Here is a 144,179-nt window from a genome sequence, read left to right on the forward strand (position 1 = left end):
ACATTTCCATCATGAATGGAGAAATGAATACTATAGGAAATTATATAAATAGTAAGTATACAATTAATAATTTATGCAATTGTAATTTGATGTGATATGAAATATTTAAAACATAAAACATTTAATTTGTGAAAACATGATTTGGTGATAAATAATGTGATGGAGACGCTGTTTCTACTTAAAACTAGAATGTTTATTCAATTAAGTTCCTTTTTAAAGGAAAATAGGTAACTTGTTTTATATATTATATAAAATAGATTAGCTAGTTGAGTTTTCATTCTTTAGCATCTATAGTCTACTTATGCCAATAACATGTATATTTCTAATTATGCTTAAGATATGTGAAAATATTTTAGACTTATTATATTGTAATATACAGCAATTATTCATTGTGTATAATGTGCATTAATACTAATATTTTTTCTGATTTTCTCAAAATCAGTTAAACTTTAGTGATGTCTAATACAAAAAATAAATTTTGTCTATATATATAAAAATTTAAGTATACATATACATATGGTTATGAATTTTTCCAGGTAAAAGGTAAAAGGTAAAGGCCCTCCCGTTGATCATCGATTTGCTCGAGCGGGCCCAGTAACGTCTCCATTGGAGACTTTGTTGTTACTGTGTCTGGCATATCGAATACTCTCGGTAGCTTGCTGGGCTCTCCGAAAGGGGCGGAGGAATCGAACTCGGGTCGGCCATGTTGGCCTCTTGTAAGGCAAACGCCGTACCCGCTGTGTGCATTTTCCAGGTACAATTTAGAATTATATCAGAAAATTTCAATCAAAACTAAAACAACCTTAATGCAAAAATATTTTTTCACATTATTCATAATCTGGCACACTTCTCAGATATTACACAACACAATTGTTTTTATAAATGAAGAAAATAAACTAATATCTTTTTTTAATATTTCAAAATCATTTTTATTTTATCATTAAGACCCGAGTTCGATTCCTCCGCCCCTCTCGGAGCCCGGCAAGCTACCGAGAGTATCTCGCTCACACGGTAGAGCCTGGCACTACCTGTGATGTATTCGATATGCCAAACACAGTAACAACAAGTCTCATGATGGATACGTTACTGGGCCTGCTTGAGCAAATCAATGAACAACGGGAGGACCGTGACCATGACCGTGACATTAAGTATACATGCCATACAAAGCATCAATATCTTTAATATGTATTATTTTCCACATTTCACATCAGTGAATATGTTAGACTGGAGGCTTCACAATCAAGTGCCAACTAATTCCTTTTAACCCTGAACTCTTTCTTCTTTGATACACTGCCTGAAGAGAGGTATAGTTCAATATATCTTAATTTAATGAAAAAACTAATGAACTGAATGTTTAGTCGTACATTCTTTTTTTTGGGGGGGTCACACCTGGCAATGCAATGCATGGCTTTTCACTCAGGAATTATTCCTGGCGGTGCTCAGGGGACCATATGCGATGCTGGAAATCGAGCCTGGGTCATCCCTGTGCAAGGCAAACGCCCTATCACTCCAACCCCTAGTCATACATTCTTTCTGAACATATTAACAAAATGAATAGAATATTTTAGTATTTCATTTCAATGTATTAATATTTAGATGGTGGTTATTAGTTGTGAAGGCCACTCTAGGCAGTGTTGGTAGTGGGTAGGACCAATCAGTGCTTGCAATTGATGGGTGAAAAGGATTCAACCAGCCCCTTTCATATGTAATGAGCTGCATTTCCAGCCTAAACTTTGGGTTTTGTAACACTAATGTTTACAGTTTATCTGTAGACTATTTGTTAATGTTTTATATTGCATAATTTATGAAGATATTTTTCTTCCAGGCCACAATGGACAGGGCTTGGGGTTTATTTCTGACTCTGTGCTCAGGGATCAGTCCTGGTGGTTCTCAGGGAACCAAATGCAGTGTGTTGACTGAAAAAATTACAATTACAATTCTTTTCAGTCAAGAAAAAGGCAAGCACTATACTACACTATACTATATCATCTGTACTATATCATCAGTCCCTATAGTTAAAATTAATATAAAATTTTATTCTTAAGAGAACTCATATTAAAGAAGATATCTTATCACAGTATTTTAAAAGACAAAATGAAAAAAATAACATGTGAATAAGTGTATCAACAGCGTAATATATATTTGAGAAAAAGACATGAAAATCTTTATTTTTTCGATTATCATGTCTATATTTTTCCTGTATACCAAAATAAATGATTGCCTTTACAAAATCACTTTTTATAAAATAATCCACATATGCTTTGGAGGTGGGGGAACCACTCAGGTGGCTCAGGAGACTATACTGTGTTCAAGATCAAGTTTGGGTTCTACATTTGGACTTTCTACCAGTTCCCAAATATCTATCCTCTTAAAACTGATGAGAAATAAAAGAAAGATATGCAAAAATGTAAAAAAACAAAAAAAATAATGTGGGAATAATTGTGTGCCATTACTAGATTACTTACCTAGTCTGTGAGTTTATAACTGGGCTTTTTTTTTATAGCTTCACATTAAAAGATTAGCTAAAGAAGGGTCATGACCTCAGTTAACAGAAATATTGCTGGTACATTGCTTGTTTCATGCATAATTTATTATCCATCTGAATCAAATGAGCTAGAGAGCAATATGACAATTAACATTCAGCTGTCCCATGGATTTGGTTAAACTACCTTTAGGAATTGTTTTTGTAATGAGCAGAAAGACATGGTAGTTTTAGTACCTAACTGCTGTCACAGATACTAATACTTAGCGTTTAGTACAAGGGGCTTAAACATATATAAATATATATATATATTTGTGTGTATATGTATACATATATGTATTCAGATACACATATATAATTGTTTTGTGCACATATATGTGTGCAAATAATTTTTATATAAATAAATTTATTTAGAATGTTGTAGGGGAGAAAAAAATGGGGAATATGTGTCCTAGAGAGAACACAGGGTTCTCAAGAGCAGAAAAATCAGAGAAAAGATATACATGTTCAAGAGAGAATATGTGTTTGAAAAGCAAGCCAGGATTCAATACAATCAATTTAATAGTTTATCATAACGGCCTAGGATGTAAGCAAAATAAGTCAAGGCTTATGAAAGAAACATTTAATTAAAAACAACAATAAAAAATAATTGGCAACAAGCAGTATAAAAACACAATAAATGTCTGCATACAATCCCCCCAATCACATGAGTCTTATAGATCCTTATGATCCTTCCATTTGTCTCACAACCAATTTGTTTTACAACATTAAGGAAACACTTAACTGAACCTGAGTCAAAACAGGTCATATTACCCTTCTTCTTTGTTTTGTGTCCATAAGCATAAACTAATATTACTTTTAAGCCCACATACTGTGTGCCCCCATAGACAATTTTTAGCTTGAAAGACAAAAAACAATGTGGAAAATTTAGTATTATCTTAGAAATAGCAATTATACTAAAATTTCCACAAAAACACATATATGCAAGTACATTTACAGTTAGTAAATGTGAGCTAGTCACTCATACCCAGCATTATACACATATATATATATATACATATATAAGGTAAAGGTAAAGGTAAAGGCCCTCCCGTTGATCGTCGATTTGCTCGAGCGGGCCCAGTAACGTCTCCATTGGAGACTTTGTTGTTACTGTGTCTGGCATATCGAATACTCTCGGTAGCTTGCCGGGCTCTCCGAGAGGGGCTGAGGAATCGAACTCGGGTCGGCCATGTTGGCCGCTTGTAAGGCGAACGCCCTACCCACTGTGCTATCGCTCCAGCCCTATATTTCTATAAAATTTAACTTACATTTCTCAACAAAATACAGGATAACCACATATCTCAATTAATTATGCAAATTATCAATGAAAGAAAATTCAGACATACTCAGAGCATTTTAATGACTATAACATCTAGTTACCATGATTAGTTCTAACCATCATTATGCACATTAAGCTTGAAGATTTACAAGGAAAGATTCCTAGTCAGAAACTAATTGGCCCAGCAAATTTAAATTTATCTCAATTTAACCAGTAAATTAAGATAACTGGGAATGATCCAAGATTACATAGTCAATTTGTGTCTACCATTCATCGTATTTGCATAAAATACTTATTTTTAGGCAACTATTATTTACAAAAAGCAGAAAATGAGAGAGAAAGATAGATGGAGAGAGAGAGAGAGAGTTTGGAATTTTGGAATGAATGCAAGTAACTCCAAAACAAGTGTTCCATAAAGAGAAAAAGTTGCATAGCAAGAGTGGAGGGGTATGGGTAACTCTAAGATGGAGTATATGCCTTAAATTGTTTCTAAAAGTCTGTATTACTATCACACATAATGTCCAAGGTAAAGACATACACTTGAAAATAAATGTATAGTTTATTAATTTCATGTAAGTACTCTCAAGAAGATGAATACAAATATCTAAAATTATTTTTATGCATTCAATAATACAAATGTATATACTACCCTAACTGCTAAACATAAATAAACTTGATTCTAAATTTATGTTCAGCCATTATCTGTAGAGGTATAAAAAAGCCTAGTTACAACCCTATATATTCAATCAAATGCATTGTTTTTAGTCTTAATTAAAGGTTTCTCCTCATCACTTAGTGAAGTTTACAATTTTATTTAACATCTCTTGTTTTTATTTTTCACATCAAAGAAATATTTCATATTTTCTCTCTGGTTTCAAGGCAGAGTGAGCTTTATATGTGCTTTATACATATATAATGTTATATATGTATATATGTTATATATGTATATATGTTACATATGTGCATATATGTGGTATCTCAACAGAATGTAAATGCATCTTTAAGAATAAATTGTTAGATTTTATTTACATTTCTAAAATATATATTTTTAGCAGTAGAACTTCCTGAAAATAAATAGTTTCATCATTAGCTTTAGAATATAGCTCAGAATACCCATCTCCTTCCTCTGTCTACTTTGCAACTCACTCTTCCCAAAACCACAGCCATTTATCCCAGCGATTCAAATACATTTCTAATTTAAGCTACCCATCCATATATAATTTGTAGTATTTTACTTTTTCCATACGAAATCATAATTTGATGATATATTAGTGTGCAGTATGCATACTCTATATTTTCTGTCATACACATTTATCTCATTTGAACCTTGCAAGCATTTTGTAAGTCAGAAAAATTATTTCTTTCTTTCTTTATTTTTTATTAGTGAATCACCGTGAGATACAGTTACATGCTTATAAACTTTCGTGCTTGCATTTCAGTCATACAATGAACGAGTACCCAACCCTCCACCAGTGCCCATTTTCCACCACCAATGGTCCAAGAATACCTCCCACCACCCTCACCCAGTCCCCTCCACCATACCCCGCTTCTGTGGCAGGGCATTCCCTTTTGCTCTCTCTCTCTTTTTGGGTATTGTCGTTTGCAATAGAGGTATTAAGTGGCCATCATGTTTGGACTATAATCTACTTTCAGCTCACATCGCCCTTCCCAAGCTTTCCTCCTAGCTCCCTTTACTTGGTGGTCCCTTTTCTGTCTGAGCATGTGAAGTCTACTTATAAGTTGTAGAGTGATCCTTCTGGTACCTCCCTTTACTTGGTGCTCCCTTTTCCCCAGCATGTGAAGTCTACTTATGAGCTGTAGAGTGATCCTTCTGGTACTAATCTCTACTATTCTTGAGTGTTAGTCTCCCATTCTGTTACTTTAGATTCCACAAATGAGAGCTATCTTTCTACGTCTGTCCCTCTCTTTCAAGTCAGAAAAATTTTAGAATGAAATTTATTCAAGGAAAACTTAGCCTTAAAATTATCATTCTTTTAAAGATCCTAGACTTTGCTAAGGAGCTTATAAATGTAGTTACTTTCTCAGAAAAAAAATGGCTGTACAATTGCATACAAATGTAAAATTTAAAGGATTAATGTAAAACCTGAATTTTTACAGTTAGTAAATCTGAGCTAGTCACTCATACCCAGCATTTAACTAACCTTAAGATCACTGCAAATTACATTTAATAATGAAATAAACGAAAAACAGAGATGCTAAACAGAAAGAAATATATAATTGAGGATATACTATTTATTATTCTATTGATTTATTTTTCTAATATTGATTTAGAAAGCAACCAAATTTACAATCAAATGTCTAAATCTGTTTTGGCCACATACTTTGGTTAGTAAATTAATGTGAGATCCAAGGTGTTCTCTTTGAATGCCTTAATAATCTTCACAATAATACTATAAATACAAAAAATATTGATTCAAATTTAATGATTTTTAAAATTAAGAGTTTAATATTAAGTAATGAGATTTAAAAATATTTAATTTGGGGAAATAATCTTAAGTATAAGATATATATATATATATAATATAGTTATTTTAGTAGCATTGTCCTCCCATTGTTCATTGATTTGCTCACACAGACACCAGTAATATCTCCATTGTGAGACTTGTTGTTACTGGTTTTGGCATATCAAATATGCCATGGGGAGCTTGCCAGGCTCTGCCATGCAGGTAGGATACTCTCGGGAGCTTGCCGGGCTCTCCTAGAGGGCCAGAGGAATTGAACCTGGGTCAGTCGTATACAAGGCAAATGCCCTACCCGCTGTGCTATCACTCCATGGAAATTCTCATCAATTGTGAAAGTTGAAACCGTACAAGAGGAGGAAACTTGCTGAAAGAAAGATGATCAGTATGTTGAACTCTCTCTCTCCCTTCAGTATGGAAATAAATATTTTCAAAAGGAATATAACTTCAAGACAATGTTCAGCTTAATATTCAAAGTGACTAATAGCTAGCTTCTAATTAGAAAACAAAATGAAAAAAAAGAAAACGAAATGAGAAATTGTAGTCAGTTAAAAAAGACAGGAAAACAGGAATTGTTTTCAGTAGATTTAAGCATAAATTTAATTTCAGTTGTTTCTAAGAGAAATTACATTTGATTGTGGCATGGAATAATTGGCTTAAATATTGGACATTCAGTACATTTTGATAAAATTTTCAAAAATATAAAAACTTGGGAGTAGGAATCAGTCAAATCAGTGCAGAGAAAAACAGCACTATCCACTGTGTTTGCAACTTTCAGCCTTACTTAAAGTTTGCAATGTTCAGTTCTATAAATGCACTGACTCAACCTGGTGTTGTTAAAAACTACAGTTCCTTTTATTATCATTTCACAGGAAAGGAACTGATATTGAGAACATTGGGATAACTTCTCCACAGATACAAAACTAGGAACTGGGAAACTGTACTAAACTCTGACCTCTTATTCTTAATGCATTTAATATTTTTATATTTATATTTTTTATTTTTATTTTTTTCTATTTTTTATACCTCTCTCATAGTTCATTACCACTGCTAAAGAAACTACAGTTATCCTACTCTGTTCATCAACTGGACATGAGCCTTGCTCTTTGTTCTAAAAAAAGTAAGGAGGCTGCCACTGAGTGACTATAAAGCTGAGTTGTATACTGGTTATATGTGACATACAACATTGTCTCCACATAAACGTCAAGCAATGCTGAATTGTTCAGACACCATGTCAGTCTAAATGCAAGATCTGTCATAGCTGTAGATGTTAGGATACTGTCAGAAATTGTGGGACTGCCAAAGGGAAATAAGGGCAAACTCTTAAAAGGAAAAGGCACTCTATGTCTGAGTAACAAACTATATGTCTGCTAGAAGAATATAAATGTTCTCTACTCTGCTTTCCCAATGTGATTAAGATAGTATAATTCAAACTCATTCAACTTCTGCAAGGTACTGCAAAATTACTGTTTCAGTCAGATGTAACAGTATTCCAAAGAGATGCAATTAGATTGCACAACATTTAATGTCTAGGGTTCATTATATATTATATTTTTTCAGCTGGCACACATATCAAATTCTTCCTGAAAGAACTGCATAAAACAAGGCATCCTGTATGAGCTCCACTGATCATTTAAGAATGCCGTCTGACAAGCTGCCAATTGTGTTCTCAAAGAATAGACATATCAACCACTGACTCAAACAGCTGTGATGCTCCCTCCTGCACCAGTGGGTAATCAAGAATCAGCTGGAAAATATACCTTCAAAAAGACAAAGTATCTTGGAAGGATGCTTTGTTTTGCTACATAACTTTTCCTTTTTGAGGCATGTCTAGGCAGACTATGACTTGAACAAAGCATCCTCAAAACTGCACCTTTCTGGAACAGAGGACCTTAAGTATACAATTTTCACTTGAATATAGCTAAACAGTTTTACCAATGCCATTTATTGAAAAGAAGTTCCTTTCTCCACTGTATGCTCTTGGTTAATTTGTCATAAGTAAACTCCTTATATATGTAAAGATTTATGTATGGGCTTATAATTTTATTCTATTTATCCATGACTGTGCTTTTGTTTCAATACTACACTATTTTTGTTACATTAGTATAATGTAACATTAATATAACTGGGGATCAATAATAGCAGAACAGGGAGGGTGTTTGTCTTGCACATGGCCCACCCAGGTTTGATTCCTCTGTCCCTCTTGGAGAGCCTGGCAAGATACCGAGAGTATCCCGCCCGCACAGCAGAGCCTGGCAAGCTCCTCATGGTGTATTTGATATGCCGAAAGCAGTGACAAGTCTCATAATGGAGACATTACTGGTGCCCACTTGAGCAAATCGATGAACAACGGGAAGACAATGCTACAGTGCTACAGTGCTAGTATAATTGTATAATATTACACCATTGTTGATTTCCCTAGAAACATAGATGTTCAATAAGTGGAGGCTTTATTTTCTTTTTGGTCACACCCAGCATTGCTCAAGGGTTACTCCTGGCTCTGTACTCAGGAATAACTCCTGGCAGTGCCTAGGAGACCATATGGTATCCCAGATATCAAATCCAGTCCTGCTCTGCGCAAGGCATATGCCCTATCCACTGTAGTGTCTCTCCAATCCCTTAATATTTTTTTTAAATATAAACTTAGAATTTAAGTAGCATTTATTTTATGTCCTTAAAAATGCCACTGGAAATTTGAAAGGGATTGTTATGACTCTATACAACATATTTATTTTTTTATTAGTGAATCACCGTGAGGTACAGTTATATATTACAAACTTTTTGTGTTTGCATTTCAGTCACACAATGATTGGGTACCCATCCTTGTATCAGTGCCCATTCTCCACCAACAATGATCCCAGTATCCCTCCCACCCCACCCCCAACCCCACCCCACCTCTGTGGCAGGGCATTCCCATTTGTTTTCTCTCTCCTTTTGGGTGTTGTGGCTTGCAATAGAGGTACTGAGTAGTCATCACTTTGGTCTATAGTCTATTTTCGGCAGCTCCTAACCCAAGTGGGTCCTCCCAGCACCTTACTTGGTGTTCCCTTCTCTGTATGAGCTGTCTTTTCCCCCCGGCATGTGAGGACAGCTTTCAAGCCACAAGGAAAACCTCTGGGTGCTTATCTCTACTATTCATCGGTGTTAATCTCCTATTCTGTTACTTTATGAACACACACTGAACACTGTCCTACCGCTATTCATCGATTTGCTCCAGAAGGCCCAGTAATGTCTCCATTTTGAGACTTGTTGTTACTGTGTTTGGCATATTGAATACGTCACAGGGAGCTAGCTAGGCTTTGCCATGCAGGCAAGATACTCTCCGTAGCATGATAGGCTCTCCGAGAGGGGCGGAAGTATCGAACCCGGCTCAGCTGGGCTGGTTGTGTGCAAGGCAAATGCCCTACCACTGTGCTATCGCTCCAGTTCCGTGTTACTTTATAATATACAACATTTTAACAATGTTGATTTTTATATGCACAAGAAATATTTTGCTATAGTTTTGTTTATTTTTAAATTATTTATTTATTTAGTTTGATTTTTGGGTCACCCCCAGTGATGCATAGGGTTTACTTCTGACTTTTCACTCAGGAATTACTCCTGGCGGTGCTCAGGGGACCATATGGGATGCTGGGAATTGAACCCGGGTATACCGCATGCAAGGTAAATGCCCTGCATGCCATACTAATGCTCCAGTCCCCATATTTTCTTTTAATAGGGATCTGTAGCTTTAGCTTTTGATATCAAATACTTCACCTGCTTTACACTTGAAGGCACTTTATTCTTGAAATTGTCAATCTAAAAAGTTTTCTTTCTCACCTAATTCAATGTTTATATAGAGATACAAGAGCTGTTTTCATATTGATTCTGTAGCCTGGATATTTACTGCATTGGTTCGTAGGCTATAATAAGTTCTGATGTTTCATTAATTCTCCTACTTGAATGTAGTGATGGCTTAACTTATTTTTAAATTTGAATTAATTTTTTTGTTTCTTTTCTGGAAAAGCCTTCAGTTTTTCCACTAACTATGATTTTTAGATGCAGATTTGTTTGTATATGTTAAGTTCACTCCACATCATTTGTTTTTAAAATTATAACCATATTATAAGTCTTATAAAGACTTTATCTTCAGAAATATGATTATTATAGATGTGATTATCTAAGCTAATTTTGATCTTAGGTCTAAAGCTGGTATCTATTTGTTTTCCATTATAAACTTGTTGTTTTATCTGAAATTATGAACTATTTAAGGATAGGGACTATAAGACTATGTAAACATCCTATTTCCATGTAAATCTTTACACACACATTTTAAGGTCTATAATAGGATAATTTTTAATATAATGTTGCAATAAAAATTACCTCTTTTTCTTATTTATTCTATTGTTATTACTGAGTGGCATTTCCAACTTTTTTACTATTTATTTAATTATTTATCTGTAGAGGTCTGGAAATATAGTTCTGAAATACAGCTAAATAATGTGATTATTTTACTTTTCTGGTTGTTCCAAAATTAATCATTAGTTATTCTTTAACCTTGCGCTGTTTTGGTACAAATGTATCAAGATTGATTTGCTTTCTGAAATGTAAATATTCTCCAGCTAATCTTTCATATTTTCTGATTTGAACATCTTGAATGTATTGCAATATGAATAAAAACAAATCAATTTATAAAGTAGCTTGATATTTTAATTTGTGGAGGACAATATTTACAAACTGAGATTTGTATGCTAGTGAATCCTACTGTGACTAGAGTGTCACCTCATCTAAAACCTGATACTCTACAGAGCTAATATATATTTGCATTCATAACAATGTGTAATACACATATAATTTTAATAACTTATTGATTGGTATGTGAATTTTAAAATATATTTGATTTCTAGTTCTTCCTCATTTCAGCATTATAGCTAGTTTTTCCTATTTCCAAACTCTACACACACTAGCTTTGTAACCTCCACAAATTTACTTATTTTATGTCTTTGTTCAAATTAGAATTTATCTACTGCCAGATGATATGACACATGATAGTCTAAATCAAAGTGCTTCAAAAATACTTAATATTATGTTTTTCAGTCTATGTTATTAAAACAAAAGTATTTTATAAAGTTATAACATTAATATTTAATAATGGGTCAAGATTTATAATAATTTTCTAATGATGACTTGAAATTATAATAAACTGCATTATGAAGCATTTATTTTTAGATATACTACCTACAGTTTAATTTTCTAGAAAGAGTTTATTTTTTTTATTTAATCACTGTGAGATACAGTTACAAGTCTTTCATGTTTGAGTTTTAGTCATACAATGATAGAACGCCCATCCCTTCACCAGTGTGCATTTTCCACCACCAATGTCCCCACTATCTCACCCTCCCATTCTTTACCCCCCTTTTATGGCAGACAATTTACCATATACTAGAGAGAGTATTTTTAATACAGATAGAAGACCATCATTTACTCTGCAATAACTTACTGTTTACTATTTACAAAGGTAAGGAAGATTTTTGTTGCTACCTTAACCTTCAGACACTTCAAAGTCAGACTCTTGTGGTTATTTAGTTTAAGCTCCTGAGAGCCAATTTATGTGTAGAACAATCCATTCCTGTAGCCTTTTTTAAATCCTCTGAATCCCCCAAGAAGTAAACAATTGATCTTGAATGCATGGAAGATCCACATATGTACAAATCTACATCACTTATTGGTTTCTACTTTGATTTTTTTTAACATGGTTCAAAAATTGATTGGGAACATATAATGCACCAAGTACCTTTTTACGGCATTGAAGTACAGGGATAAAAATGAAGCTTCAAGTCAGTGAATCAGAGTCTTTTATTTAATTTTTATTCTCTTCTGAAAGAAATCATCAGTCACTTCAGAAAAGACACCAGTTCCTTTCTGTCAGCACTCTAAACTCCAGCGCAACATATATCTGACTCTGTGGGTAGCAAATCTATTTCTGCCAGCACTATAAACTTCAACATAATGTGTATCTGATTTTCAGATAGCAAACATCAGATGAGGTTAACTATTGTCATGAGGAGGATGTTATCTTTCAAAGGAGCGAAGAGAGGGGTGCTAGAAAAGTTTAGTCCTGACTCATCTTCATAAATGCTCATGCCAGCCAAAGTTTTATGTCAGTCTAGTGGATAATATGCATCATAAAAGAGGTTGTTATTTTAGAGGATCTAATAAAGTTTCAAAAATTCAGTAAAATTAAAATTACATGCATATATACAATACAGTTTTCATATGAGAAAAAATAGGAAAAGTTATCAAATACATAAATGTGTTCTTTTCTTATTTCCTACATCTCATATTCAGTTTTTTTTTCTATGATTTGAGAAAGATCTTGAACTTTGCCACTTTTGAATAATATTCTCTAAGAAAATGTTTTACTTGTTAAGTTTTATATACCCTGTTTCTAAAGTCTTACATTTATAGTATAAACTGACTAAATATAATGGTCTTCTCCAAGGAACATACTTTCAAATGATTCCATTTTTATTATTTTATTATTGGAGAAACATCCAGCAATACAATAAAGGATTATTTTTGGCGGGGCTCTTGAGAATTTTGGCTTACTGAGGATAGAACTGGAGGCCACTATATGCAAGACAAATGCCCGACTAACTGTACCATCTCTTCAGTCCTCTAAGATCCTCTTTAAAAATAATGTGAGATATAATTGTGTTTCTACACCATTTTTTTCTACAATGAGCAATATATTTATGAACTAATAATTATGGTGTTAGACGGCAACATACAAAAGGAACTAAATACTATTCATGATATAGATACAAAGTGTAAAATATATATTAGAAGATCAAAGACAATTAAAAATGATACAAATAAAAATAATAAGGAAAACATTTGAGCACTACGCAAGAACTACTTAGACATTGATAGAATATAATCAAAGGGTGGCAGCAAATGTATTCCGAATGAGAATTATAGTACATAAAATCATATAGAGCAAAAATATATATGTTCAAACAGATTTCACATAGCAGGAACATGTAATGTAAGGGGAATAATTTACTATAAAAGGTAACATTTAAGAGGTCAGCAGAAATGAGAGCATAAAGGTCCTTCAAGCTATGCTAAAGTACTTGGAACCATACCCCCCAAATCGGGAAATAGCCAAGAATTTTAAGTATTCCATAATATTCCTATATTTTCTTTTACAAGCTTGAAAATTTACAAAGTTTAGCAAAAAGCAGTGTGGAAAATAATTTCAAAGAGGGAGAGCAAGGGAACAAAGGAATATGAAAGCTTATATAAAGTACTGGACTGAGTTAGTGGCTATGAAGGGAAAGTGAAGTGCAATGACTATATAAAAGATTAAGTATTTTTAAATATCTTACAGTTTATAAAGATTGAAAGAATTAAACTCTGGGGATGGAGAAATCCTTAATCATCAAAGAACGAAATGCAAGTGGAATTTTCCGACAAATAATGGCATAAATAAAATGGAATTGGGGCAGGGGCGGGGGAGCTACAGTTGAAAAGGCAAATTCAAAATATACTGTAACATAAGTAGTTAATGGTTCAAGAATAGATATCCTTACTGTGCAGTGTGCTGAGTAAGAATAGCAGAGTATGAAAAATGCAACCCTGGAACTGAATATATTTGAAAGCATGTATAGAAACAATATTTCATGATGGAAAAAATAAACTAGAAAATGGGTTTAGAAACACAGGAAGATCACCAGGGAAAATACTACTTTAAGTGCTACTTTATCCAATGATAAAGGAAAAAAATGATGACTCCTTAGTACCTGTATTGCATACCATAATTCCCAAAAGGAGAGAGAGAAAAAAACATAATATTCTGCCACAGTGGCAGGCTGGTAGGAGGAAGGAGGGGAGGGAGGAAAACTGGGAACATTGTTGGTGAGAAATGTATACTAGTGGAAGGATGAGTGTTGGAACATTTGATGACTGGAATCCAACCATAAAAAGCTTTATATCTGTGTATGTCATGGTGATTCAATTAAAAAAATGCCCAGTGTATGACACAGTAATAAGGAGAGTGAACATACATGGTTATTAGATTTAGTATGAATGAACTCTTGGGAGTCATAGGGATAATATAGCTAGTAAGATATCTTCCTTGAATATGACTAACATGGAACAATATGTCTCCTGAGCACAACCAGGTGTGACCCAGAGGCAGAAAAAAAAGGAAAAAAAGGAGAACTCAACCTACATAATTAAAAAATACCATAAACAGATCTAAAGGACTGTAGGATAGAATACATGAATGATGTGAATGGCAGTGAAAGAGCGTAGGGATTGAGGGTGATGGATATAAAGAAATGGAGTGTGAGAGGTGATGAGAAAAAGAGTAAGAGGATGTGTGAGTTTGAATGACTAAGAACCATAAAACAAAGTAATTGTAGCTGACTGAAAGCATAGTGCCCAGAAAGGCAGATTTGATAGACTAATCACTCAAAACCTTACATAAATGCTAACAGAAATGTCTGTAAGAAATATTTGAAAAGGATATGAAGAGAGAAAATTATATAACAATTCATGTAGAATATATACACACATACACACATGCACATATATATATATATATATTATAGAAATGGAATGTAATTCAGATAGAGAAGGGAGCACCAAATAAAGGGTGTTGAGAGGATCCTCCCAGGAGGGAGAAATATGCTGAAAGTAGACTATAGACCAAACATGATTGCCACTCAATGCCTCTCTTGCAAATCACAGAACCCAAAAGGGGAGAGAGAGAGAGAGAGAGAGAGAGAGAGAGAGAGAGAGAGAGAGAGAGAGAGAGAGAGAGATTGAGAGAGAGAGAGAGAACAAAAGGGAATGACCTCCCACAGAGGCAGGGTAGGATGGGGGGGAAGGGGGGGTGGGAGGGATGCTGGGACTCGTGGTGGTGGAGGATGGGTGCTGGTGGAGGGATGGGTACTTGATCATTGTATAACTGAAACCCAAGCACAAAATTTTGTAAGTCTATAAATGTACCTCGTGGTGTTTCACTAATAAGAAAAGAAAAGAAAAAAAAAAGAAATGGAATATATTACTTACATGTAAAAAAATAAAAGATGTAAGAAAATTAACCTCAGATCAAGCAATCACTTTCATTTTCTATTTTATCAGAGGACAATAACTTAATATGAATAAGGTAGTTTCATTTGTAATAGCAATTTAATTTAAATTTTAAAATTTGGAATCATGGGTTTAAAATATTAAAAGCATTAATACAGAAAAAAATTGTATTGCTCCGGGTTAAAATTTTCACATGGTGAAAGAAAGTGAAAATTATTTGAATGTATTATCAAGAATGATGAAATGCTTAAGATACTTAAAATATGAATTAAATAAAAAGTAAATCTATTAATTTGGGATGAGACCAATTGTAATTACTGGGTCTCATCCCAAATTAATAGAGAAGGATGAGAAAGGGAAGGCCGATAAAATCTCAAGTCCGAACTAGGCTGTCACAACGAAGGAAGACAAAAATGATCGTCTGTACGTTCTACAAAGAAGTAATCACTGATGTCAAGAGAGGGGTTCGGCAGGGTGATAAAATTTCACCAAAACTCTTCAGTGCCATGCTCAAGAACATCATGCGAAGACTGGAATGGGAAGGAATGGGAGTGAAGATAGATGGTCGGCAACTACACCAACTCCGCTTTGCTGATGACATTGTTTTAATAACACCAAACATCAGCCAAGCGGCACAAATGCTGGCCAACTTCGACCGTGAGTGTGGAAAAGTTGGGCTACAGCTGAATCTTACGAAGACAATGTTTATGAGAAACAGCCTGGTTCCTGACGCCCCATTCACTCTCAACGGAACAACCATCTCCGAATGCAACAGCTATGTGTACCTAGGTCGAGAAGTCAACATGACAAAAAAACCTGGCACCCGAGCTGTGCAGGAGGAAGAGAGTGGCTTGGAACGCCTTCAAGAGTGTTGAAGAAATAGCTAAGAGGATGAAGAACCTCCAGCTTCGGGCACATCTCTTTGATTCCACTGTTCTTCCTGCATTAACATATGCCTCAGAGACCTGGGCCCTACAAAAACAGGATGAAAACGCTATTCAGGTCTTCCAAAGAGGAATCAAAAGAGCTATGCATGGAGTATCACGTTTCACTCAAATGAGAGAAAGAATCCGGAGTTCTGATCTCCGTTGACCATCAAGAATCAGGAACACTGTTTTGTTTGCCAAGGCATCAAAAATCAGATGGGCTGGACATGTAATAAGATTTAGAGGCGACTGCTGGACTGTAGCCGTTACTGACTGGATTCCATGGGATGTCAAAAGACCGCGTGGCTGCCCACCTACAGGATGGTCAGACTTCTTGATCAAGATCATGCATGATCGGTTTGAGGCTCTTTGTGTTCCTAGAACAGACGCCACTGGGCTACACTAGCACGCAACAGGGACAAATGGAGATGTTACTGGTGCCTGCTCGAGCAAATCGACCATTAACAGGAAGTCAAGTGATCAAGTGATCAATACTAGAGACACATTAGTTTAAGCTTATAATTTTAAGCTATGTTTCAAAAGCAGCATAATCAGCAGTATGACACCGGAATGAAAACAGGAACAAACATTAATGGAATAATATAGAAACCCTTGAAATAAACCCACTATAGAGGGTTGGAGCGATAGCACAGTGGGTAGGGAATTTGCCTTCCATGCAGCTGACCTGGGTTCGATTCCCAGCATCCCATATGGTCCCCTGAGCACTGTCAGGAGTGATTCCTGAGTGCAAAGTCAGGAAGAGTAACCCCTGCACATTGTGAGGTGTGACCAAAAAAGCAAAAAAGAAAAAAGAAAAAAGAAAGAAACCCACTATATCAAGAAATTTATTCTATGACAAAAGATCCAGAACCAAACAATAGAGGGAACAAGGGCGGGAGGGATGGATGGACCAAGGGAAGGAACTAGGGATGGAGCAATGGAGAGAGGGAGGAAGGCAGGGAAGGAGAGAAGGAAGAAGGAATGAAGAAAGTTAGGAAGGAAGAGAGGGAAGGACTACTATATAGCTAATATATAATTTTTTCAAAGTGGATTAAAAACTGTATAATGCATGAAGCCTAAACTACTTGAAATAAATTAAAAGTTATACATTCAATATCATTAATGTATTTGAATAAAAAACTCCATCACAAGGCAAACAAATCTGGAAATAACAACTGTAACTATATAAACTAATAAAAGTCTTTACAGAGCAAACTATCACAACACAAAGTAAACCTAACAAATGAGAGAATATATTTTCATATCATAGTGTGACAAACTGATATCCAAAATATTTAGGTCATTCACATTACTTAGCAATAAAAAGTCAGTAGCCCAATCCAAATAAATAAATAAAATAAGGCAAAGAATCTGAGAACTCATTTTTCTAAAGAAAATATGCAAATCACCCATAGGAACACAAATATTATACAACATATATTATTAGGTAAATACAAATAAAAGCTACAATGAGATATCACAGAAACCTAAAATGCCAAATATAAAAGATTATAAGCAGTAGATGTGAATGAAGATATGAAGATAAAGAAATATGAATATTTTCATTTGAGAGAAATTGAAATTGGTGTATTTCCTGTATAAAATTGTTTGCAGAAAGTTTTAAAATTTAAAATAAATATATTACATCATCTAATGATAATATTCATAGACATTTATCTGAAGAAAATGAAAACACTAATTCAAAGATATATTTGTGCCCCTGTATTTAAGGTAGCACTATTCATAAAAGTTAAAATATTGAATCATGCCAAATACTCATCAAAAGATATCTAAATAAACAAGCTATTATAGATATATAAGTATAGATACAGTTATATGATACAGTTATATTTTATAGATATATGTGTATACTTATACATATATCTATACCTTTTTTATATACTTGCACATATATACCTGTATATATACCTGTGTGTGAGTGTGTATATATATATATATATATATATACACCTGTATATATTCTTATATATAGGCTGGAGCGATAGCAAAGCGGTAGGGCGTTTGCCTTGCATGTAGCCAACCTGGCTGACTCGAGTTCAATTCCTCTGCCCCTCTAGAAGAGCCCGGCAAGCTACCGAGAGTATCTTGCCTGCACGGCAGAGCCTGGCAAGCTACCCGTGATGTACTCGATATGCCAAACACAGTAACAATAAGTCTCATGATGGAGACATTACTGGGCCCGCTCGAGCAAATTGATGAACAATGGGAGGACAGTGACTGTGATATATTCCTACAGTAGAATACTAATCTATTAAAAAAGGATGAAATTGTACCTTTTGATGGACTTAAATCTTGAGTTGATTCTGTTAGTAAAATATGTAAGAAAATAAAAGACAATCACTAGGTAGTTACATTTATATGTAAAATTTAAGTAAACAAAACAATGGATTGACAAAACAACAAAATGAGCCCATATGGGCAGAGGGGACTTTAATGCAGTAAAAATTTGAATTTTGGAACGTTCATGGTAATTGAAGTAAAATACCCATATAAAAGTATAAAGTTATATTCCTGAAATTCAATAGTATTGTAATTGCATTTATGAGATAATTCAATAAAAATGACAAATGTTTTTCTATCACATATCAATATTCAAATTATGAAAAATGTTTTACTATTGCAGCTGAGGCACACTTCATATTTTCTTGTAAATATTTATTACAAAGTCTGGTCAATTCATTTATCATAATTGTTAAATTAGGACAAAAGGCACAAATTAAGCCTTATGTGTAACAATCAGTATATTGAAAATTAAGTGTGTACAAAAGGAATTTAATTCCATTGAGTTTGACTATGAAGTTAGAAGAAAATCACATATAATTTTTTTAAGGTTAAAATTCATGTTTGTACCACTGACATGGGCTGGAGCGATAGCACCGCGGGGAGGGCATTTGCCTTGCAAGCGGCCGATCCAGGTTCGATTTGTACCCACCTCTCCGAGAGCTGGGCAAGCTATGAGAGTATCTCGCTGCATGGCAAAACCTGGCAAGCTACCTTTGACTTATTCGATACACCAAACACAGTAACAAGTCTCACAATGTTACTGGGCCGGCTCAAGCAATCAATGAACAATGGGAGGACAGTGACAGTGACAGTGACTACTGACAATATTTTGTGTACATTGAAACTGGGTATTGTTGTAGGAAGTTTAAAACCTAAAAGAAAGAGATGTTTATATGGAGCAGAGCAATAGTATAGTGGGTAAGATGTTTGACTTGCACATGGCCAACCCAGGTATGATCCTTGGTATTCCATATGGTCCCCCAGCACTAGCAAGGAGTAACCCCTAAGCATCACAGGGTGTGAATCAAAAAAAGAGAAAAAAGTGAATAAAAAGAAACAAAAAATAAAAAGAGAATCTATTATAATAATTAAAATATCTTATTATTCTATAAAACAATAGAACAATTAAGATTTTCCTACTTTCCTTTCCTGTGTTCTTAAACTATTTTACAAATTTTTTTTTTAATGGTCAGAAGAAATATAAACTTTTTGCTCCTATTTTTAGCTGTTACCTCTTGCCTTCCAGCTCTGATACTACAAATCCAACAGCATATCCACATTGTCAGATGAGAAACTTGAAAGGGATTTCATATGGTGAAATCAGTCAGATACCTCTTGAGGACAAATGGCAGTGTAAAAATATCCTCTAGCAGCTTTAACAGTATACAACAAATCTAGGTCATTCTATTCAACAGGAAAAGTTATCAGAAGAATTCTTCTCTTATTTCTGCTACAAAAGCAACCCCATAAAATTGAATGACCTGTAAATTCTTTTCTGGAGAGAAAAATCTGATGCTGTAAATACTCTATTAAAGTGTATGTACACTGTTGCAAACATTAAAACATTCTGATATTTCAAAACATGTTGCAATGTAATATAACTAAGAGGTCTCAAAATAAGTTAATAAATTACAAAATGGCAATTTAAAAATACATATGAATAAATCTATTTTCAATATAGTCTTTTGAGATTAACAAAATAGATTTCACATGTTATGCTTTGGATTCATTAGCATATAGAATGCTAGAGAAGGTATATGTGTATATTAAGAAATATAATAATATTTAGAGGACTAAGATTACATGTGTAAAAAAGTTTAAGTTGGTACATTTTAATCAGCCAAAAACCTGATTTCTTGACAAACCCTGACTTTTTGACTTACCACGACACCCTCTCTTCCAGTAACTTTTCATTGAGCTGTGAATGTCAGAGGAAGTGTCATTTTGGAAACTCAACCTGAAGTAATAATTCTTTGTTAACTACTTCTAAGGCTATCATGTGCAAGATTTCTGAACAATAATTTGTGGACTCTGGATACATACCCATCAGTCATGTGTCTCTAACATTCTCAAACATGTTCTTCCAATGGAACTTTGATATAATTCAAATTTATAGATATTTTGAATATACATTCCTTCAATGTTAAATGCTGATAAAAATTGTTTGCATATTTTACAAGTTGTATTAGAATTTAGGTGGTATGATCACAAAAGGGTTCACAATCATAGTATGAATGAACAAATTGATTGATGCCAGTCAACACCATGAAAGTGTCCATGGTGCTCCACCACTATCACCTCTAATCTGATCTTCATTCCTTAAAACCCCCCTCCCAACTGTTTAACAAATTTTATAACTCAAGGTCAAAGGTTTGTCATTATTCGGTACAGTATATTCCTTTGTTTTGTTTCGATATTCCACGGATGAGTACGATCAACTCTGTTTTTTGTTCTTCTCCCTTAGACAGATTTTGCTTAACATGATATCCTCTTGTTCCATATGTTGCAATGAACTTAATGTTTTCATTTTTCTTTTAAAGGCCTCAAACCACCTGGAGTAATTTGCAAAAACGTGAGCTTTCTGGAGAAATAAAAATACTATTTCTACAAAACATGAACTTGTAAAATCTTCCTTTAAAAATTATTATAAACTATGATTCAAATCCATTATTATTTTTTATTTAGTAACAAAATCTTCTGCCCATAAAGGCACTATTAGCAATCAAGAAGGGCAGACTTAATGTAAACAATCACATCTCAGTAGGATTTTTCATTATAATATATATCAAGTGAACTTGTGATAATTTTAGATATTTTACTGTACTGATTATTTTCAGTACAATAAGTTAGCAATATTATGCAAAATTTAAAAAAAACAAAAAAATATGGCAGTTTTTATTTAAATACAAAAGCATCTAAAATATTATTTCTCAGAAGAGGATCTAAATTGTTTAAACCAACATTTTTATTAATGTACTGTGAGAGAAACCATAAATAAGTATAGAATATGAAATACAGTTTAGGATCAATTTTTTGATTAAATACCCCTCTTACAGCCAAACACCTGTTTCATGGTTGTTGCATGTATAATTAATGCAGCCTAATGAACATGCTTCATCAAAATTCCTCTGTGGTCTCAAAATAAATTAGAGTGGTAGTTCTTACAAATGATAACATTTAAGGAATATGAACTAATATGTTAAAAGTAATTTCTATGGTATTTTAGTGTAAAAGATAGCATGTGTTGACTCATATAATCTTCCAAGGAACCACATAATACTTTCTACGATTCACCAGCGCATATCACATCATAACAAGGTTACTCCATCAAAACTTGTGTAACCTACCTAGATTCTCTTGCAGGCATGCATATTGCATGGTACTTGGCATGAATGACAAATCAGTTGTCCCAAGGAGCACTTCTCTCTCCTAGCTCAGCATCTCTCCCACTCTTCCCACTTCAGTTTTTTATTTTTCTCAGTCATGCTTTGAAATCATGATAAAGGTTTCCATCTTTCTGGCAACAAGCAAGATTTGTCATTTTGGAACCGGGAAAACTTATAAAATGTTCTCATGCCAGAAAATGGTATTTCAGTTACTATTACTTTTTTCTTGAAATTTAGGAACGTTCTCTGAAACAAACACATATATATGCTATCTACCCATCTATCTACAGTATAGGTATCTAGAATTTTATACAATATAAAAATAAAGAATCCCTAATACCATACCATAATACATGAATTAAGGGACACAAAATATTTAAAACTGTTTATCCTTAATGAAGACAGTAATTAATTTTGTCAACTTTTTTTGAAAAGTAAGTTTCTATGAAGTGATGTGTTAATTTTGACAGTACACACATCACTAGAAATATAATTCAAACATTTATTGAAGCAGCACTTATTTTCCTACCAAGAAGCATTTTTCTGTGCTTTGGTAACCGGTAACCTCACATTATAAATGTGAGAGTTCAATTCACAGCCAACTTTTGAAAATAATTTTCAGTTAAATTACAGTATAATATAATATACCTTTATGTAAAACTATTTTTAAATTTATTCCTATAAAAGTTTAAATTACAAATTAATCAATATAAATTAAAGTAGAAAGACATAATGGTGATGACAGTTATAATATGCAAATTGAGTGAAATATGTTCTTGTAAAGGAAAGAATATGATCAGTTAGACTAGTAGAACTTGTACCCTGTCTCTCTCTGTAGAAAATGTTTCTATTTCAAGGATAGTGTTCTCTACTTTAGTTCAAAGGATATTTTCAGGAAGAAGAGGTATTAGTTTTGACATTTCTTTAATTTCAACAGAACAAAGGCAGTGTATAATTTCAAAATTTTATTTAACTTTCCTTAATTCTAGCTATCAGAGTTGTCAAACCATATAAAATACTGACAATTTTACTATCTTCTAATATTTTCTTCACAAATTTCAGACAAATTCCTGTGATAATAAAGTTAAAACTGGGCCAAGGAAATATTATATCTTGTATTACACTTTCCTTACTTTCTGTGACAAGGATTTGTTCTCCTGCACCACACCTGATCCCCTAACCACTGTCAGAAGTGATTCCTGAATACAGAGCAAGGAGAAAGTCCGGAGCACTGTCTGGTGTGGCCCCAAATATTAAAATGGTTATAAGTTAACCCTGAATCACCATGGAAATAAAATATATTTACTCTTTGTTAATTTTAGCATTTCACCTTACTTATAACACTTATTTTATACTGATCCAGTTAATTAATGAACACTCAGTACAAATTATGTGATATCAACTAATCATTAAAGGTAGAATTTTAGGTCATAACCTGCAAATCTATAATTGATTTGTAGCTTAGTAATGACTTGTTCTAGTTAGGTATTAGTTCTTGCTTCAGAAAGTCTGTTTATTATCTTATGACAGATTCCTGAGGAAGCAAAATCCATTCCAACAGATCAAAACAAATATAATAACAAAAATATGTTCATCTTCTTCCAGAGAGATAGTAAAGCAAGTAATACACTACCTTTAAAACATCCTACCTTGGGATTCAATCTCTCTCACTGCATATGGTTTCCATACCCTTCCAGAAATTATCCCTGAGCACAGAGCCAGAAGTAAACAGTGAGCACTGCCAGTATGGCAAGAAAAAAGTACATAAAAGTTTCTCATCTTATATCACAGATCTGGGAACTTCAGTTTACAAAAGTTAGGGGAATTTTTCCACAAAAGATTCCCAAATGCATTATTTTTCATTGACAAATTACTATAACAGAGAGTTTGATTACCATGGTGTCATAACCTGATTCCCTTTGCTGTGGCTTTTATAATTTCTGTTCCCCTCACGTCACAAAATATGGTAGTACACAGTCTGCACAGGGTATATTGCCTTAAGTCTATCTTCTCATATAAAAGCCATTACCTTCAAAGCACCATTTAAGTATCAACTAATTCAAATATAATATGGTTAAAAATTCAATTTGTAAGCTCTTCTGTTGCTTTCCAAGTTCCTGTTAGACACTTAGGATCATTGGCTGCTGTACTCTACAGAATAGATTAGAACATTGCTAAAAGACACAAAACAGTCATTTAGAAACCAATGTTATGAGGTGCAAATACCTGGGGACAAAATAAAAAGACACTGTTTACAGATAATTATTGATGAAGATATTCAAGACTCAAATAGTCTACTTCATTTTATAAAATTCTTTATCAGCAATTAAAAGAAAATAATAATTAAAGAGAAGTAAGGGAATAATTTCTGATAACAGCATAAGTACATGCTTTGAAGATATCTGACTGCTTCATATTGATGAAGGTTGACAAATGGATACACTTGGATGCACTTAATTAGAAATACTAATGTTTCATTACTAATGTTTCAATGCTAATGTTTCATAATAAATATTATATAAGAACTGGAAATCTTCTGAGCAAGAAGAGATTTCAATCTAAATCTACTAAGGAGGTTCACCATTTCCTTAACTGATGTAGGACCTTTGAAGAGGAATGAATTTTTAAGGGTACCATCAAAACATGACTTTTACTTTATTGTACGTGTGCTTTAGGGACTAAATCAAGAGTCTCCCACATCAAAGGAAAAGCCTGTTACTACTGGGCAGCATCTCTGAGAAGAACTCTCTTCATTGGCTTTGACAATAAAAATATCGGAACTTTAGTATCTTTTTTTTTCATTTGTTCTAGGTTACTGTTCAATACCTATCTTTGAAAAGTACTGATCCTTATTCTTTAGTTCACTCTTTCATTATGTTCTCTACCACAATTAAACAAACAAAAAACTCTCTAAATTTGGTGATGGAGCCTGAATCATACCTGGCAGTGCTGAGACTATTCTTGAAATTATGCTGAAGGGTTCATTCCTGATGGTACTCCGGAAATCATAAGAAGTTCTAGGCTCAAATAGTAGGGATCAAATCAGGGATCCAGTCAAGCCACAAGCAAGGAAGTGCCTTATGTCCTGTACTCTCTGGCCCCCATATCTACAAAATTTAAAGCCGATTCTGACAAAGGGAACTGAATATTACTTCTGGTTACCTATTTTTTTTCTCTTTGGGTCACACCCGGTGATGCTCAGGGGTTACTCCTGGTTCTGCACTCAGGAATTACAGCTGGCAGTGCTCAGGGGACATATGCGATGCTGTGAATTGAACCCTGGTCGGCCACGTGCAAGACAAACACCCTACCTGCTGTACTATCGCTCCAGCCCCAAGTTACCTATTTTTTTATGATCAACAATAAATATTTATTTATGTGAAAATGTCAAAAGCTTCCATTATATAGCATAAATATTGATTATCCAAGTACTGCCTTAGACAATGTGGAGTACATTATATGCATAATTAATATTTAATAGTTTATCTATAATATAGTTTACATAAATTTATAAAACAAATCTTGCTTGTTTGTGTTAATAAAATCTTCAGTGATAATCATATTGATTATAATCATAAGTCCTTGAAGTATTTAAGCTGAAAACATTTTTAAATCAATATTAAGGCAAAATAACATATAAGGTGCATATGCTTTAAGATCAATCAAATTTAATAGCACATAATATTTATTAACTATATAGAATTTAGAATGCTATCTCTCATTAAATTACATAAACATATATGTATACATTTATATATATATATCTTTGTGTGTTTACTGTCTCTGTCACTGTCTTCCCATTGTTCATCAATTTGCTCGAGCGGGCCCAGTAACGTCTCCACTGTGACACTTGTTATTGTGTTTGGCATATCAAATATGTCAGGGGTAGCTTGCCAGGTTTTGCCGTGTGGGTGAGATACTCTTGGTAGCTTGCCAGGCTCTCCGAAAGGGGCGGAAGAATCGAACCTGGGTTGGCTGGGTAGGCCACACGCAAGGCAAATGCCCTACCTGCTATTCTATCGCTCCAGTCCACAAATGTTTACATACATATATAATATTATACTATAAGTAAAGTAAAGTAAAGGCCCTCCCGTTGGTCATCGATTTGCTCGAGGAGGCCCAGTAACGTCTCCATTGGAGACTTTGTTGTTACTGTGTTTGGCATATCGAATACGTCACAGGGAGCTTGCCAGGCTCTGCCGTGCGGGCAAGATACTCTTGGTAGCTTGCCAGGCTCTCTGAGAGGGGCAGAGGAATCGAACTCGGGTCGGCCATGTTGGCTGCGTGCAAGGCAAACGCGCTACCGCTGTGCTATCGCTTCACATATATAAATATATGAGTATAAATATATCTTTTAAGGGTACAGTGTTACCATAACATGCCAGAATTGAAATTACAATACTTTTTCCTATCTCAGCTCCTTAATTTTTATAGTCTTAATTCTCAGCTCTTTCTTATCTAGCTCCTTATTTTCATAGCCTTAGTTCTATAATCAAAGGATTGTTTTCACAATGAATATTTTCTAGTCACTGCTTTATTTCTTTGTATGCCACATATTAGTTTCCCTTTATGATATATCCTGAAATTATTATCCTATCTGATTTATTTTACTAAGCACCAAAAAAAAATCCTCCATTTCCATTCATGCCTGAATGAAAGACACAACTTCCTCTTTTCTTGATGCTGATTAGTATTCCATTGTGTACATATGCCATAATTTCTTTGTTTACTCATCTAATGTTAGGTATCTCAGTTGTTCCCAGATCTTGGCTATCGCAAATACTTCTAAGGTGAACTAAGTGTTCATATACCTTTCAAATTTTCTTCAGACAGGTATGTAAAAGATTTGTTGAATCACATGAATATTTTTTGTTTAATTTTTTGACAAATCTCCATACTTCATTCCAGAGAGAATGAACCAGTTTGTAATTCTACCACCATGAATACAGGCCTCATTGTTTCCACATACCCTCTGACACTTCTTATTGCTGCTTTAATCTTATTATTGAGATATTTTTATTTTCAGGGGTTCAGTGGGGCACATCCAGATATAGAAAATTTTGTTTTTTTAAAATAATATTCCATTGTTCTTTAGACAATTTTCTGTTCAGCTCATCTCCAATTTTTGTTGTTATTGTTTTGTGACTGATTTTGTGAGAGCTTGCTTTGTATTTTTAATGTTAGTCTTTTGTTGGACCTATCAACATAGGTGACCATTTTATCCCACTAAGTAGAGTGTCTTTTTGTTTCAGGAATAATATCTATGCTATTGCCAAAGCCTTTTAGTTTAATGAAATGCAGTTAATTTTTTGGTTTCTGTTTTTTCCTTTTCAGTGGAGATGAACCACAGAAGACATCAATGAAGCCAATATTTTTTTTTCCTTTTTGTGTCACACCCAGCAATGCTCAGGGGTAACTCCTGGCTCTACACTCAGGAATTACTCCTGGCAGTGCTCAGGGGACCATATGGGATGCCGGGGATCAAACCCAGGTCGGCCATGTGCAAGGCAAATGCCCTACCTGCTGTGCTTCGGCCCCCAAAGCCAATATATTTGGATTCTGTATTTTCTTTGATTTATTTTAGAGGTTTGTGTCAAACAATTAAAGTCTTTAATCCTCATTGAGTTAAATTTTTAGCGTTGTGTGAGAGAAGTCCAGTTTCATTCTTTTGCTCTTGGTAAATACTTTTCCCAGTACCAGTTGTTGAGGGAGGCATTCCTTCCTTCATTTTATACACTTTGCTCGTTTTAAAATTGTCCTTATATGTTAAGGTTTATACTTAAATTCTCAAGTATAATTCTATTTCTCAGAATATCTTTTTAATTTTAATTCAACAATGTTTTGATCATCATGATTCTTGTTGAGTTCAATTTTGAGCCACATCCAGTGGTATTTGGGACTTAGTTCTGGCTCTGGACTCAGGGATTACTCGTGGAGGGGCTTAGGGACCATATACAGTGTCAGGGATGGAACTTGACTGGACACCATGCAAGGTAAGCAGCCTACCCACTATACTATTGCTCCTTACATAGATTGCCATAGTTTTCTCACACTTTATAGTATGAAGTCAGCAATGCCATGCTTCCCCTTGTCTTTTATCTTAAGGATTCTTTTGATTTCCCTAGGGCTTTTGTATTTATCTACAAGTTGTATTCATATTTGTATATGTCATTTAACAATGTCTTGGGATTTTGATAGTGATTGCTCTCAATCTGTATAATATTTGGGGTATAATGGCCATTTTCACCCTTTTAATTCTTCCAACCCAAAAAGGGGAGCATTTCTTTATACCCTATGTCTTCTATTACTTCTAGGTATAATAGAAGATAATTCTTCAATGTGTAAATTTTTGCTGTTTTTGGTAATCTCAGTAATAAATATGTGAATTTTTGATGCAGACATCAATGAAATGGTTATCTTGATTTTTTCTATGCAAGATTATCTGCAGCATATAGAAATGCAAGACACTTTGTATATTGACTTTGTAGCTTTGGAGCTGAAGAAGTTCTATAAAGAAGACCACATATTCTACAAGATCATTGTTGGTGATTTTAATGCCAAGATAGGTCCGAGAAGATAGGATGAAGAACTCCACATCAGTCCCCATGACCTAGAATGGAAAGGACAGGGTGAGAGACTGAGTTCATCATGTTGACCAAGACCATCCATGGTAACTCACAGTTCCAAAAGGCTGAATCTAAAGGATGGACATTTGAGTCTCCTGTGGACAGTTCCACAATGAAATTGACAACATCATATTCAAATACCGGTATTGCCTGACTGATATCTCTGTTGTCCCAAAATTCAAAACTGGATAGGACCACCAATTTCTTTGTGTAAAATTCTACTTCACGGAGCAGGGAGAAAGGGCTGCAAAGTTTAAGAAGAGAACTCCTAGAAAGACCACAAACTGGGAGCTCTTTGGCACTATTGTGGCAACATGGGAAGATGCCTTTGCTGACATTATTGACAAAGAATACAATCAACTGGTTTAGCACCTCCATGATTGTGCGAAAAATACCAAGAGAGAGAAAGCCACAAAAAGACACCTGTCTTTGAAAACTCTTGAGCTCATTAGCCAACGTGACTTGGCGCAAACCTCAGGCAACCACAAGTGAATGTCCAAGTTCGCAAAGCAGTGCAGAGTAGTGATAAAGGAAGACCCCAAAGAGAGAAGAACAGCAGTGCTGGCTGATGCAGCAGAAGCCGGGAAAAGCATTTGCAATGCCCGTCTCTCCTTTGCCAACTCCAAGACCAAGAAGATTGCCCTCCAACGTCCTGATGAATCTATCACATCTTCCTGAAGGGCAATGGAAAAGATTATCCATGGCTTCTACTCAGATCTCTTCGATAGCCACATCCACCTGCCCACATATCAAATTCCGAAGGATGGATATGTCATTCCCAATGTTATCCCTTCCAAAATTTGACACACCACTTCGTCAGTAAAGAAATGAAGAGCACGTGGCCCCGACGAGGTCAGACCCAAATACCTGAAGAATCTGCCGCCAGTACCCGTGAATACACTGGCTCGGCTCTTCACACGCTATCTGTATGAATGCAAGGTTCCATCCCAATGGAAAACCAGCAGGACTGTTCTACTGTACAAGAAGGGAGACATCCACGACATTGGCAACTATCACCTGATCTGCCTGTTGTCTGTCGTTTACAAGCTGTTCACTGAGTCATCCTGAATAGAATTGGCAGAACACTAGATTAAGGGCAACCATGTGAGCAAGCCGGGTTCCAAAAAGGATTCAGCCTGATTGACCATATCCACATGGTAACCAAGCTCATTGAGGTTTCTCGAGAGTTCAAGATGTCGCTTTGTCTAACATTCATTGATTTAAAGAAGGGTTTTGATTCTGTTGAGACTGAAGTCGTCATCAAAGCCCTAGACATACAGGGCATTCAAACTCAATACTTCAGGATCCTCTCTGAGCTGTATAATGATTCACTACCAGGATCTCACCATTCTACAAGGAAGTGATTATCCATGTCAAGAGAGGGGTTCAGCAGGGTGATAACATTTCACCGAAACTCTTTAGTGCCACCCTCAAGAACCTCATGTGATAACTGGAATGGGAAGGAATGGCAGTGCAGATAGACGGTCGGCAATTATACCACCTCCACTACACTCATGATATTGTTCTAATAATACCAAACATTAGCCAATTGGCACAAATGCTGGCTGACTTCTACCGTGAGTGTGGAAAGATTGGACTGCAGCTGAAACTCACGAAGACAATGTTTATGAGAAACAGATTTCTTCCTAAATTTCTATTTGCTCTCAATGAAACAAACATCTCCGAATGCAAAAGTTATGTATATCTAGGTCGAGAAGTCAACATAACGAATGACCTGGCACCTGAGTTGAGCAGGAGAAAGAGAGAGGCTTAGAATGTTTTCAAGAGCGTCAAAGAAATAGCTAAGAAGACGAAGAACCTCTGGCTCTGGGTACATCTCCTCACCTCCACAACTCTTTCTTCATTAACATATGCCTCAGAGACCTGGGCCCTAAGAAAACAGGATGAGAACACTATTCAGGTCTCCCAAAGACAAATCAAAAGAGTTATGCTTGGAGTATCATGCTTCACTCAAGTGAGAGAAAGAATCTGGATTTCTGACCTCCGTGACAATCCAGAATCAGGGACGCTGTCTCATTTACAAGGTATCAATAATCAAATGTGCTGCACACATAATGTGATTTGCAGACGGCTTTTGTTCTAGAGCTGTTACCAACTGGATTCCATGGGATGTCAAAAGATTGCGTGGCCGCCCACCTCTGAGATGGTCAAACTTCTTCATCAAGAACCTGAATGAACGGTTTGAGTTTCTTTGTGTTCCTGGTGCAAGCAGACGCCATTGGACTACACTAGCACATGACAGGGACGAATGGAGACGTTACTGGCACCCACTTGAGGAAATTGAGTAATGGGATGTCAAGTGATCAAGATGTTCAATAGCCTTTATATCTGTGGAATGACTCTTTTTGGTCTTAACGCACAATCATCTTAAAATATTATGAAACTCATTTTGCTAATGGTTTGGTGAGGATTTTTGCTTTTAATTCTATTAAGGATAGTGCTCTTTTTATTTGTATGTATGTGTGCAATTGTGATGTCTCTTTTGCTAACTTGGTAATAATTTCCTCATAATAAGTGTTTAGAAGAATACCTGCTTCCTCAATTTTGGGAAAGCTTTTGAGAAGACTAAAGTCAATTCTGATTATTTAATAGAAATCATTAAATTAGCTGGATTGGGCTTTATTTTGGGAGGGGTAGGTTACTGTTTCTGGTTACCTTTACTGGTAACTGACATGGTTAAATTTTTATCCTACTCCTAATTCAATCTTTAAGTACCTACTTCCATTCCACTTTCCAGTGGCATTCCATTCTAAATTAATTAATTATTATGCTTTTTTTAGATGTATGATGGTCACAAACTATTGTCGCTTTTTTAAAAATTATGTTTTCTTACATAACACCAATTCATAGGGAATTTTTACATTCATATTTTTAATTTCTGTTAATTAACAGATGTATCAAGAGCATATAATACTTCTTGCTTTAAATATAGACTTCCAGTTATGTACTTCTTTATCCTCACCTAGACTTCTCTTGCCTGTCATATGGAGTATACTGTTTTTTTCTTTGTATCATGTATTTCTCTGCATAATTACTGGTAACCATCAAGAGATTTTGGAGTATATTTGTCTATCTGAAAAACAGCAAGAGAAACGGCATGTCCTAGAAGACATTGAATTGTTTATTCTAAGTTTATGTCTATTCATATTACAGACTAGAATAAATTTTTCCAATTGTATTAATACTACTATTTATTACTGTGAAGGCAGCAAAATATATGTTAATTCAATAAAGCTGCAATTCAGTTGTATATTTACATTAAGCCTTTCAAAAGCAAGAACTAAGAGAAATAAGAGAAGGCCTGAGAAACTGGATAAAAGATGGTAGTCATAACAATAATTACTTGACTATAGATCCTTAATTTTTTGCTGAACTACGATTGTGATGAAGACCTAGATTAGAGGTTCCTATATGTATTTTCTTGGAATACCTCCTCTATTTTCTGAAACAAAGTCTTACTCCTGAAAATTGACCTTTGTTAATTGAGCAAACAGAATACCTCCCCCAGTTGGAAGCCTTTCCTTGTGTCATTTTTGCTCCCTGAGGCGGGTAGTATCATCACAGAAAATACTGACATAGATCATGAAATTATTCCTGTAACATATGATTAAGCCATTCTGTTCTTTGAGGTATTTTTTTTTCTTTTATGTGCCTGGCAATTCTGTCACTGAACGTCTAAAACCAAAAAATCAACATCCTCTTCTACTGGGCTACTGTAATGTAAATAAGGTAAATCTCACTACTGTGAAATTTCTTACAGTTACCTGTATTGTATTATAGGTCACATCCTAAATATTTAATAGTAATTGGCAAATATTAAAGGAATAATTATAAAACCACCCATGAAACCCAAATTCATTGATTCAAATTTTTTCTGCAGAAAACTTTAAGCACAGCTCCTTTCGACCACTCTCCACAATAATATCGCCTAGAGGGCAAGTTCCAATAGGACATACATCTGGTGCAAATGTGTGTAGTGAGAATTATTCTTAATCTCCCTACAATATTCTTATTATGGATGATTTTTTCCCATTCTCTTTATGAGACCATAGGAAGAGGTCATTAGGAATACTGACTCTACAGCCACATTTCCTAGTTTGAAGTCTATTATACCAATTTCCTGTTATGCACATGTACATAAGTTATTTAAAAATCTATGACACTTTTCATATCAATTAATCTACACTAGAGCTGTCAACTAAGATTAACTGAGTTCAAACATCAAGTATTTCAACCAGTACCTTACATAATATGTGCTATATTGTTAGATACTATTATTAATGCAGTTAGTGAAAGAACTTTCTGCAATGTAACATCTGTTGCCATCACAAGGATGTTAGCAGTCTGCATAAAAGGAAAGAAATGTTGGGAATGTGTCAAAAAGGCATAGAATTCAAATTAAAAGAATTTCCCAGCCTGATTCAGAAAGCTTGATTATTTTATACATATATGCAAATATGTATAAAATGACATTATAAACTGTGATAAATTGAATTAAAAAGATTTAAATTAACATAATATTAATAAAGAGAGAAGTGAACCTATTCCTCAGAGTAGAGAATCAACTATATTTGAGTAGAATAGAGATAGAAACCCACTTCAGTATTACCAGGATATCCAGAGCAGTAATACAATGGGCAAGGCAAATGACTTGGATGCAAATGATCTGGGTTTGAATCCCAGCTCCCCATATGATCCCTTGAGCCAGTCAGAAGTGATCCCTGAACACAGATCCAGGAGTAAACTTTGAGCACAGCCAGGTGTGGCACAAAAGAGATGTTCGTGTGTGTATGTTTGATATGTGTGTCTATGCGTGTGTGTATAAAATGAAAATAACCAATAAGTGCTAATAAATCAATGATTGAAATCTTGATAGAAAAAATACATATTCATATAACATTGAAAACACACAATAGATTAAACCATCTATTATATAGGACATATGCTCATAAAAATTACAATGGTACACAAAACTGCATAATAGTCACAGTGCTTATTGGAAAACATTAAATTATTATTAGAATCATGTAAAAATAATAGAAAATAATAAAAGTTGACATCACATCCAGTGATTAATAGATAACTTGGTAATAAGTGATACATACTAAAAGACTAGAATATTTTTCTAATATGGGTGTTAAGAAATCAGTTTGTAAGATGTGAAGTGACAAAAAATTTATTACAGAGATATGGGTAGGAAATTGTAATGCTAAATGTGAATAGGTTTGTCATTATAATATTTTTTATAACATATACAGGACCCATAAAGACAGATTTTTGGAGTATGTACATTGTGTGACCTTCTACATGGCCTGGTCAAAAGGGAAAGTTTTCTGTGTTTAGAGAAAAATTATACATAAACCTTATTATGTTGGATTAAATTTCTCATATATCATTGGCTATGGAACAAATTTGCCTTTTCAAAGTAGTTATAGAAAGATTATCCATATTACTTAATTATAAAATATAAAATGGGATTCTATAGAGGAGAAATAGATGTCTTCTGAAACAGTGACCAGATATAGCATTCTTAACAAGTGGACAAATTGCATTATGCAGAATTTAATTTGTTTACTAGTTGATTCAAATCCTAAACCCTCTCTCTACCATTGCCACATTTATAATGTTTTCACAATTTTGAAGATCTTTATTGAAAATCACTAACCTAATACAAGAATTCCTTTTATGAAGATCAATGGATATTTTACTAATAAGCTTCTACTAGAATATTATCTCCTAATATATTTGATTCCTTCAGCAAGAATTATGCAATATGTAATATAGTCTTGGAACAAAATGCAATCACCTAGGCACATTAATTTACTTGCTTCAAGAGATTAATAATGGAAAAATAGTTCCAAATAAATCCTTAAATATAGATTTTTATAAAAATTCCCATTAATTCATAAATCATTCATTTACTAAGCAGTATATTGAGAAATAGTATAGTGAGCAGCATATTGAGAAATATATATGAAAAAATATTTATATAGTGTATCATTACTTGCAGGTGAGAATATCCTCTAGGAACAAAATCCATAGTCATGCTGTAGATATGTAGAGTATACATTACTGTCTCTCACTGCTGATTGAATTCAACTGTAATGGGCAGCAGTCTATTTTTACACATAGGGTATTTTCATCTTTATAGTTTTTTTTAATATAGAACCTACCCTCAAAAGTGCACAAAGCATTTGGACCACTTCCATCTGAACTCAGTTGGTGGTGTTCAGAGGTCACAAAATTATTTTAACTGGTGCTATAAATTTTTTTCAAATTTTGTGATTCATAATCAAGGCAAATGTTTTATGATAAATATACTATCACATAACAAAAGCAAATATTTCAATATGTTCTTCAGAGGTAGCTGTTTAAAGTCCATAACCTAAGGTATGTGGTTACAATGGATCTTAGTCATGTAGAGAAGTATTTCACAAGTGGACACTTACAATCTTAACACAACAGAAAAAAGTTCGGTTTAATTGATCCTCCCCATGTAGAGAGGCTCTTTTCATGCTCTTCATATCTCCCAGGTAATGCTACCATCATTTTCAAAAAAGCAACAAGATGGCAGCTTATTTTTCATTCGCTATTAATCATCTGAATTTCTTTTTCAATTTAGAGAAGCAACATTTCACTTAATTAGTCCTCTCATTATAAATATTTTTCCACAGCGATTCAGTTGACACAAGTTTTCTGACACTGTGCAGATGGCAGAAAACCGGTATCTGGTCTCAAAGGATCTATTTGACCACTGCAGTAAAAGAGCAATAAACAAAATAACAACATTGCAGCCCACTTCAGTTTATGTAGGCAGTCAGCCTTTTATTGCTATAAAACCTTGAAATGGATGTATGAGCTTTGGTGCAATAAACAAAGAGTTGTTTACAGCTTGGGGTTGGCAGGTACCAACACTGGACTGGATCCTCAGCAGCCTGAATGTCAGGAACTGACTAATGTGAAGAAACATATTGTGGCTTGTTTTATGGAGAATATGTTTTATAAACCCCAAGGGACCATTTATCACAAATTCATCCACTCTGCAGCAGATTGCTGCTTTAATGTTGAATGCAGGATTTCAGTCAGGCCCTCAAGTGAAAAGAAAAAAAGAAAGAAAGAAAGAAAGAAAGAAAGAAAGAAAGAAAGGAAAAGAAAATTTAAACACATTTTTGTTTCTGTTTGCTTTATCTTGATGATTCTCAAGTTTCACCATAGGAAATCCATTTTAACCACTTATTTTCTCTTTTAAACAATCTAAATATTTTATGACTTGGGGCTACTTCATTAGAAAATTTACATCTACTTACTATTGTGAGCTATTTCAAGGCCATTTATTTGCGAGACGGTGAGCTTACTGTATGCCAACTTCTTTAAAAAAGAAAAAGCACCTAACAGGACTATGCTTTGCTAATGGGCATAGAAAAATGGATCTTGTTTCCCATAAAATAAAATGATCAAATCACCTCAGCAAGAATTTTTATAGCCTTGTTTAAACACACACACACACACACACACACACACACACACACACACACAAACCAATAACTAAAAACACGGGGGGATTTTACAGGGATGTCATGGGTGGTAGCTATTAAATAAAAATAATAGACTTGAGTTTCTTCATTACAGATAAAACTCAGTGTAAAAGAAAACAGCAGCTCTTGCTGGCCTTAAGGAACTCTTTGCTATAAGTTGAAAACTGGTATCTGGCATAATATCAGCACGCATCCCCATTTCAGATGAATCCAAGCACACGATGTAATCTGTCCCAAGATACTCTTTTACCATTTTATGATCTATATTGTCACACAATGGAAAATCAGACAGAAGTTTCACACAGGTGTATTTGTCTTAACTCTTCAAAAATCAAATATCAGGGTATCTGGGCACAATAATACATTGAAGATATAACAAATTTTTTCAGACTGTGGTTAGAAATTTTTCTAAAACAGAATCCCTGTGAGTGACAGGGTTGTGCCTTACCTTAATTTATACAAGCAGGAATTTCCAGGAGTGCATGAAATATACTATATATGCTTAGTAACCCTTCCTATAACAGAAAAAACTATGAAATCAAAGAAACATGGAAATACATTAAATACAGGCTCAACGTCATTATTTTCATAGATGAACAGCATTTAAAACACTGGAATATCAAGATAAATTATTATAAAAATTGTAGAAACTTTTTTTTATATTGGCTCAAGTAGCATTTATATACAAGCTATATAAGTACACTTGGACAGACTCAATCAATGTGCTTTGTGGTCACATCTTTTTGGAACTGTCCAAACACTGATGTAAAGAATACAATTCTGCCAGAGGGTAAACAGTTTTTTCCTGCTTCAAGCAGAATATACTGCTTTAAATATGGGTACAAGGTAAACAAAAGAGAACAGAAAGTCTAAGTGGAAACTCACCTACCTAATTACATGCAGGGTAATATATCAATTTCTCTATTCACATCTCAGGTATGAATACTGCCATTTAAACTAATCCTACTTAACTATTTAAGCAATTTTTAAAATATAATTTGTAAGAGAAAACATCGCATATGCAGCTATTTTATTTTCACCTTAACTAGCAACTGAGAATAAAGCAGCAAAGTACTTAAAATGACTGCTTTGAAGTTTCTTGTACTCTTGTACTGTCTTAAACACTCTTAATTGTGTTGGATATTTCTCTCCCAATCCTGGGATAGCCTCTTGTAAGATGGACAGTAGTAACTTGTTTGAGCAGATACAAATAATTCCAAGGAGTAAAAGAAGACTATTGTAACCCAATCATGAAACATTTAAATCTGTTCCATAATTACTGTTAGGCATGTTATAAGAGTTAGGCATGAATACTGTTAGGCATGAATTAATGTTTTTACACAAAATACACACTTTGAAAGTGTATGTGGTTAAAGACAATTTATTCTAGAGCTGACATATATCTCTAATAGAATTTACATGCTTTGTTAATGTCAGTGCAATTTTGCAATTCTCTTGAAGATCTTAATACCAAATTCTGGTTTTGTTTGTTGTTGCTGCTGTTGTTATTTTATTCTTGAACTTGTTTTTGAGGCTGCCGATTTATACTGCTGTATCTATTTTTAATATTTTATTGAATATTCAAACAATAATTGGCTGAATGCAGTCAACATGGCCGACTCGAGTTCGATTCCTCTGCCCCTCTCGGAGAGCTCGGCAAGCTACCGAGAGTATCTCGCCCGCACGGCAGAGCCTGGCAAGCTCCCTGTGATGTATTCGATATGCCAAGCACGGTAACAACAGGTCTCCTGATGGAGATGTTACTGGGCCCGCTTGAGCAAATCGATGAACAACAGGAGGACCGTGATACCACCGTGAAATTGGCTGAAAAATAGATGGCTATATAAAATTGAACATTAAGCAAAAATTAAATTGTCAAAAATGAAACCCAATGATTTTTTTTAGGTCTACTACAACTATTTTCCATTTGCTTTATATTGGGCTATCAATCATTTGCCTTTTACTTCTCTCATTCATTTTGTACTTCACCTTCCTATATCATTTCCCTCTGAACATTTAGCTAGTATGTCTCTTTTTTTTATATCAGTGAACACTGTGTGAGTTTATCATTACATCTCAATATCTCAATATTATATGATAAACTTCTAGTCATTTCTCAGAATTTTTTTAAAATTATGCCTTCATAGCATTTCAAACTCCTCAAAATTCCTCTATGCATGTAATTTGATATGAAGCTTTGGGGTTTCCAGAATTGGTCACTAGACCAGCATAGTATTATTTTCTAAAAATATTGAAGATTAAAGGTCTAGACCCCATGTACAGAATCAAAATTCTAAATGTGAGATCCAATAAGTTGTCTTAAGATCAGCCCAAACTAAAACTTCATGTGGAATATTTGACTTTTAGCTCTGAATTCAGACAAACTTGAATTTAATCCCTTCACCATAACTATATTATTTTAAACAAATTACTTAACATCCAGTTGGTCCAATTTCTTTTTTCTTTGTGTGTTTGTTTGTGTGTGTATGTATGTGTGTGTGACACTTGGCAATGTTCAGGGCCTACTCCTGACTCTGCACTTAGGAATTCAGGAATTACTCCTAGTGGTGCTTAGGAGAACTTATGGGATACCGAGGATCGAACCCAGGTTGGTCATGTAAAAAGGCAAATACTCTCCCTGCTGAACTATAGCTCCGGCCCCAGTTGGTCCAATGTCTGAATCCTCATCTTTTATCCACCACTCTTTTGAGATCATATAACATAGCAATTTAATTCCCCTGTCTTTGATCATCACATGACTATGACTGTGGAATAAGAGTGGGAAAGCCCCTACCTTAATCATAAGAAAATGAATTTTGATAATTTTATTAATAAGAGATGTTGGACAACTAGCATTTTCTACTCAAGTAATGTCAGATTTTATGTCTCTTCCTATCTAAGTCTTCTATAACCATCCATTTTTATCCCAGATTTGTATCAAAATCAATTACTTTAAAGAAGATTGATTTGCCTAATCCACACTTCTTTAACTACAAATATCAAACCACATTAAAAATCTTTCTCTATAGCTTTTTTGTTATTATTCCCTGGCCAAATCTCTTCTTGAAAAGATTAAAATTTTTCTTTCCTCTGTTTGGCAATTGAATGTTAAGCAATGCCGTTAAATTATGCCATAGCTCTGTCCCTGTAGCACCTTCCTCCAGCTGTTCATCTCTTTGCTCGAGCGGGCACCAATAACCTCTCCACTGTGAGAGTTGTTACTGTTTCTGGCATATTGAATATGCATCATCCTACCCACTGTACTATCGCTCTGGTCCCTATACTTGATCATTTTGAATGTTAAAAATCAGACTATTATTTTAATTTAGGGAGATATAAATTTAAAACTAACAATCAATAGTGATAACAACTGAGGATTTTAAATAATATTATGGTAACACATAATATGATTCATATTGAAGAAGCAAGTCTCACAAATCATCTCAAGGATCCACACTTGTACAGTCATTCCCAAGACATCACCAGCCCATTCCTACATACCATTTTCAGGGTTTCCTACATCAAAAACATAATTCTCTTCTACAGCCATTCTTTTTCTCCATAGAACTGAAAACTTCCTTCCACCCTATCCTTATCTTGCATCTATCTCTAAAGCTGCAATCATTTCAAGGGAAAACAATAAAACAGTTACTGTTTATTATTGTAATAAAGAATTAGCTCCATTAGTCATAGTTTACAACAGATAACTTTCGGATACCTTTTCCCTATGCCTTCTTCATAGACAAGGTAAAGGTAAAGGTAAAGGCCTTCCCGTTGATCGTCGATTTGCTTGAGCGGGCCCAGTAACGTCTCCATTGGAGACTTTTGTTGTTACTGTGTCTGGCATATCGAATAGTCTCGGTAGCTTGCTGGGCTCTCCAAGAGGGGCGGAGGAATCGAACTCTGGTCGGCCATGTTGGCCGCTTGTAAGGCGAACGCCCTACCCGCTGTGCTAGCGCTCCAGCCCAGGGAATGTGAAAATGTGGATAGACATTTCCTCCTTCTAGTTTAGCTTAAGTTTAGAACTCTAGTAAATCCTTGTTCTGGATGCCCAATGCCTTTTAGCTCAATAAAAAATGACCTTATTTAATTCTCAATTGTTTTTGATATGGAAATAGTAATATTACTCGAGAGAATAAAAGAGAGAAGGGGTACTATTAATCATCTCCACAGTGAATATTTTTTGTCTGAGGGTAACCCCTTTCTCTGTGCCTTTCTGGAAGGTGAGAGGACACAGAATGAAAGGACTGACATCAAATATGTGCAAATCTTTCCCTTCTACAGACTCCTTTGTCTCTGAACTTGCCATGAAATAAGAGACGGTGACAGAATCTTGTTATAATGTAAAAATAAAATAAAAGTCACCCCAGAAAACTCAGATTTGAGAGTATTCCAAATATCCTTGTTAAGCTGATATATTTTTCTTTGCCAAAAAATAAATGTAAGGCTCTCACTCTTAGGGTTGAAGCTGAGATTTGGCTTTGTTTACAAGTAATATGAAGTGGTGTGTAGACTCAAACTAGAACTTAATGGATGTTTTTCTTATCACAAAACCTCGATGCAGTTTGGCACTATTTAAAATGACTGGCAGGCTCCACTTAGAAGTGCCAAGGTAGAAAATACCAGGGGTGTTGCAGGTCAGCGCACTGGCAAGCATGTATGGGAAAGCTTGCCTGGCTCTAACTCCAGCAATCACTCGCTCATGTTCATGAGCAATCAAATTGAACCAAGTATAAAAAAGAAACCATTAAACATTAATGTGCAGTGCATATTGACCCAAGGATAGAAGAGACTATTTTCCATGCTCTTCCTTTACTTGCATGAATTATGTCATGATATATAACTTAATCATATTTTATTCTCAAAGTAATACCCTAGATAATGCCAGAAAATGTACTTAATTTTCTGAATGCTGAGATAAGAAGAAAACTATTATTCTATGTTTGTACATTGGTTAAAGATATCAGAGAAGAATAAATCAAGCAGAAGTGAAAAAAGGCAGTGCCAGCAATCTACACAAAAAAATCTTTTCCAATTGATAGACTGTAAATATTTTCAATATTGTATGGTCATAAGATTTCGCCTTATCTATGACCTCCTTCAATCCAAAAAGTGTTACAGTTAATAAATTCTGAAAGCAAATTATTAAAGCAGCTTCATTTTCAGTAAGTACCTGTAATCTGTTAAAGTATTAAAATCAAGGATTTATTTATTCATTATTTCTGATTCTCATATCTTATGTATTTCGATATATAAATAATGTATTATTAAACCAATAGTTTAAAACATACTGCTAAATGTTAAGTTGATTTTTTAAATAATACTTCATTAAATAATTTTTATCTTTGGTAAGGGAGTTGGTCCACACTCAAGATGGCTCAGGGCTTACTCCTGGTACTCTGCCCAGAAAATCACTCCCAGTTTCGTGGAGGGGGTCATTTGTGGTGCTAAAGATCAAACTGGTATTAACAGCACTCAAGGCAAAGACCTTAACTCTGTACTGTCACTTCAACCTTTATTTTTATCATCTGACTAAAATTTTGTGGGACTATTTTACTAGATTAAAGAGGGTAATGATAATATATATATAATACTTAAATGATGATATTATTATATAATACTTAATATAGGTTCCATAAAATGTATTAGTAGCCCATGACATAATGATTGTATCCTCTCAAAATAGAGAAAATTAAAGCAATTAAATAATAAAATAAGATTTATTGTAAGAAAGAGGATTTATCAAAAAGTTGACAACTAATTTTAATTTATATTTTCCTGTTGTGAATTTCCATTAATTGTAATAATTATTTGACATAATTTTTGTGCTGTTACCTAGTTTTTCTAATTAGATCCAACCATTTTTCAATATATCAAATTGAGATATTAATGCACATGGTCAGTTACTTCTTAAACAGAAAAACTTCTTAAAGTTTTACACTGCTGCAATTTATACTTTTTAAAAAATATTAAAGATATTTCTCATATAATAAATTTGAACAAAACCTACTTGTAGTTATAATGACAAATTTTACTTAATAAACACAGCTGCTTTGTACTAAGAATAGCTTCCTCCTGCCAATCCCTGGTAATTCTGCATCAGCTCATACTGTATTATAAAACAGCATGAATTTTTTATTAGCTCCCTGAAAGGATTTGAAATATGGTTTTCTACTTACTATCCAGCCATTGCTTGGCCTTAATTGCTATGCAAGGATTCAAAGAAAAGTAACAACATAAATCTAAAATATTTTAGTTAATGTCAGAGTACACTATATTAAAAATATTGTCATTCTCAACCAGGTCCTCATATTTTATATACTCCCAAAATGCAATTTTGTTGAATTTTAGAAATGTGATTCAAATCAAATGATTTTTTACTACTCAACTACCTAAAAACAACATTTTTATCCAGAATGAGTTAATTGCTGATTTTACTGTGTAACTGTTCCTTTTTATTTTGTAGAGTCAGTAACAGGTTTTAACTACCAGCTTTTATATTAATAATGTGCATATGTAAGCAGAAATATGTTACAGATATTCACTTTATGTTTTAATTTGTAAATAATACTAAGAAAAGGATAAGGTTAAAATAAGTCTAACTCTTTTTTCGTGTGAACGGCTTGCCCCTGTAGTGCTTAGAAAGCTCAGGTGCCCCAGCAGATATTCTGTTAAGTGACATTTAAATTCAAGGACCCAGGGATTTTGTGGAAAAAGCCTAGTGTGTGTGTGGGGTGGGGGTGGGGGGATCGGTAGTATTCCCATAGTATTCCTGGGAAACTGCATGTACCCTTACTGCTTGTACTCTCTCTCTCCATTCAATTTTGTCTAACTTGATATTGACACAAAAGTTACTAAAGTAACTTTATATAGGATTGCACTTGGAAGACAACCCTCAGGATAATAATCAAATAACTGAAAACTTACTCAATGAATAAAAATACTTCTTAGAGTTAAAAATGTGTTGTCATGGATTTTGTTTGTGAGAAAAGACAAGAATCATGGTTTCCTGAGCTCCAGAAATTGGAGTTAAAGAAATGTTTCTATTACCACAGATCCGGTCTTCAATTATCAGCATCTTTGAAAAGCAAGTTTAGGTATTACATACTATTCTAAGAAATTGCACTTAAGGACAAGGTTGCCTAGTTTCTTAGAAGAAGGACAGTGAATCTAGTGAGTTCCAGGTTTTAGCAAATAAGTTGCCAGGAGATGGGGAAGTCTGACTCTGGGGCCAAGAGCCACTAATGCATTGCTGCCAAATAACCTTGCACTGTAGGCATAAATGATGGTTGTATAAAACCACAATAAAACTTCTCAATAGCAGTACACAGAATTCTTTGAAGCATAGTCCATAGTTTTGTTCAGGCTATAACATGTGATATAAGTAACTTATATTAGAAAAAAATAATCGGAAGATGGTCTGATTGTATTGGGGCGAAGAAGTGTCAAAAAGAGAAATTCTATCTGTGAATAACTGAACATTAATTCAATCACAGGTTTCAACTTTTACATACTTCAGTCATATAACATAAAATGCAATCAAAATAATCAGTTGTTTATAACAAGAAATGTCCCCCATTCCCGTATGCGATAAGTTTTTTTTTTTCTAAAGGAATTTGCCTCTAATGAAGAGAAGTATCATTTATCACTTGCCAAAAAGCAACACCAATTTAATGTGTCTAGTACTACAATCAATTTTCACCTTTGAATGCTCATCAGGTCAGAAAATAATTCTAAATGATTCATTCATATCAGATGTGCAATTTGACAAAATGGTTTTTTTGAAAAGCCCATTTCCTCCTGACTAGCCAAAACATAATTTTGGGCTGACTTTTGGACTTATAAGTAAAATATCCCAGCTTTCTCTGTTTCAACCACAAAATATCGTCAATTCTGGAGGCTGGAGTGATAGCACAGTGGGTAGGGCATTTGCCTTGCATGCAGATGGCCTGGGTTCAATTCCCAGCATCCCATCTGGTCCTCCAAGCACTGGCAAGAATAATTCCTGAGTGCAGAGTCAGGAGTAACCCCTGTGAATTGCTGAGTGTAACCAAAAAAGCAAATATATATATATATTTGTATATATTATATATATTTTCAATATATATATTCAAGATACATATCTTTAATTCTGTATATTACACTATATTTTTAAATACTCTTCAAATACATTAACATATTTAAGATTTTGCACACTTTTCAGTACTTATCTAAGGGGAGAAAAAGATGTGGGATACAAAATCAAATTTGTCTGTTAAAGAAAATCGATGCATTTCTCTTTTTCTTTACCCTTTACCTTTCATAGAGTTTAAACAAGTAAAAGAGGGGAAAAAATTCAAGAAACAAAATAGTCCTGGAGGCATAGTTTTCATTATGCTAGAACAAGATGACACTGATACATGCTTCAAATTGTGATAATTAAACCTAAATCTAAGTAAGAGCCACCAGTGGTTCATGCTGGAATCAATATATTAAATACTGTAGACTTCTAAGATAACTATGCAGCATAAACTACTGTACCAAATGTATTCTATACTCTGCTTCTTTATACAGAGCTCGTATGTAATATCTGAACAAGGTATTGCTCAAAAATTCTACTCTAAATAGTCCTGATTAAGGGATAAAAGGCAAAATGCATAATGTACTGTCCTATATTACACAATTCTCAAGGACAGGGGCCATCTCTTTTAGATACATTAAGAAAGGTTTGAATAAAAGGTATTTACATTGTATACATCACCTTAATAAAACAAGGCTTAAGGGCAATTAGATAAGCTACTCTAGTGTGAGCCTCATGAAATAAATGCATATCATAATACTCAGTTTATTTGTTATGGGTACAAATGGCCATCTTTCCAAAAGTATGGATTTTAAGTGGGTAATTATACAAAAATCTTGTTAAAAACACAGAGATCAGGAGTATAAGAGCAATTTGTAGTATACATAGATCATAAAGTATAGAGTCAAACATAAAAAACAGTTTTGTAGTCATCTGTTCCTGTTTGCTCTAAACACCATGCTGCACTAAGTTCTATTTCATTGTATGACTCCTGCATTTCTTCTGTTTAATTTATGTAATAAATGATTTTTTCTATATTTGTAACACAGTGATATGGAATGAGACCCACTGTATTTCCCTGACCAATAATTCTGTTGTCCCAAAATTCCAAATGGGATCAGACCACCGTCTCCTTCGTGCAAAATTCTGCTTCATGGATCGGGGAGAAAAGGCTGCGAATTTTAAGAAGAGAAATTCCAAGTGACCACCAACTGGAAGCTCTTTGGCACTATTACGGGAACATGGAAGACGCCGTCGTTGACAAACATTGACAAAGAATACGATTGACTGGTTCAGCACCTCTGTGTGCAAGGAACGCCAAGAGAGAGATAATCACAAAAAGATGCCTGTCTTCGAAAACTCTTGAGCTCATTCGCCAACGTGTCTTGGCACAAATCTCCGGCAACCACAAGCAAACGTCCGGGTTCGCAAAGCAGTGCAGAGAAGCAATAAAACAAGACCTCAAACAGAGAAGAGCAGCAGTGCTGACAGACGCGACAGAAGCTGGGAAAAGCATTTGCAATGCCTGCCTGTCCTTCACCAACGACAAGACCAAGATGCCTGCCTTCCGACATCCTGATGGATCTATCACATCTTCCAGAAGGGCAATGGAGAAGATTACCCATGACTTCTACTTGGATCTCTTTGATAGCCATGTCCACCTGCCCACATACCAAATTCCGCAGGATGGATATGTCATTCCAATGTTCTCCCTTCTGAAATTCAACACATCATTTCAATGGTATCTTTACCAACAACAGCAAATAGCACCTGGCCCAGACAAGGTCAAACCCAAATACCTGATGAATCTGCTGCCAGTACTCGTCAATACACTGGCTCAGTTCTTCATTCACCATACGTCTGAATGCAAGATTCTGTCCCAATGGAAAACCAGCAGGACTGTTCTACTGCACAAGAAGGGAGACATCCATGACATTGGCAAATATCGCCCGATCTACCTGTTGTCTGTCTTCTACAAGCTGTTCACTCGAGTCATCCTGAATAGGATTGGCAGAACATTAGATGAAGGACAACCATGTGAGCAAGCCAGGTTCCGAAAAAGGATTCAGCACGATCGACCATATCCACATGATAACCAAGCTCATTGAGGTTTCTCAGGAGTTCAAGATGCCGCTCTGTCTAACATTCGTTGATTTAAAGAAGAAGGCCTTTGATTCTGTTGAGACTGAAGCAGTCAGCAAAGCCCTAGTCAAACAGGGTGTTCAAACTCAATATGTGAGGATCCTCCATGAGCTGTATTATGGATTCATTACCAGGATCTCACCATTCTACAAGGAAGTGATCGTCATGTCAAGAGAGGGATTCGGCAGGGTGATACCATTACACCAAAACTCTTCATTGCCACCCGCTAGAACATCATATGATGACTGGAATGTTAAGGAATGGGAGTGAAGATAGATGGTTGTTAATTACACCACCTCTGCTTCATTGATGACATCATTCTAATGACACCAAACATTAGCCAAGCGGCACAAATGGTGGCCGACTTCTACCATGAGTGTGGAAAGGTCAGACTACACCTGAATCTCATGAAGACAATGTTTAGGAGAAACGGTCTTATTCCTGACGTTCCATCCACTTTCAATGAAACAAACATCTCCAATGCAACAGTTATGTATACCTAGGTCAAGAGCTCAACATGATGAATGACCTGGCACCTGAGTTGAGAAGGAGGAAGAGAGTGGCTTGGAACAGCTTCAAGAGTGTCGAAGAAATAGCTAAGAGGACGAGGAACCTCCGTCTCTGGGCACATCTCTTCGATTCCACTGTTCCTGCATTAACATATGCCTCAGCGATCTGGGGCCTACGCCAATAGGATGAGAACCTATTCAGGTATCCCAAAGAGGAATCAAAAGATCTGTACTTGGAGTATCATGCTTCACTCAAGGAGAGAAAGAATCTGGAGTTCGACCTCCATTGATGATTGAGAATCAGGGATGCTGTCTCATTCGCCAAGGCATCAAAAATCAGATCAGCTGGACATGTAATGCGATTTGGAGACGACTGCTGGACTAGAGCCATTACTGACTGGATTCTACGGACGTCAAAAGATTACATGTCCGCCCACCTATGAGATGGTTTGATTTCTTCGTCAAGACCCTGGATGATTGGTTTGAGGCCCTTTGTGTTCCTGAAGCGAGCAGATGCCATTGGTCTACACTAGAATGTGACAGGGATGAATGAAGACGTTACTGGCGCCCGCTCGAGCAAATCCATGAGTAATGGGATGTAAAGCGATCAAGTGATGATATGGAATACAAGATATAACAGAAAACCTTTGAAACAAAATTTCTTTCTTGAATAAATTACTTTAGAAAATTGTACTAGAATCTCTTTCTAAAAATACGGTTAGCATACATGTTTAGAATAACACGTCTAATAATTTATGCAAAGCAATTTAATATTTTTATCTGGGCTGATTTTTATCAACTCTGATTTAGCAATGCAACAATACAAAAATTTGCTTTATGTTGGTAATCATTACACATTATCTTTGGTACCAGCTATTTCCATATCTGTAAGGGAATGAATAAACAAATAGTTATATTAGCTAATTATATACCAATATATTTACTTTTTAAATTTTTTTTCCGTAAGAGATATTGTTATTTTGGACTAGTAACTAATACATATTAAAGTCCTTATAGTCTGGGGTCAGAGTGATATTACAATGGGTAAGGTGTTTGCTCTGCATGTGGCTATCACAGGTTTAATCCCCGCCATTGCATACAGTCCCTTGAGCAACAAAGGAGTGATTCCTTAGGTCAGAGCCAATAGTAATCCTTTCGAGCTCACAAGATGTAGCACTAAAAACAAAACCAAAACCAAAACCAAAATAAATACATAAATATTTTAAAATTCAGTATTTATAGAAAAATAATATTCTGATTTTTCCCCTTCTGCTTGCATTATATAAATAGTACCTCCAATCATACTACCAGTTTCCATTCAAAATGCAGAACAAAATTATAACTAAGAAACAGAACTTTCACTGGATGGAGAAATAGTACAGTGGGTATGTTGCTTGCTGACCAAGTTGTATCCCTAGTACCTATGAGCCTGCCAGAAATTATCTCTGAGCACAGAGATGAATGTAAGTCCTAAAAACTGCTAGACCTACCCCCCAAACTAAAGCAGACAAAAAAGAAAAGAAAAGAAAAGAAAAGAACAGAACAGAAAAGAAAAGAAAAAAAGAAAACTTTCTTAGAAAATGATGCTTATTTGGGGCCAGAAAGATAGTATAGCAGGTAAATTGCTTGCCTTGCATATGGTAGACAGAGATTCAATTCCAGCATCCCACATGTTACCCTGAGCACCTCTAAGAGTGATTGCTAAGGGCAAGCCAGTTATAAGCCTTAGTGAGGCATCACCAGGTGCCTCAAAACCCAAAAGAAAAAAGAAAAGACAGCTCATTCCACATTGTTATTCATTGGTCAAATAGAGTCACACGGACAACTTCAATGCAATGAAATCTGGAAAAGTATATTTATCAAGACAAAATAGTACATTATCAGATGGTGTCTGGAGCTGGAGAAACTCTATAGGGATTAAGGTACTTGCTTTGCCCGTGACCGATCCTGGTTTAATTGTGCGCACTACGTATGATCCTCCTAGCACTACCAGGGTTGATTCAAGAACACAAAGCTGAAGATAATCCCTGAGAACCTCTGAGTAGCCCCAAACAAACAAGAAAAGCAAAACTACACAAACAATTATCTGGTGTAATTCCCTGAATCAAGAGTTCGAAACTATATGCCTTTCTGATTCATTTTTATCAAACATGACTTCCTGTAAAAAAATGTTAATGAACATAATCATAGTTAGAAAATATAAACAACTAATTTGAATAATGTGTTCTGGCAATGACTTTAAATTGATAAGACACATTTGTGGATAGCTTGATATTTTGTACAGTATTGACAGCGGTAGGGCATTCGCCTTACAAGCAGCCAACATGGCTGACCCGAGTTCGATTCCTCCACCCCTCTCGGAGAGCCCGGCAAGCTACCGAGAGTATTTGATATGCCAGACACAGTAACAACAAAGTCTCCAATGGAGACGTTACTGGGCCCGCTCGAGCAAATCGACGATCAACGGGAGGGCCTTTACCTTTACCTTTATATTGAAGCTTCAGGTGGACAAATGGCAAATATAGAATGGTCCATAGTATGATTTACTCTCTATTGGTACTAAAAACATCATCTGTAGGCATAGAAATGGGCTAGGGTCAAGTGAATCCCATAATATTCAATTAAGATTCTGAATTATCCGAGACTCAGGCCAAGCTGTCTTTGAAGGTTGATCATGTACATATTTTTCATTGAGCTTCACAATGTCCTACAAGTCATAAGATTTTTCTCTATAAATAGCCTAACAAATGACCTTTTTAATTTCAGACTTACCCATCAGAATCTACATAATTCTTAGGGCAGAAGGCAATAGGGAATTATTTTGGTTCTAGCTTCTATACAATGCCTCATGTTTCAAAAACTGATATTAAGCCTTACTGGCTTGTAGTGTGTGATTGTATGCATATGCGTCTTCTTAATTTTTCTAGTTTGTTGATAATGAGTTACTGTATGTATGACACTTGTGTTGTTAAGGTATACAAATTCATATGATGCATTTATTTATTGTAATATAATTATCACCATAGCACATCTACTGCCTTCAAACTATCTCACAATTACTGTTTTTTTGTGTATATGGTAGGGCTGGAGTGATAGCACAGTGGTAGGGCATTTGCCTTGCACACAGCCAACCCGGCCAAGCCGGGTTTGATTCCTCCACCCCTCTCAGAGAGACTGGCAAGCTACAGAGAGTGTCTTGCTCACACAGCAAAGCCTGACAAACTACTTGTGAGGTATTCAACATGCCAAACACAGTAACAACAATTCTCAAAATAGAGACGTTACTGGGCCCGCTTGAGCAAATTGATGAACAACGGGAGGACAGTGACAGTGACAGTATGTATATCGTGAGAACATTTAATATTTACTCCAAGAAATGGAATAAGATACTTTTTAAACATTATAAAGTATTACTGATTATAATCAAAGTTTTGCATAAGATCACCACACATATTCACCAATTACTGGACATTTTATTTTTTGACCAAAATTTCTCCATTTCTATCACTCTCCAACCCCAGTAACTATTCTACACTCTATTTGATTGCAGCTTTTGTAATAAAAAATAAGTGACATCATAGAGTACTGGTCTTTCTAACTCATTTCACTTAAAGTATATGTAAGGTCTCTAGCCTGTAATTTTGATTAGCACTTATTACAAATGATTTTTCTTAATCACCTCGATGTGGTACACTTAGGTCTCATGAGAGCACTGTGAGAATTAAGAACTGGATTCTGGGCCAGAGTAGATTAAAGACTCCACCTATTTTCTGAAGACTGTTACATAAAATATGAAACAAACCAAAATAAGTCCAAAATTTTGGCAAATTCTCAGATGCAATTATATCATCAAATGACAAGTTTTCCTTTGAACAACTTTGATGAGCTAAAAGTCTCATGCCTTTTGCTTTACAAATTTATCACAAATAATAATTCCACATATACTCAGTGTACATATCTTTAGTATACTTTTTATTAACAATAATTTTGTAAACTTTTACAAAAATTGTTTTTAAATACAGAATATGGCAAAAATATAAAACAATGGAGAACAACTGCTTGCCTTATTTTACATAGAGATTAATATTGGCAATTCATTATATACCCATCAATAGTATATAAGTAAGATTATGATGTTCTCAAGTGATAGTGCTTTACTTTTGATATATAAATAGGTGTAAGCCAATTATAGTAACATAATTCTCCCTGATTATATAATCATGCATGAACAAAAGATACATATGCTACCATTATAATTCAGATAAGCCTGGAGGGATATTAAATGAAAAATACAGCAGTTGCTATGAATGGTGAAACATTTTACAAGTTTTTGCTGAACTTTCATCCAATGGTTTTCAACATTTTTAAAGACTTTAAGATTGTATAAACAAAATTAGAGCATTCACTTCTCCCTGGACCCCCTTCCCTGATAACCACAATTTTACTATCCTCCACTAACTTCCTAAAAGATTCCAAAGCATAAGTACTATCATAAAGAACTTGTCTTTGTCTGACTTATTTCACTTTGTGTAATGCATTCAAGGTTTATTCACATTGTTGCAAAGATAAGTCTATCCTCTGTATTCAAAGCTGAATAATGTTTTATTATGCGATCCTTTTTAAGGTAGAAAAGTTCTGAGCTGCAAATAAGTCATAGAAATCTAATAAAAAGTATATTAATATAAATAATAATATATTGTATTATTATAAGGTCAGAAACATCACCACAAAGGAAATCATAATAGAATATATGGATGTATCAAAGTAATATCTTGTATAGCTTGAATTCACACAATGTTATATAATAAACTTATGCAATATAAAAGAAAAAGTAAAGCAATACCTGCATGCATTTATTGTTGGCTACAAGCAGGAGAGTATAAATTCATTATTAGTTGACTGAAACACTATGCAAATATACAAATGTACATATACAAATGAAGTCTCCTTTTATATTTGAAGACTCTCTTATTCTCGACATAGAAGTTGCTGCTTTTTTTTTCCCTTCTAAGAATGAGACCTTATACTTGGTTATCAATCATATACAGAAGTAGATACTCTCTGCCACACAGCTATTAAATGGAGAAATGTACATTTTCTACTTCATCTATCAGCCCTACTGATGTATTTTCATCTACAACATCAATCACTATAGGAGTTTAAGTACTTGAAAATGGGAACTCATGGGGCTCAGCACCACCAATGAGGGCTCAGCTGCTTCATGAAAGCCTTGAACTGTGAAACATCTGAAAGACCTAAAAATACAGCTTAGAATCTCATCATAAGCCACTGACCATGTGGTATCCTTGGCATCAGACTTCACACAGAGGATTTGAATTGCTTGTGCAAATTCTGAAGTCAAAACTAAAAGTGGTAGCACAGAGATTCTCACTAGTGATTTCCAGAATGTGAACAAATCCAGGCATCCTGTGCCACTAGATTAACTTTGAGCAACATCTGTAGGATGCTGGGAGATATGAGCACTCCAGGAGAACTGCCAAGTCACAGACAATAGGTTTCTGCATAATTACAGAGTCGCCAAGGGGGTAAAGAAGTATAATATCTCACAGGAGAAATGCAAATGATCTTTAGGACACCATTAATGTGCATCAAATTTGGGTCGCAACCAACTGTGAACACATAACCAATAAATCACATAGAAACTAAAAGAAAAAAATGCCTGTGTCTGCTTATAAATATTTTTTCACAAAAAAATCTTCTTGTATGGCATAGTTCTGGTAAATTTCATAATTTCAGTGTTTCTTTAATTCATTAAAAAAACTAAGTTGTTAAAGATGCCAATGTACAGCCATATATGGTTTAATTAATAAACACTCTTTAGGCACTCAGCATTAGAGAATAAGTGCCTGATTCTTAACCATGTACAGAAAATTACTATATTTTAAGTAACTGGATATCTGGAATGTTTTGGGTAAATCCAGGGTATTTTCAAGAGTGGGGAAAATAATGCCTACTTTCTGGTTAAGCTCTAATTTCAGGAACTGCTTTTGAGCTGAAAAAATATGAGTGAGAAGATAGTTGTGATATTTGAGGAATGTGGTAATCTCTTGCTTAGTACAAATTAATAACCAGTTTCTCCATTACCTTGTTTTCCCTTTCTCCTGAACTACAGCAAAAATACGACAAGACTGATTCTAGGAGAGATTAGTATACGTTGGTGTGTGAAGCCAGTTGTCAAAGTCTGTCTAAGAATTAGAGAAAGAGACAGTCTGTTTCTTAAGTAAGGTTGAAGCTCTGATGGCCATGTCCAATCACTTCAATGAATCACTATAATAGAAGACTCTCTCTCTGCCTTACATATAATTTAAATATTTGATCTTGTTAGAACTATACCTTTATGTTTTCTGTAATCGCCCTTCAAAATAATATTTGATAACTTTTTGGAATATCCATTACACTTGGGAAGAAAAGATCAGTGTCCTGGAGTCTGCTTCTGTTATTTAAATTACTATAGTTAAAGTAATATGTTTACAATGGTGTTGAAATTTCAGATCTTAATTTACATAGTAACCTCATCTCATCACCATGAAAGTGGCAGTTATTCCACAACAAGGTGTTTTCTTTTGTTTGTTTGTTTTGTATTTTCAATTTTAATAACAAAGGACAAAAAAGAGATTTGGCTCATGAAAAAGCTTCCTGCCCCCATCCCTATTCCTCTTTTTATTATGCAAAAATCTTGTGCTTCTTGTTCTTGTGTGCAGTAATCCAACCATAAATGTTTCCAAAGATTTTAACCTTCTGAAGGGAGTAATGAAAATGGACAAGTGTGATTCCATAGGTGACATTAACACAACAATGAAATCTAAATGTGGCATACAGGAAAGAAAAGAAAACTGGCCCAAGAGATGATCTAATTATAAATGCAAATGTGAAGCTGCTCCTCACTCTAACCCACTGCTAACAATTTGTTTAGAACATTCATTATCGGTTTCTATTCCAAGCACTCTTCATTATCCACAAATTCCCATTGCTAAACTGTTTATGGAGAAAATAGAGTACTGTCTTAATTTGAATCTCTTTAAAGCAGAACCTGATATAAGGATTTGAATCTAGTGAGATCATTCAGGAGTTAATTCCAGAGAGCAGAAATAAGGGAATAAGAATGATGAAAGCCAATAAAGTGTACCTGATTGCTCTGTTTGCTGATCTGAGCAAGTAGAAATTAACCGGAAACCCCAGAGGAGTCTTAAAAAAAACATTTCAGAGTTATCACATTGAAAAAGAGGGAAACTGGTGACTTTATCCATAAACCTTTACCCTCATTAGTTGAAGATTGTCCTTCGGAACATTAACCTCTAACCAGACCCCAGAAGTAGAGACATTTCTGACTGAGAGACTTGGGTCACTTGATTAAAACCCAAGAGTAAAAAGCAAAAACACCTCACACTGTGTGCTTCAGGTTAAGTACCACCAATATCCATAGACATCTCAGTTTCTGTGAAATCAGTTGCACAAAGTGGAAATGTATCTTCCACGAGTATTCAAGTTTCTACTGGATCATTATCTTTCACTCTAATATTATTTATTGCACAATACAGTATATTTTGTCTACCATTTTTCTCTTACTTTGATTTTAACTTTCTTTTTCCAATTGCTTTAGAAACAGTTCTAAGTCCCTCTGTCATAAACTAAAAACTAGGTCTTCTGTGATAGCATTGAGAATTTGATGTACCTCTGTAATTAAACTGTATCTCTGTAATTAAATTGTACAATTCCATTGACTCATTTGGATTGATACTTAGTTTTTCATCCAGACTATTTTACCTAGGGTGTGACATAAGTCAACTTAACAACATAACCCCAGAAGAAAACTAGTCAAAACTTAATTATTTACTATATAGAGACTGACTCTCTAATACTTGGAAAGTGCTGCCTACATTTTACCATCTTTGATTATCACATTAATCTCTCTCTTCACATATATGCTCAACCCTAATTTTCTACTTTGCATACATGTTTTATTTGAGCTTTTACATTAGGTCCTTTGGAGTCTTCAAGCAAACACCATTTCTCTTGTATTTCTTCATAGGACTGATCCTATATCATCTTTCTTAAGCTTTTCAAAGAATAATCTTAGAGTAATCTTTTCTTTCTGTGTATCTTTCCAGTCTTGACTGGACTGAGGAGAGAACTCAATGGGGTGAAGCAAACACTACACTTTTCATGCAGGTAAACCAGGTCCAATCCCTGGCACTTCCAAATCTCTGAAAGCTACCTGCAGCAACCCCCAATTGCCTAGAGTAAACTGTGCCAATGAATAGCCATTTAGTTGGGTATGGTGCCAAAACCAAAAACAATCTTAAAGCATTATCAAAAGTTTAACCCTGTGTTCACTTTAGTGGTGTGATCATTTTTATAACATTGAAAAAGTGCATGGACATTAATCCATTTTTATACTTCCAGCCACTGTGCTTTTCAAAAGAAACCTACTTCACCTCTAGGTCACTCCTTTATACAGTCCAGGAAAAATAAATTGAGCTTTTCTTTCTCATTAAGAAGAGCTCAGGAGGGTTAATATCCATGTAAAATAAAGGTTCTATATTCCAAAAATATAAATAACTTTCCATATCACTTTGAACCTGTTTTAGTTTCTACAATATCAACTTTATCATCAAGAACTTTTAAAAAACTATTATTGTATTGATTTTATTAACATATAATTTCATTCTATTACATTTTTTCAACCTGATCATGTTTAAGAACCTCTTAATCTCTCTGTTAATTTTTTTCATTTTTTTCCTTTCTCTCATTCCCTCCCCATAATTATGAACTCTAAATCAATTAATCCTATTCTGTCAGCTTCTACCCTCTGGCAAATATAACACATCTGGTTGGAAGAGATCTGTGGAAGATTTATGGTAGGATTTTTAAACATTTTATTTCAGACTTTAGTGAAAATAGAGGTAAAGAAACATTTTATTTTTCTAGAGAACATGAAAAGACCTCATATTAAAGAGGCAATAAAGTGTTCACACAGCAAGATTATAATGATGGAGTTCAGGTCAGTCACAGGTGACGCATTCCTACTTTCACTATATGGAGAAGAGGAAACGTAGGCATGCCCCAGACTGAGTATGGATACAATCATATGAGTGCAATTGTGTTTCTGTGACTATTTGCCCAAATAGGTATCAAGTGCCCTGAGCATCAAGTCTTAGAAGCCTCATGCATTTCTTGGGGAGCCCAGGGTAATGCCCAGGATCAAAGGGCCCAATTGTCATTGAATCTTTGAGTTCTCGCATTGAGCCAGACTCTGCCTACTTGGACAAGAATAACCATGGGGTTCCTGGGTCCCTGAAAACATTGTCTGGGATACCCAAAAATAAAATTATATTAAGAATTATAATGATCTAATATTAATTAAATACTAATTTTATTAATTAAATATTAATTAAATACTAATATTTAGTATTTAACTGAACCTAATCTATATGCCTTCAAAAATCTATTGTACATAACCCTGAAATGTCACTGTATCTCTTAATTTAAGATAGTACTCCTTTTCCACACAGTATTTTTTCTCCAATGAATAATAGTTTTTGCTAAAGTTAATAATCATATGAATCCTTCATTTCATCATCTGGAAAAATGAAGAGAAACAATTTCCTGGATAATTTTCAGTTACAAAGTATTTAGTTTCATACTTTTTCATATTTGTTTGACTGTAAATGTGTTTTGTACTAAAATTCTACACTTTCCTTGTTGATTTTAGCAATCCAGTTCAATTGTTCTTATCTTTGAAGGCTATATGGAATTCTGTTTCCTTTGTATTCATAGAAACATTAACTTTTTCCAGGATTCTAATTTCCCTGTAAAATATATTTTTGACACATCATTAACAGATTTATACTTTTCCAAAGAACATGACATACATTTATGAAATTTATGTATTAAAGTAGTCTAAAATGTTGCCTGGGCTAATTTTATTTTTCTAAATTATAAACTTGATACAACTAGTTTGGCTGATTGAAAAACAGACTTTAGAAATGATCAGTCAAAATTACCTTTAAGCTATAGCAACAACTAAAATCCTTTCTGCTATGCAACTTAATGACTAAAGTCTCCCTCTTCTAAGATATAATACTATATCTGCTTTTATATTAGTAAAGTTATGTCTAACCCATTTTTTCAAAAGAAGAGCGTGTAATGTCTCAAGAAATAAATAAAAAAGTATTTGTCAGTGATATGGACAGGAAACAAAATTAGCAAACCATTTATCATTTAACTAGAAATGGTTTATCCTTTGAATTGTATCAATAGTTAGAAAAATGCAACCTATTATGTAATAATAGCTAGCCACTGCATGTGTTTGAAACCTGATTGGGGGTATTCCCTTGCTATTCTGGGCCTAAAGCCAAGCTATTAGGAGGACTTTGGGTTTTGCAACCTTAGCATCCCTTTCACCACCTCCAAAAATACTTTCAATCAAACAGGATTAGAGTAACCCAGCCTCTAGTGAAAGGCAATATCCATAAATATAATTGCACTTAAAAAATAAACACTATTTCTTCAGTGAAGGAATATGCTTAGTTTAACAACAAGTTCTAAAATTTAAAACATTAAGACAAATTAAGATATTTAAAATAAAATATTTATAGACCAATATTAGAACAGAAACAAACTCAGCACATACATATCTAATTAAAAGAAATTAAGAGACATAGATGATGATATGTTCATTGATAGGGCCTTTTGAAGAAGATAAAATATTTAAAATTAGTAAATTGTTGTTGTAGAATTAATACAGTAGTCAGAGAACCTCCCTTGCAAGTAGCTGATCAGGGTTCAAATCTCAGCACCAAGACCCACTAGGAGCAAATTCAAAGCCCTGAGCATATCCAGGTGTGGTCCCCCAAACAAAGAAAAAAAACTAATAAAGCACTAAAAATTAGTGAAATCATAAAATACGAAAAGGGCATTAGCAGGGAGGAAAAAATATAAAAGATATAAAAATGATGTATGCCAGTAAATCTCAATGAAACAATAGTATTGGTGGAAATACTTAGTAAATATAAACCTTTGGGATACAACATTTGATAACCCCAAAGGTAAAATTAAGATATAAACAACTTTGCAACTATTTTTTATACTTCTGAAACACTTCCTGAAAGAATAATAAAAAAGCTGAATCAATATTTATAACCAAAGACATTTAACCAAAATTATTTTGGATAGTGGTATCAGGACTACTCTCTCTAAATATAAAAAAAACTAAGAACATCATTAAGTAAATTAATGACAATATAAAAACAATCTAAACAAAATGTTAGACCAAAATTCAATAAAATTAAAAATTATATTTGCAATGCTATTTTAATAATGCAAAATTCAAAAATCCAAACAAAAGAAACCTGACCTTTGTAGGATATATGCCGCGCAGTTTTGTATTTCTGCTATTTTACTTATTAACCCTGGAAATATTTCTACTAAAAGTCAGATAATTAAGAGATTGGTTTCTGTGCTCTAGAGTCGTGGCCGTGCTGGAGAGCCGCTCGTGGGGGGCAACTGGTGACCTCGGTAGGGCATGAAGGATGGGCCGGAACGCCCCCCTTCCCATGAGGTTTTCGTCGCCCCCAAACCCCCGGCTCATACCTGCTGTCCACAAGGCTCCCATGCGGCCGCCATCTTTCTTTCCAGAGAGGAGAGGGCGTAAGATAGTTTCTTAATAGTAAAAATGGATTAATTCTAAGCAACTAACTGAATAAGGATTTATCTGTTAATAAACATTAATTTATAAAGAATTTGAAAAATAGTATACAATAAATGAAAAAACATAACTCATACTTTTTAATTCTATTAATAGGATATTCTATGGCGTTAAAAATATGCCAACAGGCAAATTCTTCATGGTCATAAATTACAAATAAATTCTGTCTCAAGTACAGTTCTTGTGCCATGCCACTCAACTAGGTTTTGAGCACCATTTTCCCCAATTAATTTATGAAGACTGCAATACATTCACAATTTGCAGAATATAAAGCATCATGGCAAAAACTGAATTCAAAATAATTCAATTACTAAACACTTAATTGGAGTCCCATTATAATTTTCATTTTTAAAAATCATTTGATTGAAAGAAATCACATTAAAGCCAAATTAGCAGGAGTAAAGGATATTTCTATTTAGAAAATGAGACACCTAGACCTGAAAGTTCATGGAAATGGGAATCAACATCTATTCCTTTTCTATCTCCCTCTTTAGCTCTCCTTTCCCTCTCCTTATAGAATAAAATGTCATCCTTTAAAATTATTTTTTAAAAAATGGGTCGGGTCAATAACAAAAAACAAAAAATAAATTAAAAAACAAATAGAAATAAATAAATAAATAAATAGTTGTTTGTCTTCCAAGTGCCCATCCCTGGTTCGATGCCAGGAACCATACACATGGTTCCCTAAGCCCACCAGAAATAATCCAGATGCCCCTGAACACAGAGCTAGAAGTATGCCACAAGTACCGGGGTATTGTCTCAAACCAAGCAAAAAAACAAATTTAAAACAATATGAAGTAATTATACTGTTATATCCAGAGAGATAGTACAGGAAGCAATGCCTTCAATACAGGGGACTCCTGTTCAAACTCTGGTATCACACTGGTTTTTTGTTTGTTTGTTTGGTTGTTTTTTTTGCTTTTTGGGTCATACCTGGCGATGCACAGAGGTTACTCCTGGCTCATGCCAGGAATTATTCCTGGCAGTGCGTGGGGACCATATGGGATGCTGGGAATTGAACCTGGGTTGGTCGCATGCAAGGCAAATGATCTACATGCTGTGCGATCACTTCAGTCCCATACTTGGTTTTTTGAGCACAGTCAGTGATCACTTCTGAACACAGGGCCAGAAACAGTCCCTGAACATTGACAGGTGTGGCCCAACCTCATCATCACCAAATAAAAGGGCAACATACATTCTCTTTCAAAACTAAGGAATATGATTAACACCCCACACCCTAATGTGCAACATATTATCATTTTTCCATGTTTCAACTCCTTTCTTTCTCTCTTACTCCCCATGCCTCCTTCCTCCCTATCTATCCCTGTCTTTATCTCTCCCTCTCTAGTTCCCTCTGACGTTTGCTCTGTTCTACAATAGCTGGTGTAAATGTCTTAGATCCAGATTTTCTATAAAAGATTTGTTTTTGCTTTTTGTGTCACACTCAGCGATGCACAGGGGTTAATTGTGGCTCATGCACTCAGGAATTACTCTGACAGTGCTCGGGGGACCACATGGGATGCTGGGAATCGAACCTGGGTCAGCCGTGTGAAAGGCAAATGCCCTACCCAATGTGCTATCACTCCAGTACCTTCTATAAAACTTTTATCCAGATAACTTTAATTGCTATTGTTCTGTCATTGATATTACATCTCCAGTGTTTTAGAATGTCCAAGCTCTTTTAGTGTTCCTATGTTTCTGGTTCAAATCTTCAAGAAAAAAATATGACTGGTTTAGTTTGGATTATATCTGTACTCTTAGGCCAATTATATCTGTGGACCTATGCAAATGTAGGCATCTGGATTAGCAACTTCAAGAAGGGATACAGAGATTATTTCCAAAGAAAGAGCATAAACTCTAAGAAATGAATTATTCAAACTTCTCTTGAGATTGACAGACAGATGGATAGATAGATTTGTATCACACTATGATAACATAATTTTAGGGCATTATTATCAGCACTGGCTTCAAAAGCTTATGACTATGCCATTCTACAAGATCCTGTCCAGAGAAGTGCTCTCTGTTAATACACTTGTGTGACCATGTAGAATTTTTAATACTTTTGAAATAGATCTTGCATTTCTATTTCACGCTGGGACCTGAAAACCCTAGGGTTAGATCTGACTACATTCACTGAACCTAAAATACTCACAATCCTCTACCGAATAAAGTTAATATGGTTAAAGAGTCTCCTTTTTGTCTCTTTCAGGATCAGTTCACTAAAGAAAGGGAAAAAAAGTAGTTACTGGATTTCTAAAACAGTAATCTAAGACTCTGCTAATATGCTTAATATAATGAAGTATCACCATTTACCTTACATTAAATTAAAATCCAATCATCTCTGATATAGATCAATTTAGATAGGATATTAATTACAAGTAGGTAATGAAGAAGAAATAATAAAACTTTCAGAATTCAGGTAAAAGTAATTTAACTTTAAGCCTTAATATTGTTCCTGAATCCCTAGAGGATAGCAAATCCACCAAGGAGATGTAATAGAAATGTCCTTTTATACACCTTTCATCATCTTTCAAACTCCCTCAACCTTTATTTCCAGCCAGAGTAACGTGGGTGCAACTACTTGTACTTGCTTCGGGAAAGTTACTTAACATTGTTCAATGTTTTTATGATCTATAAGATGTACAATATAGTAGTTACTGGCCATAAAAAAAGGCAGTAGTGATTCTAGCAGAAAATCCATTCAGCACAGTACCTAGAATTAAGTATTTAATAACTCTTTACTTTTACTATGTTGTTTGCCATAATGTTTATAATTACTGTTACTGATTTTATCTTTCTGCCAGAAAGTATGTTAGATTATTTCTAATATCTAGTCTTGCTTATATTTTTGTATTATTTTAGCTAAATATAGTAACTGGTATATAGAAGAACCTTTATTTCCTATAAATAAAATATGGAGGCTAGAGAGATATTACAGGGGTTAAAATCTTGCCTTGCACATATATGAGTCTAGCTAGAACTATCCCCAGCACCAAATAAGGTCTCTGTGCACCACCAGGAGTGGTCTCTGAGCACAGAGCTAAGGACCACTGGATATTCTCACCTAAAACCCTCAAAAAATTAAAAAAAATCACGGTCTGATAATTTGGAAAGACATGATAAGCAGTTGATAAATCGCATCCCTAAATTCATTAAAATCTAAAGTAAAACACTTGCTTTAATTACTTGCCATAGAACAGTGCTGTAGATTTAGAACTTTATAAAAACATTTTTTTGTAAGGCACACCCATCTGTGCTCATGGCCTACTACTGACTCTGTGCTCAGGGATTATTCCTGGTAGTGCTCAGAGGTTTATATATGGTGCCAGACATCAAACATATGTTGGCCACATGCAAGGCAACACCTTCCCTAATAATATCGCTCATTCCTATACCTCAAACAAGTGAAAATTCTCTTGCTTGCAATAGTTTAAAAGGTAAAGTACATGAAACGAGTGTCCTGTCATATTTTACCAGAGTTACTGTAAATTCCATTTCCCATTTCATCTTATTCTGGAGATATTTCAATATCAGAGATAAGGAGACAAAATTTAATAATAACTGAGCAAAAAAAGTGAGAGGAGCTAAAACACATGTTAAAAGTTATAAAACTTTAAGATTTTATGTGCTGTTTCTTGTAGAAATCTTTCTCAATACATCCAGGAATCCCCAATAATCTTATAAGCATGTTTTGAAAATTTTGCATATACACATTATAGTACTCAAGTAGTTTTTCCACTGTTCCTCTAGTAGACATTCTAGAATATTCAAGTCCAAAGAAACCTATAATATTCAGTGACCACAATGCTAGCTACTAAAAAAATGTGACTATTTCAATTTAAATAAAATTTAAGATACAATTCCTCAGTGTAACCAGTCTTGTTCCAAGTGCTGGAAACCCATAATGCTAGTTAAATTTAAATCACATTTGATTTAAATCAATTAAAATTTAACATCAGTTCATCTGTTATATTAACTTGATTTCAATTGCTTAAAAGCCACATGAAGCCAGTAACACCATCCTGGACAGTGCATACACAGAATGGATTCACCATTCACCAAAAATAATATTAATCAGGACTGTTAAAGACCACAGGTCCTAAAAAAATTTAAAAAAATACTCTTGTATTAGAAGAACCATGTATATGATGCTTACGGTAAATATGGGTATGGCAAGACTCATCTTAGATAATTTGTTTTCTTAAAAACACTGAAGGTAACTTTTTAAAATGCCTCCTAATAACTATTCTATGTATATGTAAACTAAATATTTCAAAATAAACATGAAAACCAGTAGAAACTGATATTTTTGGTGTGTTCAGATTTTTGATCTATTGGGATTCCAGGTTCTCCGTTGTAATCCGGTGACCATATCTGACAATTTAATATATATTTTTTCATCTGTAAAGTGGGGATAGTAGTCCCTATTGATCAGAGCTATTTTATGAATTAGGAACAAAAGTATCTTATTTAATTTATCTAATTTACTATATCAAATGTAATAACGTCTTTGACAAGAGGAACCTTAGATACTATATATTTGATTGATTTTCATTATAAGCATAGGGGAATTTAATCTGTGTTATTTCTTCACTCTACCTGGTTCACATTGAACATAATTATTCACATCTATCATCTTTATATTTGTATTTAATGGAAAACTGCATAGCACACAGAAGTCATTCAATAAATATTTGTTGAAATGAGTAAGTGCTCAAGGCTACAGATCAAGTTAAGCTCAGAACAAAGAAAATATCTCAGGACTCCAGAGCAATGAACATCGAGAAATGAAAATAAAATACGGTCCAACTTTTTGTTCTGTGACCTTGAACAATCATCTAACCTTCCTGTCTTTATTTTTCTCCTCTGTGAAATAAAGAACTGAAATAACATGATCCATAAACTCTTCTGCAGAGGATTCTTTGGATCACAGTTTTAAAGTGTCCTCCATATATTACAGCAGATCTCATAAGACACAAAACAATAAAGGCCTCCAACATATAAAAAACATTTTTTAGGTATCTCAGAGGTCAAGTGATGACAATGACACAGAATGTCTCAACTTTACTAGTTCACTTTGAAGAAGAAATAGGAAAAATTATGTTACATGGAAAGTATCTTTTAACAAATGAATTCAAAAAACTTTGAAAAATGAAACATCCCTTTTATATATAGGTTAATTTTACAATAAAATAATAAATACAGAAGTTACTATATACTCCAATTTCCATCCCATTAGCTGTCAATTATCATCAACAGAAAGCAGCAGAATGGTAGCTTTTTTAGTCTTTTTTTTTTTTAACCAAGAGCAAGCTGATTTTGACACACAAATCATTTATAATTCCTAGTTTATTAGAGTACATGCTCTTAGTGCTGTACATTCTATTGATTTGGATGAATACATATAAATTGCTTGGGCCATTTTATTACGTATATTTGCACATATATGACATACATCTATATAATACAATGCATGTATTTTTACTATTCTAAGTACTTGCAGACAAAATTTACCCATCTTTCCCTGACCCCAACCCCTGAAAACAGTGCAAATTTTTATTGTCTACATAGTTGGGTAGTTACCAGAAAATTGCATTGTAGACACTTCTCTGGTGGGATTTTTAAATTTAGCACTATGCAACTGTTTCCATGTTTTTTCCCATGGCTTGAAAGCTTATTAATTTTTAACTCTAAAAATTTCCATTTTTGGATGCACCACATTTATTAATTCAATCACTCAAAGAACTACTTGCTTCAAATTTTTGACAACTAGAAATAAAAGTATTATAATATCTGTTTAGATTTTTTACATAGATATGGTTTACTCCTGTGGACAATTGACAATGAGCAAGATTCTTTGTTTTGTTACAACAATAATTTTACGCCTGAAAATTGCTATTTCTTGCCAATAATAAAGCCACATTGTTCTCTACCCTCATCTGGATTTAGTGTTTTGAGTGTTCTGAATTTTCATCAATCTAACAGATATGGAGTAGTAGCTCAGATTTTTCTTAGTCTATATTTCTGATTATGCATGATGCAGACCAGCGGCTCCCAAATCTATGTGACCTACCAACCTCTTTCAGAAAAAAAAGAAAAAAATAATAAAATAAAATCTCCTCACTCCATGCCTCCTGTGAAATCTAATGAAGAGAAAGTGCCCCTGTTCAACTGCACCCAAGATTCTAAGAACATCTTCTGATCTTCCCAGCACCCCTTGGAGAGGAGTGTTTCCCAATTTAGGAAACTGAGTAGTATATCTTCATATGTTTGGTATCTCTAATTCTAATTCTTTGATAACAAAACTCGTGGCCCATTTTTAATTAGTTTTTTTTTTCACTTGGGACTTCTTTACTATTGTATCTCGTAATGAATTCCTGTGAAATTCACTCTGCCATTCAGATCCAGGACCTCTGGTTGGGTCTTTAAAGAGTAGTTACTCTGCATGGGTTCTTTTCCTGTATATTACAAAACTGCTGCCCAGAATGCAAATCCAAACATCTTTTAGAGAGATTTTGTTTTCCTTAAATTAAAATTAGTCTGAGAAAATTTATAATGCGATACTGTTCATAAACTGAGAGAAATGGAGTAATTTGGTTTAGAAGGAAAAATTGCACAGCTGCGCAATACAAACTTAGTTTTGGGGAGGTAACAGAAGAACTGTGCTACATGCCTTTCATGTACAAGGCCCCAGGTTCTATCAGTACCACATGGCACTTGAACATCACAGGATGTGGTCTTGGAGATCCCCAACACAATAGGGCTTAAGCAGCATTTCATTCATGAAGGAACAAATTATATGGCCTGCTGTGCTGAGAATTCTTGGGTACTGTAATTTATTCCTAGGAGTGCCATCATCCTCCCAACCTACAAGAAAAAGAAAAACTGACTCAACTGAAGTGTTCGGCATTATAGTGATATTTTGATTTTTTTAATATTAGTTTTTAAGATGACCAGAATATATTTCTCAAATATACTTGGTCTTATTTCACAGGTCCTGACTCAGTTTCCCAAATCCATGGGAATTCTTAAAGTTGAGAATGCTAAAGGAGTCTTTTGTTTTGTGAAGGAGGTGACCGGTGGCACGTAAAGTCATAGGTTGGCTACAAGGAGAAACAACTAGGAGGTTTGAAGGTTGAAGTTTTTAGCCCAACAGTTTTTAGCCCAACCTGCTTTGCTTCTACTTTTATCACGGGACTGAGAAGGGTGAGGGAATTAGTACAGCAGTAATGGCACATGGATTAATCATCATTCCCATGAAATAAAGTCTCCAGTAAAACAAAACAAACAAACAAAACACAAAAGTGCAAAAAAAAAATGGGCAGGCATTTTAGAGTTTCTAGGTTGGTGAATAAATACCAATGCTGAAAGGAGTCACAGAAGCCCCAGACCTTTCCCTGTACCTCTTTTCTTTGAATTACCTCCTTGTATATAAATATATAGTCATTTCAGAAGTAAATAGAAGGATTTGTTACTTTAGGTACTAGCAAACTTAAGGAAGGAGTTGTAGAAAACTGTTATATCTAGACATTCCCAAACGTAGTTGATCTAGTTGATCTACTGCCTTTCAGTTAAAAAAAAAGAAGAAAAAAAATCACACTGACCCCTTCAGAAATCTAATTTCTTTAAGCCAATAAAATTAAAAGCTCCCAAAAACTGCACTTGAAGTTACTATTTTCCCCTGCATCTTGTTAGTATCCACTAGAAACTGTATCATCCACTTTGGGAAAACATTAAATAATAAACAGTCTTTCAAAAATATGGCTGATAACCTGGTCTTTAAACTGCCACCAGAAATTGAGGGTTGTTCCTGCCTAGTATTTTAAGCTGTGGAATTTGAAGTTTTTCTTAAGTACAAAATATCAAAATGGAGCTAAATACATAATCTTCTTTTGCCCTTTAAAATATTGGTGGGATACAGAAGCATTCATGCACATGGCCTTGACGTTGGGTGGATAATCCATTTAATTACTCGGTTTCCTTTATACTGAAAAGCAATGAACATATTTACAAGTTAATTTCTCTTTAACAATGTTAAAGACAAATTTATTTGAAGAGAAATTAATTTGTTTCACAATTAGAAATAGCAACATGTCTTTAGGGGGATAGAGTTTTGTGGTTTTGTTTGTTTATTAAGAGAAGGCAAAAACATCAAAATTAAATTCAAAAGTCATTGAAGTATTTTCATTTACAAATATAATTGAGATAAAAAGGAACAGAGCTTAAATAATTTAATATAGACATTCTGAAATTTCAAATAATTCTTTTAATATATTGGCATTATACAAAATAACTAGTATATGATTTATACTTCAGAAATTTTTAAGAACTAGAAATGGATTTTTGTTTAAATATCTTTGAAAGTAAATTTTATTGTTATATTCCTAAGTAGTATCACACTACCACAAATTTTCTAACCTGTAAAGAGTAGTGCAAAGGGCACTTAGCAATGAGTTAGAAATTCTGTGCCATACTTTCAATGGCAATCACCTTAAGACCTTGTAACTCAGAAATTTAATATATTTACAGTGAGCACTGCTTACAGGACCTGATTTATGCCATAAAATAATCTTTAAAAGAACGCTGTATAAATTCAAAGCAGTGATTGTTATTGACCATAATTACTGTGTCTAACTAAAGTGATGTTCGTAACTCTAAAGTATCGTTAATATGAGAAAACATAGCAGGAGGGTCTTATTAGTGAGTGAAGCTCCTAGTGAGACTAGCCATAATTAGAAGTACTGGCTATCTTTCAGAACTTCTCTCTCCACCACATGTGTTCTAGAGTTTCCTCTTGTAATAGTTAAGGAATTTATTATGCTTGACAAAATGGCATCATTCTTGACTCTCAAATCACATTTTCTTTTCTGGCTAAATACATGAATCACACTCAAACAGAACTCTTTTTTTTATTTATTTTAATTTTTTAATTTTGACTTTCTGGGTCACACCTGCAATGCACAGGTGTTACTGCTGGCTCAATTGAGTTCCTAAACTCCAGTTGGGATAAAGAAATAATTTCTTCTTGGTATTAACGTTACAAAGAAACAATCTGATTTATAATGCAGTAAAAATAGGTCATAGAATTAGCCAAGTAAAAAGAAGACAACAGAAGAAAAGTTATAAAAGCAACAACTGGGAAATAAATACACTACATATACATACAGGTGCAAACATTTGCTGCTTCAGTACTAAAGCTAATATATTTTTTTATGATTTGATTAGAAAGAACAGTATTTAATTCTTTATATGTAAGGTATTTCTTATTGAGTTTCTGACTTTCATCATAATGATTCTCACTAACATGAGTTGCATTTACATTTAATATCTACTTACTTTAATATGCAAATTAACTTAAAATTATGCTCAACCATTCTGATAATTGTCATTGAAAACCTGTTGCCTCTATTTCCTTTTGCACAGTTCTCCTTTTTATTATTAACCTCATGATCATGATCATGACCATCCTGTTGTTCGTCGATTGCCTCAAGCAGGCCCCAGGAACGTCTCCTTTGTCCTAGCCCTGATTTTTAAAAAGTGCCATATTCAAGGCTCTTTCAGAGTTAGGAGAATGAGACCCATCATTGTTACTGGTATTTGGCACATTGGGTACGCCAGGGGGAGTTTGCCAGACCCTGCCTTGTGGGCAGGTTACATTCGGTAACCTGCCAGTTTATCCAAAGTAAGAATGAGATAATAAGATGTCAGCTTCCGGGAGCTGGGTTTTATAGTCTCTGGGTCTTGGCCACTGATGGGATTACACGGCGCCAGGGGGCCAGTTGGTGGGTGTGACCCCTGCCTACTGGAAGAAGGAGGATCTGGGTGGAGGATGCTCAGCCCAGATCCCAGCAGGCTTGGAGATCTCAGCCCGGGGACCCGCATGCATTTGTTCCTCTGCTGGTTATTATTAACCTGGTTTACAATACTGTTAATATTTCTGTTTCATGCATACAATATCACTGCACTATTTCCAGCATCAAACTCTTTCATTTTTTATTCTTCACTTGGTAGACATTGTGTAGACTTTTCCTTTATGCTTTCAAAATATTTTATGAAACATAAAAAAATTCTTTTGAACAATTTTTTCCATTAAGCAAAATATTTTTTGAAATGAATGCAATTTTAGACTAATAATAGCAATTATAAATTACACTGGTCTTATTGTATTTATGAGAGATGGAGCACTAAAAAGATATCTCTGTAATACTATCTTTAACAGAGAATATATATATATATGCAGATCTTTATTTGGAAATATCATCTATGCAGCTGCTCTTTGTTCCAAGATCTATACACTGTGTGTGAGTGTAGCGCTGTAGCACTGTCCTCATATTGTTCATTGATTTGCTCGAGCGAGCACCAGTAATGTCTTCATTGTAAGACTTGTTGTTACTGTTTTTGGCATATTCAATATGTCACGGGGAGCTTGTCAGGTTTGCTGTGTGGGCGGGATACTCTCGGTAGTTTGCCGGGCTCCTCCAAGATGGAGAAATTGAAACAGGGCCAGACTCATGCCAGGCATTGTGAGACTTGTTACTGTGTTTGGAATATTGAATACATCATGAGTAGTTTGCCAGGCTTCGCCATGCTAACAAGATACTCTTGGTAGCTTGCCAGGCTCTCCGAGAGGGGTGGAAGAATTGGACCCGGGTCTGCTGGGTCGATGGCATGCAAGGCAAATGCCTTACCCGCTATGCTAACAGGTATAAATATATTGGCATGGTGCTTATAGCTCTATCTGTTTATCATAATCTGTGATTGTTTTGATCTCTACCTATTACTTGGTCTCTAAAGGCATCTCCTTGTAATATAAAGGTACAGAATAGAATATAGAGCAAAAAAATCACAAATCTATAGCACTAAGTTTTTTTGTGCTTTTTCTACTGACCAAAAAATCAAATTATTTGCATTATAGTTAAAATATTTTATATTCAAGATTTCACTTATAACTATGCATGTATATAGTTCCAAATTTTAGCCATCAAAATATAAATCAATGAAGTAGGTTTTAATTTAAACAATCGCTATGCTCTTTGTACCATCAGAATATTTTCTCTGGTATCCATAGAGGAAGAGTCGATTTTAACTATACCTACCAACACTCTTAGTTAACATAACTGCATCTTCTCCCATTCCATACCCTGGTTTTTCTAAGCTTTTGTCCTTATTATCTTAGCCTATTTGCATATGTGCCTTTTGATCTAATTTAGTAAAAAGTCATCTCATATTTTTCCATTTATAGCTGCATATGTAAAAAGTCATCGCTTCCTCCAAATAGATGCATTATAAATAAATTTCAAATCTTTGTAGCACCTGGGTTGATAAATAATTATGATCAATTTCATAGCTATGTAATTAATTTTATAACATTTATTCTGAACCCACTTTTTCTCTATTTTCTAAAACTGTTCAGGTCCAATCACAAACTTATTTCTTTCTCTGATGAGAAAAACTATTGAAATTATGCTATTTTATAATGCAACACCTATTTTGCAGTTGAGTTATATTTTTTATTTTCATTTCATTTCATTTCATCATCCTGTTATTCGTCGATTGCCTCGAGCAGGCCCCAGTAACGTCTCTTTCATCCTAGCCCTGAGATTATATTCAAGGCTATTTAGGAGAATGAGACCCATCATTGTTACTGGTATTTGGCATATTTGGTACGCCACGGGGAGTTTGCCAGACTCTGCCCTGTGGGCAGGCTACATTCGATAGCCTGCAAGCTTGTCCAAAGTAGGAATGAGATAATAAGATGTCATAAAAAGATGTCCTGATAAGATGCATATTTTTTATGTTTTATATAAAAGGATTTGTGTGTCATCCTTGCGCAGGGAGTCTCTGCCCCCGCGCCTCGGTGTTCCTTCCCGGAGTCTCTTGGAGGGGAGCGGGTTGAGCTTTCCTCCCCGCCCCGACCAGGACTACGGCAGCCAAAGACCTCCAGGACCAGCCACCACCATGCTGAGACCACTCTCCGCACACATGAAGGTACTGGCAGAGGGACAAAGCCACGCGGGTTCCGGGGCCGAGACCTCCAAGCCTACTCGAATTGGAGTCGAGCATCTTCCACCCAGATCCTCCAAATTCCAGTAGGCGGGGGTCACACCCACCACCTGGCCCCCTGGCGCCGTGTAATCCCATCAGCGGCCAAGACTCTGAGACATCTTATTATCTCATTCGTACTTTGGACAAACTTGCAGGCTATCGAATGTAGCCTGCCCACAGGGCAGAGTCTGGCAAACTCCCCGTGGCCTACCAAATATGCCAAATACCAGTAACAATGATGGGTCTCATTCTCCTAAAGAGCCGTGAATATAATCTCAGGGCTAGGATGAAAGAGACGTTACTGGGGCCTGCTCGAGGCAATCGACGATTAACAGGATGATGAAATGAAATGAAATGAACTCAGATTGGAGTCGATCATCCTCCACCCAGATCCTCCAAATTCCAGTAGGCGGGGGTCACACCCACCAACTAGCCCCCTGGCGCTGTGTAATCCCATCAGCGGCCAAGACTCTGAGACTATAAAAACCAGCTCCCAGAACCGCGCGGCTGCATTTGCGGCCGAGCGACATCTTATTATGACATCTCATTCCTACTTTGACAAACAGGTAGGCTACCGAATGTAGCCTGCCCACACGGCAGAGTCTGGCAAACTCCCCGTGGCGTACCCGATATGCCAAATACCAGTAACAATGATGGGTCTCATTCTCCTAAAGAGCCTTGAATATAACCTCAGGGCCAGGATGAAGGAGACGTTACTGGGGCCTGCTCGAGGCAATCGACGAATAAAAGGATTTAAAATTAAATATACATAAGTAATAATTTCAGGCATGCTTGTTGAACAATATTTCAAATGTAGTATACTATTAATTGTGCTAGGATTCATTTGATGCTGTTTTCTTGCTTTGAATAATTGTTTTCTATGTTCTGTTCCTTTCTTAGCATTCAGTACATTGTAGTAGAATTGCCTGTCTACTTCTCTACATTTTCAACATCAGCTAGGACTTATCTTGATCATAAACATTTGAAAGCAAAGATAATATATTATTCACTATGTATCAATGGTGCTTAGACATAATGGACATTGAAAACTATTACTGAATGCATGATACAAAATAATTGAATGAAGAAATAATTTTTTCCTAAGGATTTCCATAGTGCTTATGATGCTTACTGTATTCATCCTTAGATGGCAAATATGTGGGCATATAGCTTATTTTTTTTCTTTTTTTGAGGGGGAGGTTAGTGGGAAGGGGGCTGGCTAGCTAGTGCCTCACCTGGTAGTGCTCAGGCTTACTCCTGCCTCCATACTCAAGGATCAGGGATCTTTCTGGCAGGCTCAGCGGCCAACATGGCCGACCCGAGTTCGATTCCTCCGCCCCTCTCGGAGAGCCCGGCAAGCTACCGAGAGTATTCGATATGCCAGACACAGTAACAACAAAGTCTCCAATGGAGATGTTACTGGGCCCGCTCGAGCAAATCGACGATCAACGGGAGGGCCTTTACCTTACCTTACCAAGAAAATATATGGAATAGAAGAAATCGATCCTGAGTCAACTTGGCAAGTGACCTACCAGCTGTAGCATTGCTCCAGTCTCCTACTTTTTCTCTAAGTGGGGTGCTAGGTTCCTAATTCTTGAATCTTTTTGTAATCTATGGCACTGGGTTCTGTAAAGAATAAGTACTTTGAAGACAGAAAAATATTACAGTCTGTAAAGTGATTATCTTGGGTTAAATCTCCAGCAAACCGTTTTATCCCTAGACTCTTACCTAGCAGCAACATCTGAGCACAGAATAATATGGGGGGGGGGGCGAGGGGGTCAAGAGGAGGGGGGGGAGAGAGAGAGAATTTAATGAATGAAGTTAATGAATTTAATGAATGAATTTAATATCTTCTTTTAAAGAAAATTAAAAAATGCTCTTTCAGGAAATATAACTGTGTCTTCTCATGGTAGCTCAAAGAGATGTATGTGTGTGTATGAGAGAGAATGAATTTAATATCATCTTTTAAAGAAATGCTTAAAAATGTTGTTTAAGGAAATATAACCATCTTCTCATGGTTGCTCAAAGAGATGCATGTGTGTATTTGTGTCTGTGCAACTCCATATAAAACAACAGCAGGCTGAACATTTAGATCTTGCCATATGTAACTGCTGATATTTAAACCAGTTTGAATGCCTACTCTGTAAGCCAGATTCTTCAATAATAGGGGAAGACATTAATGATGAAGAAATAATCTCTGTTCTTAAGAAGTTAGAATTGAGGAAGAAGGAAGATAGGGGTATAAATAATATAATGATAAAATAGAAAAGAGAAAAGTTCAAGGGCTTGTCCAAGAGAGTTGGGAGAGTTTCCTGAGAAAAAGTAAGGGTTTCATTTGTTTGGATCATATGAAGAATGAACATGAGATACAAAAACAGGAAGGTGAGGGAAGCCCTTTAATGGAAAAGAAATTTAATAAAATTAAAAATGACTTTTATTTATATTATAGATGTTGTATTTACAATATTAGAGTAATATATCTACAAATAAGTCAATATTAATCAAATTATCAGAATATATTAAGAAACAATTCTTATTTACACTTTAATATGTTGTAAACTATAAGGAGGTCAGATAAAATATTAACACACTTTCTGGATCTTCAAAAAATTACATTGATTGCATGATCCTCTCAAGCATCCATTTCTCTTAGACATGAACCACTGGAGTTTTCCACTTATTCTGCATTTGTTAATCACAACCCTGTCTTGATTATGTCCACAAATATCCAATTATAATTTAATATTCAAGACTGCTTGTTTCTAGGTCAAGCACATGCCTAATAAGAGTGATGTCCTGAGTTGGATCTCAAGCACTACACATCTACACATGGTGCTGGGATGAGTGTGAGAGAATGCTTTGAGAATACTCTGTACGAGTCAGAGTAAACAGAATCAAAATCATATTTTGGAAGACCATACTTTAAGAAAATAACTTCTCAAAAAGGCCAGAATGGCCATACTAGTATCGGACCACATTGACTCCATCTGGAAAAACGCTTTTCTTTTTTTTTTTCTTTTTGGGTCACACCTAGCAATGCACAGGGGTTACTCCTGGCTCTTAACTCAGGAATTACTCCTGGCGGTGCTCGGAGGACCATATGGGATGCTGGGAATCAAACCTGGGTCGGCCGCATGCATGGGCCTACCTGCTGTGCTATAGCTCCAGCCCCTGGAAAAACTCTTAAGAGAAAATGAAAGTCATTTCTTATGATCAGTGGATATGTACATCAGAAAAAACTCACGCTCCAAAACGTATGTATATGCACCTACTGAGGAACCAGCAAAACACTAAAGCAACTGCTAATAGACTTAAGAAAGATACTGAGACTTAAGAAAGACACACAATAGTAGTTGGAGATTTTAATACTGCTTTATTTCTTCTTGATAGATCAACTAGACTAACACTCAGCAAGGAAATACTTTCTTTGGGTGAAGAAGTGGAAGAAAAAGGGTTAGTATGGATGTGTGGATGTGTGTGTGTGTGTGTGTGTGTGTGTGTGTGTGTGGCCTTTCATCCTCAAAAGATTGAAAACATTTATCTTCAATGCACATGGAACTTTCTCAAATCCTCAAGGATAGACCACATGATGGAGTGTATAGCAACAGCAAAGGGACCCCTATGACAATGATAGGTGGAAAGATCACTCTGGACAAAATTGAGTCCTAAAAGAAGGTAAAGTGATATGTATGATGCCCTTTGAGTAGCATAGTAACTAAAAGGAAAATAAGTGCCTGCATTAGAGATAGACTTAAGTGATGGGTCAGGTGGGAGGGGGAGGGGAGGAGGAAAACATTGGTGGCAGAAAATGTGCACTAGTGAAAGGGTGGGTGTTGGACTATTGTATAACTAAAAATCATTATCAACTCTGCAACTGTATATCTCATGATAATTCAATTAAGATATTAAAAGTTTTTTAAAAAAGATAATAGAATAACTTTGCAACTAAACAACAGAATATATATATATATTCAAAAGAAATATATGGATGAAATCAGTATTTATAGTAAATGTGATACAATATGTTTAGAACTCTTAAAATGAATAAGTGAGGAAATCACATACACATAGCATAAGATGGTATTTTATTTTTTTTTACAATTTGAGCCACACCTGGAGATGCTCAGGACTTACACCTGGCTTTGCACTCATGGATAACTCCTGACAGGGCTTAAAAGACCATAGGGGTGCTGGGGATTGAACCTGTGTCCATCACCTGCAGGCAAGATCCCTACCCACTTTATTTAGTCTTGCTGACTCCAGAAAAAAAATTTCAAAATAGACAAACCTAGCAGTGCTCAGATGGTCCAGGATCACTTAGTAATGCACTGCCTAGTAGTATGCTCATAATATACTGAGTACTGAGGTACTCAGAGGTTCATGGGGTATTCAGCATTAAAGCCAGAGTTTTACATACATTAAGCACATATTCTTCACTTGAAGCACATCCCTAGTTCAGGTACTTTTTTAAAATTATCTTACAAGAACTATTTAGTAGTGTTCTAATCTGGACTAAATGCCAGCTCATCTTCCTCTTGAGGCCGCAGAGGCTTTAAAAATTCTCAAAGTAAATTGCTAAATCTCTAGTCCCCACAAGGTTGTGTTTTACTGGAGTTAGCCAACTTTTGTCTTACAGCTCACAGGGTGGAGGGATACTACAGTGAACAGTGGACTGGCTTGCAAGCAGCAAGCTGGGCTGTATCTTTGGCACTTCATATGATCCTCAAGTACCACCAGGAGTGATTCCTGAACATAGAGCCAGGAGCACATCCTGAGCATCTCTGGGTGTGACTCCACACAAACAAAACACAACATGACAAGAAAAAGAAAAGAACAGAATGATTCTGGAACCAGGTTTCTATCTGAAACACACACAGGTGTGCAGCAGAATATTGGGTAAAAAAATCAAGTGCCAATTTGTCTATTTTTCTTCTGCCTTGTTAATTTATGACTATTTAAAATCTGTATAGAACATTTTTATTATTTTAATGGAAAACTGGACAATTATAAATAGAATGAAAATAATATAGGAAACATTTACTGGTTCCCAAATGTGATTTTTTTTATGAATTCACTAACAAATCATTTTTGGTGATCAGTAGATGTAAAAAAATTACTTAGAAAGGTATATATCACAGAGACTGCCAGAGATCTTTAAAAATACTGGTGTCATGATACTCTGACATTTGCATTATACCTAAGCTCAGAATACTCATATTTTAAGACACCTGTGTAGTTCAAGACAATTTGAGAGAACACTGCCTTTATCTTTTTTATTATTAATAGATATGTTATTTATTCAATTACAAAGACTTCCATGACATAGTAGAAAAATAAACTCTTATAATGAGACAATAAAAAGGTAGAGGCCCTCCCATTGTTCATCGATTTGCTCGAGCGGGCCCAGTAACGTCTCCATTGGAGACTTTGTAGTTACTGTGTTTGGCCTCAATGAGACAAGAATTACACGAATTAAATTCGATTTTGTCACTTATGAGAGTGACAAAATATTGTCACTTATGAGAGTGACGTTGCAAAATCCATACTTTCTGTGATCTTCAGGTTACTCATCTATTGGGTGGACACAATCAGTATTCTGGAAAGTTAGTGAAAACTAAATATGTTAAAGTCTGTTAATATAAACTTTTTTTAATGACTGCTCATACTCTGCTCATTCAGGAGCCTCTGCACGGTGACAGAAAACGCTGGCCTTTATTTCCCTAGCACCATGCTCAGAATTTTTAGAAACAAACCACGTATTATTTGCATGTATGACCTAAGGGTTTACGCTATAGAGAGAAGCACAGCATTTTGAGAGAATCTTTAACTCTTACAAACTCAGGCATTTTTTTAATTGAATCATTGTGAGATAGACCCTTACAAAGCTGTTCATGGTTAGATTTCAGTCATACAGTATTTGAACACCCATCCTTCCACCAAAGTACATTTCCTAGTACTAGTGTCCCCAGGTTCCCTCCCATCCTCAACCTCACCCCCCCACATGTCCTGCCTGCCTCTATGGATGGAGCTTTTCTTCCGCCTCTCTCTCTCTCTCTCTCTCTCTCTCTCTCTCTCTCTCTCTCTCTCTCTCTATCTCTCTATCTCTCTCCCCCTCTCCCTCCCTCTTCCTTTCTCTCCCTCTCTTTCCTTCTTCCTCTCCCTCTCCCTTTCTGTCCTTTTGGGCATTGTGGTTTGCAATATTGATACTGAAAGGTTGTCAAGAATATCCCTTTACCTACTTTTAACACTCAGATAGAGAAAAGACCAGTATAACAATAATAGCAGGGAATGATCAGGTTGGACAAGATCCCAGGCACTGGGTGAGGACTAAAGCAAAATGAGTCTTTTGAAGGCCACGAAACAGTTAAAATGAACATAAGGCCAATATGTCCAAGTCATTCACTACAGTGGATCCACAAGGGCTGGTGATTTATGGCTTCTTCTCTAATAGTATTGCTCCTGAAGGAGAAGGAGAGTTCTTTAAAACACAAAGCACAGTGTAGTGATATAAGTCACTGACAATTGTTTTCTGGGAAAATCGTCTCAATACCACACTCTGAAGAAAGTGATTTAACCAACAGTTGGATTGGAAAGGAGGAGCTATTCATACCAACTTAAAAAAAATATTGTGGTCATGGAGCAATAGAACACATGCATAGCATATGAAGCCCTGTGTTATTCCCAGGCACTCCCTGCCGTCCCCCTGCCCCATCACTGATAAGAGTAGTAAAATGATTCCATGCCCAATAGGTATTGATAGAAATCAATACCCAGTACAAACAAAACAAAACAAACACTGTCCTCCCGTTGTTCATTGATTTTGCCCGAGCGGACCCAGTAACGTCTCCAATTTGAGACTTCTTGTTACTGTGTTTGGCTTATCGAATATGTCATGGGGAGCTTGCCAGGCTTTTCCATGTGAGTGAGATACTCTCGGTAGCTTGCAGGGCTCTCTGAGAGGGGCGGAGGAATCAAACCTGGCATGGCAGGGCTGTCTTCGCACAAGGCAAACGCCCTACGGCTGTGCTATCACTCCAGCCCAATACCCAGTACACTGAATGTTATTTAAATATGGAGCTCGAGAGATAGTAAAATGGGTACGAAGCTAGCCTTAGGGTAGCTAATCCATCACGTGGATTTAATCCCCAACACCACATATGCCCGTTACCTGAGCACCACTGGAAGTGATCTCTGAGCATGGAGGCAGGTGTAAGTCCAAGTACCTTATATTTATTCAGTTCTTTAACAGTGTGACAGAAAAACTGCAAATTATGAATTGATATTTGTTTTATTTACTGGAGGAGGTGGGAAGGCCACTTCAGTCGTTCTAGGCACCTCTCTGAAAAATACTTAGCCTGGCAGTGCAGACCTGATAGTTTGTTGCATAGGGACACTAGGGCCATGCCCAGCAGCACTTAAGGGACACAAGGCTTACACCTGAAGTGTAGAGCAGTGTGGAGAACAGTAACTAAAGTGGGCATCTAAAGTGGGGAGTAGTTCATGTGAGGCTATATTCCAGGCTTATTCTGTTGTAAAAATTTGCTTTTGGGGAGATTAGAGAAAGAGTTTAGAGACTTACAGTACCTGCGCTGCAAATTGAAGGTCTCTAGTTTAATTGCCAGTTCTATATGTGCAGAACACAAATGTTAGAACACCACAGCTCAAAATATATGAGTACCATATAAAGCAGTGTAGTGAGCCCTGATCATAACTACAAATATTGTAGCAAAGGAAGAAATATCTTTTTAAAAGATGGTTTCTGTATTATATTAAATTGAGATTGTTTTAAATATATTACATTGGATAATGTATATAACATACTTTTAAATGATCCATTGCCTAAGCTATTTTATCTCAATTGATTCTTTTCAAGGGGGCTTTTGGAGTCACTTCCAGCAATGTTCAGGGGTTGATCCTGGTTCTGCACTCAGGAATTATTCCTGGGCATGCTTGGGGGGTCCATATGGGATGTTGGGGATCAAACCCAGGTTGTTCATGTTGCAAGTGAAATGTGCTCCCCTGCTGGACTATCACTTCTGCTCCTCTCAATTAGTCCCCCCTCCAAAACAAATTAAAATCGGGCCGGAGCAATAAAAGAGGAGATAATGTGCCTGCAACGCATGAAGCCAACTGGACTCTATCTCCTGCATTCCATATGGTGTTCCAAGCTTGGCAGGAGCGATACCTGAGCAAAGAGGAAGAAACCCTGAGAACTTTGAAATGTGGCTCAAACCCCAATAAATAAAACTTTTATATATGGAAAAAATGTAATGATAAGATGTTAAGTAATATGGCCAATCCTACTCGGATTGGAGTTGAGCATCCTCCACCCAGATCCTCCAAATTCCAGTAGGCAGGGGTCACACCCACCACCTGGCCCCCTGGCGCCGTGTAATCCCATCAGCGGCCAAGACTCAGAGACTATTAAATCCAGCTCCCGGAACCGCGCGGCCACATTTGCGACCGCGTGACATCTTATTATGACATCTTATTATCTCATTCCTACTTTGGACAAACTGGTAGGCTATCGAATGTAGCCTGCCCACAGGGCAGAGTCTGGCAAACTCCCCGTGGCATACCAAATATGCCAAATACCAGTAACAATGATGGGTCTCATTCTCCTAAAGAGCCTTGAATATAATCTCAGGGCTAGGATGAAAGAGACGTTACTGGGGCCTGCTCGAGGCAATCGACAAATAACAGGATGATGAATGAATGAATGAATATGGTCAATATCCTTTAATTACTGAAATCAATAACCAGATATATACATTTAGAAATATAAAATAGCTTTTTTAAATCATACTATTAGCTACCATGGGCATCAACAGATATGCCTAAGTAATTTCAATATAAGTAATCATTACAATTATACATTAAAAACTGAGAAAAATTCTAATAGCTATAATTAAAAGTAATTTTAAATGGCTATAAAGTAAGTATAAAAGTATTAATATTCTAATAAGAATACAAGCCAAAATAGCACTAAACCATTTTTGTAAAAATCAACAGGGTAAAAAAAGTGCCTTATCAAGTAACTGAATTTTATGAGGGCAGTAAATATTTTTTTCTTTTTTTGTCATGGTCTAAAGAAGAAGGCATTTGTAAAACACCAGTTCCTTTGTTTATGATCTAGAAATTAACTGTGTGCTTCCCCTTATAATTAAGCAAAGGACATTGTCATTTACATCACTTTTGCAAAGCATGACTTTTAGATGCAGGATGAATAAAACACATTGATATTAATCCATGCCTGCTATATTTGTCTGCCAGGGAGAAAAAAACTGGTCTTTTATAGTGATTACAAACTAAAAGTGTAGTCTAAACGACAAGTGGCAGTTTGATGAGTTTCCTTTTCTTCTTTCACTTGTTTTTCCCTCTGTCCAGTCTCCCCATCTTTTTCTCTCCTTGTTCTTTCTCTCCCTAGGGCTCATGTGTCATTGCTTACATTGCTTAGGAGATGAATCCATTTTCTTCCTGCTAACTCCTCTTCCTGGGAAGATGGAGAATCTTCACATTGATTTTGACTAGGGAATTATTTTTTTTCAAAGTAGAACAGACTTCTGACCTTTCAAATGATCAGATTAGAATGGTTATTTTCACATTATTAAGTAATCAAGGAACAAATGCATTAGGAAAGGGTTTGGTTCACAGGCAGGCCTGTCAGCTTCTAAGAAAAAAAATTTTTTTTTTTTTTGCGCTGACAGCTAACCCAGATTCCATTTCTTCTTTTGCCTCTGAACCACATGGGAAACTGAAATGCATTTTAACATTGCATTTTGCCTAAAGGCTATCAGTAAAACTTAATTTTCTTACTGCATTGATTTTTCCATTATAAGTTGTAACAGTCTAATGATATCTCGTAAGAATTTTTAGTTTGAAGAAAAGGATGTGAATGATTTACCAATGATAACTGCTTGAAAACATACTGCGATCTGAAAACAAATCACCACCAGGTCTTCTTTGAATGGGAAGTTGTATATAAGTAAAGTACATTTTATATGGTACTGCAACGACTCTCAACTAGGGGCCATTTGACTCCCTGTGGAGCTCCAGGATATTTCAAGGGGATCACAGGAGAAAATACAGTAATTAGGGGGTCCCTGACATAAGACAAGGTAGCACCAATAGGAGGTGGGCAGGGGAAACAAAGGAAGAAAACAACACCAGAAAGGAGCCATGGTCAGTGAAGATCAAGAAACTCTAATGCAGATGCTTTTTTCATTCACAGACTAATATGTAACTCTCCCCTAAAATATGTCTAATTAGGGGTCAGATATAATCCTCCCCTAAAATAAGGAATATAGTATTTAAAGGGCTGGAGTGATAGCACAGCAGGTAGGATGTTTGCCTTGCATGCGGCTGACGCGGGTTCGATTCCTCCATCCCTCTAGGAGAGCCAGGCAAGTTACTGAGAGTATCCTGTCCTCACAGCAGAGCCAGTCAAGCTCCCTGAGGCATATTCGATATGCCAAAAACAGTTAACAACAAGTCTCACAATGGAGACATTACAGGTACCTGCTTGAGCAAATCATTGAACAATGGGAGGACAGTGTTACAGTGCTACATAGTATTTAAAATAAAAAATATTTTAAGTGGAGGGGGTTTAGTGCCTAGATATAAGTTGACTGTTATTTAAAATTAATGTTTAAAATAAGCTGACTAAATGATTTTAGAGTACAAGGTTTTATTTTCATGTTTTCATTGCTTTCCATAACAGCTGATCTCTTATTCTAGTGACTTGAGATACATCATAATCCTTCTTTCTTATGCTTGTTCTAACCTTATTTAAAGTTTTGACAAGAGATGGAGCAATAGTACAGCAGGTAGGGTGCTTGTTTTACACACAACCTGTGTGTGCTCAATCCCTAGCATCCCATGTGGGCTCCTATATACTGCCAGGAATTATCCTGAGTTCAGTCAGAGCCAGGAATAACCCCTGAGCATTGTCAGGTGTGAAATGGGGAAAAAAAACCAAAAAACAAAACAAAAAAACACCTTAAAATTTAAAATAAAGTTTAGACAAAACAGTCACCAAAGGTATTATATATCCCACTCGCCTACCCAAAATAAAAGTCTTTTTCTTATAACTGGTGTTTCATCGCTGAAGCTTCAGCAAAACTTAAAATAACCATGTTGAGAAAACATATAAAAAAATAGAACCAGTGTCACAGTGAAATCAACAGAGGATTCAGTATGCCATATGTTCAATAGCTCCAAGAGAATATTTTAATTATTTTTTCACATTGTCATAAACACTACAGGTGGTTATAAATATAAGATTGTATATTTGTGAACAAAAAAAAATGAACCAACTGAAATACATCATTGTTAACAAGTGTAGATGCCACCAAATGGAAAACATCTTAATTGTTATCACTCACTCTTCTCTTAATATGTTAATTGCAGGCATGTCTCTGATACTTATTTTTATGTAATTTTATTTCCACTTTTTTCTAACATTTAAAGGGCTTAAAATAGAAGTGTAGAACATCTGTTTGAAAGCAATAAATTGTTCTTTAAAATATCATCAAATAATTTAGAAAGTCAATTCATTGCTTATCTTAAAATTCTAAAATTAATGTTTAAATCATAGAGCAAAATAGGCTAACTTGAATTGAACAGATAAAATACATTATATCCTCACTTCATAATATGGATGTCCATTTATGAATAGCTTTATGGACACTCCCATATTAAATGATCCTTCCAAATGTTTTTGCTTAGTTTTAGGCAATAACATGTCCTGTGTTTATTAATTTTTGATTTGGGAGCCATACCTACTGGTATTAAGAAGCTAGCCTTACTCTGTACTCAGGGATCACTTCTGGAAAGACTTAGGACAACATTTGGGGTGACAGGGATAGAACCCAGGTTAGCTACATGTCAGGCAACTCCTTACCTGCTTTTCTCTCAGCTTTTGTTTAGTCAATATAATTGACAAAATGTACAATTCCTAATTATAATCCCTTTACTGTTTTCTGTCATCACTGTTTAGCTAATAATCATCCACAGAAAGTAGCACTGTAGCACTGTCCTCCCATTGTTCATCAATTTGCTCAAGCGGGTTCAGTAACATCCCCATTGTGAGACTTGCTGTCACTGTGCTTAGCATATCAAATACATTATGGGGAGCTTGTTAGGCTTTGCCATGCAGGCGAGATAGTCTTAGTAGCTTGCCAGGCTCTCTGAGAGGGGCAGAGGAATCAAACTCGGGTTGCCCAGTTAGCCGGATCGGCCGCATACAAGGCAAACGCCCTACCTGCTGTGCTATCGCTCCAGGCCCTATAGAAAGTATTAAAGAAAATTAAAGATTGCGGGAAAATTTTTGACTCAGTGGTGTTAATGGCAAGATTTGAGGAATAAAGTCTAACTAATCTATACTGGTCATGTCCCATTTCTATGTTACATTTATAAAATTTCTTAACATTTTCACTTAAAGTATGTAAGAAAGGCTATAGATAATTTGAAGAGGACAAGTTTCATTGGTGATTTGAAGTTAAAAACAGATACTAATTTGTTTTGAATAGGGAAAGTTGTATGCCAACTAAGTCTTAATTCTTTTAATCAGCCACTCGCTATGCAATTTATTTTGTTACTGTTTGTTTGGGAACCACACTTTGCTATGCTCGGGGCTAACTTCTGCCTCTGCATTCAGGAATTAGTCCTGGTGTGACCTTGATGTCAGGGATCACACCTGGATCACCTGTATGAAAGGCAAGCACTCTCTCCACTCTATGATCATTATTGCCCCTCAAGTGTAATTTTCCCCCCTCTTCTTAGGTTTATATTTGTCCTTCTGAATGGTAACAAAAATATAAAACTGTTATTTACAGACTCTGCTAAAGGGCTGCCTCATACTCTATGTGTCTTCCAATATTCATAAATGAAATTGCTAAGTTTTTGGAAGGGGATGTCATGCCGAGTAGTGCTTGGGTTTTCTAGTGGCTCTGTGCTCCGGGAATCATTGCTGCCAATGCTCAGTGGGTCATATATGATGCCACAAATGAATCCAGGTTTGGTCACATGCAAACCAAGCACCTTGCCTCCTGTACTAACTCTCTAGTCAAGGAATTGTTAATCTTAGAATGATAAATGCCTTATTACTTTTCCTTTAGATGACTGACCTCTTGCCTGTCTCTTACATTACTATGCAAAGTTTACACTAAAAAATAAACCTCACTAATTTCCAGAGGATTTTATATACCTTTAACTATGAAATATTTCAAGATAGTTTCCTAAAATAATCATCCTTATTTTAAGTACTTTTCATTAATAGTGAAAAAAAAAATCCCTATTAAACTAAATAAGAAAAGTGAAAGAAAATAACTTCAGGATAAAGTATTGTCCAGTTGCTCACTGGAAACTACGTAACAAGTCACTCTCTACCCTACATTCAGAGCAGGTGCCAGTTCCCATGGTATAAAACATATGGGTTTTGTATACATACCTAAATTTTAACCTAACAGGATGTCACTGAATGCCAAATATAAAGACATTTAAACAGCAGGATTTCAAAATTTGGTTAAATCACCCTACAAAACTCAAGAGCAGTATATACTCAGGCAGATTATATAACATGGACTAGAAAAACTATGAATAACTAAGGCTACTCTTTGCATTAATAGCTAAATGTGTTGTTTTCCCTATTCATCTGCCTACATCTGCTTCAAAAACTTTCTGCAGGCAGCGAGGCATCTATTACTTTCTCATCAGTATACATTTCACCCAAGAGACCTTGTATCCTTGTTTCCTTATCACATTTCTAGTTTTCTAGTGATAGAAAAGAATGATGAACATCCTTAATCCTGAGTATATTTTATGAATGGCAAACTCATTTCCTCAGCTTAGTGCTGATAACCAGCTTTGTAGTTTGGCATTGATGGCGGTGACTATAATAATGCATTCACACTACATGCACATGAGTCTTCATATCTGCATGTGTGAACTTCAGAAATATTTAAATAAGGTCACTGTCACCGTCCTTCCACTGTTCATTGATTTGCTCGAGCAGGTCCAGTAACGTCTCCATTTTTGAGACTTGTTGTTACTGTGTTTGGCATATTGAATACCTCATGGGTAGCTTGCCAGGTTTTGCCATGTGGGCGAGATACTTTCAGTAGCTTGCCAGGCTCTCTGAGAGGGGCGGAGAAATCAAAGCCGGCTCAGCCAGGCTGGCTGCCCGCAAGGCAATCACTCTACTGCTGTGGGAAACAGAGAAATTAAGAGTGTACCATCTTGGATAGACATTTAGTTTTCAAGAACCAAAGTGGGTTTAAGCAGCTACAAATCACATGTCCATGCCCTGATTCTGGAATTATACAACATAGCAAAATGTGACCTATGGATTAAATTACACTATGAATCTAGAGATGGGGAGTTTTTCAGGATCTAACCAAAATGTCCATTAGGATCATCAGAGCCAGAAAAGGAAAATGATGAAAGATTGAAGTGGGTGTCTTAAGTCTAGGAAAGCAGGTAACCTCTAGAAATTGAAAAAGGCCAAGCAGCTTTTCTCAAAATATTTTCTCAAAATATCTTCTCAAAATATCAGAATAAAGCTTTAGGGAGCTATTGATAGTTTATTCAGTGAGTTCGAATTAAGTGTATGACCTCTTGGAATGTAATGGTAATGAATTTTAGTTGATTTATATTACTGTTTATAGTAATTTGTTACTGTAGCAATTAGAAACTAATATAAAAATTAAATATGACTTCCCAGACTAGATGGTTTGAACACAAAATTAGCAGTATTTTGTTGATAAAGTCAAGTTCTATATGATACCTATATCCTCACAAAAAAATTTTGAAGATCTTTCAAAATAAAAATAATCTTATTACTCTATGTTTCAGTTTTGGACCAGGAATGAGTTCAACTAAATATTCTATCTCAGTTTCAAGGAAATTCAATGAGTGTCTTTTTTTCAATATCTTTTCAGTTCTTATCTGAAGAGAATTATGTAACCAGATGAAAATAATTTGGTTTTCATAATGTAGGATAATGTATATTATTTTTTCACAAAGACAAATGCAGAGTCATATAAAATTTTAATGCTATGGAAAATTAACAATAATTCTGAATTTATTTGTAGAAATTCTTACATTTTTCTTTTTTAAAACGAAAACAAAGATTCCCATAGATAGAAATGATATTCATGAATATATTGATTTAAAATCAGAAGTCCAATAGGAATCTTATCAATTGAATGAATACTTTATTCTGTTATTGTATAAGTCATCTGCCTCTTATATGGTTAAACAATCTTTCAAAGAGATATTCTCAGTGCCAGTATAAATATTTTTACACAACTGTTACTGTAAAAGGTAAAGGTAAAGGCCCTCCCATTGATCGTCGATTTGCTCGAGCGGGCCCAGTAACGTCTCCATTGGAAACTTTGTTGTTACTGTGTCTGGCATATCGAATACTCTCGGTAGCTTGCCGGGCTCTCTGAGAGGGGCGGAGGAATCGAACTCAGGTCGGCCATGTTGGCCGCTTGTAAGGCGAACGCCCTACCCACTGTGCTATCTTAATGCCATTTTAAAACAAACATAACATTATTGGCCTTGGAAATGTGTTTTTATTTCAATCATTTGTATGAAAAATGTCTGCATATTCAACTGTTAGAATAAAATGCAAGTTATATGCCCATATACTATGTATAAAATGTTGGATTAAATGATTGTAAATAATTTCCTTAAATTTCATTGCTTTGCTTTCCTTGTTCATTTTCTCTTTTTGGTGTGTTTTTGGTTTTGGTTTGGGGCCACCACACCCAACGATTGTTAGAATTTACTCCAAGCTATGCACATGGGGGACCATGTGATAACAGAGATTTAACTGATGTAGTTAAGGTGAATGCCTTAAGTTTAATACAATCTCTTCAGTCACATTTTTTCTTATTTTCTCTTACTTTTATAAGAAAACCTTTTTCTGATATATATACACATATATGAGATATATATCATATACATAGTATTTTATGATCAGGTACAGGATTAAGTTAAAACTCAGTTAGAATTTCTATCCTGTAAGGTGAAGAATCATGACTATTAGAAAAGGTTATCATAGAAATACTCCTTCTAATATCTGCCATTTACTAAAAATTTGAATTTATCATCCCTGAAAATAATGATGTGTAACTTATATTCCAGAGATGATGACCTTGGGGAGAGAAAAAATTGATGCTCTACTTAACCAGTAGTGTATATGGTCAACAAAAATTAACATTTTCAACTTATCCTGTTATCTTCAAATTTGAATTATTATTAGACACACATATATTTTAATATAGTATATACTCATATCTACGGGAACAAAATATTTAAGTGATTTTCTTGAAATTTGCAAAATATCTCTCAGTGAGTTATTGCTGTCTTATGGCTTTAAAATATTCTATAAGGCGGGACAGAACCTGGAGACATTGCCACTGAGAAATGTACACTGGTGAAGGTTAGGTGCTGGAACACTGTATGACTGAAACCCAATCATGAGTAACTTTGTAACTGTGTATCTCCTGGTGATTCAAGTTAAAAATCTACATACAACAAAATAAATAAAATGTTCTAAAAGAATACCATAAACTTAAGTTGTTTGAAAAAGTTAACCTAAACAACGAACATATTTTTCACAGTCTGGATGAATTGTTGCCTGATATTAGTGCCCAAGCATGGAGAACTTTTTGAAGAAAGTTCTTCTCTGATATATATATATATATATATATATATATATATATATATATATATTTGCTCAAGCGGGCCCAGTAACGTCTCCATTGGAGACTTTGTTGTTACTGTGTCTGGCATATCGAATACGTCACGGGGAGCTTGCCAGGCTCTGCCGTGCGGGCGAGATACTCTTGGTAGCTTGCCGGGCTCTCCGAGAGGGGTGGAGGAATCGAACTCGGGTCGGCCATGTTGGCTGCATACAAGGCAAACGCCCTACCCGCTGTGCTATCGCTCCATTGTATACTCCCATAGTGGATAGAAATAGCTCCTTCTCTTCATCTTTCAGAATATACTAACCCCCTATTGGGGGATCTGACATTATATCTAAATTACCTCACTAAGTATCCACTTCCAAATTATTTTCATTAGAACTTCAATGTATAAATTTGGAAAGTAGCAAGCCTTCAGTGTGTAGCAAGAGTTCTTATAATGAAAGTCAGTAAAACACAGGTGCATTGAATACAAACTTAGGTGCCAGGCTGCATGACACGATTTTTCCTGATCAATCCTGACCTGTTTTTTCCACTTATATGGTGTGTTAATTTATGCAAGTTAGCAGCCATATATTTTGATTTTCTCTTAAATGAATATAGAAACTGAATCTCATGATAAAATACAATATAAACATTGTTGATAATTTTAAAATTATTTAAAGAAGCATTGGAGCAGATAAAACTGTTGAAGTATTTGTTCCATAATTTAGAAAGAAGATTTATAATGATAAACTTTTAATTAAATTAAACCTGTTGAGGGGGCTGGAGTGATAGCACAGTGGGTAGGGTGTTTGCTTTGCACGCAGCCAACCCGGGTTCGATTCCCCGCATCCCATATGGTCCCCTGAGCACCGCCAGGAGTAACTCCTGAGTGTAAAGCCAGGAGTAACCCTTGTGCATCGCCGGCTGTGACCCAAAAAGGAAAAAAAATTAAACCTGTTGATTTTAATTGGGATTAAAATATGGAAAACATATATAAATATATATTAATAAAATATAAAAAGATTTTTTCTGCAAAGATATTAATAAGCTTACAGGAGTGAATATTTTTATTCATAAACTTAACCAACAATTTTAATCTCAGACTTAATATTATGATAAATGCCATGCAGAACAGTTCAAAAAGTAAAGACTTATCAAAAGTCTTTGAGATAATTCATAAAAATATCAAACACAGGTACTCTTAATTCAGCTAATTTAGAATATGAAGATATCCGTGGTGATAGTAATGAATAACCAATTAATGACAGTGTTTGGAACAGGGTGTGAGTGTTTGTGGAGACTAACATGCCACACACAGTAATAATGCAACTCTCTTGCTGTGTAAATTGGGTAAACCACCTGTTTCAGTATCTTTCAATTTAGTCTCAGCAGTTTAACTCATTTCTGAGAAATATAAAAATTTAATTAGAAAGGAAATTATTTTTTAAAAATATACACTTAAGTTTACAAATAGGCATATGCTTTAAATTACAGCTTCTTATTGTTGTTATGATAATAACCACCAAACTATACCACTGATAAGAAATCTGAATCCCTGAGATTATGCTTGCAGACCTGATCCTTCAAAACAGGTTTAGGGGCTGGTGGAGATATTAGAAGAAATTTAGGAACAGCAGTGGAAGTATATTAGTACTCTGATAGGAGGCGTGGTATAGTAATACAATATGCCTGATACATAAATATTTATTCTATGATAAATGATAATGCCTCTGTATTATTTTTTAAAATGGAATCCATTATAATCACAATGAATACAAATGCTAACCATAAAACAGGGATTTAATGCTTCTGTCACTCAAGGGTAACTACATTTTAGAGTTGGAAATGTTTGGGCCAGTATTGCAGCATTTTGGCAGTAGTGAAAAATCAAACATATATTTTCCTAGAGATATGAGCAAATGCTTCATGCAAATTGCGCGCTTCCCCCCAATTTTTCACAGAAATAAGGCTATGCAACTTAGGGTCTAATTATATCATAAAGTCATTATGTAGCTTAGATTAATCATGAATTAATAGATTTTTTTTTGAAAACTGAGAGCCAACAAATAGAACCAAGGATCATTATATATTTTCAATGATGAAAGTTAAGATCTATTAGGGGTTTGAATTTTTTACATTTTCCTTGAATTTTCCCTTTCTTTTTAATTCTGGCTTATGCTGTTGCAATTCTCTACCACTTCAAACCCTAAAGATTACATAAAATAAAAAAATATATATGTTAATAGCTACTAAATTACTCTAAAATTCTTCTCAAATTCACAGTATCCGAATGTTATTTTATTAGTTTATTTTCTACCTTAACCTTATTGTGATTGCTCTTTGATTCTTTAATTCCATCCTTGTGTTACTGTTATAGTTGTAAGAATACACACAACAGTGCTTAGGGCATACTCCTGGTTGTGTTCTCAGGGATCATTCCTGGCAAGCTTGAGGGCACATATGGAGTGAGAGGGGATCAGACCCAGAGTTGCATGTGCAGAGAATGTAGAGTTTATCTCTTGAAAGGATCTGGAGAATAAAGTAATATTTATTGAATCTGTGATTTATTTTAGTAAGAGTGCTTTATAGAAAATAAAATCTGGGAGTGGGTGGTAAAAAAGCACAAGTAATAATCTAAACAGATAAACAAACTTTATTTTCCTTTGAATATGTCACAAATTAATCACCCTTAAATAAATAAACTTATTACCAATCTCATTCTAATGATTATTTGGTACTCATTATCCTTTTCTAACTTGTCACTACTTAAGCAATTTTCCAATTGATTGAAGACGAGTAACTCATTCTCTGTAACTTTTACACATACTTGTAATTCAAACCAATCTGTCTCAATAAAATTACAATTTATCAGGTTAAATAAATTGTCTTTAGAAGTCAAAACTTAAGTATAGTATTTAATTCAGAAAAATATTAAAATATTATTTACATTTTATTAGAGAGCATTCAGAAAATAAATACTTCAAACTCCATAGAATTTAAGAACAGGAAATTTGGTAAAAAAAAAATCTCAAACTATGCTAACTTCTGCAGTAAGAGAGGTTCCGAAACAAAAATAAATTTGTGTTTTTATGATTATTCTTTTCTTTAAAGAATAATCCCCATAGAGATACTACGGGGATTAAGTTGCTTGCCTTGCATGTGGCTAACCTTATTTTGATCCCATGACGCTGCATAAGGGGACTGAGTATACCATAAGCACCAGCAGGAGTATGCTCAGGGTTGGAGTAATAGCACAGCGGGTAGGGCATTTGCCTTGCACATGGCCGACCCGGGATCGATTCCCAGGATACTATATGATCCCCTGAGCACCGCCAGGGGTAATTCCTGAGTACAGAGCCAGGAGTAACTCCGTGCATTACCGGGTGTGACCCAAAAAGCCAAAAAAAGAAAAGGCAGGAGTATGCTCTGAGCACTGTTCAGGGTGGCACCCCCAAGTAAAAAGAATTAGAGGAAAATTAACTGTCTCATAATAATGTCTCAAAATAAATATAAAACTAACAGACAAAATGTTCAGGCACAACTGAACAAATATTGCATGTTAGGACATATAGAGGGGCATTTGAGAAGGATCCCTTATTAAAATATTAAAGAGTCTTTGGAAAAAAAGCTGATTTCTATTTTTTATAATTGCTTAAATAACCTATTTCACAAACAAAAAAAAAAGAGCATGTAAAAGTCATATGCAAATGAACTCTTATCAATGATATAAAAGGGCTAGCAAGAATAAAAATAAAAACTTAGTTAAGTGTAAAGCAATATAGTATGAGCACAAAATTATAAATAAAATGTATGAGAAAACTCATATTTTAAATGTTTATTTAATGCTTATGAATATTTCTCAAAATATAATCCAGTTACATGCAAATGAATTATATTTAAGTACCCAAAAGATTTTCCAAGATGAATGCTTTTGATAATCCAGTAAATGTCTCTCTGAAATTGTTAATGATGCAAATATTATATAGACTGAATAAAATGCATGATTATCTTTTTCTAGGATAAAATGAATGAAGTATTAGCATATGATGGGGAAAAGTGAACCTTTCATCTTTGTAGTCTTCACAAAAAATGGTGAGAGGAGTTTTATAAGAAAGAATGCTAAATATAGGCTGGTATCATACCAACCACAAATTTCTATATTCAGTTCAATAAAAAGCGACAGAGAAAAGTACATTCAAAACATGAAAATATTCAGAAAAAATGTCAAAAAACTCTGTTTTAAAAAGAAGCATAAAATTACATGGCAATTCTACCTGAAATAAATTGTGAGTATAAATCTTCAGTTAGTCATAAGGAAACAAATCTCAATGCTAGTAAGAATCTAAAAAGAATGAATTACATTCTTATAAGTTTTATCAGGTTTTCTTGGGGCATAAATTTTCTTGAAAACTAAAATTCAGCATTGACTAAAGTACAGAGAATGCCTCTTTTCTCTCATTTCATACCTAGAAAAAACTAAGTTCTCCTTCAGAAACGTACAGGCAGTTAGTGAGACACAGACACACAGAATTTTTATAGCCAATGCCACTTAGTCATCAACACAATTAAAGTCTTAAATCATCAATCTACAATGTATTTCCAAATATGTTTCATTGTTACTCTGACCCTACATATGAAATATGAAGTCAACACTCATTCATTGTACATGAGCTTATCTTGACTTATGTGCATGATCTCAAGAGTAGATATGAAAGACTATTTCACATCAAGATCCTAGAACGGTTACTGTCTAGTATGTATGATCAATGTTAAAATTTCATGGTCATAATTACCATGAACAAAAAATCACTTGAGTTGTTATTAAATCAATAAATGAAGTAGTGAAGGCAGAAGCACTAAGAAACACATCGTGACAGATAATGTATAAACAAGTCAGAGCAACTGACAGAGAAAGTTCTATTCCAGTTAAAGGGACACTGCAAAGTGTCTGTGCTGACTGAAGAGCTATAGCCCACTCTCTCTTAGGATGGTTTTGCCCTTGGTGGGATATGATTAAATGTACTCCACCTATTTAAATACAAAAAATTTTCTTACAGTATTTATAAAAGTACATATATAGCATGTGTCCTAAAGCTACTTAAATAGCTACATAATAGAGGTTCAAAAAACATTGCTTCTTAACCCAACAAGTATTGGTGGTGTATGTAGCACTTTACAAACAAAAATACATTACCTAAGCTTGAGAATATTTGGTAATGATAGCAGTGATAACTATTATTTGACATTAATAATAATTATCATTCTTATCATAGAGAACTGAGAGCAGGGAGAAATTAAGAGAAAATGCTAACACATGCAGATGTAACAAGCACAAGATCTTGTTTAAAATATCTGAGGGCTGGAGCGATGGACTCAAGTACAGTACACATGCTGCAGGTGTGACACGGCCTCAGAGACTGGTCAGGCCTATGCACTGAACTGTCAGGTACATACTTACTGGGTTGTACATCACAGAGAGAGGTCCCCCTCCTCTCAGGACTACTCATGGAAAAGCTCCTTATCCATTTTTATAGTTGCCTTGCACAACAACCCTATTTATAGCATTGTCTTGGTAACAAGCATTTGATACTTGACTGGAGTGATGGCACATCAGGTAGAGCACTTGCCTTGCAGGTGAAAGATATGGTTTGATTCCAGGAATCCCATTTGTTTCCCTGAGCCCTTCCAGATATGGTCCCTTCGCACAGAACCAGGAGTAAGCTCTGAGCACCACTATTTGATATTTGAATAAACTGAATGTCCAAGAGGATAGCTTGCCATGCTAGCTTACTCTCCACTTGAGGACTCTGTTCTTTCCTATGTGGTTGTCACAGAGGTAGACATAATGCAAAACTGATGATCTGACCTCTGCCTTTCACATTTGCTCAAGGAAAGCAGAAAATAGGGGATATGCCAAAAAAAAGTGATAACAGATCTTGTTGACATTAAAAGTTATGTTCTTAGTTTACTAGGTGGTAATATCTATTGTAAATAAGAGTTTTTTCCCAAGAAAACAAAAAGTAATATCAATTAGACTGAGAATAGAGCACAAAAGATAATGCTTTGTAAGCTATAAACTACCATGTCACTGTTTCATAAAGGGAATGAACTCATTTATGAGGCAAACACATCATAGTTTCATACTAGTGACTTTTTTTTCAGACGTCAATTAATCCACAATATATTACACAGTATTGAACTCAAAGCAATGTACAGTGGTCCCTATATTAAAGTTGCATTAACTCAAGTTTAGAAGTTTTTGAGCACCTGGTTCACAATTAAAATTTAGGAGCAACATTCAAATAAAATTAATATTTGTCTCTAAATTCTGTTATGTTTTAAAGAAATATTCTGTCAAAATTGTTGTTAAAGAAACAAAAAACCTAGAAGGTGGGTGTTGTGACTTGGTGATCTTGGAAATTTTGTTATGTAACTATGCTCACAGCCTTTATATATTAATACGTCATTGTGGCTTTGTAGATGTATAAAGACATATTGCTGTCCAAACAGTCCCCAAATAGAATTTAATATAAATTACCTGAATAAATGTCTTACTCATATGCTATAATTCATAAGGTGTGTACATATATACATGCATATAATTTTATTTTTCTACATTTGAAGTGTTGTGATTCACTGAAGTAATGTGATTTATAATTTTGAAAATAGTGTTGATATTATTTTCATGCACACATGATTCCAACATCATACCCACCATCATCAGCATGCCAACTTTTCACTGATGTCCCTGCAAGCCCCTACCATTCAAATCTTCCATCCTGCATTTTACCCCAGTAACTCCAAAACTCCAAGAAGTGGAACAACTCTCCAGTTCTGTTGCTTCTGGCTAACTGTTAACCCCTTACTGTGTATTTTTCTTTATATATCAAAAATAAGCAAAATCATTCTATATGTCCCTTTCCTTCAGGCTAACTTCACGCGGGATGATGCCCTCTGGCTCCCCTAATGTAGTGCCAAATTGCATAATTCTATCCTTTCTTATAAAGAATCGTATTCCACTCTGTATGCATCTCAATTTCTTTACCCACTCATCCAAGTTCAACATCGGTTGTTTCCATGCCTTGGCTATTATACAAAATACTGGAATTAACATAGGTGTGCATATATCCTCTCGAATAAATGTTTATATATCTTGGGAGTAGATGTTAATAAGTGATATTATATGTTCATATGGGAGTACTACTGTTACTTTTCTTTTTTTCTTTTTCTTTTTGGGTCACACCTGGAGATGTTTAAGAGTTACTCCTGGCTCATGCACTCAGGAATTACTCCTGGCCTTGCTTGGGGGGACCATATGGGATGCTGGGAATCCAAACTGGGCCGGCCGCATGTAAAGTAAATGCCCTAGTGTCTGTGCTATGCCTGCAGCCCCCTAGTGTTACTTTTAAAGAAATCATCATATTGCTTCCCATAGAGCAATTGTCATTGAACCAGATGGAATTCACAGCAATAGTTAAGGTGTGCCTTTTTTTTAAACCACATCCTTCCAACACTGTTTAGATATATGCCATTCTCTCTGGTGTGAGTTGATATCTCAGTGATGTTTTTGTTTGCATTTTCCTAATAATAAGTGATGAGAACTTTCTCATCTGGCTGTTAACAATCCATATGAATGTTTTGACATGTGTGAAGTCATGCATCTTCTTCTAGGAAGGGCCAGTTCATCTTCTTTCCTCATTTTTGTATGGATTGTTGGACTATTTTGTTGTGAAGAATTATAACTGCACTACAAATCTTAAATATGATTCCTTTTTCTTTTGGGCTGTGGGAGCACATTTTTCTCATTTATTAGGTGTGATGCCTTTTAGTCAACAAGGGAACTAAAAGACATACACTCCAAACTATAAATCACTGCTGAAAAAAATAGATGAATATACCAAGAAATGGAAAAATATTCCTATCCGTGGATCTGAAGAATCAGCGTTGTCAAAATTACCTTCCTGGGGCCAGAATTATAGTACAGTGAGTATATTATTTTCTTGCACTTGGCTAACCTAGTATTTGATCCCTAGTATCACATATAGTTCTCCAAGCTCAGTCACAGGAGTGATCACTGAGCACACAGACAGACAGGAATAAGCTCTAAACATGACTGGATATGGACACAAAACAAAAAATAAAGAAATAAAATAATCTAACTTCCTGAAGAAAAATGCAGATTCAATGAAATCCCTGCTGAAATTCCAATAATATTATTCAGAGTCTTGGAACAAACTATGCTAAAAGTTGCATGGATTCATAGAAAGCCAAAATATTTGTTTAAAAAAGATTAAAGGTCCTATATTTCCTGAGTACAAATTGTACTGCAGAGATATAATAATCAAATGTACAAGGTAGTAAAATAAAGATAAACCTGTAGAGCAATGGGACAGAAATTAGAATACCAAGCAAACTCTCTTATAGGCAATTACTCTATGACAAAGGAGATAAGTATATGAAGTGGAACAAAGAAAATCTCAACAAATGTGTTTGGAAAACTGGATAGTCACAAGTACAAACACAAAGCAGAACCATATATCACACTGTTTACAAATGTTTATTCAAAGCGGATTAAAGACCACAAGATTAGACCAAAATTCATAAATTACATTGAAGAAAACATAGGTCCAACTCTCCAGCAAATGAACCTAAGAGTTGAGTTCACTGAGACAAGGGCAAAGACAACAGAATAAAAATAGATAAATGTAGCTGCATCAAATTAGAAAACTCTTTAGAAATAGATTTAACTTCAAAAAAACTTCAAAAGTAAAAGTGCAGATAGTTGGTAAAGAAACACAATTCATAATTAACATTTACTAAGCAATAATTTACAAATATATTTCTATGAGAAAAAGTGATGCTTCTCAAACAAGGATATGAAAGGAATTTAAGCTGCATGTCTCTTTGAAACTCTTAATGTCAATGTTTTCTATTCAGGAAAGGCCTTTCTAGCCCCCTATTTAAAAAATAACACAAGTGGAAACATGACTTAACTACTTTGGATCACTGGAAACAATCTTTTCAGACTAAAATCATAGATAAATCAAAAAACTTAATATTTTTGCTATCAATATTATTCCCTATGTAACCATTGAATAATGAAGCAAATAGTAAAATAACACACATTAATACATTAAAAATAATAATCTAAATTGAATTATCCAAATTTGGCATCCATTTCTGGAGAAAAAGCAGTAATTTATAATATAATTTCTTAATTAAATTCTTGATATATTATTTTTACCAATATAAAGTGATAGCAGGATTCAAATATAGTGCTTTGAGAAATTTATGAGTCAGGTTAAAGTAGTAAGATCATGTTTTTATTTTCAATATTAACTATTGATGAGTAACATGCACGATGAAATGTATCCATTTCAATAGTTTACTTTTTAAATATAAAAACTTGTGTAATTACTATTACCACATAACATTTGTATAATCTTAGAATTAGAAAATGCCCCAATGTAATCTATATTTCATACCTTTCCTCTCTCAGGCAATAACTCAAAGACAGGAGAGCAGCAGTGCTGGTAGATGTGGCAGAAGCTGGGAAAAGCATTCGTAATGCCCGCCTGTCCTTCACCAACTACAAGACCAAGATGACTGCCCTTTGACATCCTGGCGGATCTATCACATCTTCAAGAAGGGCAATGGAGAAGATTATTCATGACTTCTACTCAGATCTCTTTAATAGCCACGTCCACTTGCCCACATACCAAATTCCGCAGGATGGATATGTTGTTCCCAATATTCTCCCTTCCGAAATCCAACATGCCATCTTGTTGGTAAAGAAACAAAGAGCACCTGGCCCAGACAAGGTCAGACCTGAACACCTGAAGAACTTACCGTCAGTACTCATTAATACACTGGCTCGGCTCTTCACACACTACCTGTCTAAATGCAAGGTTCCATCCCAATGGAAAACCAGCAAGACTATACTACTATACAAGAAGGGAGACATCCATGACATTGGCAACTATTGACAATCTGCTTATTGTCTGTCATCTACAAACTGTTCACTCAAGTCATCCTAAATAGGATTGGCAGAACACTAGATGAAGGACAACCATGCGAACAAGCCAGGTTCCAAAAGGGATTCAGCACCATCGACCATATCCACACAATAACAAAGCTCATTGAGGTTTCTCAGGAGTTCAAGATGTCTCTCTGTCTAACGTTCATTGATTTAAAGAAGGCCTTTGATTCTGTTGAGGCGGAAACGGTCATAGAAGCCCTTGCCAATCAGGGTGTTCAAACTCAATACATCAGGATCCTCCATGAGCTGTATTATGGATTCACTACCAGGATCTCACCATTCTACAAAGAAGTAATTCATCCATGTCAAGAGAGGGGTTCAACAGGGTGATACCATTTCACCAAAACTCTTCAGTGCCACCCTCGAGAACATCATGCGATGACTGGAATGGGAAGGAATGGGAGTGAAGATAGATGGTCGGCAACTACACCACCTCTGCTTTGCTGAGACAAATATACCTAGGTCGAGAAATCAACATGATGAATGTCCTGGCACCTGAGTTACGCAGGAGGAAGAGAGTGGCTTGGAATGCCTTCAAGAGCGTTGAAGAAATAACTCAGAGGACAAAGAACCTCCAGCTCCGAGCACATCTCTTCGATTCTACTGTTCTTCCTGCATTAACATATGCCTCAGAGACCTGGGCCCTTCGAAAACAGGATGAAAACACTATTTAGTTCTCTCAAAGAGGAATTGAAAGAGCTATGCTTGGAGTATCATGCTTCATTCAAATGAGAGGAAGAATCCAGAGTTCCGATCTCCGTCAACGCTCAAGAATCAGGGAAGCTGTCTCATTTGCCAAGGCATCAAAAATCAGATTGGCTGGACACATAATGAGATTTGGAGACAACTGCGGGACTAGAGCCATTACTGAATGGTTTCCAAGGGAAGTCAAAAGATCACAATGACACCCACCTACAAGATGGTCAGACTTCTTCGTCAAGACCCTGAATGATCGGTTTGATGCTCTGTATGTTCCTAGAACAAGCAGATGCCATTGGGCTACGCTAGCACGCAACAGGGATGAATGGAGACGTTACTGGCACCCACCTGAGTAAATCAATGAGTAACGGGGTATCAAGTGATCAAGTGATCAAGGCAATAACTGTTCTGATTAGTAAGCAATAAGCATTGTTTTAAAACCTCAAGTAAAAAAATCTTGGACAAAATTTTTGTCTTCACCTTCTTTCAATAAAGGCACCCTTATATTTTTGAGATGTATTATATCATTGAGTAGATTTTTAATATCTCCTATTATGGTGCAATATAGAACTCCACTACATTAATATACTATACTGCACATATTCATTCTTTATCAAATTTCCTTTTTCCTTCACAACATTACGCTGAAATCAAACTATTATTTGTAGTGTAGAACTTCACTCTCAAATATCTGCTCAGATGAAGATATTTAATAATGAAATCAGAATACCTGACTGTCAGGCGAATGACTTTATCTTTATGCAGTAAGCAAATAAGCAGGAGCTAGGTTGGGGAGGGGAGATAGGGATTTAAAGGCAGGGACATGAATCTGTAAAAAAAAAATTAGTTTATTTTGTATAATATGAAAGACACTGTTCATCATATTATGTGCTTTGTTGAATGGATTTTCTTGAGCTTTACATTTTATCTTGTTCTGATTTGAGAGTTTCTAGGAGATAAGTGAAGATGAGAAGGCTTCAGAAATGGCTCCAGGACGGTTGCCATCTAACACAGAAGATAATTTAAAACAGTGCAAAGGATAACATCTGTTAATATGCATGTTGTCATAGTTATTGCATAAAATAGTGATACAGCCTTCTTGAGAGAAGAGAACAAAGTCATATTTTGAGGGAAATACCATTTATCAATCTTCCGGAAGAAAAGGCTGTGTGAGGCAGTTTCCAAGAATGTCTCCCAAAACCTAGCCTTACGTTTTCCATATTCTGTAATTCTCATCTCTTCAGTGACGGGTGCACCAATGAATCAATGCTAATGAATGCAATTAGGCAGAAGCTTACTCCAGAACTCTAAGATTAGGTTTTAAAAAGCAGCAAGGTATCCCATTCTTTTGCTATCCTTTTCATACTCTTGTGCCGTGTCAGGAATAGCCATCGTAAGGTCACAAAGATCTAAAGCTGCCTGCTCATAGCTAGCCAGGCCTAAAGTCAGCATTACAGCTTCATCCCCATCTCTAAAATTCTCACAGTCATATGAGAAATGGAACTAGAACTAACCTACTAAGTTGCTCCCAAATTTCTTGCCCCAAGAATCTCACATATGATGCTTTAGTATTTGAAACTTTTAAGTTTTAGGGCATTTTGTTCTGTAACAATAGATAAAACAGAAATGAAGCTAGATGAAAACATGAGGATTTTAGTGCTGAACAGTAGACTGAAGTGAGTTAGAAATTTCTTTATCCATCTAAACTTTCTAGGAATTGTATGAACTCCTCAAGAACATAGCCAAGCTTTGTAGAAAGAAGCTGTGAGCAAAGTAAGGAAGAGGTTGCGGATTAAAGCAAACAAAATGGAACAATCAACTCTAATTTTCTCTTTAATATATTACCTGCCATTATCCTCAAACATTATAAATAGGTGCTTATTTTATTTATTGGGTTGGAGCCGACCCCTGGCAGTTCTTAGGGCTTATTCCAGTGTTTAGGGACTATTCCTGGAAGAACTCAGAGGACAGTAAACAGGAGAAACTAAACCTGGATCAGCCATGTGCAAGGCAAGTGCCATACCCACAGTATCATACCTCCAGCCTTTAAAATGGGCATTCAAAATTATAATAGGGTTATTTTCTTCTTATATAAAATTAAGAAGGATGAGGGAGGGGGGACGGTAATTGCTTCGTGGTCGGGAGAATGAGTTAAAGAACAAACATTTTACAAAAATCTTATAAAGTGCGTATTGTAATCCCAGTAAGATAAAAAACACATCAGTTACGTGGTCAACTCAGAGTGTTCTTGAGAACAGCATAAAGTGACAGGGCACTTTGACACATGCACTAAATCAGATAGCACTGTAGCACTGTCCTCCCGTTGTTCATCGATTTGCTCGAGCAGGCCCAGTAATGTCTCCATTGTGAGACTTGTTACTGTGTTGGGCATACTGAATACGTCATGTGGGCGAGATACCCTTGGTAGCTTGCTGGGCTCTCTGAGAGGAGCAGAGGAATCAAATCCGGATGGGTCGGGTCAGCCGCATACCAGGCAAACGCCCTCCCTGCTGGTCTATTGCTCCAAGCCCATAGAAAGGAAACACTATTTTCTGTTCTGCTTTAGCACTGTAGCACTGTCCTCCTGTTGTTCATCGATTTGCTCGAGCGAGCCCAGTAAAGTCTCCATCGTGAGACTTGTTACTGTGTTTGGCATATTGAATACACCATGGGTAGCTTGTCGGGCTCTTCAAGAGGGGCGGAGGAATCGAACCCAGCTTGGCCAGGCCCGTGTGCAGCAACGCCAACGCCCTACCACTGTTCTATAGCTCCAGCCCCATGGAAAGGAAACACTATGTTCTGTTCTGCTTTATTTTATTTTAGTTTAGTTTGGTATTTATGTTTGGGGAGGCCATGTCCAGAGCTGCACAGAGGCTACTTCTGGCTCTGCACTCGGGGATCACTCCTGGCAGAGTCCCTGGGACCATAGGAGATTCCGGGGATCAACCTGGGTCAGTCGCATCCAGGCAAGCACCTTTGCCCTCTGAATGGTTTATGTTTGGGAAAACAAGTCCTTGGCAATCAAGTTTCAGAGGGAAGATAAAGATGAGGGTGGAAAGCTAGGAGCCCACGACGGCCCACGCAGAGCTGTTCTGCCTTTTGGGCCATCTCCCTGGTGCAGGTCTGAGTTCCCTCATCATGTCAAACAAGCATTTTACTTCTAACTCACATACCTGAGCGGAAAGGCTATTGTCTTGCATGCCTTCCTGCGATTTGAAAAAGAAAACATTCTTTCCTTCTATTTAGCAAGGCAAAATAGTTTTTATTACAGGAATTTACTTAGAAAGATGTAACAGAGAGCAATATTCTAAAGCAGAACTTCTCGAACCTCAACATAAACATGAGTTTCTTATTAATAAATATCATAATTAAAAGAACTAAGATGGGTGGAACTTCAATTGTGTATTTTCAAATATGTTCCAAGTAAGTTATATATTTGTCCATGCAAACTATAATTTGAATAATAATAATAATCTAGAGCAGTTATCAAGACACTTGGCCATGAAGATAAAAGAAATCAAACATTATATAAGACCCCAAATTCCTGCCATTAAAATAAAGGATTTCAAAGCTATCTCTATCTATATATTATTGTAAATATGAACATTCTATACAATGAAAAATCAGAAAAATTTAGAGATCACAAAGTGTCTGCAGAACTGTTTCTTAACTCCAAATATATCTATAACCCTCTAAGGGTGTATCATGAATAATCCTGTTTCACTATACATGACACATTTCATATTAATACAGAGATTGGGAATTCTCTAAGAATCTTGGCAGACAGACAGTATTTTAGAACTTGAGCCAAATTTATTTTAACAAACTATTTTAAAATGACAGAAGAACTTGAAGATATGCATTGATATGGAAAAACACAGCCTATTTGTAACCTTTAATTTTTTTCTTATTGGTGAGACAGTACAACATCTACAATTTGAAAATTTTGTATAATGCAGAAAACTGTACTATTAATCTTTTATTTCTTGACTTATTTTGGGGGGGGATTGCATCCAATGGTGCTAAGCATTTCTTCCTAGCTCTGTGCTCAGGAATCACTGTTAGAGCCTATATGGGGTAGCACTGCACTGCACTGTAGCATTGCCCTCCCACTGTTCATCGATTTGCTCGAGTGGGCACCAGTAACAACAAGTTGTGAGACTTGTTATTACTGTTTTGGGCATATTGAATACATCACGGGTAGCTTGCCAGGCTTTGCCATGCAGGCAAGATATTCTCAGTAGCTTTCTAGGCTATCCGAGAGGGGTAGAGGAATCGAACCTGGGTCGGAGGCATGCAAGGCAAACACTCTACCCACTATGCTATCATTCCAGCCCCCATACGGTATGGTGATCAAACTGGGTCTTTTTCATGCAGGACAAAGACATTACCTTCTCTATTGTCTCTGCAACCCCAAAGAGTGTTTTGTAAATTCATAGCGGGTAGGGCGTTCGCCTTACAAGCGGCCAACATGGCACCCGAGTTTGATTCCTCCGCCCCTCTCGGAGAGCCCGGCAAGCTACCGAGAGTATTCGATATGCCAGACACAGTAACAACAAAGTCTCCAATGGAGACGTTACTGGGCCCGCTCGAGCAAATCGACGATCAACGGGAGGGCCTTTACCTTTACCTTTATCTCTGTCATAAGCATTACCATCTCCTACATATCCTATTCTGGTTTTTAAAAATCTGTATATGGGGGCTGGAGCGAAAGTGCAGTGGATGATTTACCTTGCATGCAATAGACCCAGGTTCGATTAGTAGCATCCCATATGGTCCCCTGAGCACTGCCAGGAGTAATTCCTGAGTTTATGAGCCAGGAAGTAACCCCTTTGCATTGCTGGTTGTGACCCAAAAAGTAAAAAAAAAATCTGTATATGAAAAATAGAGCAAAATGACATTATCATTAAAAGAAGAAGTGTTTCCCTCTCTTCCTAAAATATGGATCTCCATTTCAGTTGTGCTTCTTTACTACTTATTTTATTTTAAATGACTTATATTGCTTGTGTAGAATAAGCCTAGACATGCTGATTATAAAATTTTCTTTCCTGGTAACTGCAAAGGACAGTTGAGAAAGCATCTATTCTCTGGATTAAAAATAAAGGAGAAGTTGAATTGTTCATTCTGAGTGCAATTCATCTGCATACTGTTTTTGCTCTCTGTAGTAGTGACACCAGAAATGCATTAAAAATATTTCAATATTCATTTAACTAAATCCAAAGTGTTAAATCACTTACAAAATTACAATCACTGATTAATTTCAAGTCAGTCTAAACACAGCAAGCTACTATAGTTAAAATAAAGGGATTTAGTTTATACCTGAATTTTCATGTTAATATGTTCTTTGAACTGGTGATTACCTTAAGAGAAGCGGATTTTAAAATGTCTTAAATAAATCACTACATTTCTCAAATAAACTAGTATGCTGGAGTTTTGTGGCTGGCAGCCTAATGAGAATGAATGGCTTACAATCTTCCGGGACTGACCCACTTAGTAGTTCACACCATCCATCGAATGGGAGACTGCTGCAGAGGTACAAGGTAACACCTTTGCCACTGTTATTCTGTCTAATGAGGTATTACAAGATGTCTAGTGGTTCAAAGGTGTGTGGTAAGGGCAGCTCAGGATAAAATATCCTTACACTGAAGTAGATAGATCCACATTTCTGAATATCTTTGTCAGAGGGTCAAATTTATTTTTTTAATGGCCAATTATTTATGTGGCTCTTTGCACTATAAAAAGGTAAAAGCGATATACATTTTACTTTCACATGATGGAAAAAATCAAACTACTAAGTGTAAATCACTTATGCCTCCCCGTCCCCCCCAAAAAAAGCTAAATGGCAGACTCACTTAATTATTCAAATGGTAACTTTTTATAGTAGATAATTAGACCATATGTTAACCCCAGAATTTAAAATAGCCAATTTGCTTATATTGTGTGGTACTTGTCTAACTGTGTATGTACTATTTCAGAGTGAAAAAAAATGAGGCTTAGGTCAAATCAAAGCATTCATTAACATATTATTGTCTCTCCAGAAATCCATAGGACAGTATTAATTATCTAGACCATTGATCTAAAGAAGTTTTTTTAATGTTAATTGCTAATTAAAGAAAATTAATGGTGAAAGTAAATTAAAAATAAAAACAGAGATGAACTATAAAAGATAATGAGGCCATTTACAACCAACTGGATAGTTTTACACAAATTTTCCCTCAAATAACCAATAATTACTTCCAAATAAGTTGGAACAATCGGTGAAAATTCCGTAAGCTATCTTGGCTTCACAGTTCTACAAAGTTAAGCAAACTTAACCAAAGCTTCTTAGAAAGACACTGTGGATCTTTCAGTTGGACCGCCATGAAGTAGATCTTCCATAGACTATTAGGTTTGATGTTTCTGGCTCATTGTGCCATATAGCTTTGCACTTACATCTGTGCCTTAAATATAATTTTCACACATCAATAATAGTTCTGGAGACTATTTTACTTGAGTCATAGATTTTATGTATTTTTATAAGAAATTAAAATTAGAAGCCTCTGCATGTCAGTGAACAGCACCATTTTTCCAAAGCCCATTCTTAGGTTTATTTAAAAATACTATTTTCCCTTAATGAAAATTAAAAGTCAATAGTAAATGAGTACTGTAAAGCACAAAGTAAAGACTTAAATATTTTAAAGAGCAATTCCTGAGTGCATGAGCCAGGAGTAACTCCTGAGCATCGCCGGGTGTGACCCAAAAAGAAAAAAAAAAAGTGCAAGTGTCTCTAAGGACTAAGTAATGCTTGAAGGGCAAATGGTGATAGGTGAAATGGTGGAGGGAAATGGACACTGGACACTGGTGAGGGGATTGCTGTTGAAATATTGGGTGTCTGAAACCCAATCATGAACAACTTTGCGATCACATGGTAACCTAAAAAATTAAACTAAAAAATACGATTTCCCAAATCTATAGACAATTTACTGAAAATAAAATGCTAATAGCAATAGCAAGAGTACTTCATAACAAAAAATGTATAAATTTACAATTGCATACATTTAAACATTTATACAATTAAAATGGGCTAGAGCGATAGTACAGTGGTCGGGCATTTACCTTGCAAGCCGCCAGTCCAGCCGAGCCGGATTTGATTCCTCTGCCCCTCTCGGAGAGCCCGGCAAGCTATCGAGAGTATCTTGCCCACACGGCAAAGCCTGGCAAGCTACCCGTGACTTATTCAATATGCCAGACACAGTAACAACACGTCTCATGATGGAGACATTACAATGGGAGGACAGTGCTACAGTGTTACAATTAAAATGAAATACTATGTTAATTTCATATTATATGTATTACTTAAGAGCTTTCTAAAAAAGAAAGGACCAGATATTGCCATTATCTTTACCCCTTTAAGCAATTAACATATAGTACAGTTTTTAAAAAAGTGACTAAAGGTACCTTCTTTCAAGCCATTTCTAATTTCAGAATTACAACCACATAGGCACAGATGCACACTTATACATCTCTTCATTTGTTTCTAACTAGAGTTATACACTAATATTAATGCAGATAATAAGATGAGAAAATTGTCATTAGTAATGAAAAAGAATTACCATCATTAGCAATGAAAAGAATCTGTTCATTATTGTGGTCAAATTAATCCTGATTTGACGATTTTGAAAAATCAGTTATCTCAAAAATATATGATTTTATTATTAGATAGTATATTTTAAAATAGTGAGCTCTGAGAGAGAGAAAGGGGAGGGAGAGAGTAGAGAGACAGAGATGGAGAAAGACAGAGATGACAGACACAGGTAACAGAGAGAGAGAGAGACAGAGAGAGAGACAGAGAAAGAGAGGGGCACTTGATGTAGAGGCTGGCTGGGGGTGGAGGTGATGAGAGGAAAACTGGGGACACTATTGCTGGGAAATATACACTGTACACTGCTGGGAGAGATGGGTGTTGGAACACTCTATGACTGAAACCTAATCATGAAAAACAGCTTTTGTATGGTATGTCTCACAGTGATTCAGTTAAAAAATAAAAAATATTTTTTTAAATAAAATAGTATACTAGAAAGTTAGTACAGTAATTAAGGTACTTCTCTGGTATGTGCTCAACCTTGACTTGATTCCTGGCGACACATATAGTCTCTCTAACACTGCTAGGAATTATCCCTGAGCACAAAGACAGGAGCAAGCCCTGAAGACTTCCAGGCATGGTTTCCAAACCAAAAATTATAACATTAAAAATAAACTAAAAAAAAAAGCAAACTACTTAGTTTATAATCAAGTTTATCATGCTTTATTTTTGTTATAAAATATATACCAAGCACAGAAAATTATAAGTTAAATTTTTCAAAAAGCACTTAATTATTGTTATATAAAATATCTATGTAAGATATATGTTGATTTACAATTTACTTGGGCATAATTACTGAGTCGTTACAAAAGAAACTAGAGCAATTAGCAATTTCCTTAGAGAAATTACTTAGGGAAACAATATCTAAGGGGATTATTTTAAATTATGGTTTAACTGAGTTAAAATTTGAATATAGAGCTATGTTTTAAAAGTACAATTTGATCTCTCTTTAAATATGTTTTACAGACCAATGCCAAACCAATAATGAATGAACTTCCCTCCACCACAGCCCATTGTACCCACTTTCTCTTCATCTCTCTCTCCTACTCACTCTTTTGTAACCTCAGTTTTAATGTTAAGAGAAAAAGGATCTGTTTCTCTTTAGATTTTCCTGATCTCTTTCTTTTCTTCTTTATAAAACAAGAATGTTGATTATAAATAATATCAATTTTACAAAGGCTATAAATGGAAACAAAAATTAATCATTAAATATCTGTAGGCCTTTATCAGTTTCAATAATGCACATTAATATTTTTAATTAATAGCACTATGCTACACAACTGTTTTGGGGGAAGTTTCATTGCTCTTCAAAAGATACACAAAGCATTACAGCCACTAAAGTACCAACATCTCTTTATGACATTCCCATACTTATTTTTATAAAGGAAGGCATTTGTTAGCCTTTTCTATGATTAATTGACATAAGTAAATTGAAGACTGAATTGAAATCAGTTGGAAGTCAAGAATAGCGGTTTAGGGGTTGGTGGGATAGTGCAGTGGCTAGGGCATTTTCCTTGCATGCAAAGGACCAGGGTTTGATCCCTAGCATCCCAAATGGTCCTCTGAGCACTGCCAGAAGTAATTATTGAGAGTGGAGTCAGGAGTTACCCCTGAGCATCACCAGTAGTTAACCAAAAAGAAAAAAGAAAGAAAGAAAGAAAGAAAGAAAGAAAGAAAGAAAGAAAGAAAGAAAGAAGGGGAGGAGGAGGAGGAGGAGGAGGAGGGAAGGAAGGAAGGAAGGAAGGAAGGAAGGAAGGAAGGAAGGAAGGAAGGAAGGAAGGAAGGAAGGAAGGAAGGAAGGAAGGAAGGTTAAACAAAATTATTTTGTTGAATAAACCATGTTAAACGTTACACCAAGTTACACCAGTTACCAGTTAAAACAAGTCTTAGGCAGTATGAAAACGTTTTGCCAAATCAAACCAAACATGAAAATCTTTTGGTGTATTTTGCTTTTTGGTTTTGTTTTGTTTATTTTTTATTATTGAATCACCGTGAGATAGTTACAAGTTTTCATGTTTGAGTTTCAATCACGCAATGATCAAACACCCATCCCTCCACCAGTGCACATTCTCCACCACCAATGTCCCCAGTATAACCCCATTTTTCAATTCTCCCTTTGCCTACATGGTAAATAATTTCCCTCATACTCTCTCTCCACTTTGGGGCATTATGGTTTGCAATACAGGTACTGAGAGGTTATCATGGTTGGTCCTTTACTTTCAGCACACTTCTCCCATCCTGAACAAATACTCCAACCATTACTGACTTAGTGATCCCTTATTTATTCCAGCTGCCTTCTCCCCCAGCTCATGAGGCAGGCTTCCAACTATGGGTCAGTATTCCTGGCCCTTGTGTCAAGTGTCATTGGGTGTCTGTCTCATATGTTATTTTGTATTCCACAAATGAGTACAGCCTTCTGTGTCTGTCTCTCTCTTTTTGACTCATTTCACTTAGCATGATACTCTCCTTGTCCATCTAATTATAAGCAAATTTCATGACTTCATCTCCCCTAACAGCTGCATAGCATTCCATTGTGTAGATGTACCAAAGTTTCTGGTGAATTTTTAAAAGAAAGCTTCTCTATAATCATTGAAAAAAATGTATAATTACATTTGTTTAACGGTTTTAGGGTGATCTTTCCAGAGTAAACAGTCTTTAATTTTTTTTTATTATACATATCAAATGAGATGTAATGGATTGCTTGGGGAAAAATGTTTGGTTACCAAAAGTAAACATATTACATTAGAAACTTAAGATTTCCAGTGATTTTTGCCTAACTATTTATATTTGGAACTAAGATTGCTCATTAAAATTATTTTTTCATGTAAAAATAAAATGTTTGAGACTAAAAAAATAGTACAGCATGTAAGGACCTTGCCCTTTGTGTAGCCTGCCTAGGATCAACCTCCTGCACTGCATGTGGTTCTTTGAGTAATAATAGGAATGAACCCTGACCACAGATCCAGTGGTAGGCCCTAAAGACCACCCAGTGTGACCAAAACTCCAAACTACATAAATGTATAATTATATGTAATTTCTTTATATCTTATAATAAATTTATTTTGTCTGTTGAAAGCAAACATATAACAGATTACAATTTGTGAAATATACTTTGAGCTCATTCACGGTTGTATTATTCAAATGAATGATTCACCATTAATCTCCTTTAAAAATTGTTATTAACATTGAGATAACCAAAAATATGCTACTGGATTGATGTAATATCTATTTCAAAATAATGCATGACTTGAAACTTTTAAGAAGTTAAAATAGTTCATTTTAGGTCGGGAAATACTTTAATTAAAGCATCCTGCACTTCAGCGGCAAGTTCCATAATGTATCTGCAATGGTAAGCAAAGATTTCATTAACTTCCGCCAGAAGTCTAAGATTTAGGAATATCAGCTGTAATTAGAAAAATTAAAGCTACACTTCAGAATTAATTGAAATTATTAAAGTGTTTACTCTTACATTATTTACGGCTAGAATGTCAGCAAGAAGTATTTTATACTTTCTCCTAACTAATTCCTCAGTATATTAAGAACCTAACATGACTTACATTGAATATTGGGTTTTTCCAAGTGAGCCTGCCATAAGATTTTATTTTATTCCAGTTGTCTGCCAACTTTATAATTCTTCTCTAGAAAAGTATGGGGGCTAATGCATTTATCATGGATGGGTATGATCTAAAATATGTGTATTTGCTTCTCTCATCAAATCTAGCAGCAGAATTCACCAGAAATTAAGACAATCTTAGTTAACTGTATTGAGGAAGGAGTGACTAACCAGACACACAGCTCAGTTTTCTACCCTCAGAAAGTTTAGAAAATTTGAATGAACACTATTCAAATGCACACTATAGCTATGACTATAAAATATTATTCATGCTTGTATTACTATATAAATATTATATTTTAGGGGGCAGACCAATAGTATAGCAGGTAGAGTGTTTGCCTTGCACAGAGCCAACCAACGTTCAATCTCTGACATCTCATATGGTCTCCCAAGCACTGCCAGGAATAATTCCCGAGTGCAGAGCCAGGAGTAACGCCTGAGCATCACTGAGTGGGACTCAAAAAGAATATATATGTATATATATATATGTATATATATACATATATATATCACTGCTGCATTTTTACCATAAGAATTAGTCAGTTTGAATTTTATAGTTCAATATAGATGTAGCACTGCACTGTAGCACTAAAAGGTAAAGGTAAAGGCCCTCCCGTTGATCGTCGATTTGCTCGAGCGGGCCCAGTAACGTCTCCATTGGAGACTTTGTTGTTACTGTGTCTGGCATATCGAATACTCTCGGTAGCTTGCCGGGCTCTCCGAGAGGGGCGGAGGAATCGAACTCGGGTCGGCCATGTTGGCCGCTTGTAAGGCGAACGCCCTACCCGCTGTGCTATCGCTCCAGCACTGTCCTCCCATTATTCATCAATTTGCTCGAGCAGGCACCAAGTAAAGTTTCCATTGTGAGACTTCTTGTTACTATTTTTGGCATACCGAATATGCCACGGGGAGCTTGCCAGGCTTTCCTGTGTGGGCAGGATACTGTCGGTAGCTTGCCGGGCTCTCTGAGAGGGGCAGAGGAATCAAACCCGTATCTTTAGAAAAAGATATAGAAACCGCCATAATTAAATAAAATTATTTCCATGTTTTCTGGGCTGGAGTGATAGAACAGCAGGTAGGGCTTTTGCCTTACAAGAGGTCAACATAGCCGAACAGAGTTCGAGTCCTACACCACCTCTCTTGGAGAGCCTGGCAAGCTACCGAGAGTATCTCGCCTGCACGGTAAAGCCTGGCAAGCTCACCGTGGTGCATTTGATATGCCAAACACAATACCAATTGTCACAGCGGAGACGTTACTGGGCCCGCTCAAGCAAATAGATGAACAACAGGACAGTGACAGTGACATGTTTTCTGCTTGGAACTCAGAATCAATAGGCATACTAGCACTGATGGAGAATGAAGGTGATGAAACAACAGCAACATTTTAGTAAGCTGGTGTAACTGTTAAGAAAAGTCTTATAAATACCTCCAGGCATGATTTTTATTTAAAGAAGTTTGAACTGTAGGTTGTTTCCTGAGTTCTAGGCTTACTTTTACATCTTATAAGCTTAGAGCATTAATCACAAAAATTGACATCAAGCGTCATGCTGCCTCTGCTTTATTGTTAGCGAAATTAAATGTTTTCAATTAGATTACTTTCTTGCTAATCAGTCGAATGTTAAAATGACAAAGTAGACCATGTATTTTAAATGGAGAGAGTAAAGAGAATAGGACAGGGGGAAAATGAAGACAATATAGACTCTCATTAACTTTTAGTAAAGTAAGGGATAAATAGCCATCATGGAGAATATTAAGATCTGTGTTTTCTTTTTCTTATTCCAGATTTTGATAAAAGCAACTCAAATACTTCTGATAGGTTTATCATTATCCAGCTATGCAACTTAGCTTTTAGCATCTCATGCAGCTAGGTTTGACTATGTGAGTAGATTCAATGGGATTCGAATAATTCTCCCAAAGTAAAACTGTTTCCTTTATTATCCTGTATATTTATAATCTAAAACTGACATGCATATGAGCACCATTCTCAATGAAATGGCTGAGCAACAAAATGGAAGAAACCTAGAATAAATGTCCTTTTGAAACTATCATGCTATCAGGTTGGACCGCTCACTTTAGGACAACTTGGTGAGAAAAACATTCCTATTTCTTTTTCTATACTTTGTTTTGGAATTTATGACTACAACAGCTTAGACTGTGATGTATCATGTACAATTCCAGTTACTAGCTAATTAGAATGATTTGGGCTTGGGAGATGACTCAGAAGGCTGAAATGCATGCTCTAAGGGAAATCCCTGGGTTTGATCCCTGGAACTACACGGATCCATTAGCACCCAGTTGGAACAACCCCTGAGTACTACCAGGTATGGTCGCAAAACCAAAAACTCAATAACTAAATAATTGTAATTATTTGCTTTGGTGGTGATTTATTATTTTCTGTGTAATAAGTGTTAATATGCATTTTAAAGTTACTTGATTTCATAACAATTATGAATATAATCTAAAATATAGGAAATAGGCTCTAGAAGTCTCACATTGCTTATTCTATGGTAAAAGGCAAATAATGTTCCATTAGAATAAAAACTAAAATTTTTCTCAAGGTTTACCCTAAGTAACTACTTGTGCGTTATTTCAATAATTCATGACTGTTAATCACAAAATTCAACTATAAGATTTTAGTGAAATAACTCAGCAATACTTTTTTATAAAAAATAAGTATTTTTCTTTAATTCTGTGAAGTTTTATTCCATAATATAATATCTTGATTCTTTCCTCTTATGTTCAAAGTTCTAACTTTCTAGACTTTTTATCTCCCCAAGAATCAATGATTACAAGCTTTAGTTTCTGAAATAAAGCACATCTCCAAATATTATATGTAATTAAGAGAGAATTATTATAAGTTAATACCATCAAAATTTTATAGTCATCACAATATTTAGGATTTGTGACATAAATAAATAGTTCATATAATATTTTCAAAATTCACTAAAAATTCAGAGATGGAAGCTATGACTACAAGACTTAATTTATCACACATTACTATAAAATCTATGGTGATTTTCCTAAGACAATCAAATTTAATAAACCTAAAATCAATGATTTTTTTTGCAAAAGTCATCAAAATAAATTTTTCTTAAAATAATACCTTGGTCAGGCCGAGGAGATAGTACAGTGGGTAGGTCCTTGCCTTGCATGTGGAGAACATGGATTAAATCCCCTGTACTTCATATGGTCCCAGAGCCCCTCTAAAAGTCATCACTGGACACAGGGCAAGAAGAATGCCCTGAGTACCATTGGTGTGCCCCCAAATGCAAATAATAATAATAATAATAATATAGCTCAGACTTTCCAAGGAGAACTGGCCATAATCAACTGACGTTTTTGGAAATTCCATATATACTAAACTGCATTGTAAAAATATAGACTGCTCTTTTTCCCTTTTGAGCAAACTCATTCTCTTCAAAACAGATTTCACATTATACAATGTGCACAAGCCAGAAAATGCACCAGGATTCTTAAGATTGATGAGATTAACAACATAGAGCCATACTAAGCAGATGTTACAGTAGCATCTCCAGCAATAAAGACTTGGAGCTCAGCCAACCTGTGAACGGAAAAGCCTTGTGCCTATGGGACTGGGATACAGTAAGAAATCCACAGTTTATGGATGGTGTGCCAAAGGAGGTTGACCACTTGAAAGATTTGCACAGGAGTCACAGTTTAAGATTTGCAAGAGATTATTACTTGTATGGCAGATACTTGCAGATGCTAGGAAGCAATATTAACACTGATAATATAAAAGTAATATAGTAGGTGGCTCAGCTCATCTTGAACAAAGTCACAAAAAGAAAGATCCCTCAATCACTAGTTGGCATTATACATAAAGTAGGTTGGAAATATAAAACTGCAATCAAATTTAAAACGATGATTTTAAGACACAGACAGATTTTAAAATTTCAGACAGTTAAACTATGTTTATCAAAAAATTTTGAGATAGACTTATCAATAAAGACAATAAACTTATACATCATAATTTTATCATAAGCTACATAATTTAATTTTTAACTTGAAAAATTGTATATAGCTTTATAATAGACCATAGGTTTTGTGAAGGAAGAAGGCAAACCATGAAAAACTGGTTTGTTCTTGTTGTTGTTTGGTTTTTGGTTTACACCCAACTGTGCTCAAGGCTTACTTCTAACTCTTCACTGAGGAATCACTCCAATGTAACCCAATAAGCCCGCTACCAGTATGCCAGGCAAGTGCTTTACCAGCTGTATTATCACTACTGCCTCTGAAAAAAGTAATTTGTAATGTGAGTTGTGAAGGTCCCTTGTGTCAAACTAAGATGTGTAGACTGGTACAGGAATGGGTACTGGAGCATTATATGATTGAAATCAATCATAAACAACGTTGTAACTGTGTCTCATAGTGATTCAATTTTATTGTTTGTTTTTTGCCGTTGTCTGTTTTATTTTTGAGCCCCACCACCCAGCCTCGCTCAGAGCTGACTCTTGACCCTGCAAACTGCAATCACTCCTGGCGGAGTGGGTCCCCAGGATTTAACCCAGGTCGGCCACATGCAAGGCAAATGTCCTACCCCATGTACAATTACTTTGGCCCACATTTAGATGTGTGTGTTTTAATTATATATTTTATATTTCTATAGTATGCATTTCTTTAATGTCTTAAGCATGATCCCATATTCACTCTGAACAATAAAATCTTGGTTTTATTTTCCAGGAGAGAAAAGACTAGCTGAGATTAGGATCAGGTAGGAAACATGGAAACTGTCATTCTGAGATGATTTGTATTATGAACTAAACATATCCTTTTCCAATTGGATGGTCTTTCCAGGGAGGACTCAAATGTATCTGTGCCAAGCTTACCCACTCAAATTTGGAAGCAGACACATGGCAGTAGGATGCCTGTGTGTGATCTATCTTTGCTTCTCTGAGCAACACTGTTACAATGTTCTATTTACACATGCCATTGACTTATAAGAACTTGTATTCACTTGAAAGAAACTGTGTTATAAAAACAGAGCTATGATCCACTTTTGACATTCTTACATATCCTTTTGGTATGTAAGTCTATGATGGTCAAAGTCCTCTTTACACTAATACATTAAATGGGTAAAAAGTTATTCAAGATCAATGTACTAGTTGTCAAAATAGCAAAGTGATTTATTTTGGTATCTAAAGTCAGGTGTAATTTAATTGTTATTCTACTTTGGGCTCATTTACAGTCTCTTCATCTGTAAATAAAAATTATTTCTGCACTAACTTTACAGGGCCAATACAGAAATATTGTAACTACTGCATGTGAAGCAGCAAAACTAGTGACTGCTTTATATTTAATAGTTATTTCTACTTTCGATATAAAGATTTTTCTCAGAGTACTTAAGAAGAACCTATGGGACAAGTTCAAAAACTTAGAAAAGAATTAGATTCCAAGGCCAACTCTGATCAGTCAGAATTTTTCCTTCTTTTATTATTATTATTATTATTATTCAGTTTTTTATTGTAGTTTTGGGGCCAAACCCAGAAGTGCCCAGGGTTTACTCCTGTCTCTGTGCTCAGGGATCACTCCTGGGGGTGCTGGGGTGGGAGTGGCATATGTGATGGTGGGGATTGAATCTGTTTCATCATATGCACTAGCACCCTATGCACTGTATTCTGCTTCAGTCCTTGCTTTACTCTTTAACTTAATCATAAAAAGTGATTGAATATTTATGAAAATTTTATTTTTGTGGCTAGAGACACAACTTAAAATGTTTTAACACCTGCTCTGTACCACAAATTCCTCTGAACACCATTTAGCCTACCCAGTACCAAGTTGACATATGATACGAAACAAAAGATATGATCACTTGATCACTTGATGCACCGCCATATATGACACAAAACAAAACACGAAATGGTATATTGTTACATTTATGTGAGGAATAACAGATTAAAATTCTAACAAAATATAGTCTCATATGGTCTGGTGACAATATGATCTCTGGTTATTGTCTGGTGACAATATTCACTCAACTAATTGATTTACAGAATTTACACTGAATCATTCTCAGACATTGCCCAGAATTTATTATCTGGAAACTGTATGCAAGTGACTGTGACAAGTCTCTATCGATGTGTCCAAGCAAATGTGTGGATTTTCACTAAGGGGTGGGAAGAGCATAAGGATATTGGGATGGTTTCAAACTCCTGAAAAACAAGAAAGGAGAGTAAAATTCTGAATTCAGTTCTTCGAGAACACGCAATTCTACCACAAGAAGAGCTTCAACCACACAGGTATAATTGAGATGGCTGAACCATGCATTGCAAAGTTAACCACATATGTTTATCAGAAAGAAACAAATAAATAGCACATATGACACTGAATGAATACGTCCACTCACAGGGAAATTCACTGAACATCTTTACATATCTGCATGTGAACAACTGTCCACTGAAATAAAAACCACAAATAAATATTAAAATGCATTTGGGTAAATTATATAACATGGTGGTAAATGTACAGTTATTAAATATTTTCCTATCTTTTTTATGCCTGTAGTGCAGCATTAAAATTCAGATGTAAAATAATCTCTTTGAGTGTCAAACGATATATTATCTTGAAACTGGTTTTCACATTTTCTGCTGGAAGTACTTGATGGATAGCACCATCAGTGAATCTTGGAAGAGATAGAAAATTTTCAAAATTAAATCAAAGACCTCTCCATTCAGAGAAATCAAGTATTTCAGTCAGAGTAATTATTTAACTTTATGATCTCTAACCACCCCATAATTTTATAAAATTCTAAATTGAATTTTTTTTCTTTTGGGTCATTTAATTAAAAGTCCACATTATACGATTTTGTGTATAAATAATTTGTCAAAGTGTACACAGGCATAATTTTCTCTCTTTCTGTTCTCTTTCTTGAGGAAAATAAGCACATTCTTTTTATAATATTTTAGTTATGGTTAAAATAACAACATGAATCTGAACGGAACTTGCTTTTTATTTTATGAACGTGGACTAAAATGGATTGTGGACATATCAGTATCTTTAGGCACAGATATCTGAAAAGTTTTATTGAGATCAGAAAGAGATTCAAATGATCTTTCCCATTTACATAAAATAACAGCATAAAATATGCTTAGTATGTTTTACTAAGCATATTTACTTAGTATATTTTACAGGCTTCCTAACTCTAGACCTTCGGAGAGTGAGGAACACGTAGAGTTAGAATTGGAATAATGTAGGTTTGAAGATGATGAAGGATGCCAGCTAAGCTAATTCCAGTGTACTCTAGTATGGTCAACCATAGTAAAATAAGTGAAAAGGATTTCACCCAAATTTGAGAAAATATAGTTCGATACAAAATGACAGTAAATTTAAAAAGGAAAAAATGCAAAAAGATCCCGAAAATTTTTCTGTGACTAGGAAACCCTAGATAATATTTTTCTGAGAATACACACACACACACACACACACACACACACACACACACACACTGAGGACGCAGTTTTTAAGAATCTGCAGGATAATCACAATGTGGGTATGTTTATACTGATAACCTATGGGTATATACTCAGCATTGTTTGGCATATAAGATATTTTAAAAATTGGGGAAACAAAGGGCTTTGTTGCCATGTGGTACATAGAGTATAATCCTCACTACTGGGTCTGTGGACAAAATATACAAACTGGGAAGGAGAAGAGAGTGATACTTGTAGAAATAATGCACATGATTAAGATATCTTAATTGCTATATGTTCCTTGATTCTGTGTTAAAATAAAAATAATAATTTGGGTCAGAGACAGTATAGCAGTTAAGGTGCTTGCCCAGCATAAACCCAATAATATTTTGATTCCTGGTATGATGAAAAACATCCTCCCCAGAATCACTGTGTGCCACACGAGTGGCATAAACATCTTCGTGGGCCCTGAGTACCCCAGGTACCACAGGATCTGACCAACATCACATCCTAGGAATCTTATATTGACCCTCTATCTAGCCCAGTTGGCTGAAATTGAAGATAGTAGCCCATGCCAACTGACTACCATTTGGGAGACCCCAAATTTCTAAAAGTCATAAAATAAATGTAGGAATACATATTATAATGAATAAACTGATATTCTCAAATGGTTCCAAATGGATGTCCAATAGCAAACACAAAAACAGCATATGGAACAATCACTGTAGCACTGTCCTCCCATTGTTCATTGATCTGCTCGAGTGGGTTCAGTAACGTCTCCATTGTGAGACTTGTTGTTACTGTGTTTGGCATATTGAATATGTGATGGGTAGCTTGCCATGCTGTAGCTTGCCGTGCTCTCCAAGAGGAACAGAGGAATCAAACCTGGCTTGGCCAGGCCGGCTGTGTGCAAGGCAAATGCCCTACCACTGTGCTGTCGCTCCAGCTTAGGTAGGAAATCGATTTTCTCTTAACCCGATAACCATTTTCTTGAGGGGAAAAGCAATAGCTCCTAAATTTGAAAACTTTGAATCTTATTTGTAAAACTTAAAAGAATAAAATAAAAAGAACAATATTTCCCAGGGTAAAATGTGCAATCACCCTTTTTCTGCTATCTCCTCCCTATCCATCTTTTATTCTATCTTTAAGATGATCTGTCACCTTATTTGTAAAGGTTTTAGGTCACCGTATTGGATATTTGAAGCACACAAATTTGTGTAAATAGTTTTCTTCCTAAATAAATGTACTGGGCAAGTTCCCCAGGCCAGTTCATTAATAGGAGATACTCCGTTAATATGAACCCTTATCCTTCACCAAGTTTTTCTCTGTATTCTAATTTAACCTTTTCTGTAACTGGAAGAAAACTGTTATAAGTTTATCCCCTAAACTACCAAGATCACCTCAACTCATCAAAAGATTAAGTACTCTGTGATATAAATATTATAATGAATGTTGATAAATTTTATTAAAACTTTGTGCACGTTATGTTCACCTGGATATGCTCTTTGTTGATGTAAATGCTGAGGGAGTTTCCTTTTCAATATAAACTACGTTAGATAAATATAAATTTGAATACTTTGAACATTCAATTTACAGTGGTTCCAAAAAAATAAATCAATAACCTTATGTGTTTAATAACTTAAAAATTTGCATAGTAAAAAGAAAAATTAATGAAATATACTAGTTCTCTTTTACATATAATATTTTACTAATCTCTCACAACTACATGAGAAAACATCTTTTATGCAATACCTTTCACAAAGCACGCTGTTAAAATTATATACATTTAATCTTATTTGACATTAAAGATGAATTCTTTTAATAACTAACCATGCCATAACAAAAATGGTGAAATCATTCCTTTCTTCCTCAGTAATAAGTCAAACCAGGTAAGTGAAGTCCATAATACTAGTTGTAAAAGAGCATATTATATTCCTGCAATTACATAAATCTTGCTTATAATTATATTTATTTTAATTTTAGAAAATAATTGAAATTATCAGAAGAGGCTAGTCTTTTAGTGTGGTCTTTTATTAAACTTTTATTTAAGGAATAAACTGAGAGCAATTCAATATCTTGTACCTTAAAATGTAATTTATTTTTGACTTTTTTATACACTTTCAAATTTTCACACATACTGTTTTACAAAATTTAATCTTGAACAAATGTAAACACATTGCTGCACATATACAAAGACTAGAAAGCAAACAAATTATAATTAATCGATGAAATTGAATTTTAAATATAGCATAACCTAGCATTTCCTATATTTTAAGATAAAAAAGCATATATTGATATGTAGGTTATACACTAACTCTCAAATATTTATATTAGAAAATCAAAGGACTCAGTAAAATTGCTCTTTTGGAGAGGGGAAAATTTAAATTTTATTAAATATATAATGGTATTTATCTATCAATAAATTCTTTCATCTCTGTAGAAAGCAAGCACTTAAAATAAAGACACTTTTTCAGTGTTACTTTTTAATATTTAGAATTTGTGTCATTATGAAATATTTTAGGTGAACTGTAAGGTATCCTTCAACAACAATAGAATCATTTTATTGATAATTTACTAACTTACATAAAAATTATCGGAAATTTTGGATTGTTATCTTAGCCATAACTGTTCTTTGATGTAACATTATTCTGAATTGAAGATTTTTCATTTCACTTTTGTAGTTTATACCCTTTGAAATCTATAGTTTCCTCTTTAATCTATAGGGGTTAAATAATTTTTATTTTACTACTTCTAGCTGTGACAGATTATATTATTGCCATCAGAAAAAAATATGTTTAACTTAAATAGAAAATATTTACCTAAACATTACTTTGAAGAATAGAATATCTGAATAAAATAAGAGATGGAAAGAGGAAATCACAGACAATGAGTAATTCATTTTACTTTCATCTTCTCATAACTCTGAAATTGAATGGAAAACAAATACAAAATAATTAGTCGTATAATATTCTTTCAGCATCAAAGAGTAATCTAAAGCATTGTTTCTCAATGTACGTAGGGGGTACATATCACACAAATCCTCCCCATCCCTGTGTATTCCTACTGGGCCAACGGGAAATCATGCAAATAAAAGATCATAATCTGACCTTAAGGAGACAACCAGTAGGAAAGGGGAACACAGGAAGAAAACAAGGTCTGAAGAGAGTTACAACGGGAAAAAGGTTAAAAACACTGACTTATAGGAGCTATAATTTAGCCATCTTTCCCCTAATCTTGATCCTTTTCCTCAACGCGACTCCAAATAAAAATTCAGGCCACACAGACAGAGTGTTGAGCACCTGCCATCATGGAAGCAGGACAAATCCTTTAGCTCTCCTTCACACCGGAAGGAGAACTCCCCAGAACCTCTAGATTCTCACAACACAGTTACATAATCCAAAACTATGCCAAATGCTGCTATTCATTACATTAATAACAATCACACTAATTTGTGTCATAAGATTTTTGAATTAAGATGCTCTGATATAATATGCCAACCTCTATCTGGTGTAGAAGAAAACTCTGGTTCACAGAGTTATCTTTCTAGGTCACACACTCAACTCTAAGAACGAGAGGAAAATTCAAGACTTTTGGTTTGATAATCATGTAAGTGTTCACCTAGTGGGTAATGTTCATATTTGGTTCTTCAACAAGTTTTTGAAGACTTTGACAAAGGATAATCATCACTGCATGTACAGTTAACTTCTACATTGTGTGACTGTACCAGCGGAACTTTATTTATTCTTTATGGATGCCAAATTGCTTTTGAGTAGTTTAAGTAGCAAAACCCAGTAAATTGAAAGTAGTTATTAAGACCGTGCACGTGATACAATCACGCAGGTATAGGGGTACATATATACACACACAGAGTAGAGAAAAACAAATTTAAACATCATTCAACTAATTACAAAATCACACCCAATTTTTGGTAAAACTTTTCAATTAGTATATTAGATACATAGCATAATGCCACTCACATTGTTCAAGTTCACTATAGGTATAAGTAGGACATTCGTGAATTAAGGTCCTTTTTCAAAAATAAAGAAATCTTGGGATAAATGTATTGTGGCAGTATGAGAGATTGATATATTTAAAGTTTTGAAAATCATGTTTTTCATAAATTTCTTTAAAAGGACAAAATGTGATCAAGTGCTTTTAACTTTAACTTTGTCTTTAAACTTCTATAATCTATCCCATTCCATCCCCATATTTCTGTTTTAGAGATGTATCAATATTAAAGTTATATATATCAGTGATACATTTCTAAGTGCAATGGAATTTATTTCAGTTGTTAAACACACTTGTCCTGTGAACTACTAGCCACTTCTAAAATTTTAACACAGCATCCAGACAATTCATTTATGTAACCGACAATATTTTAGTTTTTCTCTTACACTTAATGTTCCTAAAAAAAAAGTCCCTTAAACTTGCATATCACATCTAGATACTACTAAAAATATACAGGAAATACAAAATGTCATTCCGGAGAGAGAAGCACAAAAATGATTTGTAACAGTTCAGTAATAAAGATCCAACTTTCCAAATTAAAAGCTTTTAGCAATGATAATAAGATCCAAGGAATTCTATAAAATTAATATAACAAAGTGGCCTACAAAAAACATTTTTTTGTATTACTGAACTAGACCTGTAAATTCCATGTTAATATCAAAGAGGAAAAAGTATGTTTGCTTTCACCAACTGCAACTGTAAGCAAATACAGGTATATAGCACTTTATTAGTAAGAACTCCTTTAGTAAGCACACGTTAGAGGAATTAATCATTCATTCCCTGCAGACTGCTTATGTATTTCATAGGGCCATTATCTGATCTGAATAACAAGAACAATTGCATAATAAAGCACATTGCTGCTGACACTAGCAACTTTATTCTTTCAACTTCAAAGTTGCACCACCTCTGTATCACACAGAAAACAAGTGACATGAAAAAAATAATAAAATCAACAATAACAAAAGTACTGACAAATTGAATCATCTCATACAGCTTTAACTTTTTTCCCCTATAATTACAGACAGTGATCACATATAATCAAACATAATATGTGCTACCTATACTGGTTTTATGTAGGCTCTTCTCATGCCTATGACATAATCACAACAGAGGCAGAATGTGTGTCAAATTAGAGCTCCTGGTAATAATAAATGTTTGCTTTTAGAAAATTAAAGAGAGTAAACCATGCTGCTATGACTCCTTTACTTTGATAATATGTCTTGGAGTACCTATGTAGAAACATGTTCAAACCATTCCTACATTTGCCTCCTTCAAAAAAATCTTATACTTTAATTTCCCAATAATATTTTTTTAAAAAAAACATTGGCAATCCTCTCATATACCAGAGGTCATAAATGATTAGAGATCATATTCTATAGTCCAAATCAGATAAGCTAGGGACTTAATGTATTTAAATTCATTTAAACCTATAACAGAAATGGCAGTCTGAGAGCAGTAATACCTCTAAAGAATACACTTGGATAAGAAATAAATATACATGGAATTTTGACAGAGCTCTCCATTCATGCTATCTTTATATCATGCATTCATCAGCTGTCCTGTAATTTCATTTTCCTAAAACTTAACTTCTGAGGCATTTAGATCATTTGACATTAGTCACAACAACTCAAAAAGATCTTTCCATTTTAAAAGCTATTGTGCATTAGTTTCCTTTAAGTAAAAAAAAAAATCCAAGTGACCATAGCTGCTTCTTACAGGCTTACTGGAATAACTCTGGAAATAAATTTTTCACTTCACTATAATCACCAATTAAACAGAAAAGAGTCCATTATTATTAATAAGGTATTTTGTTGAAAAGAAATTGGCTGTGAAATTAGGAGATTTCATTTCAACCTGGTATATAACGCATAAAAATTTGATTAAAAAATCTGCTTTACACAGTTAGAGAAATTGAAAGTTAAATTACACAAACTTCCGAATCACTATTTTATACTAGACAGTAAGAGTGTTACAGTATCAATGTACTTTGTGTTACAAAAAAAAAAAAACAGCCATTCTATCTAAACTGCAATTTCTACTGTACCTACACTACTGTATATGTAACAATACAAAAAGAATTATATTCAGAGTCCATTTGGCAGTGATAAAGAAAAAAAATGCTGAAATGTTATTGATTCCCTCTTGTGCAAAACAAACTGACTCAACTATATTTTTCCTGACATAACATAGAGGTTTTATTTAGCTATTACAAAATACTGGCAAATGTTAGACCACATATCTTTTCTAAAAAAAAAGATATCATTAACCCCTTCCCAGAGAGAGGGATAGTGTCTTACTAGATTTACAGAAATGCTGCAGCTACTGACAAGGTGATGTTAGTCCCAAGTGGAATATTGCCTGCAAAAGTTTTGATGCAGAGATATTCAGCCTTAGGAGACACCTTAAACCTGTCACTGGCTGCTGAGCCTGTCACAGTTTATAACCTGCTATGTCAAAGTCACAGCCTCAGTTGCTGCCCTTTCCAAAACCTCTCCAAAGCAATTTTCACATTTCCTTTCCTAATTAATTTTAAATTCTCCAAACTAGACTAGTTCCAGGATTTTCGGCCATATGCTATCTATCTACAAACATCAGGACACCACCCTCAACAGGATTTTTCTTCCTATCCTTCCTACTAACTTTCCCTTGACCCATTTTTTTTTTTTTTGCAAGCTCCAATCAAAACTACAGATAAAGCAACCGGGTGCAGTGAGAGACCATGGGAGGTGGGAGGTGGTGTGGATTAAGGTTGAATAAGGTTGGAAGGTAGGAGAAGTGAGTGAACCAATAGGGTTCGAAAGCTCAAGCTCGGGGTGTGTGTGTGTGTGGGGGGGGGGTAACCATCCTTAAACCTTAGAACCAACCACCGTGTCAAAAAAAAAAAAAAGACCCAAGTTTCCAATTGCCCTTGAAACTATCATGATTTCAAAAAACAGACTCGGTAAGGCTGTTAGTACTGAAGTCTCCCCTATGCCCAGTCTCAAAAAAGGAAAAACTGCTTAGCAAACCACTTCTCAATTATGAACTACTGAAGTTATGTAAGTCAACTTCTTCCCTGGTGAAACGAACCGAACAAACTGTCCATACCGTGGGGGGGGGGAAGAAGGAAATGCACACATACGCGCGCACACACACACACACACATATACACACATATACACACACTGTATTTTACAGTCAGAAAAATTGAAAGACACTCGAAAGACAACAGCAAGCCAGAAGCACAATTGACTTACCAAAGCGGTGCTTCCAGTCCTCCTTGGAAACCCTGAGGAGTCTTCTCTTTTCTTTCCCACCAGTCCAAGAATTGTCTTTCTATTCCACACAGGCCCAGAATAAACTGCAAGGGAGGACAGCACATGCACGGCCGCCCGTCGGGCTTTGCCTTGGCTTTAGGATGCTTCGGGTTCCGTCGCTTGCAAAAGTGGGATCTTCTCGGTTCCGGAAGGAGGGGGCAGAGACGGCAGAAACCAGGGGCGCTCCGAAAGCTTGCTTGGGTCCTGCCAATTATTCGGAAGGCAAAGTACCTGCACTCTCCCCGCCTCGGCTGCCTGGCAGCGCGGAGCGCGAGGGGAGGAGGCAGAGGAGGAGGAGGAGGAGGAGGAGGACGAGGAGGAGGAGGAGGAGCAGGAGGAGCAGCAGCAGCAGAAGCAGCAGCAGCGGCGGCGGCGGCAGCAGCAGCAGCAGCAGCAGCAGCAGGAGGGCTCGGGCTGGGAGGGGAGCACCGGGTGGGGGAGGCCGGAGAGCGGCGGGCGCCGGAGCCGCCGAGTGCGGGAGGCGGAGGCGAGCGGCTGTCAGGGCGCGGCGCTGCCCCACGCGCTCGGGCCGCCGGCTGCGGGCGCGGCGGGGCGGGGAGCGGAGCTGGCGAGCATCTCCCGGCCGCTCCCGCACTCGCCGGCTGCTCGCGCTCCCTCTGCCTTCCGCTCGCCGCCACACACCCGCACACACCCCACGTCTCCGGCAGCCGCCGCTCCGCCGCCCGCACTCACCTGCATTTCCTTAACGAGCCACTTGATGGCTGCCAGCCGCGCGGGGCCCGTGCGGGGAGGACGCGGCGCGGGATGCTCCGAGCGCCCGCCCGGGAGGCGGCGGCGGCGGCGGCGGCGGCGGCGGCGGCGGCGCGGGGTTCCCGAGCACCCGGGGGCGGTGGGGGAGGCTTGGGGGGACTTGGATCTCGGCCGGGAACTGGCCCCGCGCGCCGCTAGGATGCTCCGGAGACCCCCGAGGTGTTGGCAGGATCCCGGGACTCCGGGATGAGGCGCGGGGCGCGGGGCGCGGGGCGCGGAGGAGCTGTGGGTCCACGGGCGCTTCGCCACCACCAAAGCCCGAGAAGACTTTGTGTGCAGGTGTGCGTCCCCGAGGGTGCCGCTTCAGGTGTTCCGCGTTTTCCCGCGGGTGGCTTTTAACGCTTTACTTTGGAGGGAAGCTGGAGCTATTAAGGGTTAGAGGTGATGCGTGTTGAAATACAAGGGATTAAGATTGCATTTGCTGGAAACCCCGATGCCGAGGAAGAGGTTTGAGAGAGGCTTGGGGAGAGGGGGCACAGGCTACTGGACGCGGTGGGGCTGGCTAGGGGTGGGGGGATTTGTTTCTTCTCGGATATTGGATGTAGATTATATTGGGGCAAAGGGCAGTCTCCCTTGGCCGGAGGAAGAGCGGGGCACTAGGCTAAGGTGGGAGTTGTCAAGACTGAAACCCTTAAAAGAGTTGCTGGAAACCACCCTCACTCTTCAAACGCTGAGACATTGAGGAGCGATTTCTCGGTACCCCAAAGTTGTTGAGTGGCCAATATCTCTAAGGCGGTGTGCCACAGATTCGGGAAACAGGCAAAAGGAACTTAGACCCCTGCCCCAACACACACACACATACACACACACCTCACCACCACCACCACCACCACCACCACCACCAGTGAACAAAGAGAAATGGGGCTGGCGAGGAGGAGAAAAGGGTGGGCAGTGTGGAAGAAACCTAGCAGAAAGCTTTTATCTCTTTATGTCATTTATGGGCGATCAGAGCATACAGCTGTGGTAACAAATGCTCTCTCTCCGTTGCTAAAGAGGGAGCAATATCACTGTGCTGGTGCTTTGAACAGAGAAAGCAGAGATAATGATCCCGTTTTCAGTAATGTAACAGGGGACCTTCCAGGTTCATTCTGGTCAGATGTGTTCTAAGCACTGTTGAAAGCAAAACATTAAAATAAGGGAAACATCTCCTTTCCTTCTCTGTGCATGATCTAGTATACAAAATTGTCACTTTCTTCCAAAGAGAAATAAAGCCTGCTCAATGTAGGTGATACCCTCCCGTATCCCTTAGGATCCTTTGTCCATTTTCATGTCTGTTTCTTGCCATGTCCCTGTGCTCTTCAGTGCTGGTGGCCCTTCCTCTGAATGTAGTCGGTGTCTGGTTCCCTGCACAGTTTCCTTCATCCCACTGAGCTCATCCTTCCCAGATGATTCACGTGCAGTCAGCATCACTTAAAGGTGTTCTTGCAAATGACAGGCTCTTAACTGAAAAGACTTGACCATGTGTGCAACTGCATGTTCCCATGTAGGTCTGTCTTTGTAATTATGCAAAACACCTGCCCCCTTATGGTGTTGTCTGGGCAAGATGATGACTAACTCATTCTCCTGCTAGCTTCACTCCCTTCTCTCCTTCCACACAAATACACTCCACTCCTGTCTCTGTTCCTTCCTGTCAGTGTTCAATAATGGTTTTACATGAACTTTCTGTTAGAAAGCCTCTGACTACTGCAAGCAACTTGCAGCAGATTGGAAGGAGGGATTCTGGGACTTGATGTTGCTGCTGTTTCCTGTCAAAACTCAGTCATTACATACACTGCTGTACTTAATGCCAAGTGGCAGTAGAAATGATTTCCTCTCTGGCTATCCGTAATAATATATATGCCGTCCCCCGGAAACACATATAATTAATAATAAAAGAAATAATGCGTCTTGAAACTGTGAGAAGAGTAGATGGATGCTGATGTAGTGGTGTTAGTCACCTTTTCTATTGTTGCTGCGAAGACGACTAGACCACTTCTCCTTTCATCCTGCTTCTAGTGGGTTAAGCACAGCATTTGGCCCTTTTACTGTGCTCTCTTTTCCATCTTTCCCTTGACAATAGTTTGTGTATTTTAAATAAAGATTTCATTCTGCCAACCCGCAGGAAGCTTTTAACAAGATGCAGCTAAGCGTGTCGATATCTTATATCTTTTTACTGCTGTATAAGGGTGTTCAGCAACTTGAAACTCATCTCAACTTTAGTTCAGAGCTGGCAGCTCACATAGACAGTGCTCCCTGGGGCTGATTTATTCTTGATGCTGAACTGCTTTTGGTGCCATCCAGAAGAACACTGGATAGATTATGCAATGGGTGAATGAGACATATGCTAACACCCTCCCCGCTGCACCCTGTTCAACTGATAGTACCAAAGGTATCGATGTGATTAGCTTACTGTAAAGCTTTTGCATGAAACCCAAAGAAAGAGTTTAAGAAATTTCATTGTTTAACTGACCCCCAGCACCTTCTGTGATATTATGAGTTGTGTTATTCTTCTTAGGTGAAAAAGTAGCCGAAATACCCTCTATAAATTCTTTTTAAGGGGAAAGTACTTTGGAGAGGTCACTGTTAATAAATTAGTGTATTGTTAATAAACCAATGTATTATATCTTAAATCAGCAATGTAAATTAGACATGAACAGGAGGAGGAGAGTAGGCTAAGATGCCAATGGTCCTGAATATCACTGGTCTAAGATTCATTTCTCTTGAGACTCCCTTCATTTTGTCATACCTTTTGTTTACCAAAATTTGTTGTAATTCTCAAGAATCTTCTATAAGTAAAAATAATTTTCAAATTTACTTTTATGTCTTATGGGATTTAAGTACTCCCATTCTTATTTCAGATTCTAAATAAAGATTTAATTGTTCATCAAAAGTGACTCCGAATAGTAATTTCTTGTTATAATATGTCCTTTGATACTAACTAGCGTCATGGAAATTCTTCGTAATTATATAACACTCCCTATTAAAGCATTGAAAATAAGGTAGAGAAATAGAAACTACAGAATCTGGATGATAATGATTGAAATCCTGACACCACCTGATAGGTGATTTTTATTTGTAAGTAATGGTCTCTAATATACTGCCATGTTTGTTTATAGCTGTTCTATAGAATGGAGAAATAATGTAGACTTAATGGGTTTTCCTTTTTCATCACCTTCCCCCTAAGGACCCCCAAAAGAAAACAAATATTTAAGCTATAAGTAGTATGAGCTGCAAGTAGAAATAATTTGATACTGCTGATAGAGTGGAAAATCATTTACTGAGTCACACTATTCCAACTTATTTTATGAGAGACAAGGATAATCCTGTACAGTGTACCTTTTGGTCAATACAATCAGACTTCTAATTGACTAATTGAATGTAATTTACTTAATTTGTTATAGATGTTTTGATACCAAGAATGTTACTTAGGAAACCTTATAACACAATTATAATATGACTTGTCTATACCTAATTAAATGGGTCTTAATGAGTGAAGTAATACCTGTGATAATTTTAGACTCAAGGTCCAGGTACTATTCAACTAAAATCATATATCTAATGCAGAGTTGCATAAAATATAGATGCTTTGAATATATTAATTTTGATTATTATATGTAATGTTATATATGCCTACATTTTATTTAGTGTGCTCATTTTGTACTCCTCACACAGTCTCCATTCAGACTCATAATTTCCCTGCATTGTCTCTCAGTGTCCAACCTCTATGAACTAGATCAACCTGGTTTCTGATTTTATTCCTCCCTTGGCTTTTGTTGGTGGTTTTTTTTTTGTTTTCACATTCTCTAGAAGACACAACTGAAGAGGTCAGTAAGAGAGAAATTGAGTAATTCCTGACCTGGTTGAACTGTAACTTGGCGCTGTGGTTGCTTCTGGCTTTGTTACAATAAAATATAGTTCATTTTACCATTATGCCTCCATACTTTATTTTTGCCATTAGCAACTTTTAGTAAGGTGGTCTTACCCCTTTAACCTGCTTTCTGGTATACATAGAACTCAGGATAGCCAGTATCCTTATTTGTTTCCGTGGCTGATTCATTACTCTTCAATGTGCCACTATTTGTAGCACTGCAACACTGTCCTCCCATTGTTCATCAATTTGCTCGAGCGGGCACCAGTAACGTCTCCATTGTGAGACTTGTTACTGTTTTTGAAATATCGAATGTGCCACGGGGAGTTTGCCAGGCTCTGCTGTGCAGGTGGGATACTCTCGGTAGCTTGCCGGGCTCTCCAAGAGGGTTCCACTATCTAAATAATATAAAACACTATTTCTGATCATGCCTTCTGTTTCAAGGAATTTTTATTGATATGCTTTTGTTATTTAAACATACGATTTTCAATGTTACTAAATATTTTACCTGAATGTTTGAAAGTTTAATTCACACTTTGTATTGTGGATAGAGAAGGGTAAAAATGACCACTACACACTGAAAATACCTGCAGTCGCCTACAATCTAGTATTTAATGATACAGCTGATAGAGCAAAGTAATAACATTTTAAGAATTCTCACAGAGGTGTCCTGTGCCATGTCTTAATGGGTTGCATTAATCAAACTTGTAAATGTAATCTTAATTTTTGCAAAAATAAAAGATTTTTGGTTTTCTTTGTTTTGGAGCACAACCCACAGTGCTCTGGAGTTCCTAACTCATTGCCTTGAGCTCAGGGATTACTTCTGTTGAGCTCAGGGGAACATATGCAGTGCTGAGGGTTCATCTGGGTTATCCGACCATAAGGCAAATGCTCTGCCTGCTGCACTGTCACTCCAACCCAAGATTGAACAATTTTAAGGTTAGTATTTATTATTTGAATTTTTAAATTTTTTAATTTTTTTATTAGTGAGACAACATGAGGTACAGTTATAGAAATTATTTGAATTTTAATGAATATTTTATCATGCGATAGCACAGCAGGTAGGGTGTTTTGTAAAATCTTATGCCCACTGAAGGTTGTGTGTTCACGGGCTCTCTGGATGACTCTATCTCACCGCCCGTGTTCGGTGCTTTTGGGCTACTGTGTGTGGCCTGGATCGGGACAGCTATTTGCCAAAGGCAGACAAGGGAAGAAACGAGGGCCAGGCTGGTCAATATCAATTGAAGTTTATTCCAATCCACTTTACTCCTGTCTCTCCTCTGCTTCCTTCTTTCCTGGGGCCCAGTCTGGAACCCCTTCTCCTTCTGACTCTGACCCTGGATCTCTGGAGCCCAAGCTCTCTCACTTCTGACTCTGCTCTTCCAAGCTTACAGTCTTAGTTTATACAGCAATCACATAAGGCGGTGACACAAAGGTGGGTTGAACATCAACAAATCAACAATGAGAGGTAAGACCACTCCTCCAGGAGATTAACTACAGGATAAAATCTCATCTAAAGAGATTACTCCATGTTACTAGGAGATCCGCTCAAGGGTTGGATCCTAACAAGGTCGTGTTCTTTCCTCAGCTAGTAATCTACTTAAATAGTTGTAGTAAATCACTTCTAATATTTCTAGCAATGTCATTCTGTGTGAGCACAGCAAGAGATATAAACATCTCACTATACATTCCACAGTCTTCAGGCCAGGTTAGTCTTCCTAGCCCCAGCATGGTCCTAGTCTCATCGTTACTTACTTTGGACCATGACAGCATTTGTCCATGATCATGCCCTCAACTTATAGTTGAGTATTGTGGTGCTTTGGCCTGGCCCATTTCAATGCCAGGGTAGCTCACAGCTTGCCCTGGGTCCATTCAGTCCCTCATTGGGACCCTGCTTTTGTGGTGCTAGGAACTCAGGGCCACTGAGTCAAGAAAGCAGATGCCCAGGAGTAAATATTATTTGGAGTCAATTAACTGCCAAGTTATAAAGCAAAATATTAACTGTTTTCCTGTGTTCATCCAGAAAGGACATTACTTTAAGGTAAACTATTCAAAAGACATAAGGAGAGGAGAAATATTAACTTATAATATTAACTTATAATATTAACAATATTAACTTATAATACAAGTTAATAATATTAATAATGTTAACAATTGTTAATAATATTAACAATATTAACTTATAATACAAGTTCAGTGCCCTGGGATGGGTGCGACCCGATAAACCTAAGCTATCTGAGGAAGGACAAAACAGTGTTAACCTACATGTTTGCCTTGTAGGCAGCCAATCAGCCCTACTGAAGTTTGATTTTTCTGCCCCTCTCGGAGAGCCCGGCAAAGCCTGGCAAGCTACCTGTGACGTATTTGATATGCCAAAAACAGTAACAAGTTTCACAATGGTACTGGGCCTGCCCAAGCAAATTGATGAACAACAGGAGGACAGTGCTACAGGGCTACCTGTTGTGGAATACTTCTAACTTGATGGTCCAGGAGAGGAGTCAGGGACCACGTGGTGCAAGAGTTTGATCTCAGCCCCCTCTCATGTAAATCACATGCTTAGTCCATGAACATTCTCTTTGGTTCAGTATTTAGTATTTGATAAAGTATACTATTATGTGTAATAGTTTCTAAAGTATTTAAGTCTCTTTTGATCTTAAATTTAATTTTAAAAGACAACTCAAAATTTTTCTATATTACTTTGCTTAATTAAACATAAGAAATTTGCTCCTTCTAAGTTATTAATTCTGTATTCACCTTTCTAAATAAGGATGAGACAAATAATTATATATGCAAATAAACAAGCATGTGAATATATCATTTCTCTAATTTTTTTAGTGAATGAACAATACAATATCTAAACTTTAGTTCTCAGAAAACTGGAGTGCCCAAACTGAGACCAATTAAATGATCAAGGGAAATGTTGACGTTAAATATTGGCTCTCCAGGACCAGCCACCACCATGCTGAGACCACTCTCCGCACACATGAAGGTACTGGCAGAGGGACAAAGCCACGCGGGTTCCGGGGCCGAGATCTCCAAGCCTACTCCAAGCCTACTCGAATTGGAGTCGAGCATTCTCCACCCAGATCCTCCAAATTCCAGTAGGCAGGGGTCACACCCACCACCTGGCCCCCTGGCGCCGTGTAATCCCATCAGCGGCCAAGACTCAGAGACTACAAAATGCAGCTCCCGGACGAGACCAGTGCAGTCAGTCTCCTGCCCCTGCGCCTGGCTGTTCCTCACCGGGGTCCCATGGAGGGGAGCGGGTTGAGCTTTCCTCCCCACCCCGACCAGGGCTCCGGCAGCCGAAGACCTCCAGGACCAGCCACCACCATGCTGAGACCACTCTCCGCACACATGAAGGTACTGGCAGAGGGACAAAGCCACGCGGGTTCCGGGGCCGAGATCTCCAAGCCTACTCGAATTGGAGTCGAGCATCCTCCACCCAGATCCTCCAAATTCCAGTAGGCGGGGGTCACACCCACCACCTGGCCCCCTGGCGCCATGTAATCCCATCAGCGGCCAAGAGTCAGAGACTACAAAATGCAGCTCCCGGACGAGACCAGTGCAGTCAGTCTCCTGCCCCTGCACCTGGCTGTTCCTCGCCGGGGTCCCTTGGAGGGGAGCGGGTTGAGCTTTCCTCCCCAGCCCGACCAGGGCTCCGGCAGCCGAAGACCTCCAGGACCAGCCACCACCATGCTGAGACCACTCTCAGCACACATGAAGGTACTGGCAGAGGGACAAAGCCACGCGGGTTCCGGGGCCGAGATCTCCGGCCAGATCAGCGGCCAAGACTCAGAGACTACAAAATGCAGGTCCCGGAACCGCGCGGCCGTATCAGAACATCTTTTTATGATATCTCATTATCTCATACCTACTCTGGACAAACTTGCAGGCTATCGAATATAGCCTGCCCACAGGGCAGAGTCTGGCAAACTCCCCGTGGCGCACCAAATATGCCAAATACCAGTAACAATGATGGGTCTCATTCTCCTAAAAAGCCTTGAATATAATCTCAGGGCTAGGATGAAAGAGACGTTACTGGGGCCTGCTCGAGGCAATCGACAATTAACAGGATGATGAATGAATGAATGAATGAAAAATATTGGATCTAAACAAACACTCAGGAAGTCCGACTCCTGAATCGATACTCAACTAGTATTCTATGTCCTAAGGATCACTTTCTCAATCACATGCGCCTTTATTTCTTATGAACTAACAGAAATTGACAAAGAGTAAATAGAGAAAAAAAAACCAAGTTTTTATCTTCAAAAAGCAAATTTTCAATTTTTAAAGTTGCTATTTTAAATTTACATATAAAATTATTTTTCTACTATTTATTTACACTGACATCATTACAAATTTGTTTTCATATAAATTTTATTTTTAATGGGATTAATATTTTATTCACCATGAAATTTATATTATAAAAGTTAAATACCTTTATTATTTTCCATATAAATTATTTATAAACATATTTTACTACCACAATCTATTAAATTAGTAAATTCTCCCTCTTGTTCAATTGCCTTTATCTATTCAAATTGGCTTCTCATAATTTCTTTCAACTGTAAGAACAAAAGTAATATAACGCTATGAGAGACAAGTCTATATATTGCTTCTCTTTATAATAAGCGGGTCAACTTTCTGAAACCTTTACCAGATTTCACTTGTATCAGTGAAGGGCAATATGTTTTCAAGGTACTTATCTCTGACCTTTTGTTCACGGGCAATGATATTGTGTCAGGAAGAAATCATTGTAGCATTTATTTTTATAAAACTTTTTTAAATGTATTTCCAACATTTAAAGTTGTAAGTTTAAAAAATAGAAGCAAAAGAAATACATCCAACAACCATATCACTTGGGTGAATCTTTTTAGCATTCTATATTTGTAGACACTAAGCAAATTAGAAACTAATCTTCTCTGTGTGAAGCTATCTAACTCAACACAAATTTTCATAGCCTTTAAATTAATTTTTTCATGTAATATTAATATCATTGAACAAGATTATTTGACCCAGAATCCTCACCTTCATTTTATTTTACATTACTAAACTTCATATATGGAAAATATTTCTTTCTATATAACTAATGAAAGAGCTCTGCTATATTCAAGTAACTGCCCTTATCTTGATGATTTAAAAAATAACTTTATTTTCACATTATGTATTTGTTTTACTTAAATCTAGATTGTTCTTAATTAAATGTCAATGTGTAGTTTTACATAAGTACTTATTGTCTCATTTTATTCAAAAGTGTCATTTTGAATATTTTAGCCAATTTTAACATGAAAAATTGCTACTGTACTTCAAATTGAAAGGCATTAAGAAATATTTTAATAGGAAGTCGTCTGGAAAGTGTAAAGAAATGAAGTGTGTAGTGAGGAATCATTTTTACAAGTTTGTTTCACTATCCCTTGTATTAATTAGAATTTTTATCAGCTTTCCACATAAACTATAAAATTATGACTATAATAGGGGTGTAGATCATGCCTTTGCATGTGATTAGGCAAAGGATTTACTAAGAATAGTGTCTTCCCCAGAGAACCCTTCCTACATGTCTTACCTGAATGCAAGGCAACACACAGACTCAGGGCATAGGTTGATTGTACTTTCCTTGCTCTTCTTTTGTTATCCAGCCTCAGAGAACATTTTCCCACTGGTTCTCAGCATTTTGTTGTACAGAACCTGGGAAAAAAGAGAAGAAACATGCTTTGGAATTAATAAAACAAACTAAACAGCAGCCTGAGATTTGGTGAGCATAGAGTGAAATAGTAAGATATAAATTATAAAAAAGAATCAACAATCAACAACATTGAGAAAGACTAGAAAGAGAAAATCACTATTATATAGAATTGTCATTAAGTAATAAGAATCATGGCCTCTAAACACTTTTGAAGGGGACTGTCAGTATTAAAAACATTTGTATTTTATTAATATCGTTATCTCTCATGATAGGAACCTTTCAACCACATCATAGATTGGAAACAAACATAAATTCTAGGTTTTAAACAGTTAAATATGTGTTTCATGGTTTATCTACTGATTTTTAAACATTAAATTATGCTTTAAAAGTACCAGCATAACTATAATGTTTTGAACAAATATATTTTTCTATATTAAAGTTATTTTAAATGATATAACAACATAAATGTTTCTAAAATTTGAAATTTAACCAAAATATATGTAAAATCCCCACTGACAATTGTAATGTTTTTTCTCTAGTAAAAATATGTGTACATAGCAAATATTAAATAAAATGTTTTATTTTGACATTGATTTCTTTGGTAAAAATACCTGTAAGCACTCTGTTTTTTCCCTAGTAGAAATATAAAAATTGTTAAAAAGATTATTTTTGAGAAAACAATGATTTTAGACTTTATTACTTTCAAGGATTCTCTTAATCTCTCATAAATTCTATGTAAATCCATGGTACAAAACAAATCTTGGATATCTTATCTTAAATAAAGGTGATAATAGTTATATTCTCTATTCTGTGTAGCATTTCTTCTGTGCTAATATTAATTGAAAGACAGAACCAATACCCACGTAGACCTGTAAGTATGTTTGTTTATATATGTTCGTGGAAGAGAACTAAATTTCAGATTTACCGGATTATGAGATTCAGAGCTCAAGGGTGCTAACTCTTACCTGCACAAAGAAGATATTTTTTTTCTTAGTACTCAAACCAATCACACAGAATTATAGAGTGACAATAGAAGCACTTATCAGGAAATGGGTAGGTTATGATCCATTTAAATAAGCACTGAGAAACTGGTATAGGAAAAGAGAAAGGGAGATGGCTTTGTTCTGGGACTTCCAAGTGTGAATTCTTTTGTGGAAAGAGGCAATTCACTGACAGGAAGTCCTTAATAGCTTTTACCAAAACTTTGAGAAGACATCAAGGCCATGAGTGTCGAAAGTAGAAGGGTATATCTCTAAATGGTCTAATTAAGGACCAAATTACATGTGATAATTCACAGGTGTGTTATCAGGTTCAGCTCCTGTTAGTTTAATTAAGGTGGGGCTTTTCAGCACAGCCAGCATTTTTTTTTTAATCTCTTCTTTTACATCATGTGCATGCTAATTGGTTTTTTTTATAAACAAACACAACATTCAGTCAAACAGATTTTGTGAGAACCTATTGTATGTGAACTAGTGTATGTGTGTGTGTGAGAGAGAGAGAGGGAGAGAGAGAGAGAGAGAGACAGAGACAAAGACAGAGAGACATAGAGAGATACAGAGACAGAGAGACAGAGAGGGGGAGGGAGAAAAAGAGAAAAAGAGGCAGGGAAAGCAAGTATGCAAACTCTGGAGAGGAAATAAATTACTATTGCTTGTAAAAAGGCTAACAGTTCAGAAGTCTAAGAGCTTGTGATAAGATTTTAAATATTAACAAGTAAAATTTGATCAAATTCACCAGACAAATTTCAACTAGCATAGTAATGCAGAATGTTAAAAATAAAATCTACACACAAAAAATGTCTAAAAAGTCTATTCTGATGATGTATTAAAGAGAAATAGTATTCACCTTATTACATAGAGCTACTGAAAAATTTTAATGTCATGTTAATGTCAGAAGTAGAGGTTTTAAACATAAAATTATAAATTTCTTTGAAATATATTCATTTCATCAAAACGTTATACTTTACTGTTCTCATTTCTTCCAGTAGACTCTATGAAGTATTTTCAAAATAAGCAAAATCAGAGTAATTACTATATGCGAATGTTTATAATACTGTAAGTGGAGTTCATAATGCCTCTCCTATTTTTCCTCACAACTCCTGCTGTATATAATAAATAGTAAATGATGATAAAACTGTTTCCTCTTGCTTGAAAGCATTATGAAATTAAATTTTGAAGAAAGTCTGCATATTTTTAGCATATCTTCAGATTTTCTGTTTTAATTAAACTTATAAAGATTCAATTTACACATTTTGTTTCTCTTGAAAAACAAAGTTTTCATTGGTTAAAAAACAAAGTGAAAACTAAATGATGCCAGAATTTAAATAGTTCAATAAGGTTCAAACATATGGTCATCAAATATTTCACACAGGCACAGTGTTTTTCTAATTTCAATTAAATTATTTAGAATTTAGCTCCAGAAATTAACTTTAGAAAAATCAAAAGATACATATCTATCAAACTTTAGTTTCAATAGCTAAATCCAGAAAAATATTTAAAAGTAGAAAATAGTCTATAGTGCAATTCGAACCCATTCTAACAGTTAATGTTTCAACATTATTTTTTAGTATTTAATGCTCTTAAATGTTTTACATCTCCATTAATTCAGTATATATTTCAGTATATATTTATATTAATTCCTATTTTAGATTTTTAGTAGGATATATATAAAAACCTTTGTAAAACAAATCTAAATCACAATGTTTCTGAACAAAAGCTTTGACTTTCAAATACAGAGAGTTCTACAATCAGTTAAATACTCAGTGCATAATGGTTAAATTATTTCATTATATCAGTTTGATAACTACATGATTTTAAAATTAATTCTGACAAAATATATTTATTAGACTCACATTCAAAAACTTGTGCTCTTCTCTGATATTTCCTAAACAAATCCAAGGAAAATTACAATAGCATATTTTAATTTCTTTAATTTACGTTTTATGTTATAAAGCTAGATATTTTGAATCAGTATTCTAAGGATACAATAGTTAATTTGACATTTATAATTTTCTGATAGAGACTGGAGTGAGATAAAGAGGTCTGTTTCTCTCTGTAGTTAGTTTAAGCTACTTCATTCCATTTTACAATAAAAGGGAAGAACTATCAAGTAGAGATGCTGTGATAATAAATTTTGGTGGTTATTTTCCCCTCTTTTGGATTTTTCTGTAAACTCCTAAACCACCTTTTTTTAAAAATCATGATTCCTCTCCATAGAAGAGAATTCCCAGAACGAGGAACTGACTTTTCCTATTACAAGTGCCAATTCTGTAAGTGGTTTTAGTGGTTTGAACATTTGTCCAGAGTAACTAGAGAGAAACCACTAACCTGTATCATATAGACCACCAAAGAGCCATCAGACTCAAGTGGCTTTCAGTCACCATCAACCTCAGCTCTCTAAAAATATAATTTCATACATTTTACAATCTATAAATTTTATAAAAAATGATCTAATATTTCCTGTGTTTCTGGCCAATTTTACCGTTCTATATCCTAATAGTGACACAAAAGGGCACTAAAATATGAAAATAATAAACTAAAAATTTAAAGACTTGATAGTATAAATCATAAAGCTACCAGCTCTGTTAGCTGGCCAGTTTGAATTTCTTCACAGGGATGAATCAGTAATAGAAAGTAAAAATGTTATTGAAGTCAATGGAAAACCAGCAGGACCGTACTACTGTTCAAGAAGGGAGACATCCATGACATTGGCAACTATCGCCCGATCTGCCTATTGTCTGTCATCTACAAGTTGTTCACTCGAGTCATCCTGAATAGGATTGGCAGAACACTAGATGAAGGACAACCATGTGAGCAAGCAGGGTTCCGCAAAGGATTCAGCACCATCGACCATATCCACATGATAACCAAGCTCATTGAGGTTTCTCGGGAGTTCAAGATGCCGCTCTGTTTAACGTTCATTGATTTAAAGAAGGCCTTTGATTCTGTTGAGACGGAAGCGGTCATTGAAGCCCTAGCCAATCAGGGCATTCAAGCCCAATACATCAGGATCCTCCGTGAGCTCTATTGCGGATTCACTACCAGGATCTCACCATTCTACAAAGAAGTGATCGTTGATGTCAAGAGAGGGGTGCGGCAGGGTGATACCATTTCACCGAAACTCTTCAGTGCCACCCTCGAGAACATCATGCGACGACTGGAATGGGAAGGAATGGGAGTGAAGATAGATGGTCGGCAACTACACCACCTGCGCTTTGCTGATGACATTGTTTTAATAACACCAAACATCAGCCAAGCGGCACAAATGCTGGCCAACTTTGACCATGAGTGTGGAAAGGTAGGACTACAGCTGAATCTTACGAAGACAATGTTTATGAGAAACAGCCTCGTTCCTGATGCCCCATTCGCTCTCAACGGAACGACCATCTCCAAATGCAACAGCTATGTGTACCTAGGTCGAGAGGTCAACATGACAAATGACCTGGCACCCGAGCTGTGCAGGAGGAAGAGAGCGGCTTGGAACGCCTTCAAGAACGTCCAAGAAATAGCTAAGAGGACGAAGAACCTCTGGCTCCGGGCACATCTCTTTGATTCCACTGTTCTTCCTGCTTTAACATCTGCCTCAGAGACCTGGGCCCTACGCAAACAAGATGAGAACACTATTCAGGTCTCCCAAAGAAGAATAGAAAGAACTATGCTTGGAATATCACGTTTCACTCAAATGAGAGAAAGAATCCGGAGTTCTGACATCCATCGACAATCAAGAATCAGGGACGCTGTCTCATTTGCCAAGGTGTCGAAAATCAGATGGGCTGGTCACGTAATGAGTTTTAAAGACGACCGCTGGACTAGAGCTGTTACTGACTGGATTCCACGGGATGTCAAAAGACTGCGTGGCCGCCCACCTACCAGATGGTCAGACTTCTTCGTCAAGATCATGAACGATAGGTTTGAGGCCCTTCATGTTCCCGGAGCCAACAGATGCCATTGGGCTACACTAGCACGCGACAGGGACAAATGGAGACGTTATTGGTGCCCGCTGGAGCAAATCGAGGACTAAAGGGAAGTTAAGTGATTAAGTGATTAAGTGAAGTCAATGTGATGCTAAGGTTTTGTTTGTGGATTTAGGAGCTTAACTGCCTATGTTGAAATCCGATCTATTTTCTATTTGCCTGCCTGATGAATAATTTGATTCCTCTGGACAGCACATGATTTCTACTTTTCTTCTATACAAATGATCATTTGCTATGAAATACTGATTATAGTACACTTCCAGCCTCCTTCCGTATAAAATATACATCATCATTATATCTCACGTATAGGTATATTGTGAGGAAAATCAGATAGAGGGGGTATTGATAAGTGGTAAGCAATATTTGAGAGTTGAAATGCTCTGCTAACTTTACCTTGATTACATTTTATCTTTAAAATAAAACAAAACAAAACACAGTTGCGCCATCATGATTTGATTTATAATACTGTAGCAATAGGGTTTCACACACAATGTTACAACACACCCTCCACCAGAGTGTGTCTGGTCCTCTACACACCACCATGCACCACAATCAAAACCATAAAATGTCTTCTATGATGGTCAAATCAGTTGTGTAGAACAGTTTTTACTTCATCGGTCTTTAGCCATTTGGTATCCCTAACCCTTATATTAATTCATACATTTTATGGCTATTTTAAGTTAAATTTTGGAGTGTGTGTCTAAACTACATCTCTGCTTTGAAGCTACATATTGCCAACAGGACCCCCTAATATAATTCTTATTTGAACTGTGTCTTGAATAGTCTGGAAGAAAATACCAGAAGGAGAGAGGTGATCCATGGGAAATAGAACATCTATTTTTCCTCTACATTCTATCTTCCAGAAAGTATATGAAAAGATTTCAAAAACATCGTCCGATGGGTGGATGTTGGAAAACTCTAATATTTAGATTTGGGGCTGGTAAGCCTTTTAAGTCACACTTTAGCACAGAGAAATGATCCACATGAAGATCGCAGGAGAGAAACTAACAGATGTGGAGAGGAAAAGGTTATTGAGTCTCTTGAGCAGTAAGTCTCTGTGTTTGAGCTTGAAATAAGGCTGGCTAAATTCTGTCTTCTCTGCTCTGTTTGAATTCAAAAAACAAAGATATGCTTAACATAGTGAACTTAGATCAGTGATTTGTATTTATTCCAATTAAATGATCCTTGCCTCTAGTACTGTCACTGTCCTCCCATTATTCATCGATTTGCTCCAGTGGGCCCAGTAACATCTCCATTGTGACACTTGTTACTGTGTTTGGCATATCGAATACATCATGGGTAGCTTACCAGGCTTTGTTGTGTGGGCAAGATACTCTGGGTAGCTTGCTGGGCTCTCTGAGAGTGGTGGAGGAATTGAACCTGGGTTGGCCTGGTAGGCTGCTTGCAAGGCAAATACCCTATTTGCTGTGCTATCACTCCAGCCCAAGCAAAGGGTATTCATACATAAATATTCCATTAAAAAGAAATGGTGAATCAAAGAAAATGCACATTTTCAAAAAAGGGATAGAAGTGTTAATAATGAAAAACCCTAAACAAGTAATAAGCACAAGAGCATATTTATGAAGAAGGTATCACTTTATCACTGTCACCCATTGTTTATCGATTTCCTCGAGCAGGCACCAGTAACGTCTCCATTCATCCTGGCCCTGCGATTTTAGCTAGTGCCACATTGGAGGCTCTTCCAGGGTTGGGGGAATGAGACCCATCATCGTTACTGGGTTTTGGCCTATTGAATATGCCACAGGGAGCTTGCCAGACTCCACCGTGTGGGCAGAATACTCTCGATAGCTTGCTGGGTTTCCGAGAGCAAGACCTAGACAATAAGAGGTCACGCTGCCACAAATGTAGCCCTGCGCTTCCAGGAGCTTGGTTTTATAGTCACTGAATCTTGGCTGTTGACGGAATTACATGGCACCAGGGTCAGTTGGTGGGTATAACTCTTCAGCTACTGGAAGATGAGGGATCTAGTGGAGGAGGCCAAGTCTCCATCCAAACAGGCTTGGGGATCTCAACCCCGGATCCTGCAGACCTGAGTTCCTCTGCCAGTTCCTTCATGCATGAGGCTTGTCCAAGCATGTGAAGAACGGTCTTAAGCATGGCTGTGGCGGGGTTCCTGAGGTCTTGAACTGCTGGGGCTCTGCTTGGGGTGGGGAGGGAAACTCAACCAACTCCCCTCCAAAGGGCCACAGTGAGGACAGCCAGGTGTGGGGGCAGGAGATTCTGCATTGTTCTCTTCCATGAGCTTGGTTTTATAGTCTCTGGATCTTGGCTGTTAATGCTATTACATGATGCTGGTGGCAGTTGGTGCCATGCTTAAGACCACTCTCCACATGCTCAGATGAGCCTCACACAAGAAGGAACCAACCTGGTTCCTGGCGCTGGCAGCAGCTGGTGGGTGTGATGCCTACCTACTGGAAGATGGAGGGTATAGGTGGAGAAGGCCCAGTCCCAATCTGAGTAGGTTTGGAGACCTCAGCCCTGGGACCCACATGCCTGGGTTCCCCTGCCAGTTCTTTCATGCATGAGGCCCGTCTGGAAGTGTGGATAGAGGTCCCAGCACGGCCATGGCTGGATCCAGCAGAGGTACCCAGGTGTATGGGACCCAGAGTTGAGATCTCTAGACCTGCTCGGATGAGGATTGGGCCTCCTCCACCCAGATCCCCCCCACTTCCAGTAGCTAAGCAGTTGCACCCACCAACTTTGAAGAAGTTGGCTCAGTTTATTCAGATATTTTGTGGAAAGAAAAGAAAAAAGAAGAAAGAAGGAAGAAGGAAGAAGGAAGAAGAAGTAGAATAAGAAGAAGAAGAAGAAGGAGAAGGAGAAGGAGAAGGAGAAGGAGAAGGAGAAGAAGAACGAGAAGAAGGAGAAGAAGAAGAAGAAGAAGAAGAAGAAGAAGAAGAAGAAGAAGAAGAAGAAGAAGAAGAAGAAGAAGAGGAAGAAGAAGAGGAAGAAGAAGAAGAGAAGAAGAAGAAGAAGAAGAAGAAGAAGAAGAAAAGGAAGAAGAAGAAAAGGAAGAAGAAGAAGAAGAAAAGGAAGAAGAAGAAGAAGAAGAAGAAGAAGAAGAAGAAGAAGAAGAAGAAGAAGAAGAAGAAGAAGAAGTAAATATTAGTGAAAATGAATAACATTATCGAGGACCTAAAAAGTAAACATAACAATATCAGCAATGATCCTGATGTTCGTCGATTTCCTCGAGCAGGCACCAGTAATGTCTCCTTCCTCCTAGCCACGAGATTTTAAAAGAGCCATTTCAATGCCCTTTCAGGATTAGGAGAATGAGACCCATCATTGTTACTGGTATTTGGCATATTGAGTACAACATGGGAAATTTGCCAGACTCTGCCGTGCGGGCAGGATACTTTTGGTAGCCTGCCAGGTTCTCCAAAGAAAAAATAAGATAATAAGATGTCGTGTGGTCGTGAATGCGGCCGTGTGCTTCCGGGAGCTGGGTTTTATAGTCTCTGCGTCTTGGCCATTGATGGGACCAACCTGGCGCTGTCGGCAGCTGGTAGGTGTGACGCCTATTTACTGGAAGATGGAGGGTATAGGTGGAGAAGGCCCAGTCCCAATCTGAGTAGGTTTGGAGACCTCAGCCCCGGGACCCGCATGCCTGAGTTCCTCTGCCAGTTCTTTCATGCTTGAGGCCCATCTGGACGTGTGGAGTGTGATCCCAGCATGGCCATGGCTGGCTCCAGAGGTCTTCAGCTGCTGAGGTTCTGCTTGGGGCGGGGGTCTGGAGAGAAACTCAACGCTCCCCCCCTCCAAGGGGCCCCAGTGAGGACAGCCAGGCACTGGGGCAGGAGACTCTGTGCTGTTCTCCTACGGGAGCTGGGTTTTATAGTATCTGCATCTTGGCTATTGATGGGACCAACCTGTCGACAGCTGGTGAGTGTGATGCCTACCTACTGGAAGATGGAGGGTCTGAGTGGAGAAGGCCCAGTCCCAATCCGAGTTTGGTTGCAGACCTCAGCCCCGGGACCCAAATGCCTGGGTTCCTCTGCCAGTTTTTTCATGCATGAGGCCCATCTGGACGTGTGGAGAGTGGTCCCAGTATGTCAATATAACAGTTATATTGTTATATCAGTTATATCAGTATAACAATATCAGCAGTACCACAAATATGGCTTGGGTGTATTTATGGTAGAATTCCAGTTTTAGCTTGGCCAACATCACCTACTCTCAGCGTCTTTATCTTAAAACTGGTAATGCAATGATTATCATGTAGCATTATTATCAAATTAAAAAATAGTGACTTGAGGGCTAGAGCAATAATACATCAGATAGGTTGCTCAACTTACATGTTAACAACCCAGATTTAACCACACTATTTCACCATAGCATGATCCCTGAGTCCTGCCAGAGTGATCCTTGAGCATAGAGCCATGAGAATGCCCTGAGCACGCAGAGTGTGCCACCTCCCCATTCCCACCCCCCCAAAAAAAGCAAAGAGAAAAATTTAATAACCAGCAACCCAGAAAGCATGAGGTTCAAACAGCAACGAACATTTTTTAAAATGCACCTGTCGTAGAGGAAGACAGTAGAGGGTAGGGGTGGAAAGACACTGGTCGAGGGAATTTGACACTGGTGGTGTAATTGGAGCTGAAAGGTTGCATATTCATAACTCAGTTTTGAATAAATTTGAAAATCATGGTACCAAAACAAAAATTATTTAAAGAATTAAACTAAGAAAAGGTCTGCTCTGGACATCTTGGAAAAAACCTACCTGAACATTGTGGGAGAGGAATATCCTCCCAGAGTTTGCCCTAAGATGTTAATGTAAAACATTATTAAATAATTCATAGCTTACCCACATAGCATTTTCTTGTTCTTAATAGCA

The sequence above is a fragment of the Sorex fumeus genome, unplaced genomic scaffold, assembly GCF_029834395.1.
Source record: "Sorex fumeus unplaced genomic scaffold, SorFum_2.1 ptg000034l, whole genome shotgun sequence".
Lineage (NCBI taxonomy): Eukaryota > Metazoa > Chordata > Mammalia > Eulipotyphla > Soricidae > Sorex > Sorex fumeus.